Here is a 144,179-nt window from a genome sequence, read left to right as displayed (position 1 = left end):
CAGGCAGTTTCTTTACCACTGAGCCACTAGGGAAGCCTGATTGGTAAAATATGTCATTAAGTAAGGTAATATTATAAATGGGATAATGCTTATATTAAACATTAATGGGCCTGCTCAGAAACAAACAATGGAATGACTAAAGTAGTATACATTAAGTAATTGTTATAAGGAAATGATAATTCCACCAAACAGTATTTGCCAAGTCCATTATAATCACGTAAAAGAATTTTCTTTTCTGAAACCACTTGGACTGTGGGATCTTAGTTCCCTGACTGGGGATGGAACCCATGCTCCCTTGCATTGGGAGTATGGAGTCCTAACCAACAGACCACCAGGGAAGTCTTATAAACTCTGCTTTTTATTAACGTGTTTAGCCTATTAATATTTTTTTTTTTGGCCATGCCATGCGGCACGCAGGATCTCAGTTTTCTGACCAGGGATGGAACCTATGTCCCCTGCAATGGAAGTGCAGAGGCCTAATCACTGCATAGTCAGAGCATTCTCCCTATTAACATTTATTGTAATTATTGGGTTTAGGTCTACCATTTTACTATTTTCTTTGTTCCTTCAGCTTTTTGTTCCTCTTCTTCTTTTGGATTGTTTGGAGATTCTTTAGAATTCCATTTTATCTATGGCTTTTAAGCTGTATCGCCTGGCATTTGTTTTTACTGTTTGCTCTAAGGTTTGCAGTACACACCCTTAACTAGAAACCTTGCAACTAGATTGGCCCATTCACCTTTCATACCTGCCCTTTAAGCTATAATTGTTTTTTGGTTGTTGTTGGATTTTTTTTTTTTTTTTCTTTTTGTCTGTGCTGGGTGTTTGTTGCTGTGTGAGGGCTTCTAGTTGTGATGAGCCGGGGCCACTCTCTAGTCGTGGGGAGCTGGGGCTTCTCTGTAGCTGTGAGGAGCTGGGGCTCCTCTCTAGTTGGGGTACTCAGGCTTCTCACTGTGGCAGCGTCTCCTCTGTGGCATACTGGCCGTAGAGCATGGGCTTCAGTACTTGTGGCCCAAGGGCTTAGTTTCTCTGCAGCTTGTGGGATCTTCCCCAACCAAGGATTGGACCTGTGTCCCCTGCATTGACAAGCAGATTCTTTGTTTTTAAATTTGTTTACCTTGTTTTATTATGTATTTTTGGCTGTGCTGGTCTTTGTGGCTACTCTCAGGCTTTCTCTAGTTGGGGCCAGTGGGGGCTACTCCCTAGATTCCGTGCTTAGGCTTCTCATCGCGGTGGCTTCTCTTACCGCAGAGCTCGGGCTCTATGGCATGACTAGAGTACATGGTTGCAGTGCATGGGCTCAGTAGTTGTTGCACATAGGCCTAGTTGTCCTGAGGCACGTAGAATCTTCCTGAACTTGCAAGCGAACCCTTGCCCCCTACATTGGCAGGTGAATTCCTAACCACTGGACCACCAGGGAAGTCTTCCCTAAGAAGAGTCTATTGTCTTGCTGAAGTTTCACTGAATGAATTGACTTTCCTTCACCAGATTTGGGAAGTGTTCAGCCATTATTTTTCCATAACACAGTGATTAATGTTGACCCTCTACCCCAAATTTTTAAGTAGTTCTACCGATAGCATATAGATACTTCCTACAACTAAAAATATATATACTTTTTAAATTTTGAGTCAATTAGTTAACAATGGCACAGGAATACAACTCATTCTTTATTCATTCACTCATTCATTTAATACACAATTACTGGGCAGGATCTGTTTTAGGTGCTGAGGATAGGCTAATAAACACACAAAATTATATTAGTTAACACTTAGAAAATGTAACAAATATTAAAAATATACATTAAACGGGAACTCCCTGGAGGTGCAGTGGTTAGGACTTTATGCTTTCACTGCCAAAGGTCTGAGTTCAATTCTCGATTGATCCCACAAGTTGTGCAGTGTGGCAAACAAACAAAATAAATTAACTTACTTAATTATCATAACAACTCAGTAACATTAGTATCCCTGTTTTACAGATGAGGAAACAGAACTTAAAGAGATTAAGCAATGTTGTCAAAGGTCACATATCAGAGCTGGACTTTGAACCTAACTAGTCTGGCTCTAGGATGTGCACTTTAAAATCCTCGCTGACTGAAAAATAAATAAAATCCTTGCCACTTTACCACTGAAGGCCAAAAAATGGAGGCCATAAAGATGTGCAGCTGTTACTTTTAGCCTCATGAGCACAAGGTAAATCAAGACTAAACTCTTGGGAACTCCCTGGTGGCACAGTGGTTAGGACTCTGAGATCTCACTGCAGGGGAGCCCAGGTTCAATCTCTGGTTAGGGAACTAAAGTCCCACAAGCTGTGCAGCATGGCCAAAAAAAAAAAAAAAAAAAAAACAAAAGACTAAACTCTCTTTCAGCTTGGAGAGTTTATTATTACAGCAAAGGTTAGTACAGTTTAACTGGAATTAGTGGAATCAAATGGAATTAATGAAATCAAGCGAGGAAACAATACAGTACTATACAAAAAAGGAGATAGTCATCATGCTGCTGTGGATCCATAAGATAAATTCATGGAGAGATTGTTAACAGCTTTTAAGCACATGAGTTAAAAGCCACTTGGGCTGTCCAGGTGGCACTCAGTTCAGTTCAGTTCAGTCACTCAGTCATGTTCAACTCTTTGTGACCCCATGGACTGCAGCACACACCCTGTCCATCACCAGCTCCTGAAGCTTGCTCAAACTCATGTCCTTTGGGTCGGTGATGCCATCCAACCATCTCATCCTCTGTCATCCCCTTCTCCTCCTGCCTTCACTCTTTCCCAGCATCAGGGTCTTTTCCAATGAGTCAGTTCTTCGCATCATGTGGCCAAAGTACTGAAACTTCAGCTTCAGCATCAGTCCTTCCAAAGAATATTCAGGACTCATTTCCTTTAGGGTGGACTGGTTGGATCTCCTTCCAGTCCAAGGGACTAGTGGTAAAGTCCAGATGGTGCTGGTAAAGAATCTGCCTGCCAAAGCAAGAGATGCAAGAGATGCTGGTTTGATCAGTGGCTTGGGAATATCCCCTGGGAGTAGGAAATGGCAGACCACTCCAGTATTCTTGCCTGGAAAATTCCATGGATAGAGGAGCCTGGTGGGCTATAGTCCACGGAGTCACAAAGAGTCAGACATGACTGAAGGCACACCCACGTGTGCACACACACACCTACATTCACATGGTGGCTTCTAGATTCTTTTTTCATTTTGAGTGAGTGTCTTCTAAAAAAATTAGATGATCTAAGAGCTTACCATAGTGGTTCCCCAGATACTGAGACTTGGTTTTCCCTTTTCATTAATGACTGTGTGTCATGCTGTTTCCCAAGCAATCATTAAATGTAAGATGGTTGAGTGTTTTAAAAGTTTCTAAGGGAAACTTGAGTTTCTAAGTTTCTAAGGGAACCTGAGTTCAATCCCTGGTCAGGGAACTAGATCCCACATGCCATGACTGAGAGCTCACACGCCACAACTAAAGATTCTATATGCTGCAACTGAAAAAGGAAAAAAAAAAAGATCTCGAGTACCCCAACTAAGACCTGGTGCAGCCAAATAAACAAATAAATATATTTTAAAAAGGTCTCTAAAGTTCTTTTTGCAGTAAGAACAGCTTGCTGGTATATATATGGGAAGCAAACAGTACTGGAAAAACAGAGGCGATGACATAGCAGCAATTGAAAAAAAAACTATGTTAAAATAATTTTTTGAAAAAGATATAGGGCATTTAATCTTGGAAAGTACAAGGATGTGAAAGGACTTCAGGATTAAGGGTAACTAAGCTGCTCGGAGAAGGCAATGGCACCCTACTTCAGTACTCTTGCCTGGAAAATCCCATGGACGGAGGAGCCTGGTAGGCTGCAGTCCATGGGGTCGCTACGAGTCGAACATGACTGAGCGAATTCACTTTCACTTTTCACTTTCATGCAGAGGAGAAGGAAATGGCAACTCACTCCAGTGTTTTTGCCTGGAGAATCCTAGGGACAGAGGAGCCTGGTGGGCTGCCATCTATGTGTCGCACAGAGTCGGACATGACTGAAGCGACTTAGCAGCAGCAGCAGCAGCAAGCTGCTTTTGATTTTTAAAGATCCTATCCTAGTTTTAAAAACTTTAGCATTTATAACTTTACAATATTTAATACATAGCATCACCAAGATTCTGAAAATGAATCTGATAGGCAAATTAATAAGCAAATCTAAACTGCCGGATGTTAAATACAGAGTGCAAAGCAAGGTCATTGTGGCATCTTCTTAGTAAACAAACTTCACTCTATGACAAGATTCCAGCTAACTAGGACTCAAATAACAACAAAAAAGAATAACAAGCAACAATTAAGATTTATTGGATGTTTACCAGGTTCCAGGCATTGAGTTAAGCACTTTACATTGACTGTCTTTATTCTTGCCACAGTCCTCCAGGGAAGATATTATTTATTATTATCTGCACTTTACAGATATGAAAACTGAGACTTAGGTTAAATCACTTGCCTAACATCCCATCACCAGCTATGGTGGACCCAACATGAATTTGGGTGAAGGCTTTCTGACTGCAGATCTGTCTCATTTTGAAAGCACTAGATAATACACACATCAGGTGGTAAAACAAACAAAAGGAAAAAAGAAAAATTCCCTGTCAACTATTGTTCTAACTTGGTACAAAAAACCATGCTCAGCACTTGAGATTCTTACCTTATTCTTACAGCAGCTTTACAGGGTAAGTACTATCATCTTCTTTTGATAGAGGAGGGATCTGAAGTTTAAAGAGGCCAATAAACTTGGCCAGAGCCACACATTCAGCAAGTGATGGATCCAAGACTTGGACCCAGGTCCATTTGTCTCTGAAGCCCTGGTGTTCTTCACTGCTTCTTTGGGGGACTCAGTGAATACCCCAGGAAGATCTTGCTCTCTGTTTCTATCTGTGATGGTGCAGACTCTCCTTTCTCACCTTTTCTAGGGCAATCATCCAAAACACCCACCCTCCAGGGCCTCCTTCCACTGACCAACTCCCACAGTTCCTACCCAACCAGGTGAGACTCTGAGTAGATCTCCTGTCTGCTGTCCGCATGCACTGCCCCAATCTGTGTCCTTCCTGACTGCTCGAAAGCACCCTAGGCTCACCTGCTTCCAGCGCTCATGTCCCACTGGAGTCACCTGCACATTGTTTGTTTCCTGTCCCTACCTCTCCAGAGTTCTGCCGCACATACCATGCAGCAGTGATTGTTTTTGTCTCTTCAATGTCTTACTAAGCATCTGGCACACAGAGGTGGTTATTCGTGACCGTGCTCAGCTTGTGGGATCTTAGTTCCCCAACCAGGGATCAAACCTGGCACAGAGTCCTAACCCCTGGGTCACCAGGGAATTCTCTCAACTAATGTTTGATGGCTGGATAAATAAACAGTGACCTCTGAAGTCCTATTCAATTACTATATTGTACTGAAGGCCATAAGTTGAAAGTTGCTGCCATTTATGGAACTCACATACATACACACACACAGTCACGTAGTCACATATATTGGTGAATTGACAGTTCTAATATTTACAAGGAATGGATTAAATTACTCATTATTAGAATGAATAATTACAATTGGCAGAGTAAAGTTCTCTGTGTTTTGAACAGATTTTTCTTTCTTGCTTTTTGAAAGTGCTAACAAATTTTTTTCTAATTAAAAGAGCACTAATGTGTGAAAGTGCTGCACTCAATATGCCAGCAAATTTGGAAAACTCAGCAGTGCCCACAGGACTGGAAAAGGTCAGCTTTCATTCCAATCCCAAAGAAAGGCAATGCCAAAGAATGCTCAAACTACCACACAATTGCACTCATCTCACATGCTAGTAAAGTAATGCTCAAAATTCTCCAAGCCAGGCTTCAGCAATATGTGAACCATGAACTTCCAGATGTTCAAGCTGGTTTTAGAAAAGGCAGAGGAACCAGGGATCAAATTGCCAACACCTGCTGGATCATGGTAAAAGCAAGAGAGTTCCAGAAAAACATCTATTTCTGGTTTATTGACTATGCCAAAGCCTTTCACTGTGTGGATCACATTAAACTGTGGAAAATTCTGAAAGAGATGGGAATACCAGACCACCTGACGTGCCTCTTGAGAAATCTGTATGCAAGTCAGGAAGCAACAGTTAGAACTGGACATGGAACAACAGACTGGTTCCAAATAGGAAAAGGAGTACGTCAAGGCTGTATATTGTCACCCTGTTTATTTAACTTCTATGCAGAGTACATCATGAGAAACGCTGGACTGGAAGAAACACAAGCTGGAATCAAGATTGCCGGGAGAAATATCAATAACCTCAGATATGCAGATGACACCACCCTTATGGCAGAAAGTGAAGAGCTAAAAAGCCGCTTGATGAAAGTGAAAGAGGAGAGTGAAAAAGTTGGCTTAAAGCTCAACATTCAGAAAATGAAGATCATGGCATCTGGTCCCATCACTTCATGGGAAATAGATGGGGAAACAGTAGAAACAGTGTCAGACTTTATTTTTTTGGGCTCCAAAATCACTGCAGATGGTGACTGCAGCCATGAAATTAAAGGACGCTTACTCCTTGGAAGGAAAGTTATGACCAACCTAGATAGCATATTCAAAAGCAGAGACATTACTTTGCTGACTAGGGTCTGTCTAGTCAAGGCTATGGTTTTTCCTGTGCTCATGTATGGATGTGAGAGTTGGACTGTGAAGAAGGCTGAGTGCTGAAGAATTGATGCTTTTGAACTGTGGAGTTGGAGAAGACTCTTGAGAGTCCCTTGGACTGCAAGGAGATCCAACCAATCCATTCTGAAGGAGATCAGCCCTGGGATTTCTTTGGAAGGAATAATGCTAAAGCTGAAACTCCAGTACTTTGGCCACCTCATGTGAAGAGTTGACTCATTGGAAAAGACTCTGATGCTGGGGGGGATTGAGGGCAGGAGGAGAAGGGGACGACCAAGGATGAGATGGCTGGATGGCATCATGGACTCGATGGACGTGAGTCTGAGTGAACTCCGGGAGATGGTGATGGACAGGGAGGCCTGGCGTGCTGCGATTCATGGGGTCGCAAGGAGCTGGACGCGACTGAGAGACTGAACTGAAGTGAATGTTTGTAGAAATGGTCTGCATCTTCAGTTACATTATCTCAGTTCTGTAACATACATGTCACAATATACTGTACAGTAGGATAATGAGTTAAAGGGTGACTTTTCACCGCAAGATCACACAGCTAATAAATAAAATTGCTTGGGGACTTCCCTGGTGGTCCAGTGGCTGAGACTGAGCTTCTAATGCAGGGTACTTGGGCTTAATCCCTGGTCAGGGAACTAGATCCCACATGCTGCAACTAAGACCCAGCATAGCCAAATAAGTAAATAAATAATTTTAAAAATAAAAAGGAATAATTCTAAAAATAAATTGCTGGGAACATACTCCGGCTCTTCTTTTAATCCAGTGTTTGTTCTATGTATGTTCTATCTATGTATGTTAAGTAGATTTAGTCATGTTCAACTCTGGGCAATCCTATGGACTATAGCCCACCATGCTCTTCTGTCTATGGGATTCTCCAGGCAAGAGTACTGAAGTGCATTGTCATACCCTCCTGCAGGGCATCTTCCCAACCCAGGGATCGAACCTGCGTCTCTTGTGTCTCCTGCATTGGCAGGCAGGTTCTTTACCACTAGTGCCATCTGGGAAGCCCAGTGTTTATCTATGAAGACACAGATATTGCAGATATACACAGATATTGTGGAGTCACAATAAGTAGTTAGGAAAGATTATTTATCCTTTCCTTTATACCGAATGAGAAAGCATATATCCTGGTAGGCACTGGATTTGACATCATGAGAGCAGTAGCAGAAGTATTTTTAGTTTCCTTAATATTCCTGGCATATCCTTTATACTTTCTCTAAACTGCTAAAAAAAAATGAGTAACATTTCGCTGTATAACTTCTGTACATTTTTTTACTATGTACCTATTTCAACATGTTTGCAAATAAAATGATAGCAAAAAGTTTATCTTCTCTACTGAATTAAGTTAGCATCACAACGAACGGCATACCAATTGAGGGCAGGTGTTCTCCTGCCTATAGAAACATGGTCTTTACTAGATAATTGAATGCCCTTGGTGGTATCTTTTCATGTCATTGCATATTAGAATTGTGAGGTAGGTGCTCAGTACGAGTAACGAGCAGACCCATGTAACACATGAACTGAGAAGCGAAGACTGTTGGGTATCACAGATCTGTAAGCAGCAGACAGAGGTCTCCTTGAACCAAAACCTCTGCAATTTTCATTAGATTGTACTGCCTAGATCTGCTGGTAAAAGTCAGGACTAACTCTCTGGTCAGATTTTTTTTGGTTTCAATGCTGCTCTGCTGGACACAATGTCCTCACAGAAAAGATCTCCAATATGTATTAAGTGTAAAAAGCAAGGCGGTATATTTTTATTTTACTACTTTTGCAGAAATAAAGCTAAACTTTAAAAAAGAATTTATGTCTGCATTTGCTTATTACCCACATACTCTCAGTTGCCTACAGGCTCTCCATCTGTAAAGTATGGGTGCTGGGATTACATTAAATATTGCAAATATCAGAACAGTGCCTGGCACTCTGAAGTACCATTTTACTTGGATTCTCAGTTCAAATTCCCTAGCATAATCATTTTCTAAACTACCCTTTTAAAAATCGTTTTCAATTGCAGAGGCAAGATGAAAATGTGGCAAGCTACAGCAAAAAAGTAATTACTTAAAGCTGCTCTAAATTTGGCCCGAAACAGAGCGATTAGCCAATACCGAAAGACGCTTTGGTGAATCACAATTACTGTACAGATATCCCAAAGAAACTGTTCACTACTTTACTGAATAATTTATTTGGTTATTACCAAGATCTTCCCCCCACCCCTCCCAAAAAGGGTCGCGAAGATATTGACGACAATGTATTTTAACAGCTTGCTACCCTGAAGGGTATAAAGCAACTTGAAGGAAAATCAAGCAAAATAACGACCTTAGATTGCGATCCCCAAAACACATTTACAAGTCTCAACAACGTTATTGTTACCGCTTGAGCATCTAAGTTAAAGGCACACTGTAACTGCTGTAACGTCGTGGGAAAAGATGTGCTAGGATTACAGCACTGCAAAACTGGGGGTCCGGGGAAAAGGGCGGACGCGCGAAGCTAACGAAAACCATCGCCCTCCCCCCTGCCCCTCGGCCACGCGGGGCTTTCAGCCTCCTCCCGGGCGCTTCCTTCCGCCGTCCGCGTCCAGAGAGTGACCTCAAGCAGGGGGCGGGGCCGGGGCGGGGCCGCCTCGGCGCAGAGTGAGCCGATTCCGCGGCCGCCGCCCCCGCCCCGGCCTGCCCACAGGTGTCGGAGCGCACGCGAGGCGCGGGCTCGCCCTCGCGTGCACGCCGGCGCGCCCTGAGGCGCGCGAGGCTGCCGTGCGACGCGCTTCCCGCCGCGCTCCGCGTCCACCCGGAGCACGGACGTGGGCTCTGCTCCGAGCAGCGGCTTGAGGCCGCCGTCTAACCCTAACTCGCTCTGTGGCTCGAGATCTCTCCTGTTCTCTAAAGTCTCGACCCTTAGCGCAGCAGGACTAAGAGCACCCGGTCGGTGGTGCTCAGTAGGTCACTTATGGGATCAATCAAGGACTATTGTAGGATTTTGCAGTTCCTTAAGAACTATTTTGAATGATTTTTCTGGAAGGTATTTATAAAGTGTATATACGGATCCGCAGGCTCAGGCCTTGGGGACAACTTTCAATTAATTGTGCCTATTTTACAGAGGTCACGTGTCTCACTTTTATTTTTTCTAAACTGAAATTATATTGGATGTTTTCCTCTTACCAATATCTGCTTTCATTTTGACTTTTCTTAGATTAGATGGATCTGCAATTCTGGATTTCATGTAAAACTTTGAAATATTCAACTTTTGGTGTCTTTAGTCTTTGTTTCCTTCCCTCCTGTCACTAAATAACCGGTTCTTAAAGTTTCCAAAATGTTGTCAGTCCTGTTAGTATGACCTCCAATAATGTACACACCTAAACCATCTGAGGAGTATGGAAAGAAAGCATGGTAAAGAAGCATGTAAAATAATCTAATGTGGCAACCTAATCTTAATATGAAATAACACTGTGCTGTTAATATCACTGTCGTGCACAAATATGACTGTGAGGATATAGTTCCAAGAGATTAGCCATTAATTAATATTTCCAAGTTAATAAGAGCAGAGGTATTTGCATTGTTCTATTGCTAGTGATTTATTTTCACTTGTACTTCTTACATCTTTATCTTATTACAAACATGGACTAGCATATCAAGATGGTTTCATTCCACATGTATATGACTGGGTAAGGACACTAGGAAAACGCACTGTGAAAAAAGAATTTGTGGAAGAAATATAGACATTATAGAAAAGGCTTTTGTTGCTAGAAACAGATGTTACACGTATTTCTAGAGAAACTTCATATGGCCTACTTTCTTTCATGAAAACTATATCAATGCTAAAACAAGCCTACAGACTCCTAATGAAGAAAGAAAAACTTGATTTTTAGAAATGTGTGGCTGCAAAGAATGTGTACAAAGGCTGTAACAAAAGACTTTCTTTTATAAAGAAAAAAAGGCATTTGGATTCTGAGAAGTGACTGGAAGCTAGGATTGGAAGAACTGTATTATAGAATGAAATTGAAAGTAAACACCATGGAAATTTGCCTATAACTGCTTCCCACTGTTTTATATGTTTTCCTCTTCTAATTTGATTGTGGGTTCCTCTCCAAAAGGAGGTACTTCTTTTGCACATGCCACAGAGTTTCACTTTGCCCTGGACACATAGTAGGTTCTCAAATTGTGTTAACAGATTGGCTGAAAAAGTTGTCCTGATGGGCTATATGTGGAAGAAGAGACAAAATGTGTGTTAGGTACTCTGTCGTGTCCGACTCTTTGCGATCCCATGGACCGCAGCCCACCAGGCTCCTCTGTCCATGAAATTCTGCAGGCAAGAATACTGGAGTGGGTTGCCATTTTCTTCTCCAAGAAAATGATCTAGTAATTAAGCTCATTAAATATAAAGCTTCTTCTGCAGGAGTGTTTCTGAGAGTCTGCCCTTATTGCTAAACTAAAAAGGTCTCATCCAGTCTCACCTTAGATTTATGCCTAAAATGTAGTTAGAATCAACAGGATGAGGGAAAACAAAGCTATTTACTTAGACGGGATAGGCCATTTTTGGGAAGCAGTGATTTCACAGCAGTGTCGGAGACTGTAAACTGCGTGGATAAGCTTGCTGATGCTGTAGATCTTAGTCTCTACATGAGGTCATGTGGAAAGGCTGAATATGAGAAACTCTTTTTAGGTTTTCCATGCTTGCAATCAAACGACTGTACACTGGAAAATGTACCAGAAGACCAGGCACAGACTCATGATTTCGTTAACGTAATAACACTAGAGTTAGAAGTAAAGCAAACTGCAGGATTTAAGTCTATTCTAAACTGAAAAACTGGACATCTGGAGTACCACATGGCGTGAGTGTGTGGTATGAACTTTGAAAAAAAGCTATGAATGGCGAAAGCAAAGAGGCTGCCTCTGGAGCATATTTGTCCGGTTGCTCGCCTCCGAACCGAACCAGTCGTGGATTCTCCGGCCCTGTCGGCCTCCGCCCTCGCCCGCAGCCCGGGTCCCCGGGCCTTAGACTTCTCTCCAGTCGGAAGGGGCGCGGAGGGTAGGAGGCGGTGAGACACCAGCCCTGGTACAGCAGGAGGCTCGAGGATTGGTCCGGAACCCGCGAAACTGCAAGGCTGGGGACGGGAGATGGACTGCGGGTTAAAGGGCTACCCTAATATCGGTGTCTGCAGTTAAACCAGGAATGGTATACAGGGAAGCTTCTGGATGTCCCCACCCGGCCGCCTCCTCGCCGCCCCACCCCCCAGCTGTGCAGCGAGTAATTCATACAAAAGGACGACTCGCCTCTGCCCCGGGAAGCCCAGGGACCGTCGATAAACTCCCACTACCCTGGAACCGAGGGAGCGCTCGTCCCCGCCCCCCACCGACCCGCTCTCGTCCTCCTCTGGGTCTAGAGGAGCATGCGCGGGGCGCCCAGCGCTCGTCTGTGGGCTGAGCGTACATCGCCTACGGTCCCCGAGACGTTGGGGGAGGGGATGGAGATTGAACTGGTGCCTGGTGGAGGCGGCGCGGGGTAAACTGGGAAAGTGGTGTCGTGTGCTGGCTCCGCCCTTTTCCCCGAGGGTGGGGGAGAACCGTATATAAGTGCCGTAGTCCCCGTGAACGTTCTTTTTCGCAACGGGTTTGCCGCCAGGACACAGGTGAGTACCCGGTGTGGCTTCGGTGGGCCCGGGCTCCGCCGACGGCCGCGGCCTTCGCGTGCGTGTACCTCCCGCCGCGCCCGTGGGCATCTTCACCATGTTCTTGACCCGAATTTCGGGGTGTGAGCGGGTGGGGGTGGGGAGGGGAGAGTTCGAGGCCTTGCGCTTTTCTCGCAGTACCTTCGACTCGTGTTTGGGTTGAGGCCTGGGCTGTGGCACCGTGGCCGCTGCGTGTGGATCCTGCCGCGCTTTGCCGCCCGGTTCCCCCCACCCCGCCGCCACACACACACACTATCGAACAACTCCACACAGCCGCGGGTTTTTCGGCCGGGGCGGTTCACCCGAGGCCGGCCGGGGGCTGACAGGATGGGCTTCTCGGCGCTCGTCGGGATTTGGGGTGGGGGGCGGCCGCGAGGCGCAGAGGACTTGTGCCGGCTTCCCCCGCGCACATGCCATCACGGCCTCGCTGGCCCGAGGCGGGGCGGGAGAGCCGTGGCGGCCGGGCGAACAGAGCGCCGCCCCACCCGGCACCAGTTGCGTGCGCGGAAAGATGGCCGCTCCCCGGCCCCTCTGCACGGCTTCAAAATGGAGGACGCGGCGGCCCGGGCGGGGAGCGGCCGGTGAGTCACCCGCACAAAGGCCCCGGCCCGGTCCCAGCCTGGCGCCGTTTCCTTGGGACACCCACCCCCGCCCCCCGCGGCCGACCGGGTGCCGTCCTGGCCTCTCGATGCCTCGAGGTTCTAGAGCTACACATGGGGTGGGGGAGGGGAATCTGGACGGTGGAGCTTATGGGTGGAGACTTGAGTTGGGCCAGCTTGGCACTGGTTGTAATGCTCCTTGGAATTTGCCCTTGGAGTTTGGATCGTAGCTTTTTCTTCAGTTTCCAGACAGTGGTTTAAAGTGTTTAACACACCTCCACCCCTTTCCAATTAGGTGTCGTGAAAACCACCGTTAAACCTAAGCCAAAATGGGAAAGGAGAAGACCCACATCAACATCGTTGTCATTGGGCACGTAGATTCAGGGAAGTCTACCACGACTGGCCATCTGATCTACAAATGTGGCGGGATCGACAAGAGAACAATTGAAAAGTTCGAGAAGGAAGCTGCCGAGGTAGGCAAAATTAGAATGAATATTGGCTGAGCAAGTGCATTTGAGTGGCAATTTTCCGAAAACTAGCCACTAGTCTAGACTTTTACTAGTTAAAAGGTAAATTGAAAAGTTTGCTAAGTCAGGTAACTTTTGAAAATAAGGTAAATGCACTTAAAGTGTACAGTTGTAAGTGAAATCCAGCATTTTTCCAAGTTAGGGAAAAGAATTTCATGCTAGAGTTCATGTTTTAGTTACCAAGTAATTGTCGTTAATCTTTGTAGATGGGAAAGGGCTCCTTCAAATATGCCTGGGTCTTGGACAAACTGAAAGCTGAACGTGAGCGTGGTATTACCATTGATATCTCCCTGTGGAAATTTGAGACCAGCAAGTACTATGTTACCATCATTGATGCCCCAGGACACAGAGACTTCATCAAAAACATGATTACAGGCACATCCCAGGTTTGTGAGACTAAAAACTACTGAAAATAACTCTTTGGGTCTGTTTTTACACTGGCAAAGCCATGGATCCTTTTTAAGAACTTTAACAGGATGTGGACTTGTTTTCTTTCAAAGGCTGACTGTGCTGTCCTGATTGTTGCTGCTGGTGTTGGCGAATTTGAAGCCGGTATCTCCAAGAACGGGCAGACCCGTGAGCATGCCCTTCTGGCTTACACCCTGGGTGTGAAACAACTAATTGTTGGCGTTAACAAAATGGATTCTACTGAGCCACCCTATAGCCAGAAGAGATACGAGGAAATTGTTAAGGAAGTCAGCACCTACATTAAGAAAATTGGCTACAACCCCGACACAGTAGCATTTGTGCCAATTTCTGGCTGGAATGGTGACAACATGCTGGAGCCAAGTGCTAATGTAAGTGATTTTCAAGTTTTTAAGACTTAAGGTCTGTAATGGGGTTTAGTTTGATGGTAACCCAGCCTTTCTTTTAGATGCCATGGTTCAAGGGATGGAAAGTCACCCGTAAGGATGGCAATGCCAGTGGAACCACCCTGCTCGAAGCTCTGGATTGCATCCTGCCACCAACTCGCCCAACTGACAAACCCTTGCGTTTGCCTCTCCAGGATGTCTATAAAATTGGTGGTAAGTAGAATAAAACCATTAGAATTTGTCTGGGTTGGTATAATACCAATTCGGCCTTCGTTTGAGGCATTTATTAAGTGCTGTAAACATTTATTTTAGGTATTGGTACTGTCCCTGTGGGTCGTGTGGAGACTGGTGTTCTCAAACCTGGCATGGTGGTCACCTTTGCTCCAGTCAATGTAACAACTGAGGTGAAGTCTGTAGAAATGCACCATGAAGCACTGAGTGAAGCCCTTCCTGGGGACAATGTGGGCTTCAATGTCAAGAACGTGTCTGTCAAAGATGTCCGTCGTGGCAATGTGGCTGGTGACAGCAAAAATGATCCACCCATGGAAGCTGCTGGCTTCACAGCTCAGGTAACACTTAGAGACAAGTTTTTATTTACTGCTATAACTTTAAGGGTCTTTGAGACACAACTAAATGCAAGTCTTCTTTCCAGGTGATTATTTTGAACCATCCAGGCCAAATCAGTGCTGGATATGCACCTGTGCTGGATTGTCACACAGCTCACATTGCTTGCAAGTTTGCTGAGCTGAAGGAGAAGATTGATCGTCGTTCTGGGAAAAAGCTGGAAGATGGCCCTAAATTCTTGAAATCTGGTGACGCTGCCATCGTTGATATGGTTCCTGGCAAGCCTATGTGTGTCGAGAGCTTTTCTGATTATCCTCCCCTGGGTGAGGATGTTTTTCTGCTGTAATTAAAAACTAAATTTTAGAAGTAAACTTAAAGGTTTGAAGAATGTCTTTAATGGTAATACAATGTTTGTTTTTCATAGGCCGTTTTGCTGTGCGTGACATGAGACAGACAGTTGCTGTGGGTGTCATCAAAGCAGTGGACAAGAAGGCAGCTGGAGCTGGCAAGGTCACCAAGTCTGCCCAGAAAGCTCAGAAGGCTAAATGAATATTATCCCCAATACCTGCCACCCCAGTCTTAATCAGTGGTGGAAGAACGGTCTCAGAACTGTTTGTCTCAATTGGCCATTTAAGTTTAATAGTAAAAGACTGGTTAATGATAACAATGCATCGTAAAACCTTCAGAAGGAAAGGAGAATGTTTTTGTGGACCATATGTTTTGTGTGTGGCAGTTTAAGTTATTAGTTTTTAAAATCAGTACTTTTTAATGAAAACAACTTGACCAAAAATCTGTCACAGAATTTGAGACCCATTAAAAAAAGTTTAATGAGAAACCTGTGTCTTCTTTTGGTCAACACTGTAATTCCCTATAGTACTACTTTGGTAAGAGTTGCTTATAAGCTATTTCTAGTAAAACAATTTTCAAATTATGGGTTTGTATTTCTAGGGTGGAGCTTCAGGTTTGTTAACCTTAAGTTGAGAGCTCATCTGTTTTAACAACATCTTAACATTGGTGCAACACTTTCTAGATTAGGACAGATGAGCAAAGAGTAACTGTTTTATATGTAAGCTAGTTTGTAAGGTCATTCTATAGTATAGAAGCTCCTGTTGCATATAAAATTTTGTATGGTTACATAAATGGATAAATCTATGTCATTTAGTTTCCAGTTATGAGGATGTGCATTCACGTTTATAATAAGTAGTTAATCTAAAATGTGAGGCTTAAACAGTATTGAGTACTGCCCTGCTAGAGTTAATTGTATACAGGTTCTAGGAAAAATAAAAGATGCTGGAGGCTAATTGTGTTTCCTGTCACTTAAATAGAAATGAACTTTATAGGAATTTTCATCTAATGGGCAAGGTTGGGTGATGAGAACATTGCTACATTGGCGAGGAGGGTATGGCCCATTTGGGTCTTGAGTGTAGGTTCATCTAGTTAATGTTTTCAAAGTTAACTGCCATTTAAAAAACTAGAAAGGAAGTTGGAAAGTTGTCATTTGCAGGTTGCTATAATTTGACAGTTGAATGAAAATAACCCTTAACACCAGAGGAATTTTGTAACCTATTTTGTAACCTGTCAATTGCAGGGCTTGGTCACAAATGGGAAAAGCTAGGTAGTCAGCTGATAATTGGTCTCTGGGTATAAGCAATGTAATTCTAAGTTAACCTTGGTTTTGATAGTAAAAGTCTTAACACATTTGCGCAAACTGAGTAATTCTGTATCTGATAACTTGGCTTTTATATGAAAGGAAAATTAATCCAGCTGGAACTGGTGAAATCACCAGATAACATTCTAGAAGCCTTTTTTGCAAATAGCATCCTGTGAAATGTAGACAGGTGGATTGTTAATTGCAATTTTTCCTGGATAAAAATAATTTATATGGCCATTGGTAGGGGCTCTAAAATGACAAAAGATTTGGTCCCTAGCTTGTTCCATAATGTATTGACAGGTATGGTGTTAACTGATTAAAGGAGATATGAATAAAGATTGCTAGCTAGTAAATAGTGAAGATTTGTCTTCACAAGGAAGGTTTCATTGCAGAAAATAGCTTTCATTAAGTGTAAGTTTAAGGAGAGCAAGACAGTTGGCATACTTGGAGCCATAGATTTGTCTGTACAGAATTGCTGTGAGTGCCACCTACTGGTGGTCACTACAGACTAGTTTTAAAACATGAATTTCTAGATTCAGGATAAATGTTTTGGTCAGTTTTTTATACAGTTGCCTTTTTCAATATGAACTGACTGAAAAGATTTATAAAGCAAACTGGTGCTTGACCTTAAACCCCATTTTTAAAATTGCCTAGCTGTTGAAATGGAATCATGTTGAAACTTGGCCCCAGGAATTCTTGTGTGGTTTCAGAATGAGAGGCAGTATGATTTCTGAAAAAATGATTCTTAATCCTATTTCCAGAATAGGCAGTCTAGTTGAGTTTTGGTCAGATTATGCTTTGGGGGTTTTTTCAAGAGCATGAGCAATTCATCTGTTTGGGTTCTGGTCTGCCCAAAAGCAGATTGCATATACTGAAGAGCTTGATTATTAGTAATTTGCAGAATGGGGTATATACCAGGACAGGACTATAGATTTTTTTATTATTTACCTTCGTTACCTTTTGTTAGGTTGAGCACTGAGTTCATGCCAAAAACAGGCTGTTTCTGGCTCTATATACAATTCTTGAAATAGGCAATTCTAGGAAAGGGATGAAAAGTTGTGTGTCAAGATGTCCTTTTATGTTTTCAGTGGATAGGTGTTAGATGTCCTTTTGAAATGCTGCAGCACTATATACAGTCACTTGGGAATTATTAAAGGTATATTAGTTACTCCCTTGTATCTTGAATGAGCAGCATGAGTTCTCAATCTTGTGATAAGAGCAAGCTCTTCCATATGAGAAGGTGGAATGAAATGTGTTTTCCTTTATTTGCAATGTTCCTGAAATTTTTCCTGATCTGGTTTTGCTTTTCATGACTTTTCTCCTTTTTTCTTCCACCTTTCTTCTCACCACCTTTTTTCTTCTCTCACCCAGGTGGCATCAGAGTCCTCTGTTTGCAGGCCTCTGGGAACTTCCTAGACAAGTTAAAATCACAATTGAAGTTGCATTGCTTGCTCAGGTGATAGTGATTTAGAAAAAACATTGGAAACTGCCACATGGCTTCTGAAAGGTCATTGACCTCTGATCCAATGGAAAACTTGGAAAGGATCATATGGGTGTCTTTTCTAAATAGGTTATGCTACATAGTCCTGCTGTTAATAGAAATGAGTGAGGTTAGTGAATTTGTCATATACCTGGGACAACCTTCAGCAGGCCCATGGATCTCCAAGCCTTGAGTGCTCAGTGAGAACAAAGATCACGTTAATATTTCAAGTAAGCAATAATAGAAAACTTAGCGGAATAATTTAAAGTTCTTACCACTTTCTTCATTGAGGTCCTTAAGCTAAAATTTACCCTGTAAAAGCGTTTTGCAAGTTTTGGTAAAGTTTACCAAAAAACAGTTTATTTACCACAATCATGGTATAGAATATTTCCATCACCTTTCCCCCTCCCTCAAATTCCCCATCCCCCTGTGTGGTCAGTCACTCTTCTCTACCTCTTATTCTTGGTAACTACTGACCTATATTCTTTTCCCGTTTTGTTTGCAGCAGTGTCAGAAACCTGAATTGATACCATATGTAGCCTTTGAATCTGGTTTCTTTGTAGCATGATACCTTTGAGATCTGTTTTGCATGTATCAGTAATCTGTTCCTTTTTAATAACCATAAGCTTGTTTACAGCTGAGGGACATTGGTTGGTTTGGATAATTACAAATAAACCACTAAACATTCACGTATAGGTTTGTGTGTGATTATAGGTTTTCATTTTCCTTGTGTAAAAACCAAGGAGTGGGATGGCTTATTAGTTCTTGGCAAGTGTATACTTTTTAAGAAACTGCTAAAGTTTTTCAGTGAACCGTTAGTAATTTAGGTGAAGTAGTTTTATTTTGATATGAATTTTTTGAAAATAATTCATTTGGCTGTTACTGTCGGGTCTCAGTTGTGGCACATGGGATCTTAGTTATATCACTGTCTCCCATTGTAGCACAGCTAGGGGCCCTCTAGTTGTGGCATATAGGGTTGGTTAGTTGCCTGACCAGGGATCGAATCCACATCCTCTGAATTATTAATCATTGGACCACCAAAGAAGTCCTTGATGTGATTAATTTTTTAATGAAAATTAATTTGAATAAGGTTTCCCTTGTAGCTCAGTAAAGAATCTACCTGCAGTGCAGGAGACCTGGGTTCGATCCCTGGGTTGGGAAGATCCCCTGGAGAAGGAAATGGCAAACTGCTCCAGTATGTTTGCCTGGAAAATGTCATGGACAGAGGAGCCTTGTGGGCTGCAGTCTATGGGGTTGCAGAGTTGGGCTCGACTGAGTGACTAAAGTGTTACGCTGAGACTCTAGGACAGGGGCGCCAGACACTATTCTGTTCCACACACTTGGGATAGGATTGTGAACAAAACAGATAAAAGGCTGTGCTCTTTGAGTTGACAGTCTACTGGGGGAACTAGATACTGAGTTAAGTAGGTAAAATTCTGAGTTCTGGTGATGCTCTTAAGGGAAAGAAGGATGCTGTGAGCGGGAAGAGTGAAAGGGATGTAATTTAGATTGTCTAGAGAAGGTTATTTGTTAGAAATAGCTGAGATCTTAAAGGATAAGTAAAAATTAGTTGAAAAATGTGAAAACGTTGCACTACTTTGTAACAATTACATAGAATCAGAAGCCTTGTGGGTGTGAATCACTCGGTTGTGTCTGACTGGGAGCTCACACACTAATCTGCCAGGCTCCTCTGTCCATGGAATTATCCAGACAAGAATACTAGAGCTGGTAGCCTATTCCTTCTCCAGGGGATCTTCCCAACCTAAGGATCGAACCTAGGTCTCCTGCATTGTAGGTGGATTCTTTCCCAGCTAAGCTACCAAGAAAGCCCTAGAGAAGTCTTGAAAACCTAAAAACTGTTGAACTGCTCAAATCGATTTTGAATATTCTCATTGCAGTTTTTGGTTGATTACTTTGTCACTGTGGGGTTGTCTGAGGCACAGTTGCTAGGTTGTGTCTGACACTTTCTGACCTCATTGACTGTAGCCCACTACTCTTTTTGACTCCACTAGGCTTTTCTGTTCATGGAATTTTCCAGGCAAGAATACTGGAGTGGGTTGTCATTCCTATTCCAGGGGATCTTCGTGACCCAGGGATTGAACCCTCGTCTCCAGCATCCCTTTCCTTGGCAGGCAGGTTCTTTATCACTGAGTCACTTGGGAAAGCCCCATAGTGCTATCACTCCTATTACAAATGAGAGACTGAGGTATGGAGGCTGCTAAATCATCCCGTTGCTGGATGAAATTTTTTCTTTAAATAGTATTGCTGGTAACATAACTAGGGTATTCTCTTGGTCTAATTGAATGATTTCATTTTCTTTTGTATGAGTTACTAATTTACCTGAAGACGCCAGTCAGTACCTCTCAGTCACACCTGAGCTAAACACTTCAGTTCCTACAGCTGTTTCTTGAATAGTTGATTTATAATGTTTTTTCAGGTGTACAGCAAAGTGACTGAGTTATATGTGTATATATTCTTTTTCAGGGGCTTCCCAGGTGGCTCAGTGGTAAAGAATCTGGCTACCAAGTAGGAGACACGGGTTCCATCCCTGGATTGGGAGCTGGTAACCCACCCCACTATTCTTGCCTGGGAAATCCCTATGTTCCATGAGGGCTATATTCCGTGGGGTCGCAAGAGAGTTGGACATGATGTAGGGACTTAACACTATTTCCCCAGACTCTTCCTATATAAGTTATTAAAAAATATTGAATATAGTTCCCTATACTATATAGTAGATTTTGCTGGTTATATAAATACATATATATATATTTTTTTCTTGGCCTTACTGCATGGCAACATGTGGGATCTTAATTCCACATTTAACAACGGATTGAACCCACACACCCTGCAGTGGAAGTGCAAAGTCTTAACCACTAGACTGCCAGGGAAGTCCCTGGTTATCTTTTTATGTATGGTTCCATTTATATGAAATGTCCAGACTAGACAGAGCCAGAGAGAAAGCAATGATTAAAAATATTCTAAATTTAGTGATGGTTACACAACAGTAGATATACTCCAAACTGTTGACTTATACTTTAAAAGAGGTGAATGTTGTATATGAGTTACATCTCATAGCTTTTTAAAAAGTGTCAGGTATCAGGACAGCCCAGAAGTCAGTTGTTAAAGGCCAAATGTCCATCATGGGCTGATTTTGCAGTCTGTCTTTGATCCACACACTACACAAAGCAGTTACTACACAGATTACTAGTTCCTTGCCCTAGTAGAAATCTGCACAATTGAGGGATCTCAATTTCCCTAAATAGGCTGATATTAGGTGGGGTGTGTGAATGTGTGTATGGCTTGTGAATTAAAGTGACTTGAAGCAGAACCACCTGTGTAACAGGCCCTGGCTGGCTTTTGGGTATGTGAGTGGGGAGAGGAAGGAAGGTGTCCCAGTTTTCTGTTGTTTAATCACTAAGTCATGTCTGATTGCAACCCCATGAACCATAGCACACCAGGCTTCCCTGTCCCTGTGCTTCTCTATCTCCTGGAGTTTGCTCAAACTCGTCCATTGAGTTGGCAATGCTATCCAACCATCTCATCCTCTGTTGCCCTCTTCTGTCCTCAATTTTTTCCAGCATCAGTCTTTTCCAATGAGTTTGTTCTTCACATAAAATCACCTGTGACCATTTCATGTGGCCTGGGTTTCTTTGTGGCAGGCACTGGGTTCCATGAGTGAGAATCCTAAGGGAAACAGATGGAAGCCTTATTATCTTTAATAGGACTCAGACTTGGAATTCATGTAATGTCATTTCTGTAGTCACTGGCTCACTGCACAAACCCCAGCTCTAGGTGAGAGGAGTGTCACTATCATGTGGTAGGATGAGCATGTGAGACAGAAGTTGTGGTCATCTTTGGAAAATATGGTATTTTTATGATAGTGTGTATAGTGCAGTCTCAGTCATGTCCAACTCTTTGGGACCCCATGGACTACAGCATGCCAAGCCTCCCTGTCCATCACCAACTCCTCCTGGAGTTTACTGAAACTCGTGTCCGTTGAGTCGGTGATGCCATCCAACCATCTCATCCTCTGTCGTCCCCTTCTCTGCCTTCAATTTTTCAGGGTCTTTTCAAAGGCATCAGTTTTTCACATCAGGTCGCCAAAGTATTGGAGATTCAACATCAGTGTTTACAGTGAATATTCAGGACTGATTTCCTTTAGGATGGACTGGTTGGATCTCCTTGCAGTCCAAGGGACTCTCAAAGAGTCTTCTCCAACACCGAGTTCAAAAGCATCAATTCTTCGGCACTCAGCTTTCTTTATAGTCCAATTCTCACATCCATACATGACTACTGGAAAAACCATAGCCTTGACTAGATGGATTGTTGTTGGTGAAGATGTCTCTGCTTTTTAATATGCTGTTTAGGTTGGTCATAGTTTTTCTTCCAAGGAGCAAGTGTCTTTTAATTTCATGGCTGCAGTCACCATCTGCAGTGAGTTTGGAGCCCCCAAAAATAAAGTATGTCACTGTTTCCACTGTTTACCCATCTCTCTGCCATGAAGTGATGGGACCAGATACCATGATCTGAATGTTGTTTTAAGCCAACTTTTTCACTCTCTTTCACTTTCATCAAGAGGCTCTTTAGTTCTTCGCTTTCTGCCGTAAGTGTGGTATCATCTGCCTATCTGAGGTTATTGATAAGTCTCCCAGCAATCTTGATTCCAGCTTGTGCTTCATCCAGTCCAGCATTTCACCCGATGTACTCTGCATATAAGTTAAATAAGCACGGTGACAATATACAGCCTTGACTTACTCCTTTGCCAGTTTGGAACCAGTCTGTTACATGTCCATTTCTAACTGTTGCTTCTTGACCTGCATACAGATTTCCCAGGAGGCAGGTCAGCTGGTCTGGTATTCCCATCTCTTGAAGAATTCTCCACAGTTTGTTGTGATCCACACAGTCAAAGGCTTTGGCATAGTCAATAAAGCAGAAGTAGATGTTTTTTGGGAACTCTCTTTTTTGATGATCCAGCGAATGCTGGCAATTTGATATCTGGTTCCTCTGCTTTTTCTAAATCAGCTTGAACATCTGGAAGTTAATGGTTCATGTATTGTTGAAGCCTGGCTTGGAGAATTTTGAGCATTACTAGTGTGTGAGATGAGTGCAATTGTGTGTTAGTCTGCGCATTCTTTGGCATTGCCTTTCTTTGGGATTGGAATGAAAACTGACATTTTCCAGTCCTGTGGCCACTGCTGAGTTTTCCAAATTCAGTGTGTATATGTTAGTCCCACGGAGAAGGCAATGGCACCCCACTCCAGTACTCTTGCCTGGAATATCTCATGGACGGAGGAGCCTGGTTGGCTGCAGTCCATAGGGTCACTGAGAGTCGGACACAACCAAGCAACTTCACTTTCACTTTTCACTTTCATGCATTGGGGAAGGAAATGGCAACCCACTCCAGTGTTCTTGCCTGGAGAATCCCAGGTATGGGGGAGCCCGGAGTCAGATATGACTAAAGCGATTTAGCAGCAGCAGCAGCAGCAGCAGGTTACTCCCAAATTCCTAATTTATCCTCCCACAGCCCTTCCCATTTGGTAACCATAAGTTTGTTTCCTAACTATGAGCCTATTTCTGTTTTGTATGTAAATTCATTTGTATTACTTTTTAGATTCCACATACAAGTGATGATCATACTTGCCTTTGGCTTAGTATTATAATCTTAGGTCCATCTATGTTGCTGCAAATGGCATTGTTCTTTTGTATGACTAAGTAATATTCTGCTGTGTATATATACCACATTTCATCCATTCATCTTTTGATAGTCATTTACATTGCTTCCATTTCTTGCCTATTGTAAATAGTGTTATGAACATAGGGGTGCATGTATTTTTTCAAGATAAAATTTTCTCCAGATAAATACCCAGAAGTGGGATTGCTGGATCATATAGTAACTATGGTTTTTTTTTTTTTTTTTTTTTTTTAAGGAGCTTCCATACTGTTCTGCATAGTGGCTGCATCAATCTACATTCCTACCAGTATGTAGAGTGTTCCCTTTTCTCCACAACCTCTCCAGCATTTATTATTATTTATTTTTGATGGTGACCATTCTGACTGGTATGAAGTGATACCTTATGGTAGTTTTGATTTCCACTTCTCTAATCATTAGTAATGTTGAGCATCTTTTCATGTGCTTATTGGCCATCAGTATGTCTTTGGAGAAATGTCTCTCTAGGTCTGTAGTTCATTTTTTGACTGGGTGGTTGGATTTCCTTTTTTTAACATTGAGCCCTATAGCTTTTCACTTACATGCATTGGAGAAGGAAATGGCAACCCACTCCAGTGTTCTTACCTGGAGAATCCCAGGGACGGGGGAGCCTGGTGGGCTTCTGTCTGTGGGGTCGCACAGAGTTGGACGTGACTGAAGCGACTTAGCAGCAGCAGCAGCAGCAGCAGCTGTTTCTTAACCTAGATTCTTTCCATGCCATTCTCCCAGATAGTTTATAGCTTTAGAGTGTTTTCACCAAAATTAAACATTATGACCGTGGATACATTAAAAGACTGGTTTCTTAACCTAGAGTGTACTTTCATTAATGTGATCTAAGAGATAGTCACCCAAATTTTTTAGTTTCCTAAACTGATATATTTGACTAGATCATCGGAGTGCTGTAAATGGATAAAAGCTGTCCTTTTCATCATCTAGCCAGTGGGTACAATACTATCTATCTATTAAGACTGCTGTGACGGTGAAAAACTGCCAATAAAAGGTAACTTTTATCATTACAGTCATTTGGAAGATCAGTTACTTTGAGCAATACCACTATTTCTCTGGACTCCCCTGGTAGCTCAGCTGGTAAGAATCCAGAAGACACGGTTTTGATTCCGTGGTTGGGAAGATCCCCTGGAGAATGGAGTGTGGCTACCCACTCCAGTATTCTTGGGCTTCTCTGGTGGCTCAGATGGTAAAAAAATCTGCCTGCGTGCAGGAGACCTGGGTTTGATCCCTGGGTTGGGAAGATCGCTTGCCATCCCTTGGGCATGGCAACCAACTCCAGTATCCTTGCGTGGGTAACTCCCATGTTCACAGAAGCCTGCTGGGATAAAGTGCATGGAGTTACAAAGAGTCGGACACAACTGACTGACTAAGTGCAGCACAGTGTACTTCTGGATTATTCTAAACATTACCTGATTTTTAAATATAATTCCATTTATATGGAATATCCAGAATAGGCAAATCCATAGAGACAAAATTGATTTTTAAAAAATTACCTTTGGCTGTGTTGCGTCTTTGAGTTCCAGAAAAACATCTTCCGCTTTGACTATGCTAAAGCCTTAGACTGTATGGATCACAACATACTGTGGAAAATTCTTAAAGAGATGGGAATACAAGACCTCCTGGCCTGTCTCCTGAGAAATCTGTATGGAGGTCAGGAAGCAACAGTTAGAACCCAGCATGGAACAATGGACTGGTTCCAAATTGGGAAAGGAGTATATCAGGGCTGTATATTATCACCCTGCTTATTTAACTTTTGCAGAATACATCATTCGAAGTGCCAGGTTGGATGAAGCACAAGCTGTAATCAAGATTGCTGGGAGAAATATCAATAACCTCAGATATGCAGATACCACCACCCTTATGGCAGAAAGCAAAGAGGAACTAAAGAGCCTCTTGATAAAAGTGAAAGAGGAGAGTGAAAAAGCTGGCTTAAAACTCAACATACAGAAAACTAAGATCATGGCATCTGGTCCCATCACTTCATGGCAAATAGATGGGGAAACAATGGAAACAGTGACTTTTTTTGGGCTCCAAAATCACTGCAGATGGTGACTGCAGACATGAAATTAAAAGACGCTTGTTTCTTGGAAGAAAAGCTGTGGCCAACCTAGACAGCATATTAAGCAGAGATATTACTTGCTAACAAAGGTTCATTTAGTCGAAGTTATAGTTTTTCCAATAGTCATGTATGGATGTGAGAGTTGGACTATAAAGCAAGCTAAGCACCGAAGAATTGATGCTTTTGAACTGTGATGTTGAGAGTCCCTTGGACTGCAAGGAGATCAAACCAGTCTATGGTTAAGGAAATCAGTCCTGAATATTCATTGGAAGAACTGATGCTGAAGCTGAAGCTCCAATACTTTGGCCATCCAGTGTGAAGAACGGACTCTTTAAGGCCCTGATGCTGGGAAAGATCGAAGGCAGAAGGGGATGACAGAGGACGAGATGGTTGGATGGTATCACTGACTTGATGGATATGAGTTTGAGCAAGCTCTGGGAGTTGGTGATGGACAGGGAAGTCTGGTGTGCTGCAGTCCATGGGGTCGCAGAGTTGGACACAACTGAGCGACTGAACTGAGTCTTCGTTGCTTTTTTGTTGTTGTTTGGGTTTTCTCTGGGCTACTCTTAATTGAGGTGTGTGGACTTCTCAATGCAGTGGCTTCTCTTGTTACAGAGCACAGGCTCTAGGCACGTGGACTTCAGTAGTTCCGCTCACAGGCTCAGTAGTTGCAGCTCTTGGGCTCTAGAGCATGGGCTCAGTGGTTGTGGTGCAAGGGCTTAGTTGCTGCATGACATATGGCAGCTTTTCAGATCAGGGACTGAACCCATGTCTCCTGCGTTGGTAGGTGGATTCTTATCCACTGCACCACACGAGTAAGTCCCAAAGTTGACTGATGCTTGCCCGAGACTGGTGAAGGGGGACTAGGGAGTGATCTTTAATTCAGGCTTTCTTAGATGGGGTGATGAAAATGTTCTGGAAGTAGATAGTGACTGGTAGTTTTGTGACCTTGCAAATGAACACACTAGAAACCACTGAACTGTGTATTTCAAAAGGGTAAACTGTGTTATAAAAAAAAATGTATATGTACATACATATGTGTATATATAAAATGGCAGAAAACAAGAGTGACAGCCAAAGGTCAGAGTCCTGCTGTTACTATGCACCATTCCTGGCCCTACCTATGCTTGAGCACAGCCAAGGGATCCTCTGCCGTCACTCTCACTGACCTGCCATGAGAACTGATGTTTTTAAACATGTTATATTTTAGGAAGATCTCTTTTAAGTTGTACTGAATTATTATTTTTTAAACAGGTAAACCTTTATTTTGGAATAACTTTAGATTTATAGAAAAGTTGCAAAGATAAGTGAAAGCCCCCATATACCCCTTACCTATTTTGTTTCTCATGTTATCATCCTGTATTACCATAAAACATTTATCAAAACTAAGAAGCCAACATTAGTCTCTAGACTTTATACAGATTTTGTCAGTTTTTGTCCAAATGGCCTTTTTATCTGTCTTAGGACACAACCCAAGATACCACTGTGTGATTAACTTTAAAAACTCAAATGTTCGGAGTTTACATCTCTGCTATACTTTATCATTTTGTTGAGATAATTCTGCATTTGGAGCCATGTTAAATAAAAATGGGGGCTTTGTCATTTATATATCTGGTATTTTGTGTTTCTGTAGTTTTACTTTAATTATTGATAAGTACTAAGCAAACCAGGTCCAGAAACAGGGAACTTGGTATTACATTAGAGAATTATTGTTTGACTTTGACTTTGGTCTCACCAACTGCAAATTCACCTAATAATACAATAACCTGTACCATACTTTACCATTTTAATCACAGGGTTACCACAGTGAAAATTTTTTCTTTTTTTTTCAGATTTTATTTTACAATACTGTATTGGTTTTGCCATACATCAACATGAATCTGCCACGGTGTACACGTGTTCTCAATCCTGAACCCCCCTCCCACCTCCCTCCCCAAACCATCTCTCTGGGTCATCCCAGTACACCAGCCCCAAGCATCCTGTATCCTGCATCAAACCTAGACTGGCGATTTGTTTCTTATATGATATTACACATGTTTCAATGCCATTCTCCCCATAGTGAAAATTTTATCAAATGTTTGGTTAAAGAAAAGTGAAGTAGGTGAAAGCTTTAAATTGACTTGGCCTTTTTGAGCAGACCAAAAAAAAAAATAAAAAAATTTGCAGAATTTACAGTTTCTATTTTAACCAGTCTACACTTTCCCTAAAAGAGTTCAGGTAGTTTTGGGTTTTTGTCAAAGTTAATAACATATGCAGTCTGGATATTGCCTTTAACACTGTCTCTTTTGATACATTGTATAAAATGTAGGTTGTTGCTTGCATAAAGCCAAATCGATTTTAAAATGGACAGAATCAAAAGTAGGTAGTTTATTTTAGTGAGAGTAACTGGCAGCAAAAACCAAGCCAAGAGAGCGTGGTATGATCATGTACGTGTGGTTAAATAACAGATGGCTAATATAAAAAATAACTGAAAACCTGAGAATATTCCACTTGGTTGAGTTTTCAGTAAAATCATGTGGTTGAGAGAATACCCTAGTTGGTGTTGCACTAACCATAGGGTTGCCACATAAGGAGTTTGAGTGCTGGTGCTGTCTGGAGGAACCCAAGGTGGGGATGTGGTCTTCTCAGCCTGCTGGTGAAGCCATCTGCAACATTTTCTGAGACTTGGGTTGTAACCTTTCAGATGTAAGGATTGCAGCTATGCCATTGCAACAAAGGAAGGACCTGATCTAGACTTGACTTGTAGCCCCTCTCTTTTAACTATTGTCATACCTTCCTGATTGATCCTTTGGACTTCTCTGTTTAGCCTCCTACAGGAGGATTCTGTGTAGAAACTGGCAACTCGGTAAATGTCTGAGAAGTGAGGTGGTTTTTATTCAGTCATGGTTCGGTATAGAAAACACTTTCCCAAACTAACTCTTTGAGTCTAGGGGTTGCATCTCTTGGAACTTAATTTCTCATATTTTATATAGCTGCTTATAAGTTTTTTTCTTCAAATCTCTGATACCTGTCTCTGCAGTTTGTTAAATTGCCCCCCTTGAGGTTTTTCTGTATAAAATTGGAAATAAAATCAGTCAAGTTTCATTGTTTGAAACACCACATGCTTGCACTCAGGTATATCGTCTGATCTTGTATTAAATACAGTAGAGTCTAGATGTTTCGTTTTAAATTTATGCAGTGTGTTTTTATGTATATTTATGCATTTAAAACTTTCAATTTCCCATGTATCTATCAAGAGGGTACAGACTGGACTTCCCTGGTGATCAAGTGGTTAGGAATCTGCCGTGCAATGCAGGGGACACGGGTTCTATCCTTGGTCCAGGAAGATTACACGTGCTGCCTGTGAGCTACAACTAGTGAAGCCTGTGCACCCTAGGGCCTGTGCTCTGCAACAAGACAGGCCACTGTGGTGAGAGCCCTGCACACTGGAACTAGAAGAAGCCCGCTGCAGCAATGAAGACCCAGTGTAGCCAAAAATAAATTTCTGAAAATTTATAAAAGGGTACAGACTAACTCTAAAACAGAATTAAAAGAAAAACCAACATAAGACTAAAAATGAATTAATCAGGAGGCACTGGATTTTTAAAAATAGTCTAGCAAACACTTAAAAAAAGTGTAACTCCATAAATACGTAGTATGAAATGGTCTGCAAAGAGTGAGAGTGGGAACTGAAGGGTAAGCCAAAACAGACTTCTACCCTGTATTGTTTAACAGGGAGGAAGAGACACTTTATCCAGTGGAGGAAAAAACCTACTTGAAAGTGACAGGCATTGTGAAGTCAGAATATCTGAGATCCATGCTCAATAGCAACTTGGAATTACATTCAGATCACATCACTTAATCAGGTACAGCACAGGGAGAGACCAATGTCTTGTTTTTAAAAGCTTTTTAGAAAAATCTGAGGAATGTATGTGTGTGTGTGCTTAGTCGCTCAGTCATGTCCAACTTTTGTGATCCCGTGCACTGTAGCCCACCATGCTCCTCTGTTCATGGAATTTTCCAGGCAAGAATACTGGAGCAGGTTGCTATTTCCTACATGGGACAAATATGCCTCTTAAAATTTATGAAATACAGTTTGTACATAAATTACTGAAAAAAAGTATTAGAGCACTTGCTGCATATGACAACTAATTTCATGATCTGATAATGAATTGCAGACAGCAGTTATAAAAACGTCGATTTAGCTCAGTGACAAAGGTGAGGTTTCTAGATTAAAATAGCTGCACTTTTTTCTTTATGGCATAAAAACATAGGACCTCAGGGCTTCCCAGGTGGTTCAGTGCTAAAGAATCTGCCTGCCAATGCAGGACACAGGTTCGATGCCTGGTCTGGGAAGATTCCACATGCAGCGGAGCAAATAAGCCCAAGCACCACGACTACTGAGCCTGTGCTCTAGAGCCCACGCACCGCACCTGCCGAAGCCTATGCACCTGCAGCCTGTGCTTCACAACAAGAGAAACCACCGCAGTAAGAAGCCTGAGCACCCAACTAGACAGTAGCTTTCAGTCCCTGCAACCAGGGAAAAGCCAGCGTAGTAACGACCCAGCACAGCCAAAAAATAAGTAGATAAAGCAGCACAGGATCTCAACCTATGTATCTGTCCACAGGCATCAAGTATATCCAAAAGTACATTTGAAAAAAATTTGCTTGCCCACAAATTACCATAGCCCACCTCACTGAAAGCTGGAACAGCTTTTAGACTTGAATTTCTGTAACAATGTGAATTCACTTTTCTGCACAACTGAACTGCTCTAGTACTTCCTTCAACAGTACAAATTATTTGTCATCTAGGTTCCTGAGCCATCACACATTATAAAGTTATAGCTTTGTTTCTGCCACAAGCTACCCAGTGGATATTTAATTATGAAGGAAAGTCAGTGACTCTCACAGTTGGCTGAGCATCAGAAACACAGATGTGTTAGGAAGGAAGTTAGACATGAGCAACAAGGGGAGGCTTGGCTGACAGGGAGGCAGGCTGATCTCTCAACTCCAGCTCAGATGCACCCAGGAGAGCTGACATATGCTATAAAATAACCAGAGACTTTTCAACTGGTGCACATGCGCCCTGGGCACAGTGGATACACAATAACCACAGGGGCTTTTCCAAGGAACTTTAGGCAGTTAAGAGCCCAGTAAAGACTCTGATGCTAGGAGGGATTGGGGGCAGGAGGAGAAGGGGATGACAGAGGATGACATGGCTGGATGGCATCACTGACTCGATGGACGTGAGTCTGAGTGAACTTTGGGAGTTGGTGATGGACAGGGAGGCGTGGCATGCTGCGATCCATGGGGTTGCAAAGAGTCAGACACGACTGAGCGACTGAACTGGACTGAAGGATTCAGGAATATTTTACATCTAATTTTAACACACTGAATTATTGGAAGACATATGGGAAGACATAAACAACATAGCTTACAATTATTAATTGGCCTTGAGCGTATGCTTATTTGCATTCCTTTTCATTGACTGGTGGTGGGTATAAGCCCTACTTTGCACACACCATAACCAAAGGAGGAGACTGGAAGTACAAAAAGGGGAAGCCAAGTGGGATCATGTTGAAGAATGAGGAAGACTCCTTTAGGATCAGCCTGCTCCCATGTCTTGGGAGTGTCTGTTTAATAAAAGATCTGTCTGCTTGAGCTGAACTGGGCTATAACTTGTCTGTTGTTTTTTATACTCTTTAACCACTGCTCTAAATTTTTGTTGTAATAAGACAGGAACTCAGGAAGAGAGATAAACTGACTTGCCAGATGCCAAGACATTTCCAATGAAACTAAATTAGAATTGCCTGTGATAAAGTTGGCTGTCTACAAGCTAGTATTGAAAATTCCGATGTCTTAACTAGATCAACTGTAAAGAACCTGCAATGCAGGAGACCCTGGTTTGATTCCTGGGTCAGGAAGATCTGCAGGAGAAGGGATAGGCTACCCATTCTAGTATTCTTGGGCTTCCCTGGTGGCTCAGCTGGTAAAGAATCTGCCTGCAGTGCGGGAGACCTGGGTTCAATCCTGGGGTTGCGAAGATCCCTTGGAGAATGAAATGGCTACCCACTCCACTATTCTGGCCTGTAGAATTCCATGAACTGTATAGTCCATGGGGTTGCAAAGAGTCGGATGTGACTTTCACATTTTTCAACTAGGTTTTGGGGCTTCCTAGGTGGCACTAGTAGTAAAGAAACTGCTTGCCAATGCAGAAGAAACGCAGGTTTGATCCTTGGGTCAGGAAAACCGCTGGAGGAGGGCATGGCAACCCATTCCAGTACTCTTGCCTGGAGAATCCCATGGACAGAAGAGCCTAACAGGCTACAGTCCATAGGAGAGTCAGATACAACCGAAGCAACTTAGCACATATACACATCTAGGTCTAAGAATCACTGTTCAGTGACATCCCTCATGGTCCAGTGGCTAAGACTCCATGCTCCCAATGCAGGAGCCTAGGTTAGATACCTGGTTGGGGAACTAGATTCTGCATGCTACAACTAAAGCCTGGCACAGCCAAATGAAAAAAACATTTTTAAAAATATGTTTTAAAAACATTTTTTAAAAGATTAAAAAAAATCACTGCTCAAGGGCTTGCCAATCATACATACTTCCTTTATTTTTTATAACAGCTTTATTGATATATGTCACATACTATAAAATTCACCCTTTTAAAGCATACAATTCAGTGTTCTTTAGCATGTTCACAAAACTGTACAACAATCTAATTTCAGAACATACCACCTTAAAAACAGGTGCCCTTTTAAACAGCAAAAACGCTACCTAGAGGACGGCCTTTCCAACTCATTGGGTGAGTCTGCACACCAGTCTCAGGCTAGACCAAATGCTGGGGGGCTGCCATGACCAAGATTACTCTAAACTAATGAAGAGTTTAAGCTTCTGGGGCTGTGGAAGGAAAGAGTGAACGAAAGCATGGTTCTTTAGGCAAGGAGGAGGGCAGTGTACAGACATGGCTATCAGGAAGACAACTAGCAGTGTTTCTTATGTTTCCAAGTGTTGTTTCTCTTGTCTGTAGAACAGGAAGAAAACTGCTTTATCATGGATTAAAGAGCAAGAATCTATGTAAAGCCCTTAACTTCGTATCTGACACACAGTAAACATTATTAGGTAGTAGCTACTCTTTTAAAAGAAGGGTGAGCTCCAAAGAACTGATGCTTTCGAACGGAGACTCTGAGAGTCCTTTGGACAGCAAGATTGAACCAGTCAATCCCAAAGGAAATCAACCCTGAATATTCACTGGAAGGACTGATGCTGAAGCTGAAGCTCCAATACTTTGGCCACCTGATGCAAAGAGCCAACTCACTGGAAAAGACCCTGATCCTGGGAAAGACTGAAGACAAAGCAGAGGGGGAGGCGACAGAGGATGAGATGGTTGGATGGCATAAAGACTCAATGGACCTGAGTTTGAGCAAGCTCAGGGAGATGGTGAAGGACGGAGAGGCCTGGCATGCTGCAGCCTAAGGCATTGTAGAGAGCTGGACATGACTTAGCAACTAAACAATGAAAAGCATAACTCTCCCTATGGGGTTATGTGATTTCTCTTAGATTTTAGTTAATAGGAAAAAGTTTTCTTCTGGTCCCCTTGATGGGACAGAAAGAACTGGGGTTTAACATGTAAATGCAGTGTGCCTTTTCCTCAGATAATCTTTAAGTCTGAACCCTTCTCTTTAAAATATCTCAATTATATTTTTAGAAATAAGAAGGGGATAAGTTATCAATCAGCAGGTTTTAGAGTCTGAGATACAAGTTAATTCATGGCTTTTAAAATTGTTATACAATATAAATTTTCACATCTTAATCAGTTTAAAAAAATTTTATTTGGCTGTGCCAGGTCTTAGTTGCAGCACAAGGGATCGTCGGTACATGGGATTTTTTTTTCAGTTGTGGCTTGCAAACTCATAGTTGTGGCATGTAGGATCTAGTTTTCTGACCAGGGATCAAACTCAGGCCCCTGCATTGGAAGCATGGAGTCTTAGCCACTGGATCACCAGATGAAGTCCCAGCATCTTAAATTGTTTTTAACTGTAAGGTGGTTTTAAGTACATTCACATTGTTGTGCAACCATTAACACCATCCTCCTGCAGAACTCTTCATCTTGCAAAACTGAAACTCTATCAAACAGTAAATTCCCATTCCTCCCTTGCCCCAACTCCTGGCAATCACCACTCTACTTTGTCTCTGTAAATGTAACTACTCTAAATACCCCATGTAAGTGGAATAATACAGTTTGTCTTTTGTGACTGGCTTATTTCAGCTAGCATAATGACCTGAAAGTTTGTCCAAGTTGTAGCTTGTGTCAGAATTTGCTTCCTTTCAAAAGGCTGAAAAATATCTCATTCCATGTATATACATTGTTTATCCATACATCTGTTGACGTGCTTAGGTTGCTTCCACCTTTGGTTATTGTGAATAATGCTATGAACATGGCCCTTGAACAGATCTCAGACTCTGCTTTCAATACTGTTGAATATATACATGCATGTGAGATTTCAGGGTCATACGGTAACTCTACTTTTGAGGGGAACTGTCACCCTGTTTTCCAAAGTGGCTACACCATTTTACACTTCCACCAGCAGTTCTAAGTGTTCCATTTTCTCCACAGTGTTCTCAACATTTGTTGTTCTTTTTAAAAAATATATTATGTATTTATTTTGCTGCACTGGGTCTTAGCTGTGGCATGCCAGATCTTGGATCTTTGTTGTGGCACCAGGGCTCTTTAGTTGCAGCATGTGGGATCCAGTTCCCCCACCAGGATCGAACCCACGCTCCCTTTACTGACAGTGCAGTTTTAGCCATTGGACTACCACAGAAGTCCCAACATTTATTATTTCCTGATTGTTAACAGCCATCCTAACAGGTATGAAATGGTGTCTCTTTTTTTTTGGCCACACTGTGCAGCATTTAGAATCTTAGTTCTCTGACCAGGGAGAGAAACTATGCCCCAACAGTGTAAGCTTGAAGTCTGGACACCAGACAGTCTAGGGAGTCCCTCACTGTGGTTTTGATTTGCACTTTCCTAATGACTAGGGATGTTCAGCATCTTTTCACAGGGTCATTGGCCATTTGCATATCTTCTTTGGAGCTATGTCTATTCAGGCCTTTTGCCCATTTTAATTTTCTTTTAAATGCCTTTTACTTTTTGCTGTACCAGGTGGCTTATGGGATCTTAGTTCCCTGACCAGGGATCAAACCTAGGCCCTGACAATGAAACCACTGTGTCCTAACCACTGGACTGTCAGGGAATCTCCTCAATTGTGTCTTTAATCTGGCTTTTAAATGAGGAAATGTTTTCTGATTGAATAAAATGGCCTGAATATAAAAAATAGGTTTTAGTATCATAACAGGAGCAGTGACAAGCAGGGATAACAGTACAGAAAGATACAGGAAATGAAACGAAGAGAATGTGAAGACAGAAGAGAGACGGAGAAAGGCAAACGCGTAAGTATGCAGTTCTTAATATAAATCTTTTTATCCCATTTAATTATTCAGTTAAGTTTTAGTTTTGCCATCTCTTGCCTTTAGTACTATTTTTTCATTTATTCAAAAAACATGTTCTGTCTACAACCATGCCGCTGCCTGCATTGAAGAGGTTTGCATGTTGATAAGAGTAAGTTAGAGTAGGACAGGTATTAAGAATTAAGGTGGATGAGGTAAGCGCAACAAGAGAAGATTGTGAACAGGGAGCCTGGGGAAAGTTTATCGATAACGTGTACCTTCTAGCGTAAGCAGCTTTGCCAACTCTGAGGGAACGCCTAGTCTGCTGGTGGCTTCCCTGCTGCTTCTGACCACTTCTCCTGAGCAGGGCATTCTTCTAGGAGTTGAAATTTCTGAAGGGGTAAAGTCATGGCTATTCCAATGGAGGCTGAAACTCAAAAGTGACAAACCAGTTTAAAACTCAAACACCTGTCTATAAAGTAACTTCGTAATTCAAGGCTGTGATGGTTTAATTTAGCATAGGTCCTTATCTTCATATTCCCTCCCTCCTCAACCAATTTGACAAATGCTTAGTGTTTCTTAGTCATTTCCTTTTTTGGCCGCTCAGTGTGGCTCGTAACATCTTAGTTCTCTGACCAGGGATTGAACCCATACCCCTCCGTTGGAAGTGCAGATTCTTAACCATTGGACAACCGGGGAAATCCCTCATTTCCTCATTTTAAGTTTGGTGTTCCTGTTGAAATGAACTTCAGTATGTGCCCAACTTTTCAAACTACCAGGCTATGTGGTCTGTGGTGGGTGGAGGAAATCATAAGGCCAACTTCTGTTGGATGCTGACTGTTGTCATTGTTGCGGGATTCCCATGGAGTAACTGGACTAAGGTTACATTTTCAGCTGATTTGTTCTGAAATATTCTGTTAAGTGAGATAATTTTGTATAATATATATAACAACATATTTTAAATTGCGGATTTCAAGAGGTTTCATATCCTAAACTAAATGCAGAACCTAAAACATATGTTTTCTATCAAACATTTTTCAGTAAGATAGTTACTACTGTAAAGGAATCACATTATAAAACCCAAGCTTCTTTATATGTGGTGTCACCAGGCCCAAAGTACAGCTGTTGAGAACCTTCCAAAGCATTTAGGAATTTTTTATTTCCTCAAAATAAATTTTTGCTATATTCCATTCAATAAGCACCCTACTCACTGCTTTTACTCCTGCAATTAGCCAGAAAAAGAAAAGTTTACAATCAATGGTTCCCCTCTAGTGATAAACAGTAGTACAAAATACCCTCTTTTAACAAACACCATACAGAAGTGTACTCAATATGCCTCTGTGGTAAGAATTCTGCCTAGGAATGGCCGTAATAACTAAAAGTTACCAGTTACTGAAATTACTACATGAAGTATCAAAAAGAATTCATCATTGCTAGAACATCCAGCATTACACATATTGGGTTGGCCAAAAAGTTCACTCTGGGTGTTCTGTAACATCTTCTGAACAAACTTTTTGGCTAACCCAATGCTTTTTACTTGCTACTGATCCTGGACTGTGTTATGGAAAGGCAAAATTAGATGAAACTCATGGAAACCGAGCTACGTCCAAGAGGCTATATATGATTATAGCAAGAAGATATTTGCCCCACATCCATAATCAGGCTTAACACACAGATCTGTAACCAAAGTGATTTCAGGGCGCTTAGAACTGTCTGAGATACCTGCTTTGGCTTGAGGCTGACGTGGGAGCTTCTCCCCGGACTGACAGGAAAGGTCTGAGTCGGCATTTCCAAGGATAAGTAGGGTCCTCTTGTCCACTTGGCTACATTCATCCTCTGGTCAGTGAAGAAAGGTCAAGGTGTCTGAGGAGTTAGCCAAAGACACGGCTGGTCACCACCCCCGACCCCTGTAACCATGTATCACAAGTACTGGAGAGTACCAGCGCCACTGAGATTTTTCTGTCAATTCTGACTTTCAACAGGGGAACTTTAGTCACCATGCTGCAGCCCAGCACTGGAAATTAGCTGAATGATTCTGGATGATTTTGTACAGTTTCAAATTTTTAGCCTTAAGAATTTGAGGGCTTTGAAATAACACAACTAAGTAGAAGCCTGCCAACTTTCAAAACTAATTGAAAGATAAGACTTTTAATTTGGTACCTTTTATGGACAAAGTTCTTATTATTTATTTTTGGCCACACCATGCAGATCTTAGTTCCCTGACCACGGTTCCAACCTGGGTCCCCTGCAGTAGAAGTGCGGAGTTCTAACCACTGGACCACCAGGGAATTCCCAGTAAATTAGTCCTTATGAGTAGGCAAATTCGCAAGCTGAGATTTTTTTTTCCAGGTTCTGTTTTAGTTCCACTGTATTTCTCTTTGATGAACACTGCCCAAATTTATATTAATAGGTATACTGTATTAGAACACCTGAAACAAAGAGTATTAACAGACTTTATAACTATTTTTTCAGATATACAAAAAAGCAGAATTATAACCTATTTATAAATTAATGACACAAAACCTAATAAGAGTGTATACAGGAGATAAGAAGTATTTATATTTAGCACCTGTTAAAATAACTTTATTTATTTATTTATTTTTTAAAAAGTTATTTTAACAGGTGCTAAATATAAATACTTCTTATCTCCTGTCTACACTCCTGTTCAGATTAACTCTTCTATCATTAGAAAGCTACAACTGACTCTCTTCAAGTCTGTCTGTATCACGTAACTGTTGATCAATTTTGGGAACTCTATTCATAGCTGCCTGTCTTTGCTGAGTGGTCTTCACAAATCTGAGCAGGTTGACGATGGCAGCAGCTGTCACTCCAGGTATACGACTGGCAGCCCCAATCTAGGAATTAAAACCACAAGAGAAACATAAATGAGCTATGTCAGTTATAAGCAAATTTATTTTCCTCTTGATAATGATCTGTATGTTACAGTTTGTAAAATATTTTCAAAACTTTATCTTAATGTATTGCCAAAATAACTTTACAAAGTAGGTAAAAGAAATGTGGTTATAATTAATATCTTCACTTTAAAAACGGGAAACCGAGACTCAGAGACATTAAAATGACTTGTCTAAGATGATGTAACTAACAGATGTTAAAGTACCTAACCTTTTCTTTTTGTTAAACTAAACTAGCATCACTAGCAGTGTGCTGGTCAGCACCCTATGACTAACCTCAGTGGTATTTCTATGGTATATTTTTGCAGTGAAATGTATGACTTATTCACTTCACGTGGTATAAAGACCTCATATCAGTTCACGTCTGTTTTGCCACCAAATGACTCTGTAGCAAACGTTTGCAAGAGCTTTCGGTATTTCAGAATTTTGGTTAAGAGGTGAACTGTGATGACCAATATAATGCAATTGAACTTTTCTGTGATAATGGAAAATTTCTGTAACACTGGCAGTGTAAAAATATGATAACTGTCCAGTATGACAGCCAATAGCCTTTTGTAGCTACTGAGCATCTGAAATGTGGCTAATATGACTGAGGAGTTGAATTTTTAACTTTATTTCATTTAAATTACTGTAAATGGTTGCACTTGGTTAGCGGCTATCATATTGGGCAGTGCAGCCTATGACTATCCACAAAAACATAACCCCAAATGAGTAAGATACAGATATAAAACTTAAGGCCTCTCTGCTGCTTTCCATGATGACTATGACTAAGAATACCATATTAGTTGATGAAATCACTCCTCTTTTCAAAAAATCTTTTCAAAATTTTTTGCAGGCCATGGTTTTGTTAAGTGCCCCTTTATTTTATGATCCACTGAAAAAAATTTAAAAAAACCCAATGCAATGCCCATTAAACTATGATACACCATCAATTTTTAAGCTATAACTCAGAGATGTTAAAAATGTATCTCAGAATCAATAAATACAGCCTACAAGTCTTTCAATATTTGTTATTACAAATTCACTACTGTACGCTGCCAAGTTTTTAACAGATGTATACAGCGTGGTGCCCATGTACTCATGCAAATGCAGACCACACACAGACACACGCAGGATCATGGGTGGGGGCCTCTCTGGCCCTCTACTTCCTCCTACTGGCTCCCAAGGCAACACTATGGAACTCCTTGGAGGGATCCAAGCAGTGATCTGAAAACCATTGACATGTATTCTATTTTAACCTAAAGTAGTTTAAGTCATGCATATAAACAAGCGTGCACATAGTTGGATAATTATAATCAACCCAATTCTTGACTTCCAGATACGTATTTACACTAAGCTTTTTTATCTCTCATAAAAAATATAATGATACCTGTTCTATAAAGAGAATATGAAAATAAGAGGTTAAACTTTTTATGATGACATAAAACATTAGTTATATGGCCACTATAAATCCAGCTTTTAAAAATTAAAGCATTGGCTCTTTATGATCTGTTCCTGTCCACTGCCTGTTTTCTTACCGTCTGTGGGCGACTGAAATGCAGCTTCTCTCGAACTTCATAGGACAAAGATATATCCTTGAGAGTCAAATAATCTAGGTCCTTTGGTAGTTGGAGAGCTTCATCTCTCTGAACTTCCTTTATTTCTTGTTGCTGATGGAACAGTACTGATTCATAAGTGGCTGGTGAACAAAATTAATTATGTTGTGATACTCAGATAACATTAACAACCTACATGTTTCTAGCTTTTTACAATTTACAGAGAGCTTTTGCATATATGATCTCAGTACCACGACAGGTGGGGTAGGTGTTTCCTTTCGCAGAAGAGGAGACTGAGGTTAAAATAGAGAGGGAGTATCTTGTGTATTAACTACAATATTCTGTCTGGCAGTTTATTCCATGTCCTTCTCATTTAAAAAATCTAGAAAATTTTAAGTAAAAAAAAAAATTGCTTTCTTTCTCAATGCAAATTTTGGTGGAACACTTTCTTCAACAGGCTATAGGTTTGAAGTTCTAAAGATTAGGTGTTTCTCCAAGAAGACGGTTTTCAAATAAAGCTTTAATTGTTAAAAGTATATATTCTTGGATGATAACATATAATTTAAATAAATTAACTGAAGTTTTATTCAGAGTGAAGTTAGAAAGACAATTCAGCAATTATTTTGTAATTAACGCATTCCATTCTTAGAAAAATAAAAGACCTTCATTCTGTCCTGTTTAAGAAAAGCAAGTCTTCCCTAGAGGTTCTGGAAGCTTCTGCTTCTATCACTTGACTGGTAGCCAGAAAGTCTCAGCTCTGAGCCTGGCTCCACCAATATATTACCCTCTGACAATGAACACATCATGATACTTCTGGGCCTCAGGCACCTTATCTAGAAATGTTACGGGCTGACCCAGAGACTTATGATGGTCTTTTTGACAACAAAGGAGAGCTGTGAGGTGCACAGGCCTTGCAGACAGATATACTAGGTTCAAAGCCCAGTTCTGCCACTCCCCAACTGTGTGACCCTGGGCAAGTTATAACTATCTGTAAATTAAGACATAATGCTAGTGGCTATCCTTTACACAACACTTTTTAAGTATCAAATGAAATAATTCATATAAAGGGATTAATATAACACATCAGCATGACAAATTATAATGAAATTTTATGACTCAGGAATAGACTGTAGGATCACAGAATATAAATAATGTATATGTTAAAGATATATTTAATTTTTCAAATATGTATAGCAAAACATGAGAGATAGTACAGAGAAGACTCTGAAACTGATTTCTGCCTTCCAGAAATTTGTCTAAGGACTTCCCTGGCAGTCCAGTGATTAAGACTTCACCTTCCAATTCAAGGGGTGCAGGTTTGATCCCTGGTCAGGGAGCTAAGATCACATATGCCTCAGGGCCAAAAAAACTAAAACATAAAACAGAAGCAATGTTGTAATAAATTCAACAGATTTTTTAAATGGTCCACATTAAAAAAAAAGAAAGAAAAAACTTATCTAGTGGAAGATCTAGGTAGTGATTTGAAAACTACTGATATATGCTGTATTTTAACCTAGTGTGGTTTCTTTTAAGCCATGGGTATTAGTTAGAGTCTTTATATATGCCAGTCTTAAAGAACAAGGCAAAACAGTAACTACTCCATGGCTGAAGTCAGGGTTTCCTATAAACAAGTTGAAGATAATTATTTTGGACCATTTATTGGACACAGTAAAACAGCAAACCAAGTTTAAAATACAGAGTTTAATCACCTTTTCCCAGATGCTAACGGCCTAAATGTTCAATAAAGTAACCTTTACTCAATAGAGAGATCATGATGTTGAGATATAAGGTTAACAATACTTCTTAACATTAGCAAATGACCAGGGCATGCTCATTTGTAAGAATGATAGGTAGCACTTGGGTCATTCTATATAAGCAGTCAAAGCATAGCAGGGTGACAGACCTCTCTGGAACTGAAAGAAAATGTTACTGCTAGAAGGACTGCAGCATTCTTACCACCTTCGCCGGTCCCCAAGGAGCCTGAAGGCCTTTCCTATTTGAACAGTCCACCTTTTATCGTGCTTTTCCTACCCTTCTCTCCCATCTCATTCTGGTTCCTGACTTTTTCTGCAAACAATTTTCCAGAGGAGGAAAAAAAAGAAAATCTTCTATCACAATGCAGAAGCTAATGCTATTATCAGTATTTCTGTTTGATTTTTTTTTTTTTTTTGGCATGCGGGATCTTCTGTGACTGAGGATCAAACCTGTGCCCCCTGCATTTGGAGTATGGAGTCTTAATCACCAGGGAAGTCCTGAAATATTTTTTTTATAAAAAAAAAGTTAAAAATTGCAGTACAACTCCAAAAGTCACATGTGACTTTGATGGTCAATATATTGACTAAGAGTGTGAGAACACACCAAATGTTAGAACATACAGGAGCAGACTCTGAACTTCTTTGCCTGATACAAAATAAGTCTTTATTAATGGAAGAGTATAACATATCATCAAAGCCAAAGATAGCATTATTTTCCTCATTATTAGAACATTTAAGTGGAGAAAACATTAAAAGAAAAAGTTCAAAAGGAGAAAAGATTTTTTTTTTTTTTTTAAAGGAGAGCTCTACAGTGGCACTTCCCAACATGAAATATACACACAGATCACCTAGGGAATCTTGTTAAAATGCAAATGCTCACTCAGTGGGTCTGGGGTGGAGCTTGAGATTGTGCATTCCTAACACATTCTGATGTGTTACAATGCTACCTGGGAAACCTACTCTGAGTGGTCAGAGCCTAAGACGGTAGGTGTTAGGCTGGTCTTACGGTAATAATGGCTCCTCTTGACACAGACCTCTCTGTGTATCTGCAATTCGTTCATTATTAGCACAAATGAAGAAGATAGCATACAGACATTCTCAGTAAAAAATTTTCTACCTTCTATTTTCAGTCTTTCGGCCAGCTCTCTACATTGGGTGTACTTCTTCAAGGGCTCTGGAACAGCCCTGGCCAACAACTCCATGTCAACTTCCTCATACTTCAGAACATCAAGAGCTCTACAAACACAGAAAAGTTTCATTAACACAAGGGTCCATATTATATCAGGCAGATTAAGAACAAAATTCCTTGAAAGTAATACCAAATCTCAGAATAAAAAATATCAATATATTTCTAATTTTCCCCAAGTATACCGAGCAAACACAGCAGCATCTGCGACACAGCGAGACCTCCAGAAGATCAGCATGTGATTCTCAGGCTGAATTCTGTCAAAAGCGTTTCTGCATCTACTGAGATTATCATATGATGTTTATCTTTCAATTTGTCGATATGGTGTATCACACTGATTGATTTGCGTATATTGAAGAATCCTTGCATCCCTCAGATAAACCCGACTTGATCATGGTGTATGATCTTTTTAATGTGTTGCTGAATTCTGTTAGAATTTTGTTGATTTTTGCATCTATGTTTATCGTAATATTGGCCGGTAATTTTCTTTTTTTGTGATGTCGTTGTCTGCATTTGTTATCTGGGTGATGGTGGCTTCATAGAATGTGTTTGGAAGTGTTCCTTCCTCTGCAATTTTTTGAAAGAGAGCATGTGATTCTCAACTCCTTTCCTTTATCAAGATGGAGAAGTAGCTGGTAAAGTGGTACTGCAACAATCCATTTGTCCTCTGGAGCTTTCCTATTAGGACAGAATATCCTCTGAAAACAAGGGTGTGATTAAACTCCCTAAGAATTTACATCTAAGTCACGTTAAGCCCACGTCCTGTGAATGCGTCATCCTTCTACACGCATGCTCAGAACCAACTAAAGGAGATCTCCTGCTTGTTCCAAGACTGGAAAATACCCTGCAGTTTCCTTCTCATTTTGCTTGGTTCTCACAAGGTTTCACTGATCTGTACACTTTCCCTACACTACACTTACTGCCTTAATTTTATTTTTATTTACTTTGCCCTTTCCCTCTTTCAATAGATTGCTTTTTTGATCAACTCTGTCCACCCAAAATCAATTAAACCAATTAATTTATCAAGTCAAAAGAAAGTCAAATCTGCCCATCCCAGGGTCCCAAGTCCCTTCAGGCCTCCCAGATGTGTTTTTTTTCTTTTTTTGCAGCTCATTCTATCACCACAGTCTTGTGTCACACTCTCTGCAGAGGCCTCTCTCATCTCAGACAGTCTAGGAAAGGCCAGACACCTCTTTGCACAAGGAGCTGTCAACTTTGTTGTGCTCCACAAGATGAATTATGTCAATTAATTTCAGAAGTCTCATCAGATAAGCTATTGATACAATGAAACCAAATAACCCTAAACTCCAAAAGGGGTTGTCCTTTCAGAAGTTATAGAACAAGACTTCCCTGGTGGCTCAGTGGTTAGGAGGAATCGCCTGCTAATGCAGGGAACATGGGTTCAATCCCTGGTGTGGGGAGATCCCACATGCTATGGGCAACTGAGCCTGTGTGCCAGAACTACAGAGCTCACTCGCCTTGGAACTGGTGCTCTGAGACATGAGAAGCCATCACAACATGAAGCCCACGCTCTGCAACCTGAGAGCAGCCCGCACCAGTCACAACTAGAGGAAGCCTGCATGTAGCAATGTAAAACCCAGGGTGGCCAAAAATAAAATAAAAAAAATTATAGAACATGCAGGAAAATACCTCCTAATGACTAACCAAAAGGGAGCAATCTTAGAGAATGGTGACCTCAAAGAAAAGCCTATGACCACTTAACTTTTAAGGTTTTAGGGTTCCCTGGTGGTCCAGTGTTGAAGTTAAGAATCTGCCTGCTAATGTAGGGGACGTGGGTTTGATCCCTGGTTTGGGAAGATCCCACAGGCCATGGGGCAACTAAGCCTGCGTGCCACAACTACTGACCCAGCACTCTGGAGCCTACCAGCTGTGACTACTGAAGCCTGTGCTCGTCGACAGGAGAAGCCACTGCAATGAGAAGCCCCAGTTCCGCAGTGAAGAGCAGCTCCCGCTTGCTGCAACTAGAGAAAGCCCACAGGCAGCAGTGAAGACCCAGAGCAGCCAAAATAAATACATCTTTTAAAAGGCTTTTAAGCAATTTGTTTAGAAGGCTTGGAACTATTTGCAGGTCCAAACTTCAAGACCAGCTTTGAATGAAGCCTAAGCGTCAGAGTACAGAGGGCTGCCACTGAAGGACACGTTAGCACACTTCCGCAGAACACAAGAGACAGTTTCTGCACTACCTGACGCATCAGTGGGTCTCCCTACGATCCTGACAGGAAATGTGTGCACGCATGCTCTGTGGATCTCTTCTGTCAAAACGGTAGCTCAAAGTCTAGTCCCACTTCTCAGTGCCTGGCGCACAGCTTGCTATGTGTGCGGCAGACACAATACATGTCCTTGGACCAATTTTCTGTCTTTCTAGCTTTATATGTCTAGGAATTGATCAAGTGAGTTCTTTCAGGGAGGCTCAACACTAGATTATAGATATTCTACCAAAATCAAACAGGAGGATGAGGCCCCTGTTTCCTTCTGAAAGGAAAGACACCTGAATTAACAAGAAAAGCATTTGGTCAAATTACCGTTTAAAAAAAGGTTACCTTAACAAAATGGGTACTCTTGGGATTAGGTAAAAATATAAAACTGACAGCCCCCTCCTTTTTCGTATTTTTATTCATCAATTAGCATTCTAAACAGTGTTGAAAACAATCACTTCCCTTGCTCTCACTATGACCTCAATCCACGAGTCACATCGAATGCAAATTCTAATTATATAAAATCTAACATAGTGGAATATTTGATCTATGTTAAGCATAATGCTATAAATTCTTCTGCAAAGTTTGAAATAATAATAAACTCTCCTAAATTTAAACAAATAGCTGGACAACAGAGTGAAATACAAAACTGTGCTTATACTACTACCATCTCCCAGTACCACTTAACTGGTAAACAAATAAATCTGCCACCCTTATCTGTGAACCAAGCTGTCTTTCCTGTGAATGAGACCCCCTGGTTTAGGTGACAACCATGCAGATTCTTTATTAATTGTTGCTAAGTCACTTTAGTCATGTCTGATTCTTTACTATCCTATGGACTGTAGCCTGCCAGGCTCCTCTATCCATGGGATTCTCCAGGCAAGAATACTGAAATGGGTTGCCATGTCCTTCTCCAGGGGATCTTCCTGACCCAGGGATTGAACCTACATCTCTTAGGTTTCCTGCATTGGCAGGTGGGTTCTGTACCACCAGCGCCACCTGGGAAGCTGATTATTTACTGTTACTATAATTAAAAACCTGCTTACTATCCTCTATCAGTGGTGCCAGTGCTTTGGGAAATTCTCACGAAAATGAAAATTTGGGAACACAAACTGTAAACAGAAAACACTGTGATGAGATGGAAGTCAAAGACATGTTATGCCTGGCTTTTAGTTAAAAAGAGAGCAGTTAGAGAGATTGGGGATGATAAAAAGTGGCATTAAAATGAATATACCATTAAGTCTACAAATTTCCTCACAAGCAAAACAAGGACTGAGAAAAAGAAAACTATCAACAAAAAACATACCGGAGACACAGCAGCAAGATCAAGTCACCATGTGTGCTTCTAAGACACAATGATTGTAGATTTATACCTTCTAAACCCACCCTCCAACCCCCCTCTCTGCATTAGCTTACATTTTTTAAATGGGAAAAATCAGTGGTGACTGATGTAAATTCTGAATTACATGAGGTTTTCAGAAATGCATCTCTGAATCATAAAAGCTCTCTATTAATGTCCTTTAGAGTCCATACAACCAGAATGGTAAAAACAAGGACAAAAAAACTCCTAAAATGTAGCAAGGGACTCTTCAAGGATTGATAACACTGCTTAATCAAAGTTTCCCTGCTATTGTTCACAGGCAAGATGAGACCATTCCAATTGTTCAATGCCTAAAAAAGAAAGCAGATTATGCTATTTCTTGGTTTATGCCCTCTAGATCTTAGGAAAGGCAGAACTCAATGGGAACCACAGAGAAATAAAATAAAAAATAATTTAGAATCATGTATATTGTCATTCGTGAGTAAGGAGATTAAATTATCTCTAAAGAATTTTGAAAAGAAGCAAACATAAGAGCTGCATTCATTTAAAATGTGTAGCTAGAGAATCTATAGGTAGGATCTGAGATGACTCCATTTTTCTATAAAAAGAAAGTTTATACAAAAAATGCATACCTGAGAGGCAGACTTTTACCACTACTTATAGAAGACTCTGGAATTAAGTTTTTCCATTTAGTACTTAAAAACTCAATGGATTTTAGCATAGAAATGCCTTCTTCTAAAGAAGACTTCATCCAAGAAGCTCTTTCATATCGTTGTTGGGACACACAACCAGCTTCCTTGTACCCTAGAAGGGGGAGGGGGAGATTATAATGAAAGAGGTCTTAAAGGAGAGAAAGTCTGGTTGCAGGACTCAGTGTAAGTTACCTCGGAATGTGAGCCTGCTGTCGGCGTTATCAGGACGCAGTGACAAACGGAACTCGGCTCGGCTGGTAAACATGCGGTATGGTTCGTTGGTGCCCAGTGTGGTGAGGTCATCAATCAAGACTCCTATGTAACCTTCTGTTCGGCTAATGACAAAAGCAGGCTTGTGTCTGACCCGAAGACTTGCATTGATTCCAGCTATCACGCCCTACAAGAGGACTGAAATGTTTAAAAGGCCATTATGAACTGAACCAAGAGCTATCCTATTCAGACACTACCTGGAAAAAATGGTTCAGGCAGTAAGGAAGCAGGCCTGCCCAGAAGGGACACAACAGAGACAGAAAATGTGGTTCACATTTACAAACAGAATATGGGTAATATACCACTTTAGAATGCTATAATTCATTGTTTTTAAAAATATCTAATATTCTTGATAAACCAGGTTTATCTTTAAAAAAAAAAAATCCACTTGTAAGACTTTTTTAGCCTTTTCCCACTTCCAACTAAAAATAACATAACTTTCTGTTTAAAAAGGAGTAACAACAGGGTAACTTTCAATAAAGTTAGGTTAGGTTAAAAGAACTAAATTTTCTTTTCTTAAATTTCAGAAGCAATACAAAAATCTAATCAAAATATGCAACTGGATCTAGGAGCTCAGAAAAGAGTAACAAAGACACAGTGTTTTAAAAATCCTGTTGTATACAGAAGCCACCCCCATATGTCCTGAAATAGAAGTCAGTTTTCTATTACAGTTACGAGTTGTATCTAAGCTCTATATAGCAATCATGACAGATGTCAAGAGGAGGAACACCAGTTAAATAGTCCTTTTCTGTTTATAGTAACACTTGAACCACTTCTTACTTGAGCTGCAGCTTCCTCGTAACCAGTAGTGCCATTTATCTGTCCAGCAAAGAACAGCCGCTGCACCAAATGAGTCTCGAGAGAAGGAGAGATCTGCCGGGGGTCCATGTAATCATACTGAACACCGTAACCTGGCCAAAGAACAGATGGTACAAAAAGCAAAAACAGGGCTGGGTTTGCCTCAAGGTGGAGATGCAAAGATTATCATTAAATGCTCTTCAAATGTGAAGACTATTTTATTAACAAACGTGCAGATGCTGGGTTTTGTCTTCTGGGGCTCTAAGCACCATGACTGTAGCTTCAATTTTCTGCTGTCTGCTAAGCAACGATGAGCTCAGACCAAAGGGCAGCTGGGAGTCTCTTTACCTGGCTGAATCATTTTAGCGTTCTCCAAGCCTCTGATGCATGTGATCATTTTCTCCTGTAATTCAGCTGGCAGTGTCACAGATAACCCTTGGGGGTAGATGAGGTCAGAATCCATTCCTTCAGGTTCCAACCAAACTTGATGTACACGGTTTGGAAAACGCAAGACCTTTGATTCAATGGAGGGACAGTATCTAGAATAGGACATTGGAATTTAAAAATGTAATGAAACAAATAAAAGAGGGTTGACATTATTCCTTACTGCAATTAAGCACTGGTATTTTGTCCTTACCGGGGTCCTCTTGTAGTTTCCTTAACGTGACAGTTAAGGTGAAGGTTCTCAAGGACAATCTCATCCACTCGAGGGTTAGTTTGAGTCAAGTAACATGGCAGCTGATCTTCTGGCTAAAACATGGGAACTCGTCACAACACTGTTTCGCTTCTCTATTAGTTTGCCTCTAATTCAAATAAATTCCATACATGATATAAACTTACTTGTACAGACATCAAATCTATGCACAAAGCCAAATACTAATGGTGAAATATGCTTGTTAAAAACAACCCAAAAGATGAACCTAAATTTACATAAGCCTCCAGATCAACAGTTCACAAGAAATATTGATGATGTAGGAATATGTTTAAGGCACCAGAGCAGTGAAATCAGACAAATCTACAAATCTAGAATGTAGGAAATTCCAGAAATGTCTGAGTTTCTTCCCCATGTAGATGTAAAAGAGGCTCCCCTGGTAGCTCAGGTAGTAAAGAATCCACCTGCAGTGCAGGAGACCCTGGTTCGATTCCTGGGTTGGGAAAATCTGGAGGAGGGCATGGAAAACCCACTCCAGTATTCTTGCCAGGAGAAGCCCCATGGACAGAGGAGCTTGGCAGGCTACAGTCCATGGGGTTGCAAAGAGTTAGACATAACCGAGCGACTAAGCACAGCACAGCACACAGATGTAAAAAAGAGAGGAACTATTATAAGATATGTAATGTATGAACCTCATTCGGTTCTTGGTTCAAATAAAACAACTATAAAATACTAGGAATGCACTTGGAACATTGTAGTTCAACTATACTTCAATTATATATATATATTTAATACTAGGGAAAATTGAGCACTGAGTATCAGATGATATTAAGAAATTATGTTTTGCTATGTGCACTAATAGTATTATGGTAGACTTTTACAAAATCCTTATTTGTTAAAGACATGTACCAAGGTGTTTCTGGATGAAATGATGTCTGAGACTTACTTTAAAACTCAGTAAGAAAGACAAAGTGTTGAGGAAAGATAAGAATGTCAAAAGAGGGAATTCCCTGATCGCTTAGTGGTTAGGACTCCACACTTCCACTGTAGGAGGCATGGATTCAATCCCTGGTCAGGGAACTAAGTTCCCACAAGCTGTGCAGCATGGCTAGATAAATAAATAAATAGCTACTCATCAGGGTAACACTCACCCAAAATTAGGACCGTCAACTACTAGCCCTTAATTCTAAACACACAATATAGAGCTTGTTTTTTTCTTAAATTACAAGAACAGGTAAAAGTAGCCTATATCTTCAAAAGTATCAGTACTATTAAGACTGAGGAACTATTCCAGATTAAAAAGAAATGACAATTAAATGGAATATATGATGCTAGGTTGGAAAAAGAACGTTGGGACAAAAAAATTTATTGGGGTGGTCAGAAAACTCTATGAATTTTATTTTCGATAACAGCACTGTCAATGTTAAATTCCCCAAATTTTATCACTGCATTGAAGTTATATGAGGATGTCTTTGGCTTAGCTGAGATGCAGACTGAGGTATTTAGAGGTAAAGGGTCATGATCTCTGCAACTTACTCTTAAATGTTTTGGGAAAAGAAAAAAGAATAAAAATAAATGTGTATATTACTGTTCTATATGTTAAATATATGTATCTATGTCTATATATATGGAGAGGGCAAGTAACAGTCCTACAACTTTTCTGAAATTATTTCAAAAAATTTAATAAGGTAAAGTTATCAAAGCAATGAAATTTAAGAATTTATGGGATTTGGGGAGGGAGGTGGAGGGAGGGTCAGAATGGGGAACACATGTACACCCATGGCTGATTCATGTGAATGTATGGCAAAAACCACCACAGTACTGTAAAGTAATTAGCCTCCAATTAAAAAAAAAAAAAATTTATGAGGAAATACCGAAGTAGCCAAATCAGCTAATCCTTCTAAAGAACACATTTTTGTGCCCTAATTAATAGTGATGAAAAATGAATACAAAAAAGAGTCTATATTCCCTGTTTAAAGCCACATTTTCATAAATTATCTCACCTTAATCCACACTGTCTGATTGATAAAGCTGAATGGTATGGATGGATTATCTGGTGTCTGCTTGTTTAGAATGCTGAAATTAACGGATTCTTTGGCAATTCGGGGCGGAGTTCCAGTCTTCAATCTTCCCACCACAAACCCCAACTTCTCCAGAGTCTGAGCCAACCCTATGGAAGGCTGATCCCCTAAACGTCCTGCTGGATGCATCTCCAAGCCGATTACAATCATGCCTCTCAGAAACGTCCCAGTAGTCAGAACCACACTCTCTGCATACACTGTACTTCCATCCGCTAAAGGACAGGAAAGAGAACAAAACTCATGCTCTAATTGTCACCATGGATCAAATTAGAATGTTACGCTTTTGTAAGAGAACTATAGAAAAATTTGTCTTTAGAAACCTGAAAAAGATTTTAAATCAGTAAGAAGGCTATATGTTACCAATCTGAAGAATCCAAAAAAGCTGAGATGGAGAGCATAATGTATTATCACAGATACACATGTTCCCAAAGTCTCGTCAGCACTGAATAGCTGGTCTCAGTTAATTTTTTAAATTAATTAAATTTAGACTTCTAGTTAAATTTAACAGATCCCACCTCACATCATTTCTTCTCCTTCTTAAAATTCCGAAAGAAAATAAAGGAGCAAAAAAGATATGAAACCACAAGAACCACAAGAATGGGAAATAACTTGTCAAAAGATAAAAAATTTCAAATATTTTTGAAAGATAGAAAGTGGTTGGAGGGATAGATAAATTAGGAATTTGGGATTAACATATACACACCACAATAAATAAAACAGTCAACAAGGACCTACTGTATAACACAAGGAACTCTACTCAATATTCTATAATAACCTACAGTGGAAAATAACCTGAAAAAAGAATGGATAATATACATTATATATGTTTAACTGAATCGTTTTGCTGTATATCTGAAACTAACACAATATTGTAAATCAACTATACTCTAACATAAAATAAATTTTTTTTGAAGTGGTTGAAAGAGTGATAACTGACTGAGCAGAGGGGAGAACACTATAACTCAAGAACCTGAAGACAACATACAGATGACAGTGAAGTACTCTGCCCTGCAGCAGTGCAAAAACGGGAGGACTGAGTGTGAGAACTGTGGGAATGTAGCTGGGGGTTGAAGATGAGAAAGAGCTGAAATTCACATATAAAGGTTTGTCTATAGATGGATCTACCATACAAGAAAATGTAGGTTAATTCTTTGGGTAATAGAGAGTTACTGTTAATGGGTACAGTATTTCAACTAAATTTCAGAAGTTCTAGAAATGGAGAGTGGTGACAGCTGCACAACACTGTGGGGGTACTTGATGGCGTGGAACTGTATATTTAGAAATGGCTACAGTGGCAAACTTTATGCTATATACATTTTACTACAATAAAAAACTGATTATTAATAAGCTATAAAAAACTGATTATTAATAAGCTATAATGGAGAAGACTGAAAAAGAATATATATATCACTTCACTGTACATCTGAAACACTGTAAATCAACTACACTTCAGTAAAAAAAGTTAATTAAAAATTGTATTGTTGGGCCCATAAAATATAGACAGGGTCCAAGAAATAGCATTTGAAGACACTAATTTAAATAATAAGTAAAAATAATTAAAAAGGATAAAGGGCTACCCTAATAAAAACAATATAATCATCAGTCTGGAGAGGAAAGGAGGCAGAGAGAAAGGGAAATGAAAATAAAAGTAGTAACTGTTCAACATAGGGAAGTCACGAAACGCTGACAGAAGAAAGGGAAGATTAAGTGTATTACAGAAAATCATAGTTAGTAAGGTAATCACAGAACAAAAGCCATGAACTTGTAGGAAAGACACATAGCTCCCAAAAAGCCAAGCAAATATAGACTAAGTGGTTAAATAAAGTATAGCAGAGTGTGTACAATATGTTACTACTGTGTGTGTGGGTGGAATACATATACCTATGCATGAAGTCAAGGATAAAATCACAGACAGAAAGACCATACCAGTGCCTAGGAATGCTCCTGAGGAAGGAAACCGGCTGCCTGGAGCACAAGATGAGAGACAGACCACCTTTTCACTCTGCCTTCTTTCATCCCCTTTAAACTGTTGATGACGCAAAAGGAACATTTAAGTTTTTAAATACCTGGGTTGAGTTCCTGACTGTGATATTTTCTAGCTGTGGGACTTGGGGAAACTACTTGAACTTTACGAAAGTTGGCTTTCTAATCTATAAAAAAGATATGCCTACATCATAAATATACTTATATGGAATTTAAAAAATTCAGGTGGAATGTAGAGCAAATTGAAAATTTCTTCAGACCCCTGGCTTTAATTGCCTGTGGTAAATGGCAATTTTTCTTAAAAAAATTTTTTTTAGGCATTAGCTGGCTGCAGCTACCATGTTTTTTTATTATTAATGTTGCAGTTATTTATTAAGTAATTCACTATAACTATTTATTAAATATTATATTATGATCTATTAAATCCTTACTATATGCCAGCCTCAACATTAAGTCACACTTTTCTCATCTGGTGAAATATACATTACTCTCCGAATTTTGTAGATGAAGAAACTGAAACTCAAAGCTAAGTCTGAACACTAGTCTAATTCCAAAGCACTGTCTCCAGTCAATGTATTTTCTTTTTACTCTTTGATTCCACCAAATTCCTCACAGTAAAGTTTGAGCAGTATCATTCTGCTTTTCTTCATTTTGTCTTTCCTTTTTCCTTTTAATTAGAGGATAACTGCTTTACAATGTTGTGTTGGTTTCTGCCGTAGAACAACTATATGAATCAGCCAGACATACACATATGTCCCCTCCCTCTTGAACCTTCCCTCCGATTCCCCACTGATTCCCCCCCTCCAGGTTGTCACAGAGCCTTGGATTGAGCTCCCCGTCCTATACAGCAACTTCCCACTTGCTATCTATTCTACACATGGTTTTGTATACGTTTTACTTTTTTTTTCATTTTGGATTTATTTTTAATTTTACGTTACTTTACAATACTGTATTGGTTTTTGTACGTTTTAACGCTACTCTCTCAATTCGTCCCACCCTCTTCTTCCCCCACTGGGTCCACAAGTCTGTTCTCTATGTCTGTGTCTCTATTGCTGCCCTGCAAATAGGTCCATCAGTATCATTTTTCTATATTCCATATGTATGCGTTAATATACGATATTTGTTTTTCTCGTTTAACAGGCTCTAGGTTCATCCACCTCATTAGAACCAACTCAAATTCATTCCTTTTATGGCTGAGTAATATTCCATTGTGTATATGTACCACAATCTTTTTCTCCATTCATCTGCCGATGGCCATCTAGGATGCTTCCATGTCCTGGCTATTGTAAACAGTGCTGCAATGAACACTGGGGTACATGTGTCTTTTTGAATTATGAAATTTTGTCAGGGTATATGCCTAGTAGTGGGACTGCTGCATTGTATGGCTACCACAGTATTTGATTATTGTTTTTACTTGTAACACCAGATATGTTCAGTGTCTATGTGGGATGTAAATTATAGGTGATGTATTTATGTCACAATAGCACTCTCGATATAAGTAATTCCTTATCTAACTAACACACTTTCTTGACTAATAACTCTAATTTTCCTTGGGTGAAATATACCAATCAAAAATATTTATCTTTTCACACCAATCTGAGGCCATAGAAGGCCATTAGGATGCAGTTTTGGTCAATGGACTTCAAGAAGATGCTGGGCTAGACTTCTATTAATAGGAAGGTGGAAATCCTCTTTGAAAGGAAATGCACCTTGTTTGCTCTGTCTGTTTGGTCTTTAGCCTTTCCCTCTTTTTCTTTTTCTTTCTGATATGATAATGGATACCTGGATATGTGACTTTGGTCTTGTGAACACTGGAATGAAAGCTACAGCCACAGGTGATAGAGCAGGACAATGGAAGGGGCACGGGTGTCTGGTGACATGGCTAGGACTTTCATGTGGATTGTCTACCCATGTCCTTCTTACTGTGTAAGACAAATACACTCAATTTTTTCTAAGTAAAAAAATTAATATGTATATCCCATTCTAAAAAATAAGTCTACAATAAAATTTAAACAGGGAAAACAAGTTAATAAGTATTTTAAATGATGAAATTTTTATGGCTGATTTGAGATGTTATATGGCAGAAACCAATAAAACATTGTAAAGCAATTATCCTCTAATTAAAAAAAAAAAAGGATAAATTTCTCCAGTGCAGCCCCTTCTACTACTTTGTTCCTAGAAAGCTAACAGTCCAGTCCTCTGGCAGAAGACTGATTCTTCTCCTTAGGACTAACAGACGTAGATGTTTGGGAATTCCTCAACAAAAAAGCCAGTTTAATCCCTAATCATTAGACTGTACAGAGTCAGTCAAGCCATAAAATAACTATGCACACACAAATCTCCCAATTAGTGTTTGCAGTGAAGGCTAAAAAAGCTGAAGTGGTTAAGTCTTTAAAGGGAGAAAACAGAGATAAATTGCTTTTCCATTCTTCTGTAAAAAATATGTGCATGTGCAATTTTATTTTCAAAATTAACATGTAACTCAAATAAAAACATAAATAATCTTGTACAATATAAATTTAAAATGTTTAAAGTCAGAACTAAGAAAAATAAAAATTATCACAGAAATACCAAGAGGAAAATACACAATTATGCAGGCTATAGAGTCCCCAAATAAGATGGTACAGAATGTGAATTTCATGGTGAAAATGAAATGAGGAATAGGATTTTTTTCTATACAGTTTCCCTCATACTTGAACAGAAAACACAATTTCCTAGAATAAGCAAAACATCTCCATACGCTACTCAGGATAAAATTTTCACGTGGAGTTTGATACCGTTATTATTATCTATAAGCAGTACATACCCAAAACAACGCCACTGACACGGTATTTCCCAGTGTGCTCAGGCTCTGGTTCTGTAAGGATGAGATCTTCTACAGCTCCCTCCTGAACAGTAAGCAGCGGTGTATTGAGGATTTCTTTCTATCAAAAGAAAATGCAAGTTGAAAATAACTTGTTAAAAATAACTTGCATGTTAAATAATCACTACAATCTTTCCTGTTTTCATGCCCTGTTCTTACCTGCATGTTCTGCTTATAAAGCTTCCTATCAATTTGAGCTCTCAGACCCCAAACAGCTGGTCCCTTGCGCCGGTTTAATACTTTGTAATGTATACCAGACTGGTCACAGATTCGAGAACACAGGCCATCCAAGGCATCGACTTCCCTCATTAAATGCCCCTTTCCAATGCCACCAAAGGAAGGATTACAGGACATCTGACCTAAAGAGAACAGACATAAACAAAATAAATATATGAGCATCTTGCACATAGTGCGTGCTTGATAGGGAAATGTCTGTACAAGTGACTAGAATCAGGTGATTAAAAATAAAAAACTTGATGCAAACACTAAAACTGCTGAAATCCCAGGGGGACGCAAGAGTTATTCGGGGCATCTTGGAAGACAAACCATTGCTGGACGTTTCTTTTGAATCTTTCTCTTGTACATATTTTTAGCATTTCATTACGCTGCCTCTTCCTTTACAATGTGATTTTGAAAACTTTACCTCATGAAACCTTCCTAAATCAAGCATAATTTAAGAAATTTCTTTGTACTGGTTCACAGTTATAATTAATTATGTCTTCCATAAAGGCCATCTGCTGATCCTGTGACCAGCATTTAGGCCTCCAAAAGTTTTCATGGTCTCCAGAGGGAGGCTGAATAGTGCTGTCATTATGAGCATGGGTTAGCAGCAAGGCAGAGTTCTGGTTCAGTTCCTATATTTACCACTTATAAGCTCTATGTGATCTTGGCAAGTTGTCTAATATTCTGTATCTCAGTGTCCCTACAGTAAAAACAGGGATGACAGCTGCGTAGATTATTTTCCTCCTTCCTTTGATATAGAACCATTGTTTATTTAGGTAAATACTCTTCCTGATGAGGCTTTGTGCTTGGGGAGTGTGACCTAAACTTAGTTTAGGGATAAATCTTTATTGATCTAAAGTAATCCTGTTCCTACTTGCCAGTGAGTGGTTTGGTGTTAAAAGACTTCTCTTTCATCATGAATGGCAAACAAGTTTGTCAAAAAGTATTATTTCCCAGGTTATTCATAAAATAAAAAATTTTCTACCTCTGACTTTATTATGGCAGATGATATGACAGAATTGATACAGGACAATTCCTGCATTCTGTATTCCTATGGAAGTTTAACCTTCTAAGTCAAAACTATCTTTCTGAGAACAAGCAGAAATACTTCATACTCCACAACATCAAAGTACCTTAAAAAAATGAGACTTTGATTTTAAGATAGAACTGTCATTCATTAAGTTCATTTATAAGAGTTATTAAATATCTCTGAAATCCATTTATTTAAAAAGAAAACTTAGGTCACATTGTATTGGTATAAAAATATAAATACAGGTTTTGATGGGAATTCCTTTATCCTTGACAAAACTACACCACTTATACTATTATCTGATCATCTTATTTCAGTAATAATTTTTGTTCATTCAACTTTTAAAATTATTATTATTGAAATGCAGTACCTGCTTTTTACTTGGGTAATCACATAGCCTCTATCCAAAAGAATCGCTGTTAACAAAAGTATATATTTCTCCAGTTATAAACTGAATGGTTATTTCTAAACAGTATTTCAGTACAGAAAGCATAGTTAACATTTCAATTACTGTTCCCTCGTAAGCAAAATGCACAAGGAAAGACACAGGCATGCATAATTTACAAGACAGTGTCCTGCTGCTGCTGCTGCTAAGTCACTTCAGTCGTGACCGACTCTGTGCGACCTCATAGACGGTAGCCCACCAGGCTCCTCCGTCCCTGGGATTCTGCAAGCAAGAACACTGGAGTGGGTTGCCATTTCCTTCTCCAATGCATGAAAGTGAAAAGTGAAAGTGAAGTCGCTCAGTCGTGTCCGACTCTTCGCGACCCCATGGACTGCAGCCTACCAGGCTCCTCCGCCCATGGGATTTCCCAGGCAGGAGTACTGGAGTGGGATGCCATTGCCTTCTCCGAGATAGTGTCCTAGCTGGCCCTAGCTGGCATCTATGATGATGCCAGAGAGGGGTCTTGCTTTAAATTATGGCCGTCCAGCCACCGCTTGTGAAGTGCCAAAAAGCACAGTCGGGTCCTAACCATAAAACTGGGGAATAAACATTCAGTATGAATATAAAATACAATTTAAAAAGTAGCCTCGTTCTTCAAAAGGGTTTCACAAAAATCTGGAGAAAAACACAATGGGTATTTAATAAACGAGTACTAATAACGTTGATTCACTCTTTAACCGAGGCAACAAGCTAGTAAAGGGCAAAAGACAACATTGAAATAAAGTATCACCAGTGTTCTTAAAAGTTTGTTCTTTTCTTAACGTACCTCTCCCCCAGTCCTCCTCCAACTAATTACCTCTGTCAACAGCAGCACAATTCGTGGTCCACAGAATAGCCGAGACCAGAGTTCTGGCCCGGTCCCGCCTGATCTGCGCAACACACATCAGGCTAAAACAATATTCGGTAGGATTCTCACCAGAGTAACGGGAGGAAAAGGTACTGGGAAGGGGAGGAGGACCCTGGCAGCGTGCGTCTCTCTGCAAGCCTCACACCGCGCCACTCACCGATGGTGTCCACTCGGTGCGTGAGCAGCAGAGTCCGGGAGCCGCACCGAGCTGCTGCTGCGGCGGCTTCGGTCCCTGCGTGTCCTCCGCCGATGACCACTACGTCGAAGTGCGGCGTCCAGGGCGCCGCGCTGTCACCGCCGAACCGGACCGACGCAAGGTGCTGTTTGGTGAGGGAAGCCGCGACCCGGCGGCCACAGCCTCGGATACAGAACATTGCTGGAGAAACGCAAGTCTGTAACTCGGATCCTGACACGAGCGAGGGGAAAACACTTAGGAGAGAAAGCCTTCAGGGAGCAGCCATCTTGCTATGATGTCACAGCGTCACGTCTACGTCCAGCGTCGCCGCTGATTGGCAGTTTGGCGCGACTTTCCTGGCGAAGGGCGTTGGTGTGGACGTGGATTGGTACCTGTGTACCTCGTTTCTTGCCTAGCGGAGGTTGTTGGATTATCTGTGGTTGGAGAAGGGGACGACAGAGGATGAGACGGTTGGATGGCATCACCGACTCAATGGACATGGGTTTGGGTGGACTCCGGGAGTTGGTGATGGCCTGGCGTGCTGCGGTTCATGGGGTCGCAAAGAGTCGGACACGACTGAGCGACTGAACTGAACCTCGTTTCTTGCCTGGCGGAGGAGGCTGTTTGTTGGATTACCTGTGGTTCTGGATTTTGGGGTCAGGGGAGACTTCTACTCAGTCATCTTTTGTTCTTTTCAGCGAATTGCTGCCTTAATCACCAGGTAACTGCCTACAAACAATAATTTAGGTCCCTTTGCTTTATAGGGCTTCCCTGGTAGCTCAGACGGTAAAGCGTCTGCCTACAACGCTGGAGATCCAGGTTCGATCCCTGGGTCGGGAAGATCCCCTGGAGAAGGGAATGGCAACCCACTCCAGTACTCCGGGAGTTGGTGATGGCCTGGCGTGCTGCGGTTCATGGGGTCGCAGAGAGTCGGACACGACTGAGCGGGTTTTGTTTTTTGTTTTGCTTTATATGAGTCTTCGAAATTTGTGGTGCAGCCATCACCTTGCCTTCTGTTTATGAAGATTGGGATAGATTCCAGAGACATTCAAATGTGTTTGTGGATGAAAGGTTCATGAAGGCTAGTTAGAAGAACTGAAAGGTTGAAGGTTAAAGTCCAGCCTTTTGGAACTGATAGTTTTAAAACCTCTATGTGGTCAGGTACATCGCCTGCTCTGTGTGCATGCCCTAGTCAGCCAGTGTCTACCTCACCTACACCCTACTCACATGACTGACTTTCCTACATACTCTTGCCCCAGACCATAGCTGGTGACTGCTGAGCCTGCTGAGGGGGTCATGACCCAGTTACTTCACCATGTAACTGCTAACCTCTCCCTTTCACTGGGAGGGAATTCTGTGGTCTGTCCCCGCTCCAAGGTACGCAGTGGGGTGTTGCTCGAGGACCTTGTTGCAGACAAGCAAGCACTCCCTGTCCCTTAAACCATTGATGTCTCTGTGCTGACTCCAGGCTGTTTCTTCAGTTTTCAAGCTGTGCAAACACACCCTGGTTGTGGGGAGGAGGGTAGTGTGCAACCCAACACCTTCTTTAGAAAGGAAAATTTTCACTGGTTGGATTGTGAAACGATCCATGTGGTAGTTTTATTATTCTGATTATTAATCTCTATCGAATACATAATTTTTGTCATTACATTATTAGTATTTTTCATACACAGTTTAAAGCTTACAGAAATACAAAACTTTGAGAGTTAAGGAACTTGTAACTTCCATCGGGGCCTGTGGACTTTCATCTCTAATAATTGTCAGCATTTTGTTGCTAATACCTTCTAATTTTTTATTTATTAAAATAAAGACTGCACCAGGTCTTATTTGTGGCATGCGAACATAGCTGTAGCATGTGGAATCTAGTTCCTCTGACAGGGATTGAACCCAGGCCCCCTGTGTTGGGAGCATGGAGTTTTAGCCACTGGACCACCAGGAAAGTCCCAGTGTCTCATTTTTTATAGTTATACCAATGCTACTATTATTTTGCACATGTAATATATTACATGTGATTATACTGTTTTTTAGTTTGCTACTTTTTTAAACAATTTTTTTTTACTATCTCTATGCCAATATATATGAATCTATCTATCTCACTTTTTAGTGATCTAGTCAGTTGTTTATATGAACCATAGTTTATTTTTGAGCAGATGGCTACAGCAGTTGATTGCTAGATGGTGGGCATTCCTGGTTTCCATCCTGCATTCCCTCAGCGCTCACCATCCAGACATGTGGTGGCTTGATGGCTCCAACATCCTTTTGTTTACTAATATGGCAAGCAGCACTCTTAGTTCACATTTCTAATTTTTTGATATTATGATCATCTTTGTACATATATCTTTTAAAAGTTATGGGACTCTTGGGCTTCCTTGGTGGCACAGTGGTAAAGAATCCACCTGCCAATGCAGGGGCCATGAGTTTGATCCCTGCCTAATCCAAGAGGATCCCACCTGCTGCAGAGCGACTAAGCCCACGCACCACAACTACTGGAAGCCCGTGCACTGCAACTTAAGAGTAGTCCCCACTTGCCGCAACTAGAGAAAAAGCCCTCACAGCAATGAAAACTCAGCAGAGCCAAAAATAACTAAATAAAAACTATTAAAAAAAAAGTTATGGGACTCATTATAAGTGAAAATTCTGGGTAAAAGGACTCCTCAATGTTTAAATTTTTCATAACTACTAAATTAACTTTCTAAAATCTTTGTGTCAGGTTGCATGGACAGTGTAAGATTATTTCATCTCATCGTAGCCAGCACTGGATTTTAATTTTTAATTATAAATGTATTTTCATTATCTTTTAATGAAAATATGGTCTAATTGATCTATATACACTGTTTTGTAACCTACTTTTTTTTTTTCTATTACAACATCATGATTTATTAAAGCACAGCATTCTGCACAACAAAGGGCCTTAACAGTGGTCTATTCTCAGCCAAATTTCTCTGTAAGTTAGTTTCTCTTAATAAAAAACATGTTATACTTTAAATTAATAATTTAACTAATGAGGAAGTTACCATAATACCTATTTTAACATTGAACAAATCTAACCACCTATTGGACATTAATGTAAAATCCTGACATAGAATTTGATTTAAAACTTCTCAAAATAAATTTATTAAAGCAAGTTCCCTGTGAAAATATGTAAGAATGAAAGCCAGCATAATAGCAGGTGCAGTCTTTACATTTTATTAACCGTAAAAGATACTTTTTTAAAGAGTCTAATAGAGACATTAACTGTGCAAAACCTGATGAGATTTACAGTCTTAAATACAAGCACCAACACAGAAAGGAGATTGTGTCAGTTCAGTTCAGTCGCTCAGTCGTGTCCGACTCTCTGCGACCTCATGAATCGCAGCACTCCAGGCCTCCCCGTCCATCACCAACTCTTGGAGTTCAACCAAACTCATATCCATCGAGTCGGTGATGCCATCCAGCCATCTCATCCTCTGTCGTCCCCTTCTCCTGCCCCCAATCCCTCCCAGCATCAGAGTCTTTTCCAATGAGTCGACTCTTTGCATGAGGTGGCCAGAGTACTGGAGTTTCAGCTTTAGCATCAGTCCTTCAAATGAACACCCAGGACTGATCTCCTTTAGGATGGACTGGTTGCATCTCCTTGCAGTCCAAGGAACTCACTCTCAAGAGTCTTCTCCAACACCACAGCTCAAAAGCATCAATTCTTCGCCACTCAGCTTTCTTCACAGTCCAACTTTCATATCCATACATGACAACTGGAAAAACCATAGCCTTGACTAGATGGACCTCTGTTGGCAACGTAATGTCTCTGCTTTTTAATACACTATCTAGGTTGGTCATAACTTTCCTTCCAAGGAGTAAGCGTCTTTTAAATTTCATGGCTGCAATCACAATCTGCAGTGATTTTGGAGCCCCCCAAAATAAAGTCTGACACTGTTTCCACTGTTTCCCCATCTATTTCCCATGAAGTGATGGGACCAGATGCCATGATCTTCATTTTCTGAATGGTGAGCTTTAAGCCAACTTTTTCACTCTCCTCTTTCACTTTGATCAAGAGGCTTTCTAGTTCCTTTTCACTTTCTGCCATAAGGGTGGTGTCATTGGCATATCCAAAGCTCCATTAAATCTACACTTAAGAGGATCTTTTCTTTATGTCAGCACAATCTCATTTATGAATTACACGATATGCCGTTTAGGATCCATCTACATTATGTTTGTAACTGCGTGCCGCTGCTGCTAAGTCGCTTCAGTTGTGTCCGACTCTGTGTGACCACATGGCCTGCAGTCTACCAGGCTCCTCTGTCCATGGGATTTTCCAGGCAAGAGTACTGGAGTGGGTTGCCATTGTCTTCTCCTTGTAACCTACTTTTGCATATAATAGTTCATCATGGACATTTTTCTATGCCAAGGAATACAGGTTTATGTCATTTTCAAGGCTACACAATGTACTGTTTTATTAAGTATTTTAAAATTAGTAGCTTGAGCCTTTGATTAGAGAATCACAGGCCTACGTTTTCAATTTGACCATTCCTTTCACATGGTGTATATTTATTTATTTATTTTTAACTATTTATTTGTTTATTGGCTGTGGTGGCCTGTGCTGCTGTGTGGGCCTTCCTCTATTTGTGGCCAGCAGGGGCTGCTCTCTAGTTGCAGTGCACTGGCTTCTCATTGTGGTGACTTCTCTTGTTGTAGAGGACAGGCTTTAGGCTTCAGTATTTGCAGCTCCTGGACTCTGGAATAAAGCCAAAGTGAGCTGCTATTACAGGGGGCATGATCCTGCCCACAGCAGATGATAGGAAATGCTTCTTAAAATAATTGATTTATGAAATGGACTTGAAGTCAGTCATCCTAAAAGGAAAGCACAGTGGTTGGATTCCTTATTATCTGGCCTCCAAATACCTTCTTAGTCTTTTTCCTTTTGCATTTGCTGTTCCTTCAGCCTGTAATACATTTTTCCTTTAACCCTTGCCCTGCAACCACATCTCCCCACAAACTTTATGGTATTTCATGCTTAAAAAAAGAATAGCATTCAGCAGAAAAGGAAGTTAACTGTAGGCAAGAAGGTGGACATTTGTATGTTAATCTTCCCCTTCACAGCTGTTTCTTTTTTGTAATACTGGATTATAACACGATGTGCTTCACCTGTACCATATTATGGGCTTCCCAGGTGGCACTAGTGATAGAGAATCCACCTACCAATGCAGGAGACACAAGAGACACATGTTCAATCCGTCGGACCCCGGGAAGAGGAAACAGCAACTCACTCCAATATGCTTGCCTGAAGAATTCCATGGACAGAGAAACAGGCTACAGTCCATGGGGCTGCAGAGAGTCAGACACAGCTGTGGAACTGAGCACAGGTACCACACTGTATTTCTTCTCTGTATACACTACAGAAGGGTACTCACCACCAAAAGTTTAGTTTCTATCAGTCACTATACAGTTGACCCCCTTTACCCATTCACTTTCCTTCCACTCCCTTTTCCCTCTAGTAACCAATACTCTGCTCTCTGTGTGCTTTTGTTTGGTTTGGTTAGTTCACATATTTTGGTTTTTTAAAATTCCACCTCTGAGTAAAATCATATGCTGTTTGTCTTTCTCCATCTGATGTATCTCACTTTGCATAATATCCTCAATATTGTTGCATATGGAAAGATGAAATCTTTTAATGGCTGAGTAGTAGTCCATTGTACATATAGACCCATCTTCTTTATTCATTCATCTGTCAATGGGCACTTAGGTTATTTCCATATCTTGCCTATTGTTAATTTTAATAATACTATGGTGAACAAAGGGGTACATATCTTTTCAAATTGGTGTTTTTTTTAAATTCGTCAGATAAATACCCAGAAGTGGAATAATGGGATCATTTGGTACTTCCTTGGGCTTCCCTGGTGGCTCAGATGGTAAAGAATCTGCCTGCAATGCGGGAGACCTGGGTGTCAGGTTGAACCTTGGTATCTTCATTTTGTCAATCCCCTGCTACTCCCTCTATTATGTGGAAACTGCGGGAAACGTCTTCCTGCAATGTTCCTCCAGCAATTTCTACTGAAAAAAGTTACCATAGTGGGCACTTTCAAAGAGAAATGCTTGGGCTTCCCTGGTGGCTCAGTTGTAAAGAATCTACTGGCCAATGCAGGAGACACTGGTTTGATCCCTGGTCCAGGAGTATCCCATATGCCACGGAGCAACTAGGCCCATGTGCCACAACCAGTGAGCCTAGGCTCCAGAGCCGGGAGCTGCAACTACTGAGCCCATGTGCCACAACTACTGAAGCCCGCACGCCTAGAGCCCATGCTCTGCAACAAGAGAAGCCACAGCAATTATAAGCTTGAGCATTGCAACCAGAGAGTAGACCCAGCAAAGGCAAAAATTTTTCTTAAATATATAATTGATTTAAAATAAATAAATAAAAGAGGAATGCTTAGCGGAATTCTGTTTATCAGTAAGCTTTTATTGAAGGGCGTGTTTGAAGCTGAGAGGCATTAAGAGGATAACCCACCCTCTTCCCCTGGGTACCCCTCATTTAACTTTTGCTCAAGTGTCATTCTTTCACTGTTTTACTGAGAGTGAAAGTTGCTCAGTCTTGTCCGATTCTTTGCGACCCCACGGACTACACAGTCCGTGGAATTCTCTAGGCCAGAATACTGCAGTGGGTAGCCTTTCCCTTCTCCAGCCCAGGGATCAAACCCAGGTCTCCCACACTGCGGGTGTATTCTTTACCAGCTGAGCCACAAGGAAAGCTGAAGAATATTGGAGTGGGTAGCCTATCGCTTCTCCAGCAGGTCATCCTCACCCAGGAACAGAACCGGGGGTTCTCCTACATTGCAGGCATAGTCTTTACCAATTGAGCTATCAGGAAATCAATAGAATGGGAAGGACTAGAGATCTCAAGAAAATTAGAGATACCAAGGGAACATTGGTATCTCTAAGATGGGCACAGTAAAGGACAGAAATGGTATGGGCCTAATGGAAGCAGAAGATATTAAGAAGAGGTGACAAGAATACACGGAAGAACTATACAAAGAAGATCTTAATGACCCAGATAACCACAATGGTGTGATCACTCACCCAGAGCCAGACATTCTGGAGTCCGAAGTTAGGTGGGCCTTAGGAAGCATCAAACATAGCTGGTGGAGGTGATGGAAGTCCAGCTTGCAAGTCCTGAAAGATGATACTGTGAAAGTGCTAGACTCAATATGCCAGCAAATTTGGAAAACTCAGCAGTGGTCACAGGACTGGAAAAGGTCAATTTTCATTCCAATCCCAAAGAAAGGCAATGCCAAAGAATGTTCAAACTACTGCACAATTGCACTCACCTCACACGCTAGCAAAGTAATGCTCAAAATTCTCCAAGCCAGGCTTCAACAATACATGAAGCGAGAACTTCCAGATGTTCAAGCTAGATTCAGAAAAGGCAGAGGAACCAGAAATCATTGTCAACATCTGTTGGATCATCGAGAAAGTAAGAGAGTTCCAGAAAAACATCTATTTCTGGTTTATTGACTATGCCAAAGCCTTTGACTGTGTGGATCACAACAAATGGACTGGTTCCAAATTGAGAAAGGGAAAGGAGTACATCAAGGCTGTATATTGTCACCCTGCTTATTTAACTTATATGCAGAGTACATCATGTGAAATGCCAGGCTGGGTGAAGCACAAGCTGGAATCAAGATTGCTGGGAGAAATATCAATAACCTCAGATATGCAGATAACACCACCCTTATGGCAGCAAGCAAAGAGGAACTGAAGAGCCTTTTGATGAAAATGAAAGAGGAGAGTGAAAAAGCTGGCTTAAAACTCAACATTCAGAAAACTAAGATCATGGCATCTGGTCCCATCACTTCATGGCAAATAGATGGGGAAACAATGGAAACAGTGACAGACTTTATTTTCTTGGGCTCCCAAATCACTGCATATGGTGACTGCAACCATGAAATCAAAAGATGCTTGTTCCTTGGAAGAAAAGCTATGTCCAACCTAGACAGCATATTAAAAAGCAGAGACATTGCTTTGCTGACCAAGGTCAAAGCTTGGTCAAAGCTTCTTTCATAGCTTCTAGTCAAAGCTATGGTTTTTCCAGCAGTCATGTTTGGATGTGAGAGTTGGACCATAAAGAAAGCTGAGCGCCGAAGAATTGATGCTTTTGAAATGTTGTTTGGAGAAGACTCTTGAGAGTCACTGGGACTGCAAGGAGATCCTGAATATTCACTGGAAGGACTGATGCTGAAGCTGAAGCTGCAGTACTTTGGCCACCTGATGGGAAGAGCTGACTCACTGAAAAAGACCCTGATGCTGGGAAAGATTGAAGGCAGGAGAAGGTGATGACAGAGGATAAGATGGTTGGATATGAGTTTGAGCAAGCTCCAGGCGTTGGTAATGGACAGGGAGGCCTGGCATGCTTCAGTCTGTGGGGTTGCAAAGAGTCAGATACGACTGAGCAACTGAACTGAACTGAACACTATTTTAGTATTGTACAATTCCTCATTCCTGATTTTTCTTGCACTATTTTTTTTTCCTGTTATTTCTTGCACTGTTTTCCCCTGGTAGCTCAGACAGTAAAGAAGCTGCCTGCAAGGTGGGATCCCTTGAGTCCCACCTTGGGGATCTCCAAGAGCCCCTGGAGAAGGGAATGGCTACCCACTCCAGTATCCTTGGACAGAGGAACCTGGCAGACTATAGTCCATGGGGTTGCAAACAGTCGGACATGACTGAGCAACTAACATTTCACTTCAACCCTTAAATGGTCCCATGTTCCATATGTTATTTGGGCTTCCTTGGTGCCTCAGGTGGTAAAGAATCTGCCTGCAGTGCAAGAGACTGTGTTCAATCCCTCAGTCGGAAAGATCCCCTGCAGAAGGGAATGGCAACCCACTCTAGTATTCTTGCCTAGAGAATTCCATGGACAGAGGAGCCTGCTACAGTCCATGGGATCCCAGAGTTGGACATGACTGAGCGTCTTCCACTTTTTTAAATACAGCTCATCATTTTCTGTGATATGGAGTAATTTATGTATGTATTATTTTATTGTGTTTTTCCCTGCCAGACTGCAAGCTCTAGGAGGGCAAGATCTTTATCAGTATATTGTGAGCGCCTATGGTTGAGCTTGGCACATAGTATTTGTGCCAAATATTTGTTGAATAAGTGAATTACTGAGATAAACATGGGACATAAAATAAAATATATAAAATCATCTAGGTAAAATATATACCCATAAGCAAATCTCTTGTGTTTTCCTACCTGATAAAGTCCAAACTCCATATAGTCATTCCTTCTGTGATTTGGACATTGATTGCTGCTGCAAGATTGAGCAAGGAATGTTTTCCTTTTTTGACAGGTCAGCAGAAGAGGTACTTGATTGTGGTCTTGTGGCCTGTTGCTTGCATGCTTTTGGTTAAGCTAACACTAGTGCACTTTGAAAACAGCTAGAAGACAGCATTCTCCACTACTCTTGACTGGAAAATCCCATGGACAGAGGAGCCTGGTAGGCTGCAGTCCATGGGGTCTCAAAGAGTGGGACATGACTGAGCGACTTCACTTTCACTTTTCACTTTCATGCATCGGAGAAGGAAATGGCAACCCATTCCAGTGTTCTTGCCTGCCGAATCCCAGGTACGAGGGAGCCTGGTGGGCTGCCGTCTATGAGGTCGCACAGAGTCGGACATGACTGAAGCGACTTAGCAGCAGCAGCAACAGAAGACAGCATTAAGCCGGCTACCTCAGCATTTACAGGATTTCAGGACAGGCATGGAGCCCTTGGAGGACAGAAACAGAATCACAGAGCAGAGGTCTTCAATGTGGAAGAGGCATACTCCTGCACATCCTGGAAGACAGTCCGAGGGACCTGCGATTTTAAGGAAATGGCTTCCAACTTTCAGCTTCCGTTTTACTCTTGCCTGAAATTGGTCTGCTTGAGAAGTCTGACTATACACTAGTCCTCCTTCCATTTTACAAAAGAAAGACATCTTTTAAAATTCAGAGAAGGATATATCAAAATACTGGTTTCAAGGAAACCTTTTAGAAAAGTAATCAAGGCATTTTGTCCTTTGACAGATGAATGGAAAACAATGTGTTTTATATACATACCTATCAATTCAGTCAGTCCTGTCAGACTCTTTGAGACCACATGGACTCCACCACATCAGGCCTCCCTGTCCATCATCAACTCCGGACTTTGCTCAAACTTATGCCCATCAAGTTGGTGATGCCATCCAACCATCTCATCCTCTGTCGTCCTCTTCCCCTCTACATACATATAATACAATGAAATTATTCAGCCTTAAAAAGGAAGGCTGAGACGTGCTACAACATAGAGAAACCTTGAGGACTTTATTATTGAATAAGCTCATCATGAAAGGAAAAATATGATTCCACTTACATAAGGAACCTAGATGGTCAGATTAGAGACAGAAGGGTGCTTTCCAGAAGTCAGAGCAAGCAGGAGGGAATGGGGTGTTAGTTTAATGGGTAGAGTTTCAGTTTTTCAAGAGGAAGAATTCTTGAGACTGATGGTGGCGATGGTTTCACTCTGAACTGTACACTTAAAATGGTTAGGATGGTTAAAAAAAAAAAAAAGTACCAAGGCATGCTAAACCTAGGGCTTTCTATCAAACATGTATTTCTGTAAAGGACTTGGCTTTAGAAATCGATACTTAAAAGCTTGTATTGAAATACTCTGGAATCACAACGGCCGAAGCAGTATTATTTAAAAATATAAGTGCTGATGTGCCGATGTTTGATGGGCTTTTGAGAACCAGTGGATAAAACTCACCAATAAGAACTTTACACTTTGATTGTGGGTGCTTTTAAAACGATGTTTTAAAAAAAGGTTAAGTAATATTTATTCCATATTCAATCCATATTATTCAATCCAATTATTATTCAATATTCAATCTATATGATTCCACCTAGTAAAAAAAAATCTGTTTACTATTAATAAGAAAATCCTTTACTTATACTTGCATTTAGAAAGTTGCTCCGTCAAGTTCAATGTGTGAGATAGTTTTTCCCAAATGTTCTTAGGCGATACGCCATTAAACGCCTCTCGCTTTCAAAGGTCTTTTGCGCTTTCCTCGGTTCGGTTCTGCCTAGTTCCCAAGCCACAAGGCAGCGCTCGACGCAAGAAAATCCAGCGGACACCTGGGCGCGCGCGCGCTCGCGCGGCCCCGCGCTTCTGAGGCGGGGACGTGCCTCCGCGTGACCGCCCCGCCCCGCCAGGTTTTCCGCGCGTGCGCCCCACCGCGTCCGCTCAGTTCCCGCCACATTTTTAAGTTTCATTTCCTACCGCGACTGCCGGTTCCTCCTCACGCGCGGCCTGTTCCCCGAGCTGGTCTCCCTCAGGGAAACAAGAGAACGCCAGCCATGGCCCCACCGCGGGGAAGGGCGACGCGGAGAGCTTCGGAAACCGCCTCCGGGGTCTCGGCGCCGGCTGTGGAGGGCGGAGCGTCCGCGGCGCCCAGCGAGCCAGCGGCTGTCCCCGAGGCCGCCCGGCCCCGCGCGCGCAGGTGCGGTCCCGCTGGGGCGTCGGGCTCCCGGAGGGAGAAGAGCCGCCTGGATCCTCGGGAGAAGCCGCAGGTGCGCGCGCGGGCGGCCCGCGCCGAGGACCAGGCGGAGGGCCTGGCGGCTCCGACCGCGGACGCAGAGCCTCCCGCGGTCCCCGGGCACCCCCTGCCCAGGGCTACCGCTCGCAGCCGGGCGACCCCGAGCTCCGCTCGGGCGCGGAGACCCCAGTCCGGGCCCCCGGAAGGCCCCGGCCCGTGGGCCCCGGCTCCGCATCTCGGGCGAAGGGAGGAGGCGCCCGGTGCCTGGAAGCCCCGGGCCGTGCTGGAGAAGTTGAAGCTGAGCCGTCAGGCGATATCCATCGCGGCGGAGGTGGTGAACAGGTTGGTGGACCACCTGCTGCGGCGGCTGAACAGTTGCGAGTCGGAGTTCAAAGGCGTCGACCTGCTCGGCACCGGGAGCTACTACGAGCGCGTGAAGGTGAGCCGCCGGGCGCCTCCTCCGCGCCCCTCACTTCGCTTCGGAAGTAATGCTTGAGTGGTCTGTGACACCTGATAAAACGCTGATTTGTTTTGGCTTGCCATATAGATTGTAAACTGCACCGTCAGAGAATGTTTTACACCATTTTGAACCCTATATGGCTGCTCATTGTTATTGGTCACAACTTGGAACCCTATATGGCTGCTCATTTTATTGGTGTGGGCTCAGTGCTATTTGAAGTTCATTGTTGAAGCTGAAACTCCAATATTTTGACCACCTGGAAGAGCTGACTCATTTGAAAAGACCCTGATGCTGGGAAAGATTGAAAGCTGGAGGAGAAGGGGACGACAGAGGATGAGATGGTTGGATGGCATCACCGACTCAATGGGCATGAGTTTGAGTAAACTCCGGGAGTTGGTGATGGACAGGGAGGCCTGGCGTGCTGCAGTCCATGGGGTCGCAAAGAGTCGGACACGACTGAGTGACTGAACAGTGCTATTTGAGCTTCCCGGGTTAGCACAGTGGTCAAGAATCCGCCTGCCAATGTGGGACACCTGAATTCGATCTCTGTATGGCGAAGATGCCCTGGAGTAGTAGTTGTTCGGTCACTAAGTCGTGTTTGTCTGATTCTTTGCCACACCATGGACTGCAGCGCACCAGGCTTCCCCATCCTTCGCCATCTCTGGGAGTCTGTTCAAACTCCTGTCCATTGACTGTGTGATGCCATGAAACCATTTCATCCTCTGTCTCTCCCTTCTCCCCCTGCCCTCAATCTTTCCCATCATCAGAGTCTTTTCTAATGAGTCAGCTCTTCCAGGTGGCCAGAGTGTTGGAGCTTCAGCTTTAGTGTCAGTCCTTCTAATGAATATTCAGGGTTGATTTACTTTAGGATTGACTAGTTTGATTTCTTTGCTGTCCAAAGGACTCTGAAGAGTCTTCTCCAGCACCACAGTTTGAAAGCATCAGTTCTTCACAGGTCCAACCTTCTTTTAGGTCCATCTCTCACATCCATACATGGCTACTGGAAAAAGCATAGCTTTGACTAGATGGACTTTTTTTGGCAAAGTGATGTTTCTGCTTTTTAATACACTGTCTAGGTTGGTCATAGTTTTCTTCCAAGGAGCAAGTATCTTTTAATTTCATGGCTGCAGTCACTGTCCACAGTGATTTTGGAGCCCAGGAAAATAAAATCTGCCACAGTTTCTATATATTCTCCTTCTATTTGCCATGAAGTGATGGGACTGGATGCCATCATCTTAGTTTTCTTAATGGTGAGTTTTAAGCCAGCTTTTTACTTTGCTTTCAGCTTCATGAAGAGGCTCTTTAGTTCCTCTTCATTTTCTGCCATTAGGTGGTATCATCTGCCAGATGGTGATATCATCTGCATATCTGAAAGTGAAAGTGAAGTCACTAAGTCGTGTCCGACTCTTTGTGACCCCATGGACTGTAGCCTATCAGTCTCCTCAGTCCTTGGAATTTTCCAGGCAAGAGTACTGGAGGTTATTGATATTTCTCCCTGCAATCTTGATTCCAGCTTGAGTTTCATCCAGCCTGTCATCTGCATGATGTACTCTTCATAGAAGTTAATTAAGTAGAGTGACAATATACAGCCTTGACATACTCGTTTCCTAGTTTGGAACCAGTCCGTTGTTCCATGTTTGGTTCTAACTGTTGCTTCTTGACCTGCATACAGATTTCTCAGGAGGTAGGTAAGGTGGTCTGGTATTCCCATCTCTTTAAGAATTTTCCACAATTTGTTGTGATCCACAGAATCAAAGGCTTTAGCATAATCAGTGAAGCAGAAGTAGATGTATTTCTGGAATTCTCTTGCTTTATCTGTGATCCAGCAGATGTTGGCAATTTGATCTCTGGTTCCTCTGCTTTTTTTACATCCAGCTTGTACATCTGGAAGGTCTTGGTTCACTTACTGTTGAAGCGTAACTTGAAGGATCTTGAGCATTACTTTGCTAGCGTGTGAAATGGGTGCAATTGTGTGGTAGTTTGAACATTCTTTGGCATTGCCCTCCTTTGGAATTGAAATGAAAACTGATCTTTCCCAGGCCTGTGTCCATTGCTGAGTTTTCCAAATTTGCTGCCAGTTTGAGCGCAGCACTTAAAACGGCATCATCTTGAAGGATTTTAAATAGCTCAGCTGGAATTCCATCATCTCCACTAGCTGTTTTTGCAGTAATGCCTCCTTAGGCCCACTTGACTTCACTCTCCAAGATGTCTGGCTCTGGTTAGTGACCACACCATTGTGGTTATCCGAGTCATTAAGACTTTTTTTTTGTACCGTTCTTCTGGAGTAGCAAATGGCAACCCACTCCAGTATTCTTGCCTGGAAAATTCCAAGGACTGAGGAGCCTGGCAGGACAGACCACTTGGTCCCAACAGGTTGAACAGGACTGAGCAGGAACGCATGCAGGATATTTATCACAGGAAGATGTAGTGTATGTACCTGGTTTTGGATTTTAAATGCTTTTAGCACTGAAGACCACTCATAATTTCATCTAAAGCTACTTGAAAGCCAAGTGAGCAAAACTTATATCAACTATCTGTCTAGAGCATGATTCTTATTACATAAATATCAAACTGTTCAGTTCTATGGATGGTTCAAAGGAAAAGAGAAAGTTATTAGTTAGAACTCAAGGACAATTAAGACATTTACAGAGCAGTGTCCAATCAGAATCACTCTCCTTTTTATTTATTTTTTAGAAACTTTATTTTATATTGGAGTATAGTTGATTATCAGTGTTGTGATAGTTTCAGGAGTACAGCAAAATGATTCATTTATACATATACATGCATCCTTTTTCAAATTCTTTTCCCATTTAGATTGTTATATTGAGCAGAGTTCCTTGTTATCCATTCACAAGTCTCCTTCTTAAAATCAAGCTGATGAAAAGAAACCCAATGAAATTTGTTTTATCTAAAACATATATTGATTTTTAAAAATTGATTATAAAAGGTCTTCATGTTCATTTTAGAGTTGACGCAGTGCCTGCCCTCCAGTAGTAGACCATGGCACAGCAGTACGAACCCTCCATACCTCTGTCCTCAGCCTCTCCCATATTTGCCACTGTTCTGTGTTGATGTCCCTGGAAAATTCAGAAAAGCACATAAAAGAACAATATTATTGCTTTTTATTTTGTTCACTGTTATTTTGGTGTATTTTTTATTTTATGCATGCACTTGAATTTCAAAATGGGATTCCAAACTTTGTGACCTGATACCATTATATTTGAGAAGTAAAAGACATTTCTCATTAACCTTTCACTTGGGTTCATGTTGATGCATTTCCATTCATGTATGTAATATCAAATTCTGGGTGAAAATATGGAAATTTTCTTGTAGAAATTCTCTGTGGGATTACCAGTTCATATGTTGTTTTTTCCAATCCCCAGCACCTCACCCCAGCCCCCATCTAAGCCAGCATCTTTCACCTGAACTTTTGCCTTTCTGATCTCCTTATTTACCTTTTTGTATTATCTTCTCCACAGAGGCCAGAGTAAATTTTCAAAAATAGAAAGCTAAAACCTGCATTCTCAATGAACACAGTGGAATAAATCTGAGCTCCTTTCTGGGATCTACATGTCCTCGCAGAATCTGGGCCCTGGCCTCCTCTTCAGCTTTGTTTCATGTCATCTTCTTGTCCACATGAACCTATTTTTTGTTCATTGAGCTAAAATTTTAAATGTTAAAATTTTGACAATTCCAAGTTTGAGGAAGATATGAAGCAACTGAAACTCCCTTATGTTGATGATGGGAGGATAAATTGGTACTTCTTCTTTTGAAAACGAAAAATTTTTCTAAAGTTAAAGGTTTGCCTGTCCTATGGTCCAGCAGTCCCATTCGTGGGTGAATAACCAATAGAAATGAGTGCCCGTGGCCACCCAAAGACATATGTAAGAATGCTCAGAATAACTATAATAATTAAACTCAGAACTATTTGTAGTAAAAATTGGAAACAATATTCAACAACAGAATACATAAATCTATTTTGGTATATTCCATTAATTCAATGGAATACTATAAAGAATGAGAAAGAACTGCCACTATAGATACAGTGATATGGATGAATCTCACAAACAATGATGAATGAAAGAAGTCAGATGTAAAGAGTTCCTACTATATGATTTAGTTTATATGATGTTCCCAAACAGGCAAACCTAACATTTGCTGTTAGAAGTCAGGGTCGTGTCTACTCTTGATGGAGGTTTCTGATCAGAAGTGGGAATGCTGCTGGGCATGACGGTAGAATGTAGAATTTAGAATGTCCACAAGGCTCATTGTCCTTACCGAGATTCAGCCATTTTTCTTGAATAAATCTTCCTTGGATTGTTGCAGGTCATTTGGTTAATTTACAGAGATCTGAAAAAGCTGAATTTGACCATTTCTGGAGGAGTGGATTTTCAGAGGCTTGTACTTCATTCCCACGGATGGCACTTCAAGTGTTTGTTTTACCCTTGTAGTATCTCCTAGTCAGCTTGGGCTACCATAACAAAATACCATAGACTGAGAGGCTTAAACAATAGACATTTATTTTTTCACAATTCTGGAGGCTGGAAGTCCATGATTAGGGTGCCAGAATGGCTAGGTTCTGGTGAGGGCTCTCAGCCTGCTTTGCAGATCTCGTCCCTGTATCCTCACCGTGTTCCTCAGCACGTGTACAGAGGGACATGACTGATCTCACTTCTTCCAGTCCTGTCAACTAAGACCCTCCCCTTTATGATCTCATTTAACCTTCATTAATTCCTAAAAGCCCTCACATTGAGGGCTAGGGCTTCAGTATATGAGTTTGGAGAGGATATAGTCCACACACCGCCTGGTACATCTCAATGTGGACTAGCCACATTGATGTGGGAGGCAAAAAACATAGGGCCACCAGGTAATTGTGTTCAATAAGACAGTCCAGTACCCGTATTTGAAGCTTACCGTTAATGAGTGAAAGACTTGTGCATTTAAAATATTTATTTTTTATTTATTTTGGCTCCATGAGGTCTCCGTTGCAGCACGTGGGATCTTACGCGGTGGCTCGTGGGCTTCTCTGGAGTTGTGGTGCACAGACTAGAGTGCACAGGCTCTGTAGGTGCAGGTCTTGGGCCCAGCTGCCCCACGGCGTGTGCAGTCTTAATTCCCTGACTAGGATTGAACCCATGTGCCCTGCATTGCAAGGCAGATTCTTAACCACTGGGGAAGTCCCTGCATTTTTACTATAAGAAAGTAATCATTGATTATAATTGCTATCATTATTATTGCGGTGATGAAGAAGATTCTTTGATGCTCTTTATATATATGATGATATTTATTTTTTATCCATGCTGTGCAGCTTTTGATATTTTCGTTCCCCCACAAGGGACTGAACATGTGCCCTTGGCAGCAAAAACTTGGAGTCCTAACCACAGGACTTCCGGGAAATACCGTGAAGCTTTTAAAATGGTGTGGTTCAAAGACACTAATTAGTTAGTGTGTGACTTGGAGCTAATACTCAGTTTGGATGACAGTTAGCTATAAGGCAAGGGCCCTTGATCAACTAGCCAGGAGGTAACTACACACACTTTTGAGACCAGACAGGAGGGTGGCTTAGTGTGTAGCTTGTGACATAAAAGGTAGCATCTTAAAGGTCTTTAATTTATCAAGCTTTGAACTCAGGGAAAAAACTGGTACAGATTTTAAACCTTGAATAGTATTTTAAATTGTTTTTTAAAATGAGTGTAGAACCTGCAAGTGAAACCAATAATATTCTCCCAGCTCTACTATTCTCTATTAGGATTCTTGCTTTACACAGTATGATTTTAAGTGGAAATTTCATGAAAAAGATTGTAGTGGGTTGGAAAATATTTACAAGCAAACACAATCAGTGCTATTTTTCCTGTTTCTTAGATTTCTGCTCCTAATGAATTTGATGTTATGTTCAAACTGGAGGTCCCCCGAATTCAGCTGGAAGAATATGACAACAGTAGTGCTCATTACTTTGTGAAATTCAAAAGAAATCCCAAAGGAAGTCCTCTGGATCAGTTCTTAGAAGGGGGTATCTTATCGGCTTCTAAGATGCTGTCCAGGTTTAGGAAAATCATTAAGGAAGAAATTAAAAATATTGAAGGTAAGATCTTTGACTTTTGATTCTTTAAGGTGTAATCATACCTACTAATTTCTTCTCCTAATCTTTTTTGATTTCCCTGCAGCAGACTGTTGACTGCACGCATGCCAAGTCATTTCAGTCGTGTCCAACTCTTTGAGACCCTACGGAAACTGTAGCCCACCAGGCTCCTCTGTCCATGGGATTCTGCAGGCAAGAATACTGGAGTAGGTTGCCATGCCCTCCACCAGGGGATCTTCCTGACTCAGGGATTGAACCCATGTCTCTTAGGTCTCCTGCATTGGCAGGCGGGTTCTTTACCACTAGCACCACCTGGGAAGCCCAGACTGCCTTCTAGAAACAAGCTTTTGCTCTTAATTTTAGTCTACTACATTTTCTTGGTATTCATCCTAAATGTTGATTGGCTCTATTTTGTTTGTTTTTTTGTTTTTTTTAGCTGCACCATGTGGCCCTGCAGGATCTTAGTTCCCTGATCAGGGACTGAACCTGGGCTCCTGGTGGTGAAAGCACAGAGTCCTAGCCACAGGACTACCAGAGAATTTCCAGTTGGCTCTATTTTGATCTTCACTGAATATTTGCTGAGAAGCTGCCTGCACCCTTGGGTGTAGGTGGTTGAGTAAAATCAATGGGACTCCCCTCCTGAATTTGCAAAAACAAATTACAGTGTGTGCTTTGAAGGGAAGGAACTGGGAGACGTGGTAGCAGTTGGGATAGAGTGGGTGGTGGAGTAAAGCCCTGTGGCAGAAAAGAGCTTGATAAGCTCAAGGAGCAAAAAGAGGGCCGTATGGACAAGGGGAGGAGTGACCTGAAATGAAGTAAAAGTGGCTATGGGCCAGATTCTAGGAGGACTTGTGGATCCTGGAAAGGAGTTCAGATTTTATGCCGTGTTCCATTGAGAATTCAGGTCTTAATTAGAAAGTAATTGATTCCCTTGTGGCTCAGCTGGTAAAGAATCTGCCTGCAATGTGGGAGACCTGGGTTCATCCCTGGGTTGGGAAGAACCTCTGGAGAAGGGAAGGGCTACCCACTGTAGTATTCTGGCCTAGAGAATTCCATGGACTGCAAGGTCCATGGGGTCACAAAGAGCTGGACACAACTGAGTGGCTTTTGTTCATTAATGATTGATTGGCTTCATACTTTTAAAAATTTGCTCTGACTTCTGTGAAGAAGATAGTTTAAGAAGGCAGTTGGGAGTTTGGCTTTGGATAAGTTAGAGAATCCTATGGTGAAAAAGTATTGTAAAGTGAGAGGGTTCAGGAATGCTGGGGGGATGGCCTGGGGGGAAATTTCAGTATTAAGCAGAGTGGTAAGAAGAGGATCTCATTAGGGGCTGGAGAGAAGAGGGAGCAAAAGGAGACTATGCATGTTCTGCAGGAGTCATCAGTGTTTACAGCACACTAACATCCAGATCATGTTTGCACTTGGTTTGGTTTGTTTTGTGGGGATTGTTGGTAAGTTTGACTCAGAAGTTTCAGTGGAGTCCTCAGCACATGAGAGAGAAGGGTCGGGATGCTGTAGAGACAGCATCATGGTAACTTTCTAGAAAGTGTTGGCTGCAAAGGAAGTGGAAGGATGGATAAGTGGGGAGGCAGCATAGATGCAGGGTCAACGGAGAGTGTCCTTCAGGATGAGAGACACTGGATCCCCTTTGTGTGAAGACAGGAATGATCCGGTAGGAGGGGAGGCCACCGATGGGAGAGGGAGCTATGGAAGGAATGAGGTAAGAAGGAAGGGATCCAGAGACCATGTGTGGGGGTGCCTCTCAATGGTGGATGGACACTCCTAGGTCGTAAAAGGACTAAAGGAGACGTAATGGGTAAGAAGGAGGTGGGTTTCTGGATTTAGTGACAAAGAAAATGAAGGTATGCAGTGGGATTTTCTCCTTGGAGATACGTCCTCTCTCCCATTGTGGTCCTTTCCGAAAGTCTTATCTGGGAGCGGTCTTTCACTACTGCTTGTACACCCCGCCCCCCAAAGCCAGTATCTCTCCTCTAGAAGCCTTTCCCAAATTTCTGGCCATTGGCCATCTCCAGTTGGGTGTCCCACATGTACCTAGAACTCAGTGTAGATGAAATGAAGTTCATCTCAATCCAGTCTTTCTTCCTTCAGCCAACTCTGTGTTGAACAGTAGACTCAGCGTCAACCATTTCCCAGGCCAGTGTCGCGGGATGGCTTCCCCGACTCCTACCTTCTCCCTTACCTCACAGATTCAGTTTTACCTACCAGTTCAGTTCAGTTGCTCAGTCTTGTCCGACTCTTCGCTACCTCATGAATCGCAGCACGCCAGGTCTCCCTGCTCATCACCATCTCCCGGAGTTCACTCAGACTCACGTCCATTGAGTCAGTGATGCCATCCAGCCATCTCATCCTCGGTCGTCCCCTTCTCCTGCCCCCAATCCCTCCCAGCATCAGAGTCTTTTCCAATGAGTCAACTCTTCGCATGAGGTGGCCAAAGTACTGGAGTTTCAGCTTTAGCATCATTCCTTCCAAAGAAATCCCAGGGCTGATCTCCTTCAGAATGGACTGGTTGGATCTCCTTGCAGTCCGAGGGACTCTCAAGAGTCTTCTCCAACACCACAGTTCAAAAGCATCAATTCTTCAGCACTCAGCTTTCTTCACAGTCCAACTCTCACATCCGTACATGAGCACAGGAAAAACCATAGCCTTGACTAGACGGACCTTAGTCGGCAAAGTAATGTCTCTACTTTTGAATATACAATCTAGGTTGCTCATAACTTTTCTTCCAAGGAGTAAGTGTCTTTTAATTTCATGGCTGCAATTACCATCTGCAGTGATTTTGGAGCCCCCCCCCAAGATAAAGTCTGACACTGTTTCCACTGTTTCCCCATCTATTTCCCATGAAGTGATGGGACCGGATGCCAGTTCTATTAATTTGAACCTCTTTATTGCTTTCACTTCTGCTACATGGGTCTTTTTTAAAAAATAAAAATTGTCCATAATCGAGGTGAACAACGTGATGTTTTGATACACATAATGAACTGACTAGCACGGTCAAGCTAATTAGCATCTTCTCCCAGAGTTGCCTTTTTTGTATGTGAAGTGAGAGTATCTGAAACCTACTCTCTTGGCACATTGCCCATAAACAGTACAGTTGTACTAACAGTCACCACACTGTACGTTAGATCTTACTCTCCCTACATAACTGCAACTCTGTACTCTTGAATGAACGTCTTCCCATTTTCCCCACCTGCCCACCGCTGGTAACCACTGTTCTACAGTCTGCTGCTGTGTATTTGACTTTTTTAGATTCTTTGTATAAATGAGGTCATGCATTTTGCTTAGCACAATGACTTCCACTGCTGACCTGTACCTCCGCAGGAGACACTCAAACACAGTTCTGTCTCAGTCTCTGTGGGGTCTTTGGGTCCTGGTGTGCACAAGGTTTGTTTGAGCCCTCTGAACATCTCTGGCAGGTATGGGGTTTGATTCTAAATGTAATTTTGCCCCTCCTACCGTCTTGCTGGGGCTTCTTCCTGCCCTTGGACATGGGGTAGCTCCTTAAAGATGCTCCAGCGCTGCTCAGCCTCTGCACTGGGAGCGAGGCATCTTAGCCACTGGACTGCCAGGGCTGTCCCCGAGTGTCTTCTGAGTGTCCTCTAAGATAGAGGGGTCATGCTCAAACTTGGAAAACAGAGCTGAGTAACAGCTGACTTACCTGCTCCCACAAGCAGGGTTTCAATGCAGGCCTGACACACCCTGACACATGGGAAGCACTCAGATGGCCTGCCCAGGATGCTGAGACTGGATAGGAAGTTGGGGGGGGGGGGCTCCTGTCTCGCCCTGCTCTGCCCCTTCCTTGGGTGGGGACCCCAGCAAGGCTGGTGGAGCTTTGTCTCCCAGGCTCTAGCTCCCTCTCCTTCTGTGTCACTGGCTGGGCAAGGGTCCATCCTCCCCAAAGGTTTGCTTGTATCTGGTTCACTCTGTTCCCTCTTCCTTTCTTTCCTTTCATACTGTCATCTTAATCCCTTTAAGACCTGAGGCCTCAAGCCTAGACCGTGTCAGCTCTCTTAAATGTTCAAGCTGGATTTAATAAAGGCAGAGGAACCAGAGATCAAATTGCCAACATCTGCTGGATAATTGAAAAAGCAAGAGAGTTCCAGGAAAACATCTGCTTTATTGACTATGCCAAAGCCTTTATTGTGTGGATCACAACAAATTGTGGAGAATTCTTAAAGAGATGGGAATACCAGACCAGCTGACTTGCCTCCTGGGAAATCTGTATGCAGGTCAAGAAGCAACAGTTAGAAATGGATAGGGAAAAAAAAAAAAAAAGGATATGGAACAACAGACTTGTTCCAAATTGGCAAAGGAGTAAGTCAAGGTTGTATATTGTCACTGTGCTTATTTAACTTATATGCAGAGTACATCATATGAAATGCTGGACTGGATGAAGCACAAGCTGGAATCAAGATTGCTGGGAGACATCAATAACCTCAGATATGCAGATGATACCACACTTATGGCAGAAAGCGAAGAACTAAAGAGCCTCTTGATGAAAGTAAAAGAGGAGAGTGAAAAAGTTGGCTTAAAACTCAACATTCAGATCATGGCATCTGGTCCCATCACTTCATGGCAAAGAGATGGGTAAACAGTGGAAACAGTGACAGACTTTATTTTGGGGGGCTCTAAAATCACTGCAGATGGTGACTGCAGCCATGAAATTAAAAGATACTTGCTCCTTGGAAGAAAAGCTATGACCAGCCTAGACAGCATATTAAAAAGCAGAGAGATTACTTTGCCAACAATAATCCATCTAGTCAAAGCTATGGTTTTTCCAGTAGTCATGTATGGATGTGAGAGTTGGACTGTAAAGAAAGCTGAGCACCAAAGATGCTTTTGAACTGTGGTGTTGGAGAAGACTTGTGAGAGCCCCTTGGACAGCAGGGAGATCCAACCAGTCTATCCTAAAGGAAATCAGTCCTGATTGGAAGGACTGATACTAAAGCTGAAACTCTTAATATTTTGGCCACCTGATGCAAAGAAATGAGTCATTTGAAAAGACCCTGATGCTGGGAAAGATTGAAGGTGGGAGAAGGGGATGACAGAGGATGAGATGGTTGGATGGCATCACTGACTCCATGCACGTGAGTTTGAGTAAGCTCCGGGAGTTGGTGATGGACAGGAAAGCCTGGCATGCTGCAGTCAGTGGGGTCACAAAGAGTAGGACACGACTGAGTGATTGAACTGAACGACTTCCACATTCATCCACATTGTTACAAATGGCAGGATTTTCTTCCTTGTTAAGGCTGAATAATATTCCATTGTCTGTATATGCCACAGTCTCCTTACTTATTCATCTGTCAGTGGATTTTCTCCATATCTGGGCTATTGTGAATAATGCTGCAGTGAATGACAGTTGATCCCTGTGCCTTAATGCTCACTGCCTCTCTGTACGACAGGCCTCTGCCCTCTGAGTTGGTTTGTTGCTGTGGTCTTTTTTTTTTTTTTTTTTTTTAATTTGGCTGCACCACATGGCTTGTAGGATCTTAGTTCCCAGACCAGGGTTTGAACCCCTACCCTTGGCAGCATCAGCTCGGAATCCCGACCATTGGACTGCTAGGGACTTCCTGCGGAGGACTTCTAAATCAGCGTCTCTCCTCCGTGCTGGTCATCCTACCTCGTATGCAGGCCTCTCTCCAACTGCCAAACAAATATTGAAATGAAAATTTAATCACAGCACTCCCAGATCCCACAGTCCTTGGGGGCTCTTCATTTTATATATGAAACAGAATCTTCATGATACCCCCACTGCTTGAGGGGTATCAATCAATACTGGTTAAATGAGTAAAACACTGCCTTGTGGGGTCATTTTCTTCTTTAGAACTAATTTTTGTCTTACAGTTAGTATTTACAGATCTCCAATTATAGTTATTTTTCCTGTGTTAGAGAAAAATGGATTGATAAGCCCTTTCTTCCTTATTATATCTTTAAACAGATACTGATGTCATTATGGAGAGGAAGAAAAGAGGGAGCCCTGCTGTAACACTTCTGATTAAAAAACCTAGAGAAATATCTGTGGATATCATCCTGGCTTTGGAATCAAGAAGCAGCTGGCCTGCTAGCACCCAGAAAGGCCTGCCCATCAATAACTGGCTTGGAGCAAAAGTTAAGAGCAATCTAAAACGACAGCCATTTTACCTGGTACCCAAGCATGCAAAGGAAGGAAGTCTTTTCCAAGGTATCTTGATTATGAAGCTTTATGTAAAGATATCCATAGATAAAAGAGTCGTTAATGTTACATCCTAGGGCAGTGAAAGATCAACTGGTGCTGTTGGCTTTTCAAGAACCGTTGGGCTAAGATGGGAGTTTGGTGAGAGATGGAATTGCAAAGGGCATAATTTTAATAGTAATATCGAATACTCAGCTTTAAAATGTTTACTAGCCCACGTTTGAATGTTGTTTTTGTTTGTTTCTTGCTAGTAAAGAAAAGTAGTACTGGCCTTGCAATCTGACTGCCCTGGATTTAAATCTTGAGGCTTCTTCCCTCATTAGGTGTGTCATCTGGAGCTAGTTATCAAGCCCCTCTAAACCTGTTTTGGTCATCTGTGTATGTGGGTTAATCAAAACTACTTGAAAGGTTCTGGGAAGATAAAAATGAGGCAGTGCTTGCAGAATCCCTAGTTGAGTTAATAGCAGCTGTGTATTCCTGATGTTATCACCAGAGCCTCAGTTGTCACTCCAGCCTTGTTCCTCTCTTTCTTCTGTCTGCTTCCACTGCTCTCCATGCCGCTGGCAGAACTTCCTTGCAGCCTCAGCTGCAGTTCTGCCCACTGATTGGGTCTCCTCACCCGTGTACCCTGGTCTCCTGGGTCAGGACAGGTTTTCAGGTGGTGCTCTTGGGTAACATTCAAATTGTGAAGACTGGGCTGAGATAGTCTACAGGTGAAGCTGAATAATGGCGATATCTTCTGAGGTAGAAAAAGAATTCACCTATTATTTTCTTTTTCTCTCATAAATTATAAAGGACTTTTAGCACCTACTATTGCTGGACTCCAGGGAAATTGGAGGACAGATAACAAATGAAGTCAAGTTATCCGATAACAGATGAGATCAGATAACAAATGAACATATCCGAGAAATCGTCCATCATGCTTAGTTTGATGGATTGTTTTGTGGACACACATCATAACTTTATATTGCATGTATGTAGGAGTCATTTTCTGTAAGAAAAGTTGTTTATAAGAAGGAATTACATGTATCATAATTTTATGAAAGAAATATAACTTCTGGAGAAGGGTGTACAGTTTCTACAAGGGCTATCCCAAGAAACCCTCATTGCATGTGATACAGAAGTCTCAACAGGACCCATACTGCTCTCTTTGTGGCCCTTGGCCAACTACGTTGGGGTTGACTGGGAGACTCATCAGCCTAGGGATGAGGAAGCATCCTTCAGTGGCCATGTGCCTATACAAAGGCCAATGTGGTTGGATAGTTCCTCATATCCATGCCCAAGATAAAAGTGGAGGTGGTCAGGCACTCAGCTGACCTCTGCTCTGGTACCCTTGGCTGCTCTCCATCTCTCCTCATTTCAGATTATTCATATGTAGGCAAAACCCTGTGGCTATGTCTGTGTGTATGTGTGTATCTGAGTGGCTAAGAGGGGCAATGAAAATAACTTGTATTATCAATAGATAGGCATGTATTACACCTATTTTAGCTTTTTTCTTTTCAAATGTCTTATTACAAATTTCCTGGTCACAAGGTATATTTTAAAATATATACTTTGTTTGATTTTTTATCAAAAATTTCAATCTGTTTTAATCAAAATCAAATAATATGATTTTGATATTATCAAAAAGTGAAAAATTGATATTATCAAAATAATAATACAGGTGTTGTTACCAAGAATATAATTATTTTTTAAAAGTATAAACTTTATTTGCAGTTCTTTTTGTTAAGATAAAAAGACAGTCAAAATATTAAGTTTATTTTTTGACCTTAAGACTTGAAACATATAGTTTTTATTACACTAAAATGTACGAACATTAAAATACAAATTCCTTCAAACTGGTAGTCATCCATAGTTGGCTTTATCTAACAAAAGGGATTGAACGTCAACTAAATAAAAATATCATCATGTATAAAATAAAGCTAGAAGATATTTCTTTGCATTAAAGATCATTTTCAGAATGATAATGAGCATGGCAAGGACTATACATTTCATCACATTTATCAATACCTCATTTCAAGGCATGTATGCAATGAATGCTAAAATAGAAAAAAAATCAGTAAAGCTGCAGTGTTCTCAAATATCTAAATAGTCTGCCTGCATTTTAAATTCATTTAAATGCAAAAAAGTTATTCATCAATTTCAGTTCTGATATTCCAGTCAATGAACATGAAAAGCTTTATTTAAAAAGAATAATCCATACACTGTTGATGGAAGTGTTAAATGGTACAACCACTTTGAGAAACAGTCTGGCAGTTTGTTTTTTTAATTTTTATTTTATTATTTATTCATTCATTATTTTACTTTACAATATTGTATTGGTTTTGCCATACATCAACATGAATCTGCCACGGGTGTACCTGTGTTCCCAATCTTGAACCCCCCTCCCACCTCCCTCCTCAGAGGGACTGGCAGTTTCTTATACAGTAAAACATATGTCTTCCGTAATCCAACATGAAGTCCATAACACATTTATACAAGAATATACATAACAACCAAAATCTGTAAATAGCCCAGAAGTCTGTCAAAAGATAATGGATATAATATTTATAAACTAGAAGACTACTCAGCAACAGAAGTCAGTGAACTACTGATAAAAGAGGGTCTTAAAAACATTAAGACAGGTGAAAGAAAAGAGAAACAAAAGGTCCATACTGTATAAGCTCAATTATATTATGTTTGAGAACAGGCGAGATTTATCTATGGTTTTTTATTTTTAATTAGAACATTGGTTGCCTGAGGTGACTGGGGATTGATTAGGCAGGAGCACAAGAGAGCTTTCTGGAATGATGATAACTTTTTAACTCCAGATACAGCTTAAATTACACAGGTGTAGTCATTTGTCAAAACTCATCAAATGCAATATTTAAGATTTGTGTGTTTCACTGTTTGCAAATCTTACCTTAAGTATCAAACACACAAAGATAAATACTGGCCTCTGAAATACCCATGCTGAAATGTTTATGGGTAAAGTATTCTAGCTAATTCCACAACTTGTTTTAAAATAACATTTTTCTCGGGCATCCCTCGTAGTACAGTGGTTAAGAATCCACCTGCCAGTGCAGGGGACATGGGTTTGATCTCTGGTATGGGAAGATCCCACATGCCATGGGGCAGCTAAGCCCGGGCACCACGAGCTACTGAGCCTAAGCTCTAAGACCTAGAGCAGCAACTACTGAGCTCATGTTCTGCAGCTACTGAAGCCTGGTGGGTTAAGCTAACCAGCTCAGCATGCTTAACATTCATTTTCATTATTGTTTCTAATTTTAGACATTGGATTTTAAATGTTGATTTAGTTTTGTTTTTTAAATTTATAAAGCATTCGTATGGTCCCAAAGTCAAAGCTACAGAAAAAAGTATTCTTAGGGAAACACAGCTTCCCTGTATGTTTCTTCTACCCTCTTCTCTCCTTTCCCGATTGGAAATCCATTAATTGTTTTGGGTTTAACTTTTGTTTTTAAAAAGTACAAGCATTTTGTGTGTGTATATATATATGCATATACATATATATGCATATATATATTTATTTATATGCAACCCCCTTTTTAAGATGAGTACAATTTTTCTACTTTTACTTAATAAGATATCTTGGCGATCATGCCATAGCTGTATATAGAGATAGCACTCATTCCTTTTTTTGTTTTTTAAAATACTTCCATGTATTTATTTTCTTTTGGCTGTGCTGGGTCTTCATTGTTCCTTAGCCTTTTCTCTAGTTGTGGAGAGCTGGGGGCTTCTCTCTAGTTGTGGTGCACAGATTTCTCATTGCGGCAGCTTCTCTTGTGGTGCACGGGCTTCAGTGGTCGTGGCCCCCAGGCTCTAGGGCACAGGCTGTATAGTTATGGTGCACGGGCTTAGTTTCTCCATGGCCTGTGAGATCTTCCCAGATCAGGGACCTAACCTGTGTCTCCTGCCGATCCTCCATTGCCAGGTGGATTCTTTATCACTGAGCCAACCCGGAAGCCCAGCAGTCATTTCTTTTTTTAACAAAATTTTTATACTCTTTTTAAAGGTTACTTTCTATTTAGAATTATTACAAAATATTAGCTATATATTTCCTGTGTTGTATGATGATACATCCTTGTAGTCTGATCTTACGCCCAGTAGTTTGTCTTTCCCACTTCCCCACCCCTGTATTGCCCCGTCCACTGGTAACCACTCGTTTGTTCTCTTTTATCTGTGAATCTTATTGTTATTTTCTCTAGTTTATTTTTTTAGGTTCCATGTATAAATCATGTCATATAGTGTTTTTGTCTTTCTCTGCATAATGCCCTTCAAGTCTGTCCACGTTGCTGCAGATGGCAAAATTTCATTCTTTTTTTTAATGACTGAGTAGTAGTCCACTGTATACCACAGCTGCTTTATCCATTCATCTGTTTATGGACACTTGTGTTACTTTTATATCTTGGCACTTGTGAACGATGCGGCTGTGAACACTTGAGGTGTGTGTACCTTTTCAAAAACCTCACTAAGGGTTTTTTTGAGCACCCATTCCTTTTTACAGTCTATTTTTGCAGTTTGTCAAGGAATAGTAAATCCATATCTAATTTTGCTAGTATTGCCAAAGTCACCTCCATACAGAATTTACCAATTTGCATTCCCAACAGCTGTGTGTAGGAGAGTGCCCATTTCACCCTCAACTTCATCAGCAGAACTCATTAAACTTTGGAATGTTTGCCAATAATTCAAAAAGGGAGAAATGATGCCTCAATGTCGTTATTTAAAATAAACTTAATTTTAGAATAGTTTAAGATTTGCCAAAAAAGTACAAAGATAGTATAGAGAGTTTCTATATACCACATAACCAATTTTCCATTTTAGCATCTTACATTAATATGACACACTGGTCACAATTAATGAACCAATATTAATGTAGTCCTGTTACTCAGATTTCCTTGGTTTTTACCTGATGTCCTCTTTCTGTTCCAGGAGCCCATGTAGTTCGCTACATTCCATTTAGTCGTCATGTCTCCTTAGTTTCCTCTTGACTGTGACAGTTTCCCAGTCTTTCTTTGTTTTGATGACCTTGACAGTTTTGAAGAGTACCAGTCAGATATTTTGTGGAACAGCCCTCATTTGGCATGTGCCTCATGTTTTTCTTGTGATTAGATTGCAGTTCTGGGTTTGGGGGAGGACTGCAGAAGTGAAGTGCCGTTCTCATAACAGTGCATCAACGGTACATCGTGGGCCTGACTTAGCACTGCTGGTGTGGAGCTTAATCTCCTGGCTCAGGGAGTGTTTGCCAGGATTCTTCCCTATTAAGATCTTCTCTTTCCCCCTTTTCGTACTGTGCGTTTTGGAAGGAAGTCACTGTGCACAGCTCACACTTAAGCTCACCTCTTTAAGAGCAGAGTATTTACACAAATTATTCAGAATTCTTCTGCATGGAGATTTATCTCCTCTCTAATCTGTTTACTTAAATCATATCAGTATGGACTCATGGGTATTTGTCTCATATTTTGGGCTATAATTCAATACTGCTTTCATTTTGTTGCCTAAATTGTTCTAGCTTTGGTCTTCAGGAGCTCTTGCAGTTGGCTCCTGTATCCTTTGGACATATGTCCCATAGTTGTGGGGTTTTTTTGTTTTTATTTTCAGCACTAACTCACTTTCTGGCGCTACAAGATGCTCCAGGCTCATCTTGTATAGTTCCTGCTTCAGTCCTAGAATCAGCCATTTCTCCAAGGAACTCTCTGGATCCTTTTATTGTAGAGTGTGTACTAGAACTGTAGAAGTGTGATCTAGGTGCTGCGTGTGTTCTGCTGCTAGAGTGTCATCCCTTTCAGCTGGAGGAGCAAGGAAATATTTGTATGTATACTATCCCCAGGATATGCACAGCTCACCACCTGTATCTGTATCAAGTGGTACATGAGTTCATGCTGATGTCTCTAACTGTAATCCATTACCACGTGGGTCATCCTGCCTTTCCTCCTTGCTATCTGTAACCTTTCCTTCCAACAGTGAGAAGCCTGGCTCCTACCATCTGCCACCCACCTAGCCCATCATTCCTTGTTCAGTTCCCACCCACACATGGGCGCGTCAGAATTGCAAACCCATTCCCCCGTGTGCCTGGGGCACGTGTATTGTTCCTTTCACCTTCAGTCTTACAGATTCCATTTCCAAAGCAACTTCAGTCAGCACCTTTTGCCCCCAGCCCCTTCAGGGAGGTTGTGTCATATGTTTGTGATGCAGTTAGAGCCCCTTTGCACAGTCTGCATTCCTTCCTGAGATCCCTTGACCGTCTAAATGACTTTTTAACAGTTTGTGTACGTTAAGTTTCACTCTTCATGCCATGAAGTCCTATTGATTTTGACAAATGCATTGCATCATTATCTATAATTACATAATAGTTTGACTTCCCTGAAAAGTACCTCTACTTACTCAACCTTCACTATTCCAAATCTCTGGCAACCACTGATCTGTTTACCATCTCTACAGAGTTTGCCTTTTCCAGAATGGCATGAATGGATTGTTGTAAATGGATTTATATAGCAGCAGTGAGCACACCTCTCTCTGTGCCACCTTTTCCATATATTTATTATCTGTATATTGTGTACGTATTATATGCTTTATTTTGTCCCCCCAAAATCTTTGTCTGTCCATGGGCTATATACCATTATGTCATACATAATGTCACTTTATAAGTCTTGATATTTGCTTTCCCACTCTGTCCTTCTTCAAGAGTGTTTTAGATATTCTTGACCCTTTGTTATTTTTATAAAAATGTTGGTATTGTCAAGTTCCACAATCATTTTTTTCTGGAGTTTTGATTGTGAGAGCATTGACTCTACAGATGAATTTGGGGAGATGTGATGTATTTATAATAATGAGTCTTTAATTCATGTGCAGCTGCACATCTCTGTTTATTTGGATTGCCTCTAATAGTTTTCAGTGAAGTTTTAGAATGTTCACAGAAATTTTATATATCTTTTATCAGATTTACTCATAGGCAGTTGTAACATTATGAAAAGTTGTAAAACAGAAAAGTAGACTGAAGAATATATGGAACTCACACATACCTGTCATTCTGTTTCTTTTGTATTTTCTATATACATGATTATATCATCTATCAGTAATGATGGCTTTGTTTTTCTCTTTCCAGTGCTATCACCCTATTTTTCCTTCTCTTACTGTGCTTGCTACGATAGCTATTGCATGTCAAACAGAATGAGGATAGCAGCCTGCCTTCCTGTTTTCAAAGAAAAAGCTTCAACTTTTTATGTTAGATTATCATATTGCTATCATCAGATCAAGGTTCCATCTGCATTTAAATTACTGAAAGGTGTTTTAATGATGAATGAATATTAAATTTTATTGGCTGCATTTTCTGCTTCTGTTGAGTTGGTCATGTGTTTCTCCCCTGTTCTGCTAATGTGACAGGTTGTGTTGATTGATTTTTAAAACGAAAAACCAATTCCTGGTATTAAAACTCAACAGTGATAGGATGGGTCAGAGCTATCCATTGTAAAACTTGGGGAGACGGGGGAAATCATTCTATTCTTATGTAAACTTACAAAAAATAGAAAAAAAGGAAACGTACCCTGATTCATTTTGCATAAATACTAAAACTTTGCAAGGATAGTATAAAAGAATAAACAAAAAATTTCAATCAATGCAAATTGTTATAGAGACAAAACATCAGCAAACAGAATTTAGCAACACATAAAAACCAACAGATCTTACCATAGCTCACTATATTAAGCTCTGACTTCTTCCGCTAATTGTTCTCTATCTTGGCCCATTGTTTGCTTGGTCAAATCACTTGTTTTAATATGTAATCACATTATTTATCTGTTCACTTCTTTTGGTCTGTCTCCCCCTAGAAATTTTTCAGAATTATATTATAATGAAGGAAATCACTTAAATATTTGTTGTTTGTAAATTGATGTTTTTGGTAAAGTGCTTTTCTGTTTTTCTTTTGGATATTAAGAGGAAACATGGCGGCTGTCCTTCTCTCACATTGAAAAGGCCATTTTGAAAAATCACGGACAATCTAAAACATGCTGTGAAACTGATGGAGTAAAATGTTGCAGGTAAGCTCCTTATTTTGTAAATGACAGACATACCAATAGAATGCTTAGTTCTTTGCTGACTCTAGTTGAAACCTGAAGATTACCACTGCTGGGTTGAGTTCTGGGGGCAGCACATGGCTGGATTGACCAGGGGTATTGGAGTGTAAGCATGAAACCAAGGATGCCGGGTCCAAGGGACTAAGGAAAGAATGTTGTTAGAAGGCAATGCTGGGACCTCCCCGGTGGTCCAGTGGTTAAGACTTCAGCTTCCAGTGCAGAGGGTGTGGGTTCGATCCCTGGTCGGGAAGGTAAGATCCCATGTGCCCTGAGGCACAAAAACTAAAACAGAGAACAGAAGCAGCATTGTAACAAATTCGATAAAGACTAAAAATGGTCCACATTAAAAAAAATAATCTTAAATAAAAAGGGACTGCTGGGGAGCATAGACCTGAGCCTGGATGCTGTGGATGTCTGAGAGGAGGAAAGAGTGGAGAGTGTGAATACTAGTCATGACTAGCCATGACAGTTGGGTTTGCCTTAATGTTCTGGTTGGTTCAAGACAATGAATAATAATGTTGCATAATGGGAAGAGACCAAAGGACTGCTCTTACTGGGTGCTGGGGCTTGCTTTGAGATGGTTTAGCTATGAGGAAGGCTAGGGAATGACAAGCCAAGTTTGAAACAACACTAAGATGTTGGTAATTATTTTTCTTGATTAGCATACATACCATAAAGTACTGAGTTTTGAAAAGAATCATTCATTTCAGTTTTTAAAGTCGGGCTTTCCTGATAGCTCAGTTGGTAAAGAATCTGCTTGCAATGCAGGAGACCCCGGTTTGATCCCTGGGTCGGGAAGATTTGCTGGAGAAGGGACAGGCTACCCACTCCAGTATTCTTGGACTTCCCTTGTGGCTCAGCTGGTAAAGAATCCGCATGCAATGTAGGAGACCTGGGTTCGATCCCTGGGTTGGGAAGATCCCCCGGGGTGGGGAAAGGCTACCCACTCCAGTATTCTGGCCTAGAGAATTCCATGGACTGAATATAGTCCATAGAGTTGCAAAGAGTCAGACACGACTGAGTGACTGTCACTTTCACTTTCAAAGCTGAATAGAATAAGGATCACAAAAGTTAAAAGGTTAAAGCAAGGATACCCAAAGTGTGAGCACGGGGGGTCTTTAAGGCTTCACATGCAGGTTTTGAAGCAAGCGTTAAGAAAAGTATATTGTTGATAAGGCTTAATAATTGTATAAACATTAAATTTTGTCAGCTACCAAAATAACTGAATGATTAATGTAAATAAAAATAAGACAATGATTTTATAAAAATTAAAACAAGATTTTTCTAAATACTAAACTGGATGAATAATGTAAAATATCTGCTAGTTTTCATGTAGTTGAATTAATCCTAATAGAATAAAATACTTAAGCTATGAATGAGGAAGAAGGAAGGAGAAAATATGTTTTTGAAACTTTTAAAGTATGTATTTGAAAAAATAATTAGGTTTTAGAATGACTCTAATTATATTATTTATACATATCATTGGGCTGCCCTAGTAGCTCAGCAGTAAAGAGTCCACTTGCAATGCAGGAGATGTGGGTTCAATCCCTGGACTGGGAACATCCCCTGGAGGAGGGCATGGCAACCCACTCCAGTATTCTTGCCTGGAGAATCTCATGGACAGAGGAGCCTGGTGGGGTACAGTAAATAGGGTCAGAAAGAGTCCTACAGGACTGAAGTGACTGAGCACATACGCACACATACATACCTTTTTTGTTTTTTGTGTCTTTGTAAAAAATGTATTATATATCTGTATTGTTTATTACATCTTTGTATGTTTTTCCTGTAAGATGCCTAAAGTTCTTTGTGGAATGAAAAAGGTTGTAAAGAAATAAAACTAAATGCTTCTCTTTTCTGTTCAACAGGAAAGAGTGTTTAAAGCTGATGAAATACCTTTTAGAACAACTGAAAAAAAAGTTTGGAAACCGAAGGGAACTGGATAAGTTCTGTTCTTATCATGTGAAGACTGCTTTCTTTCATGTCTGTACCCAGGACCCACATGACAGTCAGTGGCATTACAAAGACCTGGAGCTCTGCTTTGATAACTGTGTGACATACTTTCTTCAGTGTCTCAAGACAGAACACCTCGAGCACTATTTCATTCCTGATGTCAATCTCTTCTCTCGAGACAAAATTGACAAGCTAAGTAAAGAATTTCTGTCAAAGCAAATTGAATATGAGCAAAACAATGGATTTCCAGTTTTTGATGAATTTTGAAATTTTACTTTTAAGAAGAATCCAAGAATTAGAGTGACTTTATAATAATTGAAATGTATCACAACAGTGATTGACTAAAATGAATATAATTATTCAGCCATCAGGTTGTCTTCATCAAGTCTAATCAATATAAAAGGATGGATTAGGAAAGAGATTATGTAATAGAAGCAAAGGAGTATTTAAGGGTCTCCCTGGTGGTCCAATGGTTAAGAATCTACCTGCCAATGCAGAGGACATGAGTTTGATCTTTGCTCTGAGAAGATCCCACATGTCCCGGGGCAACTCACCACGTGTCACAACTACTGAGCTTGAGCTCTGGAGCCTGCAGTCGCAACTGCTGAGCCCATGTGCTACAAGTACCCCCTAGAGCCTGTGCTCCGTAACAAGAGAAGTCACTACAGTGAAAGGTCCTCAAACTACTAGAGAATAGCTCTCATTCTCTGCAATTAGAGAAAGCCCTCATGCAGCAACGAAGACCCAGCCATAAATAATAAGTAAAATATAAAATATAAAAGCTTCATCAGAGTGGGGTGAAAAGAAGGACGAAATACAGATCACCTCAATTAAATTCATCAAACACTTACTGAACAGCACTCCTCACCTAGCACAAATGTGTGGAAGGTGGCAAAAGACAATGTTAGAAATGATCATTGCCTTTATGAACGGGTAGATTTTGTTGAACATATGGACATATTTGGAAGCAGGGTCCTGTCCTATGTGATAGGATAGGTAAGAAGGAAATGAAAAAATTGGTTCTGCATGTCTTGGGAAATTGATTATCTTTTATAGAAAAATATAGGATACTTTACTACAGGGCTAAATATAAAACATAACTTATTTTCTTTTACTTTAAGTAATACTTTTATATGTATTTCTAGAAAAGCAATAATACACATATGGTACAAAACTCAAAGAGTATGAAAATGTTACCCTCTGTACTCGGGAAGCATTTGACTTAAGGGAGCTGCTGCTTGTTAACTTTTTTCTATTTATGTATTTTGCACATTTTCTTATTGGCTATTTTATAGTTTTCTCATCATCATTTTATTTTGTTGTCATTGTCATGTAATGAATAACTTCTGTGTGGATTGTCTATATCATTTTTTGTGTCTCTTCGTGAGTGAGGTTTTAAAATTTACTTCTTGAACTTATCAGTCTTTATGCTTATGTGCAGTTTTATGTATCTTGTTTAACAACCTAATGTGTTTGAACATACTAATCACTGGACATTTGGAGAAGACTTTCAGTGATAAATAAATAGAAAATCGAGCAAACAAAAAAATCCAAGCTTCTTTTAACTCCAGGAAAAATTGTATGCAAGAAAAGAAAATTAATCATAGTCTAGTTTGAGAAAATTGCTTAGCTGTATTTATGAAGTCAAAGTAATATTATAACTATTGGCTATTAATTGTATCAGAATTATGATTAGTTATATGGAGAAGATAGGTTAACAGTCTGAGTGCTTATGTGTAACAGTGATGGTGGAGTTGGGCTATATTGGTTTTCTACTGCTGCGTTAAACTTACCATGAAATTAGTGGCTGAAACAATACACATTTATGATCTCACCGTTTCTCTGGGACAGGATTCTGGAATGGTTCTGCAGAACACCTCACAAGACTTCAATCATGGTGTAAGTGGGGGTTGCAGTCTTATCTGAGGCTTGCCCAGAGAATTCAGTTTCTTACGGTTGTAAGACTGAAGACTTCAGTTTTTTGCTGACTGTTGGCCAGAGATTGTCCTCAGCTGCTAGAAACTGCCTTCAGTTCCCTGCCATGTGAACCAGCCAGCATTGGCAGCCCTCAGCATGTCAGCAGTTCACTGCTGGCAAGGGAGGGAAAAACTCCAGCAAGAGGGTGTAACAGTCCTATTTCACCTAACAGCGAACACGTAATCGTGTGTATCTCATAACCTTTACCACATAATTGGTTGAAAGCAAGTCACTATTTCCACTCATATTCAAGGGGAGGGGAATCACTGAAGAGTGTTATGTCAGTTTAAACAACCGTATAGTTAGGGGGAAGACAGTTCCCTTAGACCAGTCCTGACACCAATTGCAGCTTGAGGAGGTTCTCCAAATCATTCTTAGGTTTGATAAGTCACTGGAAGATCGAACTCAACTGAAACCAGTATATTCATGGTTACAGTTTATTGCAGGGTAAAGATACAGGTTTAAATTAGCCAAGGGAAAATGTCCACGAGGGTACCAAACACTGAGGTTCTGTTCTTTTTTCCCTGGGAAGTCATGGGTATGTTTTTTTGATCTCTTGTCATTCATGAATATCAATAAACACAAATACTGCCAAGCAGGGAAGCTCACCTGAGTTGAGAGTTTTTACTGGACCTCAGTGACTGTCTTAACTAAATGCTATGTTTTCAGTTTTGTTATCAGTTATCCTAGCTTTTGGGCTTCCCAGGTGGCTTAGTTGTAAGGAATCCACCTGCCAAGGCAGGAGACACAGGTTTGATCCCTGGGTGGGGAAGATCCCCTGGAGGAGGAAATGCCAACTCTCTCCAGTATTGTTGCCTGAAAAATCCCATGGATAGAGGAGCTTGGTGGGCCCTAGTCCTTGAGGTCTCAGAGTTGGACACAACTGACTAACACTTTGACATATGTATATGCATATGCTGGGCACAACTGAGCGATTTTCACTTTCACATACATGTATAATTTTACTTATATGTACATACGTTATGTCTTGCCAAAATATTTCAAAGTAATTTACACATATCACTATACTTCATCCTTAAGTAGATCATCATCCTCCCCAAACCAGTAATTCCCTACCTCATACTATTCTTATACTAACAATAATTATCTAACATTACCTGATATCCTTTTCTCCAACTCTCAAGATCTGAGAACTTTGAAAGGCAGAAGTCCTATCCATAAGTGATAAGATATTTCCTTAAAGTTTAATAAATGTAATTGATACATTATGGTTGATAATAGTTGAGTATAATGAAAAATGTTCTGGTCTGTCACAGCACAGCACACAGCACATCCTAGCTTTACATGAGTTGAAGAATTTTCATCTTTTATATCTGGTATGCCAGATCCCTCTTGAAAGCCCTTGATTACTTATCCTGTTTCTTCTGTTTTATCTATGCAACTTAACTACCAGGTGAAATTTGCTCATTTAGGAAGATACAGTCACACTTGTGAATTCATATTTGACATACAGTGATCCAGTGGTTAGGAGTTCGCGTTGCAATACAGGGGACATGGGTTAGATCCCTGAATTGGGAAGGTTCCACATGCTTGGGGGCAACTAAGCCCGTGTGCCACAGCCACTGAGAGTGCAGCCTAGAGCCCGTCTCTGCAACAAGAGAAGCCACTGCAATAAGTCTGCCCACCCCAGCTAGAGAAAACAGGTATAGCAAGGAAGACTCCGTGCACACAAAAATAAAAGGAGTCTGTCGTTTTTCACCAAACTTGTATTTTCTAATTTGTTAATTTCTACTTTTACCTTTCCTCTTCTCTACAATCTGCCTATCAGTAATACCAGGAAACTTACTGCATAAATAAATAATGTAAGATTAGGTAATGAGGGCCTAACTAATTATACACAAACATCAATACTAAATGTTAATATTAGTGATTATCATATAGGGAATAGAATACTACACAAAACTATAGGGAAAAGTAAGAGAACATCAGTCATATGTTTTCATGCAGATTAATTTATCCAGGATTTATTCTAGCATGGGGTGCTAGTCTAAAATGTAAGAAATAGCTGTTACATATTTTGGTCCCATGAAATCCTTTCACTGTTTCATCTCAAGGTAGGTTAAGTATTAAAGTACTAAATAATATTTGGTAAGTCTAAAAGGCTATGGAAAAAGATCAGTTTGTTTCTTTTTTCATAAAAAATTTTATTGTATTGACAAATTTTTCACAGCTTTGACAACACTGAAAAAGCTTTTAACTCTTTAAAGACTGCTATTGAGAAAGATCAATTTGTTTCTTTTGTCATAGAAAAAAATTTACTGTGTTAGCTTCTTTTTCACTGCTTTGACAACATTGAAGAAGCTTTAAACTCTTTAAAGGCTGACCTTAACACAGCAATATTATAGGAGATAATGTTTACTTTTCTTTAAATATAGTAAAACCCTATGTAAAAATGTATATACTCCTTAAGTAAAAAATGCTATAGTTCTTAAGATCCATACATGAAATTTCAACTCAAATTTAAGTACCTGGGGTTTTACAAAAACAAAATACTGAAGTCTACATTTTTAAACACTTGTTTTAAGAATCAGTCAAGTCTCTCCAAAGTGCCATCATGAATCCAGTACTTCCGTATATTATTTAAATTTCTCCAAGAAAACTTGAGAAATGTAAAAAAAAAAAAACCCAAAAATTGATGTTCCCAAATCCTTTAAAAAATTTAATTTTGATAAATTTACTGTTCTAACCATTTCAAAGTATATAGTCCAGTAGTATGAAGTAGCAGCTATCCTAATTGAGGTGTGGTGATCTTTAATTTGTGTTTCCCTAGTGATAAGTGCGGAGAAGGCAATGGCATCCCACTCCAGTACTCTTGCCTGGAAAATCCCATGGATGGAGGAGCCTGACGGGCTACAGTCCATGGGGTCGCTAAGAGTCGGACACGACTGAGTGACTCCACTTTCACTTTTCACTTCCATGCATTGGAGAAGGAAATGGCAACCCACTCCAGTGTTCTTTCCTGGAGAATCCCAGGGACAGAGGAGCCTGATGGGCTGCTGTCTATGGGTCGCACAGAGTCGGACACAACTCAAGTGACTTAGCAGCAGCAGTAGCCGTGATAAGTGACCATCTTTTCACTTGTTAGCCATTTGTATGTCTTCAGGAAATGTCATTCAAGTCCTTTGCAAGTTTATTAGTTTTTATTGTTTTAATTGAAGTTTAGTTGATTTACTATGCTGTGCCAGTCTCTCCTGTACAGTATCGTTGCACATTTTAAAGTCAGGTTGTTTTTGTTCAGTTTTAGTTCTCCATGTTGTTGCCATTAATCTGTTGTGCTATATGATTTGCAAAAGTATTTTCCCCACAGTTTGTTCATATTGCCCCCTACTGGGCATTTATGTTATAGTCTTCCTGCTGCAAATACTGCTGTAATGTGTAAATCTTTACTTGCATATACAGAGATATTTATAGATTACATTCCTAGAAAGGGAATTGCTGGATTAAAAGGTATATGGCACCCCACTCCAGTACTCTTGCCTGGAAAATCCCATGCACGGAGGAGCCTGGTAGTCTGCAGTCCTTAGGGTCGCTAAGAGTCGGACACGACTGAGCAGCTTCACTTTCCCTTTCACTTTCATGCATTGGAGAAGGAAATGGCAACCCACTCCAGTGTTCTTGCCTGGAGAATCCCAGGGACAGGGGAGCCTGGTGGGCTGCCGTCTATGGGGTGGCACAGTCGGACACGACTGAAGTGACTTAGCAGCAGCACTTAAAATTGCTGCAGTTCAGTTCAGTTCAGTTCAGTCGTTCAGTCGTGTCTGACTCTTTGCGACCCCATAAACTGCAGCAGCCAGGGCTCCCTGTCCATCACCATCTCCCGGAGTTCACACAGACTCACATCCATCGAGTCCGTGATGCCATCCAGCCATCTCATCCTCGGTTGTCCCCTTCTCCTCCTGCCCCCAATCCCTCCCAGCATCAGAGTCTTTTCCAATGAGTCGACTCTTCGCATGAGGTGGCCAAAGTACTGGAGTTTCAGCTTTAGCATCATTCCTTCCAAAGAAATCCCAGGGCTGATCTGAAGGGACTGATTGGATCTCCTTGCAGTCCAGGGGACTCTCAAGAGTCTTCTCCAACACCACAGTTCAAAAGCATCAATTCTTCGGTGCTCAGCCTTCACAGTCCAACTCTCACATCCATATATGACCACAGGAAAAACCATAGCTTTGACTAGACGGACCTTAGTTGGCAAAGTAATGTCTCTGCTTTTGAATATGCTATCTAGGTTGGTCATAACTTTCCTTCCAAGGAGTAAGGGTCTTAATTTCATCTGCAGTCACCATCTGCAGTGATTTTGGAGCCCCCCAAAATAAAGTCTGACACTGTTTCCCCATCTATTTCCCATGAAGTGATGGGACTGGATGCCACGATCTTCGTTTTCTGAATGTTGAGCTTTAAGCCAACTTTTTCACTCTCCTCTTTCACTTTCATCAAGAGGCTTTTTAGCTCCTCTTCACTTTCTGCCAGAAGGGTGGTGTCATCTGCATATCTGAGGTTATTGATATTTCTCCCGGCAATCTTGATTCCAGCTTGTGTTTCTTCCGGTCTAGCGTTTCTCATAATGTACTCTGCATATAAGTTAAATAAGCAGGCTGACAATATACAGCCTTGACATACTCCTTTTCCTATTTGGAACCAGTCTGTTGTTCCATGTCCAGTTCTAACTGTTGCTTCCTGACCTGCATACAGATTTCTCAAGAGGCAGGTTAGGTGGCCTGGTATTCCCATCTCTTTCAGAATTTTCCACAGTTTATTGTAATCCACACAGTCAAGGGCTTTAGCATAGTCAATAAAGCAGAAATAGATGTTTTTCTGGAACTCTCTTGCTTTTTCCATGATCCAGTGGATGTTGGCAATTTGATCTCTGATTCCTCTGCCTTTTCTAAATCAGCTTGAACATCAGGGAGTTCGTGGTTCATGTATTGCTGAAGCCTGGCTTGGATAATTTTGAGCATTACTTTACTAGCATGTGAGATGAGTGCAAGTGTGCGGTAGTTTGAGCATTCTTTGGCATTGCCTTTCTTTGGAATTGGAATGAAAACTGACCTTTTCCAGTCCTGTGGCCACTGCTGAGTTTTCCAAATTTGCTGGCATATTGAGTGCAGCACTTTCACAGCATCATCTTTCAGGATTTGAAACAGCTCAACTGGAATTCCATTACCTCCACTAGCTTTGTTCATAGTGATGCTTTCTAAGGTCCACTTGACTTCACATTCCAAGATGTCTGGCTCTAGATTAGTGATTACATCATCATGATTACCTGGGTCATGAAGATGTGTTTTGTACAGTTCTTCTGTGTATTCTTGCCACCTCTTCTTAATATCTTCTGCCTCTGTTAGGTCCATACCATTTCTGTCCTTTATCGAGCCCATCTTTGCATGAAATGTTCCCTTGGTATCTCTAATTTTCTTGAAGAGATCTCTAGTCTTTCCCATTCTTGTTGTTTGCCTCTATTTCTTTGCACTGATCGCTGAAGAAGGCTTTCTTATCTCTTCTTGCTATTCTTTGGAACTCTGCATTCAGATGCTTATATCTTTCCTTTTGTCCTTTGCTTTTCCCCTCTCTTCTTTTCACAGCTATTTGTAAGGCCTCCCCAGACAGCCATTTTGCTTTTTTGCATTTTTTTTCAAGGGGATGGTCTTGATCCCTGTCTCCTGTACAATGTCACGAACCTCAGTCCATAGTTCATCAGGTACTCTATCTATCAGATCTAGGCCCTTAAATCTATTTCTCACTTCCACTGTATAATCATAAGGGATTTGATTTAGGTCATACCTGAATGGTCTAGCGGTTTTCCGTATTTTCTTCAATTTGAGTTTGAATTTGGTAATAAGGAGTTCATGATCTGAGCCACAGTCAGCTCCTGGTTTTGTTTTTGTTGACTGTATAGAGCTTCTCCATCTTTGGCTGCTAAGAATATAATCAATCTGATTTTGGTGTTGACCATCTGGTGATGTCCATGTGTAGAGTCTTCTCTTATGTTGTTGGAAGAGGGTGTTTGCTATGACCAGTGCATTTTCTTGGCAAAACTCTATTAGTCTTTGCCCTGCTTCATTCCGCATTCCAAGGCCAAATCTGCCTGTTACTCCAGGTGTTTCTTGACTTCCTACTTTTGCATTCCAGTCCCCTATAATGAAAAGGACATCTTTTTTGGGTGTTTTAATAGGTCTTGCATTACTACCTAATTGCAGAAGAGTTTCTACCAAATTATACCTCCACTAGCTCCATTATGCTCTTAATAATCTTTCTGTACAACTTAATGTTTTTTTCTCACCTCTGAATTGATACTTCTAAGATACATTAACTAGAATTTAGGTGACAGATAAAGAATAACATCTGTTAGTGATTCTTAGAGATAATACTGATTGCAATACACACACCTAACAAAGCCTAGTTAAGCAAATAGGTATTTGAAGATCCATGTGTTATTCAAATTTTACCTCTTTTAAGTAGGCTGGTACCACTTTTCAACAGACAATAAAACTTGTGGGGTTTTCCTTGAGGTCTTCCTAATTTGTTTTCCATTTCTTTTTTCAGTTTAATTGCTTTATATCTCTCACATAAGATCCTCTGAAGCCATTAAATATATATATTGTTTATTTTATTTTATTTTTTTTGTAATGGGTTTTTAAAATTTTATTTATTTATTTATTTTTACTTTTTTAATTTTTAATTTTACATTATTTTACTTTACAATACTGTATTGGTTTTGCCATACATTGACATGAATCTGCCAAGGGTGTACATGAGTTGCCAATCATGAACCCCCCTCCCACGTCCCACCCCATATCATCTCTCTGAATCATCCCCGTGCACCAGCCCCAAGATCCTGTATCCTGTATTGAACATAGACTGGCGATTCGTTTCTTACATGATAGTATACATGTTTCAATGCCAGAAATATGTTGCAGAAGAACGAACAAGCTAAATGTCCACAAGATGAAATAAATGAAGACCAAATAGGCAATCGACCCAAAAAGGACCTCAGGGTAATGATAGTAAAGAGGATCCAAGATCTCAAACACAGAGTGCAGGCACGGATTGAGAAGGTAAAATAAATATTTAACCAGGATCTAGAAGAATCAGACACAACAGAGCGACTTCACTTTCACTTTTCACTTTCATGCATTGGAGAAGGAAATGGCAACCCACTCCAGTCTTCTTGCCTGGAGAATCCCAGGGACGGGGGAGCCTGGTGGACTGTCATCTCTGGGGTCGCACAGAGTTGGACACAACTGAAGCGACTTAGCAGCAGCAGCAGAAGAAGAACTAAAGAAAAAACAATCAGTGATGAACAACACAAATGCCGAAATGAAAAACACACGAGAAGGATGGATAAGTGAGTTAGGAGATAGAAAGGTAGAAATAACTAAAGTAGAGCAGAACAAAGAAAAAAGAATGAAAAGAAATAAGGACAGATGCAGAGACCTCTGAGATAATATTAAATGCACCAACATTTGATTATAGGAGTCCTAGAAGAAGAACAGAAAAAGAAAGGGTCTGAGAAAATATTTGAAGAGCTTATGTTTGAGGAAAAAATTTGAAGTTGAAAACTTCCCTAATATGGGAAAAGAAATAGTCAGCCAAGTCCAGGAAGTGCAGAGAGTCCCATACAGGATAAACCCAAGGAGAAACAAAGGCACATATTAGTCAAATCAACAAAAATTAAATACAAAGACAAAATATTAAAAGCAGCAATGGAAAAGCAACAATTAATATAAAAGGAGTCCCCATAAGGTTATCAGCTGATTTTTCAGCAGAAGCTCTGCAGGGCAGAAGGGAGTGGCAAGATATATTTAACGTGATGAAATGGGAAAACCTACAGCCAAGAATAGTCTACCCAGCAAGGCATTCATTCAGATTTTAAGAGAAATCAAAAACTTTACAGACAAGCAAAAGCTAAGAGAATTCAGCACCACCAAACCAGCTTTACAACAAATACCAAAGAACTTTTCTAGGTGGGAAACATAAAAGAAGAAAGTGAAAGTGAAGTCGCTCAGTCATATCTGACTCTTTGCGACCCCTTGGACTGTAGCCCACCAGGCTCTTCTGTCCATGGGATTCTCCAGGCAAGAATACTGGAGTGGGTTGCCATTTCCTTCTCCAGGGGAATCTTCCCAACCCAGGGATCAAATCCAGGTCTCCTGCATTGCAGGCAGACGCTTTAACCTCTGAGCCTCCAGGGAAGGTTATTTGGCAATTGTTTCTAGGCCTTTTTACTAGAAAAGCTGGACTATCTGAATATAAGAGGTGAGGTGAAGGTGAGGTGAAGTCGCTCAGTCATGTCCAACTCTTTGTGACCCCATGGACTGTAACCTACTAGGCTGCTCCATCCAAAAAGCCCTACCAAAAAAAAAAAATAAGAAAATGTAATGGGACCATATATATTAATAATTGCCTCAAGTATAAATGGATTAAATGTGGAGGTTCAAAAGGGAGGTGATATGTTTACACCTATGGCTGATTCATGGTTGAGGTTTGACAGAAAATAGCAAAATTCTATAAAGCAATTATACTTCAATAAAAATAATTTAATTAATTTTTAAAATGTAATTGGACCATATATATCAATAATTACCTTAAGTGTAATTGGATTAAATGCTCCAACCAAAAGGCACAGATTGGCTCAATAGATAAAAAAAACAAGAAACATATATATATGTTGTCTACAAGAGACCAATTTCAGATATAGGGATACATGAAAACTGAAAGTGAGGGTATGGAAAAAAATATACCATGCAAATAGAAATCAGAAGAAAGCTGAAGTACCAATACTCACATCAGACAAAATATATATTTTTTTCTTTTTATTTTTACTTTATTTTACTTTACAATACTGTATAGGTTTTGCCATTCATTGACATGAATCCAGCACGGGTGTATATGCGTTCCCAAACATGAACCCCCCTCCCACCTCCCTCCCCATAACATCTCTCTGGGTCATCACCATGTACCAGCCCCAAGCATGCTGTATCCTGCATCAGACATAGACTGGCGATTCGATTCTTACATGATAGTATACATGTTTCAATGCCATTCTCCCAAATCATCCCACCCTCTCCCTCTCCCTCAGAGTCAAAAAGTCCGTTCTACACATCTGTGTCTCTTTTGCTGTCTCGCATACAGGGTCATCATTACCATCTTTCTAAATTCCATATATATATATGTGGAGGTTGGTTTCAGTGTAGGTATGGAGGCATTTGATGAGCTCCTATTGCTTAATGTTCCCTGAATTCAGGAGTTCTCTGATGTTTTCAGGCTTTGGACTTAAGCCTCCTGCTTCTGGTTTTCAGTTTTATTTTTACAGTAGCCTCTAGACTTCTCCATCTATATAGCACTGATGATAAAACATCTAGGTTAAAGATGAAAAGTTTCTCCACATTAAGGGACACTCAGAGAGGTTCACTGAGTTACAAGGAGAAGAGAAGAGGGAGGGGGTAGTTAGAGGTGACTGAAATGAGATGCGGTGAGATCAAAAGAGGAGAGAGCAAGCTAGCCAGTAGTCACTTCCTTATGTGCACTCCACAGTCTGGGCCGCTCAGGTATTTACGGAGTTATACAGGGAAGAGGAGAGGGAGGAAGTAGACAGAGGTGGCCAGGAGGATAAGAGAGAGGAATGAGAAGGAGAGAGACAAATCCTGCCAGTAACCAGTTCCTTATGTGTTCTCCACCGTCTGGAACACACAGAGATTCACAGAGTTGGATAGAGAAGAGATGGGGGAGAAAAGAGACAGAGGCCACCTGGTGGAGAAAAAGGAGAGTCCAAAGGAGGAGGGAGTGGTCAAGCCAGTAATCACTCTCAGGTAAAATTGGGTAGTGAAGTTTGGGTTTTTAAATGTACAAAGTTGACAACAAAAACCAAAGAGCAAAGATTAAAAATCTAGAGTAGAGGTTAGATTTTCAAAAATACAATATTAAAGAAAAGAAGCAGAAGGAAAAAGGAAAAAAGAAAAAAAAAGAAAAGAAAAAAAAGCCACAAGATTATAAAAAAAACACCAATAACCACCCAAAGACTATATATGGTGTTTGCCTTAAAAAAAAAAAGAATGATTTTAAAAATAGTAAAAATATATCTGGCCCTTCTCTGATGTTGTGGGCAGTGTGGGGTCACTTCCAAGGCGGTTCCCTCTGCTTAAGTTCTTCTTTATGCTGGTTTTTTAGGCTCACTAGTTCAGTCGCTCTGTGGGGAGGGGTGTGCTGCAAACAAATAGCGCTGTCGTGTCCACACAGTGTCTCAGCCCCTCTGTCCCTTCTCACAGCGTACAAACCACTCCGGTTCTACGATGCTCAGCCGGAAACCATCTGAGGCCGGCCCTAGGCTGCGTGCACTTCCCTGGTCTAAGCCGCTCAGGTTTGGCGCTCAGGTAGCCCTCAGAGGCACAGATTCGGTTGGGACTGCATTTTGTGCCCTTTCCGGGTCCAAGTAGCTCAGGAGTTTGGCGAGCGCGATCGCTGTGACTTGTCGCCTTTTCTGCCTCTGCTGCTCAGTTTTCTGGGTGGACCGCTGGCGCCCCTTGTGAGGCAGATGGTGACTGTCCAGCACCCCCAGAAGTCTTAGCAAAGAAGCCTGCTTGCAGTTTGGTAAGTGAAGTCTCTCCGGGTCTGCAATTGCCCCTTTCCAGTCCTTATGGCTCTGGCTGCCTGTCCCCGGCGGGGGATGGTCTGCAGCCGGCTTTTTCCATTCCGTCCTTTGTTCTGTGCGCAGTCCTGGCGGTGTCTTATGTTCGAGCTTTTCGCGTGGTATCCCACAGTCTGGTTTGCTAGCCCAAGTTAGATCGTTCTGGTTGCGCGTGGGGTGTTCCTGCCCGATTCTTACAAAGCACTGCAGCCCGTGCCTCCCGCGCTTCCCTGCCCTGCCCCCACTTCCTAGTGGCGGATGCAGGCGTCTGTGCTGCTTTTCCACTGCGGGAGTTACTGTTGGGCTTGTAATCTCTTGGTTTTAATTATTTATTTATTTTTCCGCTTCCTGTTATGTTGCCCTCTGTGTTTCCAAGGCTCGCCACAGACTTGGCAGGGAGAGTGTTTCCTGGTGTTTGGAAACCTCTCTTCTTAAAATTCCCTTCCCGGGACGGGATTCCCTTCCCAGGACGGTGCTCCCTTCCCACCTCCTTTGTCTTCTTTTTCATCTTTTATATTTTTTCCTACCTGTTTTTGAAGACAATGGTCTGCTTTTCTGGTTGCCTGATGTCCTCTGCCACCCTACAGAAGTTGTTTTGTGGAGTTTGCTCAGCGTTGAAATGTTCTTTTGAGGAATTTGTGAGGGAGAAAGTGGTCTTCCTGTCCTATTCCTCCGCCATCTTAGGACCGCCTCCTGATGGACATCTAGGTTGTTTCCATGTCCTGGCTATTATAAACAGTGCTGCAATGAACATTGGGGTACATGTGTCTCTTTCAATTCTGGTTTCCTTGGTGTGTATGCCCAGCAGCAGGATTGCTGGGTCATAAGGCAGTTCTATTTGCAATTTTTAAAGGAATCTCCACAATGTTCTCCATAGTGGCTGTACTAGTTTGGATTCCCACCAACAGTGTCAGAGGGTTCCCTTTTCTCCACACCCTCTCCAGCATTTATTGTTTGTAGACTTTTGTTTTGTTTTTCTCTTATTTATTTTTTAATTTATTTTTTTAATTTTTATTTTTACTTTATTTTACTTTACAATACTGTATTGGTTTTGCCATACATTGACATGAATCCACCACGGTGTTTGTAGACTTTTGGATTGCAGCCATTCTGACTGGTGTGAAGTGGTACCTCATTGTGGTCTTGATTTGCATTTCTCTGATAATGAGTGGTGTTGAGCATCTTTTCATGTGTTTGTTAGCCATCCGTATGTCTTCTTTGGAGAAATGTCTATTTAGTTCTTTGGCCCATTTTTTGATCAGGTCGTTTATTTTTCTGGACTTGAGCTGCATAAGTTGCTTGTATATTTTTGAGATTAGTTGTTTGTCAGTTGCTTCATTCACTATTATTTTCTCCCATTCAGAAGGCTGTCTTTTCACCTTGCTTATAGTTTCCTTTGTTGTGCAGAAGCTTTTAATTTTAATTAGATCCCATTTGTTTATTTTTGCTTTTATTTCCAGTATTCTGGGAGGTGGATCATAGAGGATTCTGCTGTGATTTATGTCGGAGGGTGTTTTGCCTATGTTCTCCTCTAGGAGTTTTATAGTTCCTGGTCTTACATTTAGATCTTTAATCCATTTTGAGTTTATTTTTGTGTGTGGTGTTAGAAAGTGATCTAGTTTCATTCTTTTACAAGTGGTTGACCAGTTTTCCCAGCACCACTTGTTAAAGAGATTGTCTTTACTCCATTGTATATTCTTGCCTCCTTTGTCGAAGATAAGGTGTCCATAGGTGTGTGGATTTATCACTGGGCTTTCTATTTTGTTCCATTGATCTATATGTCTGTCTTTGTGCCAGTACCATACTGTCTTGATGACTGTGGCTTTGTAGTAGAGCCTGAAGTCAGGCAGGTTGATTCCTCCAGTTCCATTCTTATTTCTCAAGATTGCTTTGGCTATTCGAGGCTTTTTGTATTTCCATACAAATCTTGAAATGATTTGTTCTAGTTCTGTGAAAAATACCGCTGGTAGATTGATAGGGGTTGCATTGAATCTGTAAATTGCTTTGGGTAGTATACTCATTTTCACTATATTGCTTCTTCCAGTCCATGAACATGGTATATTTCTCCATCTATTAGTGTCCTCTTTGCTTTCTTTCATCAGTGTTTTATAATTTTCTATATATAGGTCTTTAGTTTCTTTAGGTAGATATATTCCTAAGTATTTTATTCTTTTCGTTGCAATGGTGAATGGAATTGTTTCCTTAATTTCTTTTTCTACTTTCTCATTATTAGTGTATAGGAATGCAAGGGATTTCTGTGTGTTGATTTTATATCCTGCAACTTTACTATATTCATTGATTAGCTCTAGTAATTTTCTGGTGGAGTCTTTAGGATTTTCTATGTAGAAGATCATGTCATCTGCAAACAGTGAGAGTTTTACTTCTTCTTTTCCAATTTGGATTCCTTTTATTTCTTTTTCTGCTCTGATTGCTGTGGCCAAAACTTCCAGAAATGCGTTGAATAGTAGCAGTGAAACTGGGCACCCTTGTCTTGTTCCTGACTTCAGGGGAAATGCTTTCAATTTTTCACCATTGAGGATAATGTTTGCTGTGGGTTTGTCATATATAGCTTTTATTATGTTGAGATATGTCCCTTCTATTCCTGCTTTCTGGAGAGTTTTTATCATAAATGGATGTTGAATTTTGTCAAAGGCCTTCTCTGCATCTATTGAGATAATCATATGGCTTTTATTTTTCAATTTGTTAATGTGGTGAATTACATTGATTGATTTGTGGATATTGAAGAATCCTTGCATCCCTGGGATAAAGCCCACTTGGTCATGGTGTATGATCTTTTTAATGTGTTGTTGGATGCTGATTGCTAGAATTTTGTTAGGGATTTTTGCATCTATGTTCATCAGTGATATTGGCCTGTAGTTTTCTTTTTTTGTGGCATCTTTGTCAGGTTTTGGTATTAGGGTGATGGTGGCCTCATAGAATTTGGAAGTTTACCTTCCTTTGCAATTTTCTGGAAGAGTTTGAGTGGGATAGGTGTTAGCTCTTCTCTAAATTTTTGGTAGAATTCAGCTGTGAAGACGTCTGGACCTGGGCTTTTGTTTGCTGGAAGATTTCTGATTACAGTTTCAATTTCCGTGCTTTTGATGGGTCTGTTAAGATTTTCTATTTCTTCCTGGTTCAGTTTTGGAAAGTTGAACTTTTCTAAGAATTTGTCCATTTCTTCCACGTTGTCCATTTTATTGGCATATAATTGCTGATAGTAGTCTCTTATGATCCTTTGTATTTCTGTGTTGTCTGTTGTGATCTCTCCATTTTCATTTCTAATTTTATTGATTTGATTTTTCTCCCTTTGTTTCTTGATGAGTCTGGCTAATGGTTTGTCAATTTTATTTATCCTTTCAACGAACCATCTTTTGGCTCTGTTGATTTTTGCTATGGTCTCTTTTGTTTCTTTTGCATTTATTTCTGCCCTAATTTTTAAGATTTCTTTCCTTCTACTAACTCTGGGGTTCTCCTTAGGTGTAGAGTTAGGTTATTTATTTGACTTTTTTCTTGTTTCTGGAGGTATGCCTTTATTGCTATGAACTTTCCTCTTAGCACTGCTTTTATAGTGTCCCATGGGTTTTTGGTTGTTGTGTTTTCATTTTCATTATTTTCTATGCATATTTTGATTTCTTTTTTGATTTCTTCTGTGATTTGTTGGTTATACAGAAGTTTGTTGTTCAGCCTCCATATGTTGGAATTTTTAATATTTTTTTCCCTGTAATTGAGATCTAATCTTAATGCATTATGGTCAGAAAAGATGCTTGGCATGATTTTGATTTTTTTGAATTTATCAGGGTTAGATTTATGGCCCAGGATGTGATTTATCCTGGAGAAGGTTTCCTGAGCACTTGAGAAAAAGGTGAAATTCATTGTTTTGGGTTGAAATGTCCTATAGATATCAATTAGGTCTGACTGGTCTATTGTATCATTTAAAGTTTGTGTTTCTTTGTTAATTTTCTGTTTAGTTGATCTATCCATAGGTGTGAGTGGGATATTAAAGTCTCCCACTCTTATTGTGTTATTGTTAATTTCCCCTTTCACACTTGTTAGCATTTGTCTTACATATTGTGGTGCTCCTATGTTGGGTGCATATATATTTATAATTGTTATATCTTCTTCTTGGATTGATCCTTTGATCATTATGTAGTGGCTTTCTTTGTCTCTTTTCACAGCCTTTGTTTTAAAGTCTATTTTATCTGATATGAGTATTGCTACTCCTGCTTTGTTTTGGGTCTCTATTTGTGTGGAATATCTTTTTCCAGCCCTTCACTTTCAGTCTGTATGTGTCTCTTGTTTTGAGGTTGGTGTCTTGTAGGCAGCATATATAGGGATCTTGTTTTTGTATCCATTCAGCCAGTCTTTGCCTTTTGGTTGGGGCATTCAACCCATTTATGTTCAAGGTAATTATTGATAAGTATGATCCCATTGCCATTTACTTAATTGTTTTAGGTTCGGGTTTATATGCCCTTTTTGTGTTTCCTGTCTAGAGAGTATCATTTAGCATTTGTTGGAGAGCTGGTTTGGTGGTGCTGAATTCTCTCAGCTTTTGCTTGTCTGTAAAGCTTTTTATTTCTCCTTCATGTTTAAATGAGATCCTTGCTGGGTACAGTAATCTGGGCTGTCGGTAATTTTCTTTCATCACTTTAAGTATGTCTTGCCATTCCCTCCTGGCCTGAAGAGTTTCTATTGAAAGATCAGCTGTTATCCTTATGGGAATCCCCTTGTGTGTTATTTGTTGTTTTTCCCTTGCTGCTTTTAATATTTGTTCTTTGTGTTTGATCTTTGTTAATTTGATCAATATGTGTCTTGGGGTGTTTCGTCTTGGGTTTATCCTATTTGGAACTCTCTGGGTTTCTTGGATTTGGGTAACTATTTCCTTCCCCATTTTAGGGAAGTTTCCAACTATTATCTCCTCAAGTATTTTCTCATGGTCTTTCTTTTTGTCTTCTTCTTCTGGGACTTCTATAATTCAAATGTTGGAGGATTTCATATTGTCCTGGAGGTCTCTGAGATTGTCCTCATTTCTTTTAATTTGTTTTTCTTTTTTCCTCTCTGATTCATTTATTTCTACCATTCTATCTTCTATTTCACTAATCCTATCTTCTGCCTCTGTTACACTACTATTTGTTGCCTCCAGAGTGTTTCTGATATCATTTATTGCATTATTCATTATATATTGAGTCTTTTTTATTTCTTCAGGTCCTTGTTAAACCTTTCTTGCATCTTCTCAATCCTTGTCTCCAGGCTATTTATCTGTGATTCCATTTTGATTTCAAGATTTTGGATCATTTTCACTATCATTATTCGAAATTCTTTCTCAGGTAGATTCCCTTTCTCTTCCTCTTTTGTTTGATTTGGTGGGCATTTCTCCTGTTCCTTTACCTGCTGGGTATTCCTCAGTCTCTTCATCTTGGTTATATTGCTGCGTTTGGGGTGGTCTTTGTATAATCTGGGAATTTGTGGAATTTCCTCACTGTGGGTGGGGTTGTATCAGTGGCTTGTCAAGGTTTTTTGGTTAGGGAGGCATGTGTTGGAGTTCTGGTGGGTGGAGCTGGATTTCTTCTTTCTGGAGTGCAATGAAGTGACCAGTAATGGGTTATGAGACATCAGTGGTTTTGGAGTAACTTTGAGCTGCCTGTGTGTTCCTGTGTTGCTGGAGAATTTGCATGGTATGTCTTGCTCTGGAACTTGGGTGGTGCTTGGTTTCAGTGTAGGTATGGAGGCATTTGATGAGCTCCTATCAGTTAATAGTCCCTGGATTCAGGAGTTCTCTGATGTTCTCAGGATTCGGACTTAAGCCTCCTGCTTCTGGTTTTCAGTTTTATTTTTACAGTAGCCTCAAGACTTCTCCACCTATACAGCACCTATGATGAAACATCTAGGTTAAAGATGAAAAGTTTCTCAACATTGAGGCACACCCAGAGAGGTTCACTGAGTTACATGGAGGAGAGAAGAGGGAGGGGGTAGTTGGAGGTGACTTGAATGAGATGAGGTGGGATCAAAAGAGGAGAGAGCAAGCTAGCCAGTAATCACTTCCTTATGTGCACTCCACAGTCTGGGCCGCTCAGAGGTGTTCACTGAGTTATACAGGGAAGAGGAGAGGGAGGAAGTAGACAGTGGTGGGCAGGAGGATAAAGAGGGAAATGAAAAGGAGAGAGACAGATCCAGCCAGTAACAAGTTTCCTAAGTGTTCTCCACTGTCTGGAACACACAGAGATTCATAGAACTGGGTAGAGAAGAGAAGGGGGAGGGAGGAGATAGAGGCGACCTGGTGGAGAAAGAAGAGAGTCTAAATGGGGAGAGAGCAGTCAAGCCAGTAATCTCACTCCCAAGTAAAAATGGGTACTGAAGATTTGGTTCTTAAAGGTGCAAAATTGACGACAAATACCAAAAAGCAAAGATTAAAAATCTAGAGTAGAGGTTGGATTTTCAAAAATACAATATTAAAGAAAAGAAGAATAAGGAAAAAACCCCCACAAAGCCACAAGAATTATTAAACAACAACAACAACAACAACCACAAAAAGACTATATACGGCATTTGCTTTAAAAATAGGGTCTTTTTTTTTTGGAAAAGTAATAGTAGGCTATAAAAATAAAAATTAAAGGAGAAATAGAGGACTTAGAAACTTAAAAAAGTTTAAAAAAAGAAGAAGAAAAAGAAAAGAAGAAAAAACAATCACACAACAACATCTACCAAAAAAAAAGAATGATTGTAAAAATAGTAAAGATATATCTGGCCCTTTCTCTGGTGTTGTCGGCAGGGTGGGGTAACTTCCAAGGCAGTTCTCTCTGTTTATCTTCTTCTGTTTGCTGGTCTCTTCAGTGTCTGATTTCTTCCCTGACACGGGGGGGGGCGGTGGTGGACACTTTTTTTTTTTAGGCTCACTTGTTCAGTCGCTCTGTGGGGAGGGAGGGATGCTGCAAACAAATAACACTGGCGTGTGCTCACAGTGTCTCAGCCACGCTGGGCCTGGCCCTGCTTGTGGCGCACCGCTCAGGCTCTATGTTGCTCCGCCGGGAACCGTCTGAGGCTGGTCCTAGGCTGCATGTACCTCCCCGGTCTAAGCTGCTCAGGCTCGGTGCTCAGGTAGCCCTCCGAGGTGCAGATTCAGTTGGGCCTGTGTTTTGTGCCCTTCCCAGGGCCGAGTAGCTCAGGTGTTTGGCAAGCGTGGTCGCTGCAATTTATCGCCTTTCCCGTCTCTGCTGCTCAGTTTTCTGGGTGTACCTCTGGCGTCCCTTTTCAGGCGGATGATGACTGTCCAGAACCCCCAGAAGTCTTACTTAGCAAAGAAGCCTGCTTGCATTTTGGTAAGTAATGTCTCTCTTGGGGTGCGATTGCCCCCTTCCAGCCCTTACGGCTCCGGCTGCCGGTCACTGGAGGGGGATGGTCTGCAGCCAGCTATTTCTGTTCCGTCCTTTGTTCTGTGCACGGTCCTGGTGGTGTCTTATGTTCGAGCTTTTTGCCTTGTAGCTATCCCACAGTCTGGTTTGCTAGCCCAAGTTAGTTCGCTCTGGTTATGCGCGGGGCGTTTTGGCCCGACTCTTAAAAAGCACTGTAGCCCGCACCTCCCGCGCCTCCCTGCCCAGCCCCCACTTGCTAGTGGTGGGTGCAGGCGTCTGCGCTGCTTCTCCACTGGGGGATTTACTGTTGGGCTCATAATCTGTTGGTTTTAATTATTTATTTATTTTTCTTCCCTGTTATGTTGCCCTCTGTTCTTCCAAGGCTTGCCACGGACTCAGCAGCAAGACTGTTTCCTGGTGTTTGGAAACCTCTCTTCTTAAGATTCTCTTCCCGGGAAGGGAGTCCCATCCATAGAGCTCCCTCTCTACCTCCTTTGTCTCTTTTTTCATCTTTTATATTTTTTCCTACGTGTTTTTGAAGACAATGATCTGCTTTTCTGGGTGCCTGATGTCCTCTGCCAACATTCAGAAATTGTTTTGTGGAATTTACTCAGCGTTGAAATGTTCTTTTGATGAATTTGTGAGGGAGAAAGTCGTCTCCCCATCCTATTCCTCTGCCATCTTAAAACCGCCTCTCTAAATATATTTTTAGGATTGAGATGATTCTTTCAATGTAACAGCTTTTCTACAATATGCTGAAATGCCTCCAGATCTTGAGAGAATCTCCACAGTGATTGCAGGACATCTTCCAAGCAAAGTGAAACATGTCCCTCTGTGCCCTAAGCACTGAATCCTCAAGCTCTAAAATCCAAATTGATCTTACAAAATACCCATCAGTAAGTGCACTGCTCTCTTGCTCACATGGCCCATCAGTTACTTCCCATTGGCCCTACCTGGGGCTACTGTCTGACTTCTATGCCTGAGAATGACTCCTGCTTCCTCTAGAAAATTAATTCACTGGTGATCTTCTAATTATTTCTAGTGATAAGGGTAATAGATACCCTCATAATCTTTCAAAGAAGAGGGGAAAAGAACTTCAATGTAACTTGATTTATACTCATTATGTTTCAGCTAGCAAAATAGAATAAAAACAGCAGAGGCAAAACCTCAACTCTGCCATTCAAACAACAGTTGGAATCTAAATGATCTGCAGTTATTTAAACAGCATGTTTCAGGGGTTTTACGATCACACTCACAGGGAAAAAAAGGTCCCCTTACATATGCCAACTTTGACACTGAGTATAGTTAAATTGAGGCACTATGGAAATAAAGCCAAGACTGGAATTGGAAACAGCTACATGCCACTAATCACAGAGGGGTCTGATGGTTCTGGAACAGGCAAGAAAGACACGGATAACATAGCAAAGCATGTTCTGGGCCAGCGAGAGAGTTGGCTTTACTGCTCAGCAGTAAAGAATCCACCTGTAATGAAGAAGATGAGAAGACATGAGTGATCCCTGGGCCAGGAAGATCCCCTGGAGGAGGAAATGGCAACCCACACCAGTATTCTTGCCTGGGAAATCCCATGGGCCAAGGAGCCTGGCAGGCTATGGTCCATGGGTTTTCAAAGTGTTGGACACCACTGAACAACTTCAAATGAAAAAAACAAGATAAGAATAGTCAGGAAAATGAAGAGCCAGGGTTAGCTCTTTTTGTGAGTAGACTATGCTTACTTAACCTGCTCTTCCATTATCCCCTATTCTGTGCACATATTCTTCAATGTTTCAGAAAGTTCCAGAAGAGTGTAAACTTCCAAACTCATTCTAAGAGGCCACCATCACCCTAATACCAAAACCTGACAAAGATGCCACAAAAAAAGAAAACTACAGGCCAATATCACTGATGAACATAGATGCAAAAATCCCTAACAAAATTCTAGCAATCAGCATCCAACAACACATTAAAAAGATCATACACCATGACCAAGTGGGCTTTATCCCAGGGATGCAAGGATTCTTCAATATCCACAAATCAATCAATGTAATTCACCACATTAACAAATTGAAAAATAAAAGCCATATGATTATCTCAATAGATGCAGAGAAGGCCTTTGACAAAATTCAACATCCATTTATGATAAAAACTCTCCAGAAAGCAGGAATAGAAGGGACATATCTCAACATAATAAAAGCTATATATGACAAACCCACAGCAAACATTATCCTCAATGGTGAAAAATTGAAAGCATTTCCCCTGAAGTCAGGAACAAGACAAGGGTGCCCAGTTTCACTGCTACTATTCAACGCATTTCTGGAAGTTTTGGCCACAGCAATCAGAGCAGAAAAAGAAATAAAAGGAATCCAAATTGGAAAAGAAGAAGTAAAACTCTCACTGTTTGCAGATGACATGATCTTCTACATAGAAAATCCTAAAGACTCCACCAGAAAATTACTAGAGCTAATCAATGAATATAGTAAAGTTGCAGGATATAAAATCAACACACAGAAATCCCTTGCATTCCTATACACTAATAATGAGAAAGTAGAAAAAGAAATTAAGGAAACAATTCCATTCACCATTGCAACGAAAAGAATAAAATACTTAGGAATATATCTACCTAAAGAAACTAAAGACCTATATATAGAAAATTATAAAACACTGATGAAAGAAAGCAAAGAGGACACTAATAGATGGAGAAATATACCATGTTCATGGACTGGAAGAAGCAATATAGTGAAAATGAGTATACTACCCAAAGCAATTTACAGATTCAATGCAACCCCTATCAATCTACCAGCGGTATTTTTCACAGAACTAGAACAAATCATTTCAAGATTTGTATGGAAATACAAAAAGCCTCGAATAGCCAAAGCAATCTTGAGAAATAAGAATGGAACTGGAGGAATCAACCTGCCTGACTTCAGGCTCTACTACAAAGCCACAGTCATCAAGACAGTATGGTACTGGCACAAAGACAGACATATAGATCAATGGAACAAAATAGAAAGCCCAGTGATAAATCCACACACCTATGGACACCTTATCTTCGACAAAGGAGGCAAGAATATACAATGGAGTAAAGACAATCTCTTTAACAAGTGGTGCTGGGAAAACTGGTCAACCACTTGTAAAAGAATGAAACTAGATCACTTTCTAACACCACACACAAAAATAAACTCAAAATGGATTAAAGATCTAAATGTAAGACCAGAAACTATAAAACTCCTAGAGGAGAACATAGGCAAAACACTCTCCGACATAAATCACAGCAGGATCCTCTATGATCCACCTCCCAGAATTCTGGAAATAAAAGCAAAAATAAACAAATGGGATCTAATTAAAATTAAAAGCTTCTGCACAACAAAGGAAACTATAAGCAAGGTGAAAAGACAGCCTTCTGAATGGGAGAAAATAATAGTGAATGAAGAAACTGACAAACAACTAATCTCAAAAATATACAAGCAACTTATGCAGCTCAAGTCCAGAAAAATAAACGACCCGATCAAAAAATGGGCCAAAGAACTAAATAGACATTTCTCCAAATAAGACGTACGGATGGCCAACAAACACATGAAAAGATGCTCAACATCACTCATTATTAGAGGAATGCAAATCAAGACCACAATGAGGTACCACTTCACACCAGTCAGAATGTATGCGATCCAAAAATCTGCAAGCAATAAATGCTGGAGAGGGTGTGGAGAAAAGGGAACCCTCTGACACTGTTGGTGGGAATGCAAACTAGTACAGCCACTATGGAGAACAGTGTGGAGATTCCTTAAAAAATTGGAAATAGAACTACCTTATGACCCAGCAATCCCACTGCTGGGCATACACACCGAGGAAACCAGAACTGAAAGAGACACATGTACCCCAATGTTCATCGCAGCACTGTTTATAATAGCCAGGACATGGAAACAACCTAGATGTGCATCAGCAGATGAATGGATAAGAAAGCTGTGGTACATATACACAATGGAGTATTACTCAGCCATTAAAAAGAATACATTTGAATCAGTTCTGATGAGATGGATGAAACTGGAGCCGATTATACAGAGTGAAGTAAGCCAGAAAGAAAAACCCCAATACAGTATACTAACACATATATATGGAATTTAGAAAGATGGCAATGACGACCCTGTATGCAAGGCAGCAAAAGAGACACAGATGTGTATAACGGACTTTTGGAATCAGAGGGAGAGGGAGAGGGTGGGATGATTTGGGAGAATGGCATTGAAAGATGTATACTATCATGTAAGAATCGAATCGCCAGTCTATGTCCGACGCAGGATACAGCATGCTTGGGGCTGGTGCACGGTGATGACCCAGAGAGATGTTGTGGGGAGGGAGGTGGGAGGGGGGTTCATGTTTGGGAATGCATGTACACCCGTGGTGAATTCATGTCAATGTATGGCAAAACCAATACAGTATTGTAAAGTAAAATAAAGTAAAAATAAAAATTAAATTAAAAAAAAGAAAAGAAATATAGATCAATGGAATAAAATAGAAAGCCCAGAGATAAATCCACACACCTATGGACACCTTATCTTCGACAAAGGAGGCAAGAATATACAATGGAGTAAAGACAATCTCTTTAACAAGTGGTGCTGGGAAAACTGGTCAACCACTTCTAAAAGAATGAAACTAGATCACTTTCTAACACTGCACACAAAAATAAACTCAAAATCGATTAAAGATCTCAACGTAAGACCAGAAACTATAAAACTCCTAGAGGAGAACATAGGCAAAGCACTCTCCAACATAAATCATAGCAGGATCATCTACGACCCACCTCCCAGAATACTGGAAATAAAAGCAAAAATAAACAAATGGGATCTAATTAAAATTAAAAGCTTCTGCACAACAAAGGAAACTATAAGCAAGGTGAAAAGACAGCCTTCTAAATGGGAGAAAAAAATAGCAAATGAAGCAACTGACAAACAACTAATCCCCAAAATATACAAGCAACTCAATCAGCTCAATTCCAGAAAAATAAATGACTCAATCAAAAAATGGGCCAAAGAATTAAATAGACATTTCTCCAAAGAAGACATACAGATGGCTAACAAACACATGAAAAGTTGCTCAACATTATCAGAGAAATGCAAATCAAGACCACAATGACGTACCATCTCACGCCAGTCAGAATGGCTGTGATCCAAAAGTCTACAAGCAATAAATGCTGGAGAGAGTGTGGAGAAATGGGAACCCTCTTACACTGTTGGTGGGAATGCAAACTAGTATAGCCACTATGGAGAACAGTGTGCAGATTCCTTAAAAAATTGCAAATATAACTGCCTTATGACCCAGCAATCCTGCTGCTGGGCATACACACTGAGGAAACCAAAATTGAAAGAGACAGGTGTACCCCCAATGTTCATCACAGCACTGTTTATAATAGCCAGGACATGGAAGCAACATAGATGTCCATCAGCAGATGAATGGATAAGAAAGCTGTGGTACATATACACAATGGAGTATTACTCAGCCATTAAAAAATACATTTGAACCAGTTCTAATGAGGTGGATGAAACTGGAGCCAATTATCCAGAGTGAAGTAAGCCAGAAAGAAAAACACCAATACAGTATACTAACACATATATATGGAATTTAGAAAGATGATAATGATAACCCTGTATGCGAGACAGCAAGCGAGACACAGAGGTATAGAGCAGACTTTTGGACTCAGAGGGAGAGGGAGAGGGTGGGATGATTTGGGAGAATGGCATTGAAACATGTATAATATCATGTAAGAAATGAATCGCCAGTCTAGGTTCGATGCAGGATTCAGGATGCTTGGGGCTGGTGCACTGGGATGACCAGAGAGATGGTATAGGGAGGGAGGTGGGAGGGGGGGTTCAGGATTGGGAACTCATGTACACCCGTGGTGGATTCATGTTAATGTATGGCAAAACCAATACAGTATTGTAAAGTAAAATAAAGTAAAAAAAAAAAATTTAAAGATGCAAAAAAAAAAAAAAAAAAAGGTCCTGGATCATCTGAACCATTTAAAGATATATGCCTTTAAGGTAAATTAGGAGAATGTCTCCCACTGCCAACTATTTCCTTAATATCCAGTTCAAACATTAGCCTGAGATATTTCTCAGAATTTGATGAATATTCAGAACTCTAACAATTACAGTTCTTGGATCTGCAAATGAAAGCAGATCTCAGAAATGGATTGTATAAAAAGGTGCTATCACTCGGGCAAGCCCAAGCACTATACACCTTTAAACTGCAATATTGTATAACTGTAGCTGGTACAAAGTTTTTAACTGCTCTCTGTCGATCACTCTGTTCTCTGTTACCATGCAGAAACCACTGATAGACATGGATACCCAGGTTGCTTGATAAATGATAAGGCTTGAAGCAAAAGATAAAGTCAGGGATCTAAGTGTTTATTCTTTGTTTTTTAAATAAATGAATTTATTGATTTATTTTTGGTTGCACTGGGTCTTTGTTGCTGTGCGTGGGCTTTCTCTAGTTGAAGGGAGTGAGGGCTACTTTTCCTTGTGGTGATCAGACTTCTCATTGTGATGGCTTCTTGTGTTAAAGAGCACGGGCTCTAGGTGCATGGGCTTCAATAGCTGAAGCACATGAGCTCAGTAGGTGTGACTTGGGAGCTTAGTTGGCTGGTGGTTATGTGGGACCTTCCCAGGCCAGGGTTGGAACCTGTGTCCCCTATATTGGCAGGTGGATTCTTAACCACTGGACCACGAGGGAAGCCCCTGAGTGCTTATTCTAATACCACCATCAAGTCATTAGTTTTACTTTCATTAGCAGGAGTCTGAAGTAACATATTGGGATATGAATTAAAAGTTTGGTTTTGGATATGTTAACTTAGAGATTCCTATGATATATTGAAATGAATGTTGAGAACGTAGTTGGATATGGGTTTAGAGATCAGAGGATCGGTTTGGGCTGCATGTAAATATAAATGGCATTGATGATGGGTGAGACCATCTAGGTAAGAGTGTGGATTCATTTCTCATTAATCAGTGGTCATTGATCATCTGATGTGCTAAATGTTCTAGATGTCTGCGATCTATTCTGTACCTTATAATCATGTAGGACAGACATGCTGGTAGTAACAAACGTAAAACAATTATCTTGTAAAGCAGAAAGCAGTTAGTGCTGTGGTGAAACATGAGAGGGTTCAGGCATGCTGTTTGTATATTATTCTCTGGGAACCGAGTTCCAGAGAAGATTCCAAGGAAGCAATACCTATCTGAAGCAGAGAAATGTAGCTGGGAAGTCTTGGAGCTTGTCAGGGAGGTGATCAAACTGTGCTTCTCTCTCATCAATTGCTCTTAAAATATAAAGAAATAAGGAAGAACATTAAGCTCATGATCCTCTTATTAATTATATTTTATGCACTAGAAAGTAAGCAGCACTCATTCCAGCTGTAAAACACCTGAAGACAAAACAATAGTAATAGATTTGAAATATGATACATCTTGAATATCCAAACAATTTCTTAGAGAGAACACAATCTATGTTTCTTAAATAAACGAACCCAAGAATTTTTTAATTTATCCTTTTTCAGAACCTCAAGCAATATATGCTGCTTTCAGATTTTGGCACAAACTCTTTCTTGAAAAACTCTGCAAAATTCTTTTGTTTCTAAGTTAGCTGCTGTAACAGATGTATATGAACATATTAGTTGAACTTTTTATAAACTTCTATTTCCTTCACATAACACACCTCAACAGAGGCTCTCAAATAACAAATGATTCTGCTTGTTGATTTCATTAAGGAAGAACATTAGAGACACCAAGGGAACATTTCATGCAAAGATGGGCTCGATAAAGGACAGAAATGGTATGGACCTAACAGAAGCAAAAGATACTAAGAAGAGGTGGCAAGAATACACAGAATAATGGTACCGAAAAGATCTTCATGACCCAGATAATCATGATGGTGTGATCACTCACCTAGAGCCAGCTATCTTGGAATGTGAAGTCAAGTGGGCCTTAGAAAGCAACCCTACGAACAAAGCTAGTGGAGGTGATGAAATTCCAGTGGAGCTATTTCAAATTCTGAAAGGTGATGCTGTGAAAGTGCTATACTCAGTATGCCAGCAAATTTGGAAAACTCAGCAGTGGCCACAGGACTGGAAAAGGTCAGTTTTCATTCCAATTCCAAAGAAAGGCAATGCCAAAGAATGCTCAAACTACTGCACAATTTCACTCCTCTCACACGCTAGTAAAGTAATGCTCAAAATTCTGCAAGCGAGGCTTCAGCAATACGTGAACCGTGAACTTCCAGATGTTCAAGCTGGTTTTAGAAAAGGCAGAGGAACCAGAGATCAAATTGCCAACATCTTCTGGATCATGGAAAAAGCAAGAGAGTTCCAGAAAAACATCTATTTCTGCTCTATTGACTATGACAAAACCTTTGACTGTGTGGATCACAGTAAACTGTGGAAAATTCTGCAAGAGATGGGAATACCAGACCACCTGACCTGCCTTTTGAGAAACCTATATGCAGGTCAGGAAGCACCAGTTAGAACTGGACATGGGACAACAGACTGGTTCCAAATAGGAAAAGGAGTACGTCAGTGCTGTGTATTGTCTCCTTGCGTATTTAACTGATATGCAGAGTACATCCTGAGAAAGTCTCGGCTGGAAGAAGCACAAGCTGGAATCAAGATTTCTGGGAGAAATATCAATAACCTCAGATGTGCAGATGACGCCACCTTTATAGCAGAAAGAGAAGAGGAACTAAAAAGCCTCTTGATGAAAGTGAAGGAGGAGAGTGAAAAAGTCGGCTTAAAACTCAACATTCAGAAAACTAATAAGATCATGGCATCTGATCCCATCACTTCTTGGAGAATAGATGTGGAAACACTGGCAACAGTGTCAGACTTTATTTTGGGGGGCTCCAAAATGACTGCAGATGGTGACTGCAGCCATGAAATTAAAAGACGCTCACTCCTTGGAAGGAAAGTTATGACCAACCTAGATAGCATATTAAAAAGTAGAGACATTAATTATTTTCCAACAAAGGTCTGTCTAGTCAAGGCTATGGTTTTTCCAGTTGTCATGTATGGATGTGAGAATTGGACTGTGAAGAAGGCTGAGCGCCCAAGAATTGATGCTTTTGAACTGTGGTGTTGGAGAAGACTCTTGAGAGTCCCTTGGACTGCAAGGAGCTCTAACCAGTCCATCCTAAAGGAGATCAGTCCTGGGTGTTCATTGGAAGGACTGATGCTGAAGGTGAAACTCCAATACTTTGGCCACCTCATGTGAAGGGTTGACTCATTGGAAGATACCCTGATGCTTGGAGGGATTGGGGGCAGGAGGAGAAGGGGATGACAGAGAATGAGATGGCTGGATGGCATCACCGACTCGATGGATGTGAGTTTGGGTAAACTCTGGGAGTTGGTAATGGACAGAGAGGCCTGGCATGCTGTGATTCATGGGGTTGAAAAGAGTCGGACACGACTGAGCAACTGAACTGAACTGAACCAGCAACCTTCAGTGTGTGGATGTGCCATAATCAACATGTGACTTCAACTCTTGTTGAATTGGTTGGGTTTATTCCACTTAGTCCTAAGGGGGAAATGAGCCTGTACATGGGTAAATGTCACTTCCACTCCCATTGCCTCACTGAGAACTACTTGCATGTAAAATTATGTTTGCCCTCTGGAATCCAGAGGATGTGAGGTACTTAAGAGGCTGCATGCAGGAGCACTGCAAACAGATCAGCTTCTGAGCAGAATAGGGCCCTTGGTCTAGGGTGCGTGTTTATGCAAGGAGGTGGGTTTCAGATGCACTCACTGTCATGGGGCCCAACCGTGGCCACTTGTTTCAGTTGGGACTTTGGCAGGAGTCCTGGCTACTCCTGCTACGGATCCACCTGCATCTGCCCACATTAGGATACCTTTGCACCTGTGTCTCCTGAGCCCACACACACCAGGAACCCATCCAGTGTTGATGGAGCCTGAGAAAATGCCCACCCATGCATGCATTTATGCAATTCTGTGTCCAAAAACTCTGTATAATTGGGAAACTGAGACCCTCAAGAGGTGGAGACTGGTTTAGAGCTCAGTATGTGGGCATAAGGGGCTTCCCAGCTGGCTCAGCGATAAAGAATTCGCCTGCCAGTGCAGGAGATGCAGGAAATGTGGGTTCAGTCCCTGAGTTGGGAAGATTCCCCAGAGGAGAAAGTGGCAACCCATGCCAGTATTCTTGCCTGGAGAATCCCATGGACAGAAAATGCTGGCGGGCTGCAGTCCATAAGTCACAACGAGCTGGACACAACAGAGCGAGTGAACATACATGCACGTGTGTGGGCAGAATCCAGAAGAAAAGTGATGATTCCAGCTTCGTAGGCCACCACTCAATCCCTCCATCATATTTAGTTTGGAAATGAAACATCTTAAGATCTTGGTGAACACGAGCCATCCCCTTACAATTCAGGCCATTTATCTCTCTGCATTATCATAACTGCAGAGGTGTGCACAAACAGAAACAGACTCTGAAGTTGGGGACCACGGGAGGGTAGTTAAGGAAGAACAGACACAATGGAAGTGACAAGTGAGAGAGGAGAGAGAAGTTGGAGACAGCTCTGCCATGGATCAGGCAAACCTACTGCCCTGGTGATCCGTCTGGAGGTCACAGTATGACGGGGATTCTGAAATACCTACAGTCCTGCCTGCACTTGGGCCGTTTCCATAGTGTCCTCCATGGGACAGGGCCTGGGGCTTTACAACCCACCACTCTCAAATCTGAGAGACTGAGCGCACACCCTATCTCCTAGGATAGACAAGCTACACGCAAGAGGGACTGTTTCTTTCCTTGGATGCTTATGTTGGCTAACCCCAAGGGTTCGGTGCACTTGAAAGGTCTGTTAACCTTAGTTCTCCAACCACGACCCACTGTGCTGTATGAGCTTGGGAAAAATGCTTTCCGCTCACGGAGGTCCCTCAGAGGAGAGAGAGCTTGGGGCCTGGGGAACCAAGAGCATGCAAAAGCAGAAAGGAGGACACACGTGTGGAGTGGTGGGACAGAGGGGATCACCCGCTTTGTCAGCCAGGTCAACTTTGGTGATCACTAGGGTGACAGGTGTGCCAGTCAGCTGGCCCTCACATCCAGAGGTAAGACTTTGAATTCATGGATATTATTGATAGTAAATGTTAGAAAGTGCTCCTTGGGGGTCATAGCAAGTGTCACATCGGGCAGAACCTAAATCTACATTAAAGATAATTTAAAGGCCAAGGGCAACAGTAGAGTTTAATAATATGGAAGGAGACATACCTGGCTTTCTCTTCAAGCTAAAGGTAATGTTCACTACATTTTATGCATAGAGAAATTCACTTAAATAATTCATATTATGGCTATACACATCTGGCTTCTAGATTCTACAAGGCTATGTCTTAATAATTTTAAAACGTCTTTTTAATCAAGTGGGCACTTGATTATATGCCCACTGAATCTCAGAAGCACAAACTTTTGGAAAATACTTAGCATCCCTATTCACCTCCATTTTACAGCTAATTAGTGCAGTCACCACTTTAACAATGACACAAAGTTTCCTGACCCAAGGATTATGGTCCTCTATCACTGAGGAAGGAAAAATGAAGAACTTTCCTTTTTCAAAGTTCAATGGACATATCCAGGATATGTGTCTTATTTTAAAAAGAGTGACATTCAGTAAATATTTGGAAGATACAAACATATTGTCTTAAAGAATAGTTAAGATTTGTGGGTTTTTTACCCCCAAACACAGAAACGCAAGACAATTTCACTCTTTCCATTAGCACTGAAACAAAATGGGTTATTTGAGATGTGGGAACTGTCACTAAATGTTGACATTTTCAGTTCAGCCCTCAGTAGGTGTTTTTATTTATGTATTTATTTAATAACTGTCTAATATTCTTTTGGTGTTTTTATTTATTCATTTATTTTATAACTTTCTAATATTCTATTAATCTTTTTTTAACTTTGAACTTTTTTTTGTATTGAGGTACAGCCAATTAACAATGTTGTGGTAGTTTCAGGTGAACAGAGAAGGGACTCAGCCATATATGTAGGTGCATCCAGTCTCCCCCTAACACCCCTCCCATCCAGCCTGGCACACAACATTGAGCAGAGCACCACACACTATACAATAGATCTTTGCTGGTTATCCATTTTAAACACAGCAGTGTGTACATGACCTTCCCAACGTCCCTAACTATCCCTTCTTCCCCACAATCATAAATTCGTTTTCTAAGTCTGTGAGTCTCTTTAATAGGCATTTTAAAATGTCTTCAATTTCAACCCCTGTGCCCTTTGTGTGAATCATGGGAATCATAATTGGATTGTGAGGCACTTCCCTGGTGGCCCAGTGGTTAAGACTCCATGTTTCCACTGCAGGGGGTGTTGGTTCCATCCCTGGTCAGGGAACTAATATCCTGTATGCCATATGGCCAAAACAAACAAACAAAAATAACTGGGTTGTAACACATTTTTTTCCTTCAATGCGAGTCACCCTACTACTACTACAGGTGTACACCTGACACCACCTGTAAGTCGCTTCTCAGTTTCCCATTGCATGTGGCACCGTGGTGGGAGGATGGTTTTACCTTTAGTGACATCGATCAGTTCTTTCACCTACAGGGTGACGGGGGTCAGTGTCCATATCGCATTCATAGAGGAGAAATGGCACTGCAGCTCACCTTTACATATAAGTTCATCTCTCCCATATACAAACTAGAAGAAATCAGTGAAAAGGAACAGGGGCTGATGAGCCAATGTCTCAAGTTCTCACCTGAGTCCAGCTTTGTTGTTGTTTGGTCACTCAGTTGTGCCCAACTCTTTGCAACCCCAAGGACTGCAGCACGCCAGGCTTCCTGTCCATCACCGTCTCCCAGAGTTTGTTCAGCCATGTCCATTGAGTCAGTGATGCCATCGAACCATCTGATCTTCTGTCATCCCCTTCTCCTCTGCCTTCAATATTTCCCAGCATCAGAATCTTTTCCAATCAGTCAGTTCTTCACATCAGGTAGCCAAAGTATTGGAGCTTCAGCTTCAGCATCAGTCCTTCTAATTAATATTCAAGATTGATTTCCTTTAGGATTGACTGGTTGGATCTCCTTGCAGTCCAAGGGACTCTCAGGAGTCTTCTCAAACACCACAGCTCAAAAGCATCAGTTCTTTGGTGTTAAGCCTTCTTTATGGTCCAACTCTCACATCCATACATGACTACTGGAAAAACCATAGCTTTGACTAGACGGAACTTTGTTGGCAGAGTAATGTCTCTGATTTTTAATATACTGTCTAGGTTCGTCATGACTTTTCTTCCAAGGAGCAAGTGTTTTTTAATTTCATGGCTGCAGTCACCATCTGCAGTGATTTTGGAACCCAAGAAAATAAAGTCTGTCTCTGATTCCATTGTTTTGCCATCTATTTGTCATGAAGTAATGGGACCGGATGACATGATCTTGGTTTTTTGCATGTTGAGTTTTAAGCCAGGATTTTCACTCTGCTTAGCGTGTGAATAACAGACAGTTCATCCTTTGGGCTTGAACTGGGTCTTTTCCAGTCATTCTAAACTCTTTTAAAATTGACTCCATACACTGGATACATCACACTGAGGAGGATCATGAGTTCTTGGATTTAGGAGTCACCTCACACTCTCATTATTATCCTACAGTTAAGGGATAAGCCCCTTCTCATAGGATTAAGAAACTCTACACATCAGTGCAATCAGTGAAATGAATGGCTAGCTTTGAAGATGAGCTGACTTGGGGACAATTCCAACTGTGTCTCTCACAGTTCCCATCATTATGTAGAGAGTATAAACACTGGAGAAGCTACCATTCTCTGTGCACACCTCACACTTTCCCACCAAGCATATTCCTCTCACCATGCTGTCACATGTCATGGCCCCATCCCTCATGCCACTGGCTCTAAGGCTGCTGTCCTACTGCACCAACCAAACTTTTTTTTTTTTAATATCTGGAAATGAAGTTCAATAGTAATCATTTTAGCAACTTGACAAAGTAGGTTTTCAGTTAAGTTAAGTTCAGTCGTTTATTCGTGTCTGACTCTTTGGGACCCCATAAATCGCAGCACGCCAGGCCTCCCTGTCCATCACCAACTTCCAGGGTTCACTCAGACTCACCTCCATCGAGTCAGTGATGCCATCCAGCCATCTCATCCTCGGTCGTCCGCTTCTCCTCCTGCCTCCAATCCCTCCCAGCATTAGAGTCTTTTCCAATGAGTCAACTCTTCGCATGAGGTGGTCAAAGTACTGGAGTTTCAGCTTTAGCATCATTCCTTCCAAAGAAATCCCAGGGCTGATCTCCTTCTGAAGGGACTGGTTGGATCTCCTTGCAGTCCAAGGGACCCTCAAGAGTCTTCTCCAACACCACAGTTCAAAAGCATCAATTCTTCAGCGCTCAGCCTTCTTCACAGTCCAACTCTCACATTCATACATGACCACTGGAAAAACCATAGCCTTGGCTAGATGGACCTTAGTTGGCAAAGTAATGTCTCTGCTTTTGAATATGCTATCTAGGTTGGTCATAACTTTTCTTCCAAGGAATAAGCGTCTTTTTATTTCATGTCTGCTAATGATTTAATGGATAAGACACCCTAGACACAGGCCATAAAATTTTTTTAATGCACACACTGGACTTCCTAAATATTAAAAACTTTTGTGTCAAAGACATTTTCAACCAAGTGAAAATGCAACCGACAGAATGAGAGATCATATTTACAATTCATAAATTTGATAAGGGCTTAACGTCTGGAACAAAGAACTTTTAAACGTAACTGAAAAAAGCAAACAATGTGAAAAGATATTTTCTTAAAGAAGACATATGCAGGGTTAATAAGCATATGAGAAGATGTTCAACAGGACTTCTCTGGCGGTCTAGTGGTTACAACTCTGTGATTACACTGCAGGGGGTATGGGTTTGATTGCTGGTCAGGCAACTAAGATCCAACATGCCATAAGCTGTGGCCAAAAAGAAAAAGAGTGTGAGAGAAAGTATTGACAAAGGTGTGGAGAAACTGGAACCCTTGTGCATGGTGGTGGAAACAGAAAATGGTAGTTTTGTGGAGATGAGTGTGAACATTTCTAAAAAGAAATTTTAAAAATTGCCATATGATCTAGCAATTCCACTTATGGATAGTGTAGTGTTAGTCACTCAGTCGTGTCCAACTTTTTGCGACCATATGAACTCTAGCCCACTAGGTAAATTGGCTTAGGTATTCAGTAATATCAGAGAAGGTGATGGCATTCACACACTATCAAAGTAATGCTCAAAATTCTCCAAGCAAGGCTTCAACAGTATGTGAACTGAGAATTCAGATGTTCAAGCTGGATTTAGAAAAGGCAGAGGAAACAGAGATCAAGTTGCCAACATCCATTGGATCATATAAAGACAAGAGTTCCAGAAAAACATCTACTTCTGCTTTATTGACTACACCAAAGCCTTTGACTGTGTGAATCACATCAAACTGTGGAAAATTCTTCAAGAGATGGGAATACCAGACCACCTGACCTGCCTCCTGAGAAATCTGTACACAGGTCAAGAAGCAATAGTTAGAAGTGGACATGGAATAATGGACTGGTTCTAAATTGGGAAAGGAGGATGTAAAGGCTGTATATTGTCACCTTGCTCATTTAACTTATATGCAGAGTACATCTTGCAAAATGCCAGACTGGATGATGCATAAGCTGGAATCAAGATTGTAGGGAGAAATATCAATAACCTCAGATATGCAGATGATACCACCCTATAACAGAGAGTGAGGAGGAACTAAAGAGCCTCTTGATGAAGGTGAAAGAGAAGAATGAAAAAGCTGGCTTAAAACTACTCAACATTCAAAAAACCAAGATCACAGCATCCAGTCCCATCAGTTCATGGCAAATGGGGAAACAAGGACAGACTATTTTCTTGGGCTCCAAAATTACTGCAGATAGCGACTGCAGCCATGAAATTAAAAGATACTTACTCCTTGAAAGAAAAGCTATGACCAACCTAGATAGCATATTAAAAAGCAGAGACATTAGTTTGCCAACAAAGGTCCTTCTAGTCAAAGCTGTGGTTTTTCCAGTAGTCATGTATGGATGTGAGAGTTGGACTATAAAGAAAGCTGAGCGGTGAAGAATTGATGTTTTCAAACTGTGGCGTTGGAGAAGACTCTTGACAGTCCCTTGGACTGCAAGGAGATCCAACTATTCAATCATAAAGGAAGTCAGTCCTGAATATTCATTGGAAGGACTGATGGTGAAGCTGAAGCTCCAATATTTTGGCCACTTGATGTGAAGAACTCACTCACTGGAAAAGACCCTGATGCTGGAAAAGACTGAAGGCGGGAAGAGAAGGGGACTACAGAGGATGAGATAGTTGGATGGCATCACTGACTCAATGGACATGAGTGTGAACAAGCTCTGGGAGTTGGTGATGGACAGGGAAGCTTGTTGTGCTGCAGTCCATGGGGTCTCAAAGAGTCGAACATGACTGAGTGACAGAACTGAACTGATACCAAAAAGTTAATATTAATAATAGATTATTCATTCTAAATTTGGTACGATTTGTCCTCATTGTTAAAGTGTATAATTCTGGCCAAAGTAGTTAGCTGATACTTGAGCACATAATATATTGCAGCAAATTCTGGATTAATAAGATAGCATCTTTTTTGTATTACCTTTCAAATATGTTGAATAAATCTTTACATTACTATTTTTTGGTTTGGGGCATTTTGATTAACCATATCTTAATGCTTGATTTATTATTAGCTTAAACTTTTCTAAAAACATTCTGTTGAAAGACGTAAATTCTGTTAAACTAAATAAAGATTTTACTAAGACAGCATTAGAGAGAATACCCTCGAGGTTCAGTGGTTAGGACTCGAGGCTTTCACTGCTGGGACCCTAGTTTAATTTCTGGTCTGGGAACTAAGATCCCTTAAGCCACACACAGAGATTAAAAATAAAAGGCATTAGAAATTTACAGAGCAGTCCCTAAATTTTGACTATAGACTTGCTTTTACAGTCAAAGATCTGTAAAAATGCTTTCCTCTTTTAATGTAAAGCTATGGTTCAAATATATTATTAAGTCATTTTCAATTACAGACAATGATATAATATACATTTCAATTTTTCACAGTTAGTGTACTATTTCTTAAAAAAAAAAAACTTTTGTAGTTTGTGACCATATCTAAAATCAAAAATAATCTAGGAATCTTTGCAATAATTGATTCATTGTGTACTCATTTTGTTGTCTTAGAACAGATCTTAATAAGGTCAGTTTTCCTAGAAACAGACCATCTCATAAAGTGTTTTAAATAATGGTGACATGAGCATGAGAATCAGATGATGCTCCTTTTGTTATATCTATTCTTTCCCTTGTCTTTTTTTTTTTTTAACAGAATATAGTATAGTTGATTTACAATACTGTGTTAGTTTCAAGTGTACCAAGAATGATTCAGTTATATATATTTCAGATTATTTTTCATTATAGGTTATTATAAGATATTGAATATAGTTCCTTGAGCTATAAAGTAATGCCTTGTTGCTTATTTTATATATGGTAGCTTGTATCTATTTATCCAATACTCCCAATTTATCCTTCCTCATAAGTGTGTTTTCTATGTTGGCCAATCTATTTCTGTATATAGATTCACTGTATATATATTCATTTGCATTATTTCTTTAGAATTCACATATAAATTATATATATATATATATATAATTTGCCTTTCTTTGTGTGACTTATTTCATTTAGTATAATAACCTCTAGATCCATTTATATTGATGAAAATAGCAATATTTTATTTTATTGTGTGCATGTAAGGTCACTTCAGCCATGTCTGGCTCTTTGTTACCCTATGGACTGCAGCCCTTCAGGCTCCTCTCTGTCCATGGGATTCTCCAGGCAAGAATACTGGAGTAGGTTGCCATTTCCTTCTCCAGGGAATCTTCCCAACCTAGGGATCCAACCGGAATCTCTTATATTCTTTTTATGCTGAGTAATATTCTATTTTGTGTATGTGCATATATGCATGTATATATATGTATGTATGCGTGTGTGTGTGTATATACACATTTCATACCTTCTTCAACGAATCATCTATTGATGAGCACGTGGGCTGTTTCCATATCTTGGCTATGGTAACTACTATGAACATGAAAGTGCAAGTATGTCTTCTCCATGGTAATTTTCATTTTCTTTGGATACAATACCCAGAGATGGAATTGTGAGATTATATAGTAGTTATGAGAAGAGTGGAGAAATGACTCCAGAAACAATGAAGAGATAGAGCCAAAGCAAAAACAATGCCCAGTTGTGGATGTTACTGGTGATGGAAGTTAAGTCCGATGCTGTGTTATGTTCATGAATCAAGGCAAATTGGAAGTGGTCAAACAGGAGGTGACAAGAGTGAACATCAACATTTTAGGAATCAGTGAACTAAAATGCACTGGAATGGGCAAATTTAATTCACATGATCATTATATCTATTACTGCAGGCAAGAATCCCTTTGAAGAAATGGAGTAGCCCTCATAGTCAACAAAAGAGTCCAAAATGCAGTACTTGGGTGCAGTCTCAAAAATGACAGAATGATCTGTTTCCAAGGCAAACCATTCATTATGACAGTAATCCAAGACCATGCCCCAACCAGTAATGCTGAAGAAGCTGATGTTGAACAGTTCTATGAGGACCTACAAGGGCTTCTAGAATTAACACCGAAAAAAGATGACCTTTTCATCATAGGGGACTGGAATGAAAAAGCAGGAAGTCAGGAGATACCTGGAGTAACAGGCAAGTTTGGCCATGGAGTACAGAATGAAGCAGAGCAAAAGCTGACAGAGTTTTGCCAAGAGAACGCACTGGTCATAGCAAACACTCTTCCAACACCACAAGAGATGACTCTACACATGGACATCACCAGATGGTCAATACTGAAATCAGACTGATTATATTCTTTGCAGCCAAAGATGGAGAAGCTCTATACAGTCAGCAAAAACAAAACCAGGAGCCGACTGTGGTTCAGATCATGAACTCCTTATTGCCAAATTCATTATTCAACTGAAGAAAGTGGAGAAAACCACTAGACCATTCAGGTATGACCCAAATCAAATCCCTTATGATTATACAGTGGAAGTGACAGATAGATTCAAGGGATTAGATCTGATAGATAGAGTGTCTGAAGCACTATGGATGGAAGTTTGTGACACTGTACAGGAGGCAGTGATCAAGACCATCTCCAAGAAAAAGAAATGCAAAAAGGCAAAACTGTTGTCTGAGGAGGCCTTAGAAATAGCTGAGTAAAGAAGGGAAGCTAAAGGCAAAGGTGAAAAGCAAAGATATACCCACTTGAATTCAGAGTTCCAAAGAATAGCAAGGAGAGATAAGAAAGCCTTCCTCAGTGATCAGTGCAAAGAAATAGAAGAAAACAATAGAATGGGAAAAACTAGAGATCTTTTCAAGAAAATTCAGTTCAGTTCAGTTCAGTCACTCAGTCGTGTCCAACTCTTTGCAACCCCATGAACCGCAGCACGCCAGGCCTGCCTGCCCATCACCAACTTCCAGAGTCCACCCAAACCCATGTCCATTGTGTTGGTGATGCCATACAACCATCTCATCCTCTGTTGTCCCCTTCTACTCCTGCCCTCAATCTTTCCCAGCATCAGGGTCTTTGCAAATGAGTCAGCTCTCAGCATAGGTGGCCAAAGTACTGAAGCTTCAGCTTCAACATCAGTCCTCCCAGTGAACACCTAGGACTGATCTCCTTTAGGATGGGCTAGAGATACCAAAGGAATATTTCATACAAATATGGGCACAAGAAAGGACAGAAACTGTATGGACCTAACAGAAGTAGAAGATATTAAGAAGAGGTGGCAAGAATACACAGAATAACTGTACCAGACAGATCTTCACGACCCAGATATCCATGATGGTGTGATCACTCACCTAGAGCTAGACATCATGGAATGCGAATTCAAGTGGGCCTTAGGAAGCATCACTATGAACAAAGCTAGTGGAAGTGATGGAATTCCAGTGGAGCTATTTCAAATCCTAAAAGATGATGCTGTGAAAGTGCTGCACTCAAGATACCAGCAAATTTGGAAAACTCAGCAGTGGCCACAGGACTGGAAAAGGTCCGTTTTCATTCCAATCTCAAAGAAAGGCAATGTCAAAGAATGCTCAAACTACCACACAATTGCGCTCATCTCACACGCTAGCAAAGTAATGCTCAAAATTCTCCAAGCCACGCTTCACCAGTAGGTGAACTGAGAATTTCCAGATATCCAAGCTAGATTCAGAAAAGGCAGAGGAACCAGAGATCAAATTACCAACATCCACTGAATTATTGAAAAAGCAAGAGAGTTCCAGAAAAACGTACTTCTGCTTTATTGACTATGCCAAAACCTTTGACTGTGAGGATCACAAGAATCTGTGGAAAATTCTTAGAGATGGAAATACCAGACCACCTGACATGCCTCCTGAGAAATCTGTATGCAGTTCAAGAAGCAACACTGAGAACTGGACATGGAACAACAGACGGTTCCAAATTGGGAAAGGAGTATGTCAAGGCTGTATATTGTCATCCCTTTTATTTAACTTATATGCAGAGTAAGTGCAAGTAAGTGTTAGTTGCTCAGTCGTGCCCGATTTTTTGAGACCCCGTGGACTGCAGCCCACCAGGCAGGCTCCTCTGTCCATGAGATTTTCCAGGCAAGGATACTGGAGTGGGTTACCATTCAGTTCAGTTCAGTTCAGTCGCTCAGTCGTGTCCAACTCTTTGCGACCCCATGAATCGCAGCACTCCAGGCCTCCCTGTCCATCACCAACTTCCAGGGTTCACTCAGACTCACGTCCATTGAGTCCGTGATGCCATCCAGCCATCTCATCCTTGGTCGTCCCCTTCTCCTCCTGCCCCCAATCCCTCCAAGCATCAGAGTCTTTTCCAATGAGTCAACTCTTCGCATGAGGTGGCCAAAGTACTGGAGTTTCAGCTTTAGCATCATTCCTTCCAAAGAAATCCCAGGGCTGATCTACTTCAGAATGGACTGGTTGGATCTCCTTGCAGTCCAAGGGACCCTCAAGAGTCTTCTCCAACACCACAGTTCAAAAGCATCAATTCTTCAGTGCTCAGCCTTCTTCACAGTCCAACTCTCACATCCATACATGAGCACAGGAAAAACCATAGCCTTGACTAGACGGACCTTAGTTGGCAAAGTAATGTCTCTGCTTTTGAATATACTATCTAGGTTGGTCGTAACTTTTCTTCCGAGGAGTAAGCGTCTTTTAATTTCATGACTGCAGTCACCATCTGCAGTGATTTTGGAGCCCCTCAGAATAAAGTCTGACACTGTTTCTACCTTCTCCATATATGTGGAGTACATCATGTGAAGGGCTAGGCTGGACGAATCACAAGCTGGAATCAAGATTTCAGGGAGAAATATCAATAACCTCACATATACTGATGACACCACCTTATGATAGAAAGTGAAGAGGAACTAAAGAGCCTCTTGATGAAAGTGGAAGAGGAGAGTGGAAAAGCTGGCTTAAAACAACTCAACATTCAGAAAACTAAGATCATGGCATCTGGTCCCATCACTTCATGGCAAATAGATGGGGAAACAATGGAAACAGTGATAGACTTTATTTTCTTGGGCAAATAGTGACTGCAGCCATAGAATTAAAAGGCGCTTGCTCTTTGGAAGAAAAGCTATGACCAACCTAGATGGCATATTAAAAAGCAGAGACATTACTTTGCCAACAAAGGTCCATCTAGTCAAAGCTGTGGTTTTTCCAGTAGCCATGTATGGATGCGAGAGTTGGACTATAAAGAAAGCTGAGCGCTGAAGAATTGATGCTTTTGACCTTGGTGTTGGAGAAGACTCTTGAGAATCCCTTGGACTGCAAGGAGATCAAACCAGTCAATTGTGAAGGAAGTCAGTCCTGAATATCCACTGGAAGGACTGATGCTAAAGCTGAAGCTCCAATATTTTGGTCACTTGATATAAAGAACTGACTCACTGGAAAAGTCCTTGATGCTGGGAAAGATTGAAGGTGGGAGGAGAAGGGGACTACAGAGGATGAGATGTTGGATGGGATCACTGACTTGATAGACATGAGTTTGAGCAAGCTCTGGGAGTTGGTGATGGACAGGGAAGATTGGCGTGCTGCAGTCCATGGGGTCACAAAGAGTCAGACACAACTGAGCGACTGAACTGAACTATGTTTTAATTTTATTTTTAAATTTAAATTTATTTATTTTATTTGGAAGCTAATTACTTTACAATATTGTATTGGTTTTGCCATACATCAACATGAATCCGCCATGGGTATACACATGTTCCCCATCCTGATCCCCCCTCCCACCTCCCACCCCGTATCATCCCTCTGAGTCATTCCAGTGCACCAGCCCTAAGCATCCTGTGTCCTGCATCGAACCTGGACTGGCGATTCATTTTTTATATGATATTATACATGTTTCAATGCCATTGTCCCAAATCATCTCACCTTCTCCCTCTCCCACAGAGTCCAAAAGACTGTTCTATACATCTGTGTCTCTTTTGCTGTCTTGCATACAGGGTTATCATTTCCATCTTTCTAAATTCCATAAATATGCGTTAGTATACTGTATTGGTGTTTTTCTTTCTGTCTTACTTCACTCTGGATAATAGGCTCCAGTTTCATCCACCTCATTTGAACTGATTCAATTGTATTTTTAATGGCTAAGTAATACTCCATTGTGTATATGTACCACAGCTTTCTTATCCATTCATCTGCTGATGGACATCTAGGTTGCTTCCACATCCTGGCTATTATAAACTGCTGCGATGAACATTGGAGTACATGTATCTCTTTCAATTCTGGTTTCCTTGGTGTGTATGCCCAGCAGTGGGATTGCTGGGTCATAAGGCAATTCTTTTTTTTTTTTTTTTTAGGTTGAAAAACCATTTAAAAATATGGAACGCTTCATGAATTTGCGTGTCATCCTTGCACAGGGCCCATGCTAATCTTCTCTGTATCATTCCAATTTTAGTATATGTGCTGCCAAAGTGAGCACATAAGGCAATTCTATTTCCAGTTTTTTAAGGAATCTCCACACTGTTCTCCAAAGTGGCTGTACTAGTTTACATTCCCAGAAAAGTTATGACCAAGCTAGATAGCATATTCAAAAGCAGAGACATTACTTTGCCGACTAAAGTCCATCTAGTCAAGGCTATGGTTTTTCCAGTGGTCATGTATGGATGTGAGAGTTGGATGGGAAGAAGGCTGAGCGCCGAAGAATTGATGCTTTTGAACTGTGGTGTTGGAGAAGACTCTTGAGAGTTCCTTGGACTGCAAGGAGATCCAACCAGTCCATTCTGAAGGAGATCAGCCCTGGGATTTCTTTGGAAGGAATGATGCTAAAGCTGAAACTCCAGTACTTTGGCCACCTCATGCGAAGAGTTGACTCATTGGAAAAAACTCTGACGCTGGGAGAGATTGGGGGCAGGAGGAGAAGGGGACGACCGAGGATGAGATGGCTGGATGGCATCACTGACTCGATGGACACGGATCTGAGTGAAATCCGAGAGTTGGTGATGGACAGGGAGGCCTGGAGTGCTGCGATTCATGGGGTCACAGAATCGGACACGACTGAGTGACTGAACTGAACTGAACAAGTGTAAGAGGGTTCCATTTTCTCCACACCCTCTCTAGCATTTATTGCTTGTAGACTTTTGGATCGCAGCCATCCTGACTGGCGTGAAATGGTACCTCATTGTGCTCTTGATTTGCATTTCTCTGATAATGAGTGATGTTGAGCATCGTTTCATCTTTGTTAGCCATCTATATGTCTTCTTTTGAGAAATGACTATTTAATTCTTTGGCCCATTTTTTGATTGGGTAATTTATTTTTCTGGAATTGAGCTGATTGAGTGGCTTGTATATTTTTGAGATTAGTTGTTTGTCAGTTGCTTCATTTGCTATTATTTTCTCCCATTCAGAAGGCTGTCTTTTCACCTTGCTTATAGTTTCCTTTGTTGTGCAGAAGCTTTTAATTTTAATTAGATCCCATTTGTTTATTTTTGCTTTTATTTCCAATATTCTGGGAAGTGGGTCATAGAGGATTCTGCTGTGATTTATGTTGGAGAGTGTGTTGCTTATGTTCTCCTCTAGGAGTTTTATAGATTCTGGTCTTACATTTAGATCTTTAACCCATTTTGAGTTTATTTTTGTGTATGTTGTTAGAAAGTGTTCTAGTTTCATTCTTTTACAAATGGTTGACCAGTTTTCCAAGCACCACTTGTTAAAGAGATTGTCTTTAATCCATTGTATATTATTGCCTTCTTTGTCAAAGATAAAGTGTCGTAGAGCCTGAAGTCAGGCAGGTTGATTCCTCCAGTTCCATTCTTCTTTCTCAAGATTGCTTTGGCTATTCGAGGTTTTTTTGTATTTCCATACAAATCTTGAAATTATTTGTTCTAGCTCTGTGAAAAATACCACTTGTAGCTTGATAGGGATTGCATTGAATCTATAGATTGCTTTGAGTAGTATACTCATTTTCACTATTTTAATTCTTCTGATCCATGAACACAGTATATTTCTCCATCTATTAGTGTCCTCTTTGATTTCTTTCACCAGTGTTTTATAATTTTCTATATATAGGTTTTTAGTTTCTTTAGGTAGATATATTCCTAAGTATTTTATTCTCTTCATTACGATGGTGAATGGAATTGTTTCCTTAATTTCTCTTTCTATTTTCTCATTATTAGTGTATAGGAATGCAAGGGATTTCTGTGCATTGATTTTATATCCTGCAACTTTACTATATTCATTGATTAGCTCTAGCAATTTTCTGGTGAAGTCTTTAGGGTTTTCTATATAGAGGATCATGTCATCTGCAAACAGTGAGAGTTTTACTTCTTTTCCAATCTGGATTCCGTTTATTTCTTTTTTTGCTCTGATTGTCATGGCCAGAACTTCCAAAACTATGTTGAATCGTAGTGATGAAAGTCGGCACCCTTGTCTTGTTCCTGACTTTCAGTTTTTCACCATTGAGGATGATGTTTGCTGTGGGTTTGTCATATATAGCTTTTATTATGTTGAGGTAGGTTCCTTTTATTCCTGCTTTCTGGAGAGTTTTTTTAAAATCATAAATGGATGTTGAATTTTGTCAAAGGCTTTCTCTGTGTCTATTGAGATAATCATATGGCTTTTATTTTTCAATTTGTTAATGTGGTGCATTACATTGAGTGATTTGCAGATATTGAAGAATCCTTGCATCCCTGGGATAAAGCCCACTTGGTCATGGTGTATGATCTTTTTAATGTGTTGTTGGATTCTGATTGCTAGAATTTTGTTGAGGATTTTTGCATCTATGTTCATCAGTGATATTGGCCTGTAGTTTTCTTTTTTTTTTTTTTGTGGCATCTTTGTCAGGTTTTGGTATTAGGGTGATGGTGGCCTCTTCGAATGAGTTTGGAAGTTTACCTTCCTCTGCAATTTTCTGGAAGAGTTTGAGTATGATAGGTGTTAGCTCTTCTCGAAATTTTTGGTAGAATTCAGCTGTGAAGCCATCTGGACCTGGGCTTTTGTTTGCTGGAAGATTTCTGATTACAGTTTCAATTTCCGTGCTTTTGATGGGTCTGTTAAGATTTTCTATTTCTTCCTGGTTCAGTTTTGGAAAGTTGAACTTTTCTAAGAATTTGTCCATTTCTTCCACGTTGTCCATTTTATTGGCATATAATGGCTGATACTAGTCTCTTATGATCCTTTGTATTTCTGTGTTGTCTGTTGTGATCTTTCCATTTTCATTTCTAATTTTATTGATTTGATTTTTCTCCCTTTGTTTCTTGATGAGTCTGGCTAATGGTTTGTCAATTTTATTTATCCTTTCAAAGAACCATCTTTTGGCTCTGTTGATTTTTGCTATGGTCTCTTTTGTTTCTTTTGCATTTATTTCTGCCCTAATTTTTAAGATTTCTTTCCTTCTACTAACCCTGGGGTTTTTCATTTCTTCCTTTTCTAGTTGCTTTAGGTGTACAGTTAGGTTATTTATTTGACTTTTTTCTTGTTTCTTGAGGTATGCCTGTATTGCTATGAACTTTCCCCTTAGCACTGCTTTTACAGTTTCCCACAGGTTTTGGGTTGTTGTGTTTTCATTTTCATTCATTTCTATGTATATTTTGATTTCTTTTTTGATTTCTTCTGTGATTGTTTGGTTATTCAACAGTGTGTTGTTCAGCCTCCATAAGTTGGTATTTTTTAGTTTTTATCCTGTAATTAAGATCTAATCTTACTGCATTTTCATCAGAAAAGATGGTTGGAATGATTTCAATTTTTTTGAATTTACCAAGGCTAGATTTATGGCCCAGGATGTGATCTATCCTGGAGAAGGTTCCGTGTGCGCTTGAGAAAAAGGTGAAATTCATTGTTTTGGGATGAATGTCTTATAGATATCAATTAGGTCTAACTGGTCTATTGTATCATTTAAAGCTTGTGTTTCCCTGTTAATTTTCTGTTTAGTTGATCTATCCATAGGTGTGAGTGGAGTATTAAAGTCTCCCACTCTTATTGTGTTATTGTTAATTTCCCCTTTCATACTTGTTAGCATTTGTCATACATATTGTGGTGCTCCTATGTTGGGTGCATATATATTTATAATTGTTATATCTTCTTCTTGGATTGATCCTTTGATCATTATGTAGTGTCCTTCTCTGTCTGTTTTCACAACCTTTGTTTTAAAGTCTATTTTATCTGATATGAGTATTGCTACTCCTGCTTTTTTTTGGTCTCTATTTGCGTGGAATATCTTTTTCCAGCCCTTCACTTTCAGTCTGTATGTGTTCTGTTTTGATGCGGGTCTCTTGTAGACAACATACATAGGGGTCTTTTTTTTTTTTTAATCCATTCAGCCAGTCTTTGTCTTTTGGTTGGGGCATTCAACCCATTTATGTTTAAGGTAATTATTGATAAGTATGTCCCATTGCCATTTACTTTATTGTTTTGGTTTCGTGTTTATACACCCTTTTTGTGTTTCCTGTCTAGAGAATATCCTTTAGCATTTGTTGGAGAGCTGGTTTGGTGGTGCTGAATTCTCTCAGCTTTTGCTTGTCTGTAAAGCTTTTTATTTCTCCTTCATATTTGAATGAGATCCTTGCTGGGTACAGTAATCTGGGCTGTCAGTAATTTTCTTTCATCACTTTAAGTATGTCTTGCCATTCCCTCCTGGCCTGAAGAGTTTCTATTGAAAGATCAGCTGTTATCCTTATGGGAATCCCCTTGTGTGTTATTTGTTGTTTTTCCCTTGCTGCTTTTAATATTTGTTCTTTGTGTTTGACCTTTGTTAATTTGATTAAAATGTGTCTTAGGGTGTTTCACCTTGGGTTTATCCTGTTTTGGACTCTCTGGGTTTCTTGGATTTGGGTGATTATTTCCTTCCTCAGTTTAGGGAAGTTTTCAACTATTATCTCAAGTATTTTCTCATGATCTTTCTTTTTTTCTTCTTCTTCTGACACTCCTATGATTCGAATGTGGGAGTGTTTAATATTGTTCTAGAGGGCTCTGAGATTGTCCTCATTTCTTTTAATTTGTTTTTCTTTTTTCCTCTCTGATTCATTTATTTCTACCATTCTATCTTCTACTTCAGTAATCCTATCTTCTGCCTCCATTATTCTACTATTTGTTACCTCCAGAATGTTTTTGATCTCATTTATTGCATTATTCATTATATATTGACTCTTTTTTGTTTCTTCTAGGTCCTTGTTAAACCTTTCTTGCATCTTCTTAATCCTTGTCTCCAGGCTATTTATCTGTGATTCTATTTTGATTTCAAGATTTTCGATCATTTTCACTATCACTATTCGGAATTCTTTCTCAGGTAGATTCCCTATCTCTTCCTCTTTTGTTTGGTTTGGTGGGCATTTATCCTGTTCCTTCACCTGCTGAGTATTCCTCTGTCTCTTCATCTTGTTTATATTGCTGAGTTTGCGGTGGCCTTTCTGTATTCTGGCAGTTTGTGGAGCTCTCTTTATTGTGGAGTTTTCTTGCTATGGGTGGGGTTGTATGGGTGGCTTGTCAAGGATTCCTGGTTAGGGAAGCTTGTGTCGGTGTTCTGGTGGGTGGAGCTGGATTTCTTCTCTCTGGAGTGCAATGAAGTGTCCAGTAATATGTTATGAGATGTCAATGGGTTTGAAGTAACTTTGGGCAGCCTGTATATTGAAGCTCAGGGCTGTGTTCCTGTGTTGTTGGAGAACTTGTTGGCCCTTGGGTGGTACTTGGTTTCAGTGTAGGTATGGAGGCATTTGATGAGCTCCTGTCAATTAATGTTCCCTGGAGTCAGGAGTTTGCTGGTGTTCTCAGGATTTGGACTTAAGCCTCCTGCTTCTGGTTTTTAGTCTTATTTTTACAGTAGTCTCAAGACTTCCCCATCTATACAGCACCGTTGGTAAAACATCTAGGTTAAAGATGAAAAGTTTCTCCACAGTGACGGATACCCAGAGAGATTTACAGAGTTATGTGGAGAAGAGAAGAGGGAGGAGGGAGTTAGAGGTGACTCGAATGAGATGAGGTGAAATCAAAAGAGGAGAGAGCAAGCCAGTAATCACTTCCTTATGTGTGCTCCACAGTCTGAACCACTCAGAGATGTTCACGGAGTTATACAGGGAAGAGAAGAGGGAGGAAGAAGACAGATGTGGCCAGGAGGATAAAGAGGGGAATCAAAAGGAGAGAGACCGATCCAGCCAGTAACCAGTTCCCTAAGTGTTCTCCACCATCTGGAACACACAAAGAGATTCACAGAGTTGGGTAGAGAAGAGAAGGGGGAGGGAGGAGATAGAGGCGACCTGGTGGAGAAAAAAGAGAGTCTAAATGGGGAGAGAGCAGTCAAGCCAGTAATCTCACTCCCAAGTAAAAATGGGTACTGAAGATTTGGTTCTTAAAGGTATAAAATTGATAACAAATACCAAAAAGCAAAGATTAAAAATCTAGAGTAGAGGTTGGATTTTCAAAAATACAATATTAAAAAAAGAAAAAAAATACAAGGTCATAAAAATTATAAAAAAAATATATATGAAGTTTGCTTTAAAAAATAGGGTCTTTTTTCAAAGTAATAGTAAGTTATAAAAATGAAAATTAAAGGAGTAATAGAGGACTTAAAATTAAAAAAGAATGATCATAAAAATAGTAAAAACATATCTAGGAGTTTCTCTGGTGTTGTTGTGGGCTGTGTGGGGGTCAGTTCATTTTTGGATAGTTCCTTGGTCTGGCTTGTGTTTCTCAAGATCTATAGGCCCCTTCCTATATAGTCGGTACTAATGACAGGGTTTTAATCTATTGCACCTGTCACTTCCAAGGCAGTTCCCTCTGTTTTGGCTTCTTTTGTTTGCTAGTCTTTTCAGTGTCTGATTTCCACCCTGACACAAGGGGGGCAGTGGTGGACACTTTTTTAGGCTCACTTGTTCAGTTGCACTATGGGGAGGGAGGGATGCTGCAAACAAATAACACTGGCATGTGCTTGCAGTGTCTCAGCCACACTGGGCCTGCCCCCGCTCACGGTGCATGTGCCCTTCTTGCCCACAGTGCTCAGGCTCTATGTTGCTCTGCTGGGAACTGTCTGAGGCCAGGCCTGGGCTGCATGCACCTCCGAGGTCTAAGCCGCTCAGGTTCAGGCACTCAGAAAGTCCTCAGAGGCACAGACTTGGTTGGGCCTGAATTTTGTGCCCTTCCCAGGTCCGAGCAGCTCAGGTGATGAGGTGTTTGGTGAGCGTGATCACTGTGACTTATCACCTCCCCTGTCCCTGCCGCTTGGTTTTCTGGGTGTACAACCAGTGAGCCTTCTCAGGTGGATGTTGACTGTCCAGAACCCCAAGTAGTCTTAGTTAGCAAAGAAGCCTGCTTGCAGTTTGGTAGATGATGTCTCTCTGGGGCTGCAATTGCCCCTTTCTGGCTCTGGCTGCCTGTCACCAGAGAGGGATGGTCTGGAGCCAACTAGTCCTTTGTTCTGTGAGCAGGCCTGGTGGTGTCTTAAGTTAGGGCTTTTCGCGTGGTAGCTATCCCACAGTCTGGTTTGCTAGCCCAAGTTAGTTCACTCAGATTGCCCTTGGGGCATTCAGGCCTGGTCCTTACTCTAAGCAATGCAGCCCGAACCTCCCTGCCCAGCCCCCTCTTGCTAGTGCCAGGTGCAGGCATCTCCACTGCCTCTCCGCTGGGGGAGTTACCATTGGGCATGTAATCTGTGGATTTTATTTATTTATTTATTTTTCCTCCCAGTTATGTTGCCCTCTGTGGTTTCAAGGCTCGCCACAGACTCAGCAGTGAGTGTGTTTCCTGGTGTTTGGAAACTTCTCTCTTTTTAATACTCCCTTCCTGGGACAGAGCTCCATCCCTACCCTTTTGTCTCTTTTTTTTGTCTTTTATATTTGTTCCTACCTCCTTTCGAAGACAATGAGCTACTTTTCTGGGTCAGTGATGTCCTCTGCCAGCATTCAGAAGTTGTTTTGTGGAATTTACTCAGCGTTTAAATGTTCTTTTGATGAATTTGTGGGGGAGAAATTGGTCTCCCCGTCCTATTCTTCCGCCATCTTCACTGATGCTTCTGAACGATGTTTTTAATATTTTGACTGTTTTCCATAGCAATTGCAGCAATTTACATTCCTACCAACACTGCAAGAGGGTTCCTTTTGCTGCAGGTTATTGCTAGCGTTTATTACTGATCATTTTTATGTCAGCTATTGTAAGAGGTGTAAGGTGATCTCTCAGTAGGGTTTTGATTTGCATTTCCCTGATGGTTAGTGATGTTGAGCACCATTTTATGTATCCGATGGCCATTTCTATAATCAGGTTAATGACCCAGCAGAGAATCTGATGGTGGAAACACGCAGCTCTTTTCTAGGGATGGAATAGAGGGGATTTTTTTCAAGTGGCATAAAAAGCTGATGACTCTTGTTCTCTAGGTGGTAGTTCCAATGGGTGAGACACATGTCCAGCAGGAAAGCAGGCATGACGAGAGCAGGGCATCACCAGTGTCATCAGCAGAGAGGTTGGGACATTGATACATTTAGTAATTTTATCAATCCTGCACAAGCGGGGTGGGGGGAGAGTGGGGAGCATGTCCCTCTCCAAATGCTGTTCTGAGCATCCTGCTCTGCCATCAGATGGCCGGCAGGTGGCGCAAGAACTCGTCCTTTCTTCTGTGTGCAGGGCTCCAGCGCAACCTGTCCCCTTACTTGCAGGCCATTCTTCCCTGTGGCCAAGAGATTCCGGCGCCCCCTCCCCCTTGCCTCAGGATGGCTGAGGAGGGCATCACAGTACCTTTGGGACAAGTGTCTGTGTGTGGCCACGTCTGAAGAAAAAGATATCTCCCTGTTGGTGCCACGGCATCTGAGGAGAGGCTGTGGGACTCTTGTCCAGGACATTATTTTCTTAAACAGCAGCACAGAACCAAGATGCTGGGAGAAGTATCAATAACCTCAGATACACAGATACACAGATGACAGATGACACAACCCCTATGGCAGAAAATGAAGAGTAACTAAAGAGCCTCTTGTTGAAAGTGAGAGAGGAGAGTGAAAAAGCTGGCTTAAAACTCAACATTCAGAAAACTAGGATCATGGCATCTGGTCCCATCACTTCACAGCAAATACATGGTTAAACAATGGAAACAATGAGAGACTTTATATGTTCTTGGGTTCCAAAATTATTGCAAATGGTGACTGCAACCATGAAATTAAAAGATACTTGCTCTTTGGAAGAAAAGCTATGAGAAATCTAGACAGCATGTTAAAAAGCAGAGACATTACTTTGCCAACAAAGGTCTGTCTAGTATAAGCTATGATTTTTCCAGTAGTCATGTAAGGATGTGAGAGCTGGAGTATAAAGAA

General features: G+C 40.9%; 3 protein-coding genes and 1 non-coding gene across 5 annotated transcripts; 2 read left to right on the top strand and 2 right to left on the bottom strand.

The window, feature by feature from the left end:
* The first annotated feature begins 13,179 nt into the window (after positions 1 to 13,179).
* Positions 13,180 to 18,577, top strand: EEF1A1 (eukaryotic translation elongation factor 1 alpha 1). The gene is made up of 7 exons (XM_068985335.1): positions 13,180 to 13,375; positions 13,636 to 13,815; positions 13,930 to 14,226; positions 14,304 to 14,454; positions 14,554 to 14,810; positions 14,894 to 15,128; positions 15,230 to 18,577. The coding sequence occupies exons 1-7, from the start codon at positions 13,232 to 13,234 to the stop codon at positions 15,352 to 15,354; spliced, it is 1,389 nt and encodes a 462-aa protein (XP_068841436.1). The 5' UTR covers positions 13,180 to 13,231; the 3' UTR covers positions 15,355 to 18,577.
* Positions 18,578 to 37,807: 19,230 nt separating this feature from the next.
* Positions 37,808 to 58,327, bottom strand: MTO1 (mitochondrial tRNA translation optimization 1). Of its 2 annotated transcripts, none has more exons than XM_068985317.1 (12): positions 58,111 to 58,327; positions 55,569 to 55,768; positions 55,353 to 55,470; positions 50,486 to 50,775; positions 48,468 to 48,580; positions 48,179 to 48,369; positions 47,813 to 47,982; positions 46,955 to 47,159; positions 46,703 to 46,874; positions 42,465 to 42,583; positions 39,576 to 39,736; positions 37,808 to 38,001 (listed from the first exon to the last, which is right to left on the bottom strand). In XM_068985317.1, exons 1-12 carry the CDS (start codon positions 58,325 to 58,327, stop codon positions 37,840 to 37,842), a joined length of 2,118 nt encoding a protein of 705 aa, XP_068841418.1. In that variant the 3' UTR covers positions 37,808 to 37,839. The 2 variants fall into 2 exon arrangements, with proteins under 2 accessions (XP_068841418.1, XP_068841419.1); XM_068985318.1 differs by having other exon boundaries at positions 47,813 to 47,943.
* An 11,138-nt stretch (positions 58,328 to 69,465) lies between these two features.
* Positions 69,466 to 93,924, top strand: CGAS (cyclic GMP-AMP synthase). The gene is made up of 5 exons (XM_068985354.1): positions 69,466 to 70,083; positions 75,967 to 76,186; positions 82,140 to 82,382; positions 90,304 to 90,406; positions 92,308 to 93,924. Exons 1-5 carry the CDS (start codon positions 69,466 to 69,468, stop codon positions 92,657 to 92,659), a joined length of 1,536 nt encoding a protein of 511 aa, XP_068841455.1. The 3' UTR covers positions 92,660 to 93,924.
* Positions 93,925 to 135,272: 41,348 nt separating this feature from the next.
* Positions 135,273 to 135,379, bottom strand: LOC138090007 (U6 spliceosomal RNA). The gene has a single exon (XR_011145835.1). It is a non-coding gene; the product is annotated as a U6 spliceosomal RNA (small nuclear RNA).
* Between the last annotated feature and the right edge of the window lie 8,800 nt (positions 135,380 to 144,179).

The sequence above is a fragment of the Capricornis sumatraensis genome, chromosome 13 (genome assembly GCF_032405125.1).
Source record: "Capricornis sumatraensis isolate serow.1 chromosome 13, serow.2, whole genome shotgun sequence".
Taxonomy (NCBI): Eukaryota; Metazoa; Chordata; class Mammalia; order Artiodactyla; family Bovidae; genus Capricornis; species Capricornis sumatraensis.
The sequence above is the reverse complement of the archived record's forward strand: the minus strand, read 5'-3'. Positions and strand labels throughout refer to the sequence as shown.

Excerpts from the sequence above, each read along its gene's own strand:
- EEF1A1 (XM_068985335.1), top strand. The coding sequence starts at position 13,232 with ATGGGAAAGGAGAAGACCCACATCAACATCGTTGTCATTGGGCACGTA. Across the intron at positions 13,376-13,635 it reads TCGAGAAGGAAGCTGCCGAG|ATGGGAAAGGGCTCCTTCAA; the intron begins GTAGGCAAAATT and ends TAATCTTTGTAG. Across the intron at positions 13,816-13,929 it reads TGATTACAGGCACATCCCAG|GCTGACTGTGCTGTCCTGAT; the intron begins GTTTGTGAGACT and ends TTTCTTTCAAAG.
- MTO1 (XM_068985317.1), bottom strand. The coding sequence starts at position 58,327 with ATGTTCTGTATCCGAGGCTGTGGCCGCCGGGTCGCGGCTTCCCTCACC. Across the intron at positions 48,370-48,467 it reads GAAACTACAAGAGGACCCCG|ATACTGTCCCTCCATTGAAT; the intron begins GTAAGGACAAAA and ends GTCCTATTCTAG. Across the intron at positions 47,160-47,812 it reads ACGAGGAAGCTGCAGCTCAA|GGCGTGATAGCTGGAATCAA; the intron begins GTAAGAAGTGGT and ends GTCCTCTTGTAG.
- CGAS (XM_068985354.1), top strand. The coding sequence starts at position 69,466 with ATGGCCCCACCGCGGGGAAGGGCGACGCGGAGAGCTTCGGAAACCGCC. Across the intron at positions 76,187-82,139 it reads AGAAATTAAAAATATTGAAG|ATACTGATGTCATTATGGAG; the intron begins GTAAGATCTTTG and ends ATCTTTAAACAG. Across the intron at positions 90,407-92,307 it reads GATGGAGTAAAATGTTGCAG|GAAAGAGTGTTTAAAGCTGA; the intron begins GTAAGCTCCTTA and ends TCTGTTCAACAG.